The 111,131-nt window shown below is 44.7% G+C and overlaps 3 protein-coding genes and 2 long non-coding RNA genes across 6 annotated transcripts; 2 read left to right on the top strand and 3 right to left on the bottom strand.

Moving 5' to 3' along the window:
- Positions 1-6,722: 6,722 nt before the first annotated feature.
- LOC146030237 (uncharacterized) lies at positions 6,723-8,997 on the bottom strand. Its single transcript, XM_083158399.1, has 2 exons — positions 8,477-8,997; positions 6,723-7,624 (listed from the first exon to the last, which is right to left on the bottom strand). The coding sequence occupies exons 1-2, from the start codon at positions 8,891-8,893 to the stop codon at positions 7,052-7,054; spliced, it is 990 nt and encodes a 329-aa protein (XP_083014525.1). The 5' UTR covers positions 8,894-8,997; the 3' UTR covers positions 6,723-7,051.
- A 20,654-nt stretch (positions 8,998-29,651) lies between these two features.
- CABP1 (calcium binding protein 1) lies at positions 29,652-58,262 on the bottom strand. Of its 2 annotated transcripts, XM_083147477.1 has the most exons (7): positions 38,706-40,504; positions 37,695-37,856; positions 35,566-35,596; positions 33,574-33,717; positions 33,062-33,171; positions 32,496-32,643; positions 29,652-31,652 (listed from the first exon to the last, which is right to left on the bottom strand). In XM_083147477.1, exons 1-7 carry the CDS (start codon positions 38,817-38,819, stop codon positions 31,627-31,629), a joined length of 735 nt encoding a protein of 244 aa, XP_083003603.1. In that variant the 5' UTR covers positions 38,820-40,504; the 3' UTR covers positions 29,652-31,626. The 2 variants fall into 2 exon arrangements, with proteins under 2 accessions (XP_083003603.1, XP_083003594.1); XM_083147468.1 differs by lacking the exons at positions 37,695-37,856; positions 38,706-40,504 and adding an exon at positions 57,297-58,262.
- LOC146030226 (uncharacterized) lies at positions 50,512-51,775 on the top strand. Its single transcript, XR_014455732.1, has 3 exons — positions 50,512-51,023; positions 51,162-51,236; positions 51,343-51,775. It is a non-coding gene; the product is annotated as an uncharacterized LOC146030226 (long non-coding RNA).
- A 4,123-nt stretch (positions 58,263-62,385) lies between the features above and the next one.
- On the bottom strand, positions 62,386-83,586 carry LOC146008297 (uncharacterized). The gene is made up of 4 exons (XR_014444493.1): positions 78,660-83,586; positions 78,110-78,315; positions 69,025-69,127; positions 62,386-62,992 (listed from the first exon to the last, which is right to left on the bottom strand). It is a non-coding gene; the product is annotated as an uncharacterized LOC146008297 (long non-coding RNA).
- Positions 83,587-97,240: 13,654 nt separating this feature from the next.
- On the top strand, positions 97,241-106,601 carry POP5 (POP5 ribonuclease P/MRP subunit). The gene is made up of 5 exons (XM_083147447.1): positions 97,241-97,382; positions 97,467-97,609; positions 99,894-100,043; positions 106,160-106,243; positions 106,319-106,601. Exons 1-5 carry the CDS (start codon positions 97,366-97,368, stop codon positions 106,414-106,416), a joined length of 492 nt encoding a protein of 163 aa, XP_083003573.1. The 5' UTR covers positions 97,241-97,365; the 3' UTR covers positions 106,417-106,601.
- Positions 106,602-111,131: the final 4,530 nt, after the last annotated feature.

The raw sequence follows: 111,131 nt of genomic DNA, 5'->3' as shown, positions 1-111,131 counted from the left end.
AGGTACACTTGGGTAATCAACTGCACTTGTAATAACCTACTCTATATTTTTATGACTTGTCTTACAATTTCTTATTTTGCTAAACCGTGTATGGTTGTAGCTGCAGATGTGCGAGCTTTGCCTGGCTTTGTGGGTGGCACCATCACTGGCCTCCCAGAGCATCCTTCGTATGTTCCACACAGGCACTCTGGAGGCAGTAAGCCAAATGGAATGTCCTCAGGATGTTTGGGTCAATGTTGCACTTACCAGTTCTGGCAGTTATGCCAGTTGAGGCCTGTTCTGAGGTTGCATGTGGTATGTCGGCCTAGTGTATGGGGCCTTTACACCTGTCCTCTTTACATGTCTTGAAGCATCTGTATCTGCTTATCTGTCTGCAAATGTAATCAAACCAGGTTTTAAGGCGGCTTGGAGGTACTGTAACTCCCGTATCTCCCCTATACTGATGCCAGCATCACTGGGGAAACATGCTCTTTCATAGTAGGTTCCCACATCCTACCAATGGGGAATAACTCTGATTGCTGGTTTAAGCCTTTGGTGGATCTGTTTGGACCAATTAATCAACATGTCATGTTCCATAAACGCTGGTATTTTGCATTAGATGAACTTCATTTACATATTCTGATTACTAATCCCCAGTAATCTAGCACACTTCAAAAGGCTTTAGATCAACATTTATTGTCTGGCCTCATTCCAGTGACAGAGAATGCTGGGAGAGAAAGATGAAAAAAAGACTGGGAGAAATGAGGTATAAATAGAGTAAAGATTAGCAACGTGCTGTTCTCTATGACTATTATATAATGAACACATTTCCACAGTTGACTACACGGTTCATCCAAATTTATGATTTATGGAACTCGTGACATGAAAGCTTTAATGATTTTACAGCTGAAATGCTTTGTTTTCCTAATTCAAAGGGACCTTAATCAGTAAGCAGAGATCATCAGTGTACAGCGATGTCATGGCTTGCTAATTTGGGTATGAAACAGTAAAACCACATTTCTGTTAAAAGGGGATTAATCACTCATATTGTCCGTTCCCCCAACCACTGTAACAAGTAGATGACCATATTATATCAGTCCTCCCCTCCCCCATTTCATGGCGCTGGGAGCAGATTTGTGCTGGGAGCTCACAGTGGTGGAAGAATACATTCTGTCCTCTTCAGTGTCACTGTACATACCCGTTCTGGTCAGCGTTATTGGAGAGGACTTGGCAGGATTCAGTCTTCCAAAGCTGTGAGCTGACAGAACAAATCTGCCCCCTTTGCCTTCAAGAAAAAGGCTGGGAATTACTGTATTTACTATATGCTACTTAGGGAACAAGACACATTTACCATATGTTTATTATTTTGTATTAACAGTAATTTATACAGTGCTAATGTATGGAGACCTTTCACTATTCAGTAAGTTTCTAGGTTCAGTGAAAGGCAATCTTAATGCTACAGCTTGGAGTGACATTGTAAAGAATTGTATACATCTAACTTAGCGGCTACAGTTTGGCTAATGACCTTTCCGATTTCAGCATGACCATGTCCTGAGTACAAAATGATGTCTGTCAAAAATAGTTTTTGAAGTTTTGGGTTAAATAACTTCACTATACTACACAGAGTTTTCACATGTATCCTGGCTGGAAAGCATCTTTGAGATTATTTTGGAAAGCAGACTGATCCCTTTTTATCACCACACAACATCGGTAGAAAACCTCACTAATGTTCTTGCTGATGAATGGATGTGAATCTCAAAGCCCTGGTCCAAAATCAAGTGGAAAGTCTTTCCAGGAAGCTGCATAAGCAGTTTGGAATGATGTTAAACAAGTGCATAATGTATGAGTGTTATGCCCAAGTTTACACATACTTTTGGCATTATTGTGTATTAGGATTCTAGATAAATGTGTTGTACCATAAGTCATAGCAACCAATAAACAATTAGCTTTCATCTGTGTAGTGCAATATAGACAAATACATATGATGCCCAAATGGTTGTTATGTTTTTAGTGCATTGTACCACATTGTTTTGAAATTCAAGTGTAGGATCAGGACTGGTGACTGAAGTTGGGACATCCAGTTGCTCATCCTATGGAAGGCTGAGCTATACCAATAGCCACTACTAACACATACCTCCCAACTGTCACGATTACAGCGGGACAGTCCCGATTTTCGGGTCCTGTCCCGCTGTCCCACCCGCGGCAAGCATTGTCCCGCTGTGGGGGGTGGCAGTTGGGAGACCCCCCAATCTAATAGAATAGACGCATGCGCACAGCGTCTATTCTCGTATGAAAATGAGGTCTCGGCTATTAGAATAAGCCACGCCCTCATTTGCATACGCCTGCCCCCTTTTCGGGCACTCGCGCGGCCCTATTTCCTCAACACAGAAGTTGGGAGGTATGCTAACATGGAGCCAATATACAGAATGTATATGTTCTGTATAATATTATTTCAGGACCCTGTGCTCTCTTGCCTACACCTGGCTATATGTGAGCAGAGGCATATTCTTCCTTTGCATCACTTTTGTGAATATATGAAGGGTTTATCCACTGTCACAACCAAGGGCGTAACTACCATAGGTGCAGGGGGTGCAGCTGCTATGGGGCCCAAAGCTGAGAGGGGCCCACTTTGCCTGTGAAAGTATCATGTGCTGTATACATTTTTCAGCATTTGGTGATAAACAGGGGCCCTTACAAACTTTTGCTATGGGGCCCACATGGATCTAGTTACGCCACGACAACGTGGCCTAGTTACCTTCAATGTCACTTTGGGCCTTATTCAGATTTGAGCTCAGTACAAATTTGTTGGGAAAATGGGCAAAACCATGTGCACTGCAGGTGGGGCAGATGTAACATGTATAGAGAGAGTGTAAAATAATGCAGCCAGTATTTACCCTGCACAGAAACAAAATAACTCACACAAATCGAACTCTCTCTATACATGTTACATCTGCCCCACCTGCAGTGCACATGGTTTTGCCCATTTTCCAAACAAATTTGTACTGAGCTCAGATCTAAATAAGGCCCTGTGTGATGTGCATTCTCTTTGTTACATCATTGCTACAATTTTCAGATGCTCCTATTCAACACCTCACTGTGGTCCCTCACTCCTTATAGGTGCAAAAATATTTCCTGTGAGTCTTCTACACCACTGTTCTCACTGATACTTTGGATTGGAAACACCATCCTGTTCAAATGTAGGGGCATATTTAAGAAGGATTGCATATACATATATATAATCTAGCATTTACACATGTGTTTCATGTCATTTTAATGAGGATGAAAAGGCCAATATAAGCATTGATTTAATACACATAATAATCCATGTGTATCCATGTGCATAGCTTAACTGTTCTTTCATAATTCACCAATTTGCTGGGTTGCATAATTCTGCAGTCCCAACATGGCCCTATCTCCAGCCAGATGTGCTTCTTAGCAGCTGTCCGTGCAGTCAGAGGGAAATTAGAGAGAGCATATTAATATTCCATTAATTATCTTGAAAATTTGCTTGTGCCAGCTTTCTCATCAAGCTCATGTTGATAGAGGTTTTCGGCTTCCGGTAATCTCTGAAAGCTTTCAGAGCGTCTGTTAGTGCTTGATAGGCAGACTCTGTATATAGTGCGCATGATATTAATATAAATTGTTCCGTGTCAAATACAGCGAATCATGGTAGACTGACAGCGTGGCCTAGTTACCTTCAATAAACAGTGTATAGCTTTTTTTTTCGTTACCAACTAAAATCAGTAGTGAATCAGCAATATCATTAATATCCATATGCATTATTTATGTGATTTATCTCTTACCAAGCAATGATGCATAAGCCCAATGGACCCGCTGTAACTGTATGAGTAGCCTGCACGATCTGCTCTACATGTAATTGCAGTTCATCCATTGTAATGGAGTGGTAAAGAGGAAATTCATCCTAGGGGATGTGGTAACTCTGCACTGTTCATATTGCACCAATTCTAAGACCTCTCTCTGTGCACCAAGCAATCAGAGATGTGTTTTGAGGCTGCACTACTGCAAGTCAGAACCTAATGTTGTTCTTAACATAGTTGTCCTTAAACTCCAGTCCTTAATTCCCTACAAAACCGTAAAAAGACACAATTTGGTCGATCCACGCTCCTTTTTATTGTCTCATTGAGATAAGTTTATCCATAAGTGTACACCTTCAGGAATATGATTGGTTACACACTCAAGTATTAAACGCAAGATCACTGACTAAAATGAAGAATGTTGAAATGCTTTAAACTACTGCACCCTCCAAATGCAGACACCTATGTTTAGTAGGTAAACATCAAGACATGAAACTTACATTGAATAAGATCCTGACCCAATACCTGTCATGTTTAGTTTTTCACACATCTCGTACAGTAGTTGATTGATTTATTTATTATTAACAGGTTCTTATATAGCGCAGCAGATTCAGTTGCACTTTACAATTGTAAACAGAGATAAAATAAACTGGGTAACAACAGACAGACTTGGAGGTAAGAGGGCCCTGCTGCAAGCTTACACTATAGGGATAGCTTACAACTTGATGCTCTTTTATTCTATGATGACATTCTAAGTTTACATTAATTCCTATTTTTGGCATATAACATTCTATACTACCAGTAACAAGTTTTAGAACACTTGCATTTTACAGTTAATATTGAAATGTTGAAATTTTATTGTCTCTACATACTTCATCCCAAACCAGCTCAATAGGGTTTGAGTCTCATGACTTGAAGCATGTTTTGGGTCATTATCTTGATGTAAGATGAGCCCTTGACCAATTAGGCACAGACTAATGTGGGGTACACACCAGGACGACCACCGTCGTTCACGACCGATAGACGACCATGGAACGATTTCCCTTGGACTTCCCGGGAGCTCCCAGGCAGTCCCCAGCAAACGATTAGCAAAAATTGTGTTTTTTTGCGGAACGATCTAGATCCGATCCCGATGCGCCCGCGATGGTCGTTAAGACGGTCGGATCGCTGGTTTTTGTTTTTTTTGCAAGAACACATGCGACCGTCGTCAGATGGGCCTTTGAAATTTGAATGAAGGGGCTGGACTAGCAGAGGGGGAGGACTAGCAGAGGGGGATAGGAATAGCAGCAGCCATTTTAAACCAGTGTATTTCTGCTTTGTTACTAGTGAGGCTTGGTTTATACCTGCTGAACGCTGGACATAGCTATTTACACATTACTTTGTTTTGCCTGCCATTACAAAGTGTCTTTTAACCCTGCACTATGGAGAATGCAGTGATGGGTAGTCACCAGCAACAGTACCTGCTCTATTATGCAGTTTTGAAGCTCAGGCGTCAGAGAGCCCAGCGCAGGAGAGAAAGATCATGCTGGACAAAGCAGTGGCTACTTCAGCGTCAGACTCGTTCGCACATGCCACTGCTCAGGGACATCAGGGAGAATAACCCAGACGATTTCCGTAACTTCTTGAGGATGGATGATGCCACATTCCAGGAATTGCTGCGTCTGGTGACTCCCCACATCGAGAAGCAGGATACCAAGTATCGCATGGCTATCCCTGCTGAGGAACGGCTGGTGGTCACCCTGAGGTTTCTGGCGACAGGACGGTCTCTTGCTGACCTAAAGTTTGGATCCCTCATCTCCCCGCAAGCTTTGGGCCTCATCATCCCGGAGACCTGCAAAGCCATTGTGAAGGTGCTGCAGTACCAGTATTGCAAGGTAAGGATGAAATATACACTGTACACTTTATTGTGCAAACAAAATATTTTTATTTATAATTTAGGCCTAGGACAGAAACAGGTTTTTTAGGCCTTTCATGGTTAAAACATGTAAAATAGTAAATAGATTGTGTCAACAAAAATATATTATAATACCATATATAAAAGATATTGTACAAAAACACACACTATATATAAAGATTTAAGTATGTATGACCCAGTTTAAACTTTCCCAATAAGTACGGGCTACTGTGTGGCAGAGGATGTCTGCTGCAGATATGTAAAGGCTGCGGCCCACATGGCGCATGGCGCAGATGCAATGGTCCCGGCCCCATTGATGTGCGCAATACGCCATGTGAGCAGTGGCCATCACATACCTGCAGCTGAGACCATGTCTGCCGCACAGTACCCCATACTATTGGTAAAGACAAAAGGGCAATAAATGGAGTTTGCTATCCAGATTGAGGAGAATCCTGTTCTCCCTCTGGTAATGCAGGTACAGGTAGCAGCATATAAAAAAACAAAAAACACACTCTGGTAACTTCTGGAACAGGCACTTACAACAGTAGGGATAAGGTACTGTGTGGCAGAGGATGTCTGCTGCAGATATGTAAAGGCTGCGGCCCACATGGCGCATGGCGCAGATGCAATGGCCCCCGCCCCATTGATGTGCGCCATACACCATGTGAGCAGTGGCCATCACATACCTGCAGCTGAGACCATGTCTTCGGCACAGTACCCCATACTATTGGCAAAGAAAAAAGGGCAATAAATGGAGTTTGCTATCCAGATTGAGGAGAATCCTGTTCTCCCTCTGGTAATGCAGGTACAGGTAGCAGCATATATGTAGAAAACCAAGACAAAAGACACTCTGGTAACTTCTGGAACATGCCCTTACAACAGTAGGGATAAGGTACTGTGCGGCAGAGGATGTCTGCTGCAGATATGTAAAGGCTGCGGCCCACATGGCGCATGGCGCAGATGCAATGGCCCCGGCCCCATTGATGTGCGCCATACGCCATGTGAGCAGTGGCCATCACATACCTGCAGCCGAGACCATGTCTGCCGCACAGTACCCCATACTATTGGCAAAGAAAAAAGGGCAATAAATGGAGTTTGCTATCCAGATTGAGGAGAATCCTGTTCTCCCTCTGGTAATGCAGGTACAGGTAGCAGCATATAAATAAACAAAAATACACACTGTGGCCCTTGTGTGGCAGAGGATGTCTGCTGCAGATATGTAAAGGCTGCGGCCCACATGGCGCATGGCGCAGATGCAATGGTCCCGGCCCCATTGATGTGCGCCATACGCCATGTGAGCAGTGGCCATCACATACCTGCAGCTGAGACCATGTCGATGGTAAATGATAAAGTAGCCTATTTTTTAAGACAGATCCTCAAAAACAGGACACTCTGGATCTTCTATCAGTAAAGAACTGTAGAATTGACGGTACTTGGGGGGTTGAGAAGGCTGTGTAGGTGTTGACTGGGTATGTGTTGGAATTGTGCTCGACTGGCCTGCTACGGTGGCAGGCGGAGTAGGCACTGGTGATTCTAATGACAGTGGTGTGTCTGGTGCACTACCAATGCCAACTATTTTAGTGCCACTGTTGAGATACCCTAAACTGCCATTATACACCAACTCCATGCATAACTTTTCAAAAGTAAGTTGCTGGTCAGGAGCCATGTTGCGAACACACTCTGCCACATAAGTGAAGTAGTTGTCATGTTTGTCCGGGTTTCTTTGCAGGACTTGATGTGCCCGCATCATAAATTCTTCATGTGCCGCTGCTTCTCCTTTTTTTCCTTTGCCACGCATTTTTTTGGCACGGGGGAGTGGTGGAGTGGGTTCCAGGGTGGGTGGCGGAGTGCGTGCCGGAGTAGGAACTTCGTTAGATGTGCATGCATTCTCAGATAGGACAGATAGGTCTGGGGTTGCAGGTGGGTAGTCACCAAGCTGTAAAAAAATTGAACATGTTTACTAATCAATTCTATTTACTTCTAATTTCAGTTCCCTACCAGCGTGAATGAATGGAAAGTCATCGCAGAGGAGTTTGAACAGCGATGGAACTTCCCAAATTGCGGTGGAGCCATTGATGGCAAACATGTCCGCATAGCCCAGCCTATCAATAGTGGTTCCTACTATTTTAATTACAAGGGCTATTTTAGCATTGTACTAATGGCTGTGGTGAATGCCAACTATGAGTTTATCTTCCTGGATGTAGGAAGGAATGGCCGTGCATCGGATGGTGGCACTTTCAAGGACACAAAGTTCTACGAAAGGCTCATAGCGAACACCCTTCACTTGCCGTCTGTCCAGGAAACTAAACAGGGGCTTAACTTTGTTTTTGTGGCTGACGAGGCTTTTGGCCTGCACGAGCATGTCATGAAGCCATATGCGCAAAGGGGCCTGAACCATGACAAAAGGATCTTTAACTACAGGCTATCCAGGGCACGGCGTGTTGTGGAAAATGCTTTTGGCATCCTGGCAAGCCGGTTTCGCATTTTTCACACTGCCATTAACCTGAGGGTGGACAAAATTGACTGGGTTGTCACGGCGTGCTGTGTCCTGCACAATTTGCTCCGCAGAAAAGCCACACAGCAAAGGGCTACAGGCACAGCACTCCAAGAAGACCAAGAACTGCCAGAGGAGGTAGTGCAGATATCCTCCTTGCAAACCCCAACACAACGCTACACAGGGAGTGCACGAGCCAAACAGGTGAGGGAAGAGTACATGGCCTACTTTAATGGGGAGGGCGCTGTGGATTGGCAGGAGGAATCAATTAGATAGCCAAAAAAATAGACTCACCGATGCAGACTGCGAATTCTCCTCCTCCTCCTGCGCCGCGACTTCTTGGTTTTCATGTTCGACCATAAGGACTACTCCTGTCCTCATCGACTCCTGGCTGAGGGTGAATGTCAACCGGTCATAGTACCAGAGCGATGTTTGATACATCTCGTCGACTCCAGCACCAGACTTCTTTGCAGCCTCCATCTTCTTGTGTTCCTTTAAGAACACCGTGCGCATATTCTGGATGCGTTTCCTCACCCATTCAACATTGGCCTCTGGATGAAATGGAAGACTGTAGCGTGCCAACTCCTCCAAGGCTTGGTTTCTTTTCATTTTGTTTGAATACTCCTTGGATTTTGTTCGCCACAGGCATTCGTGTGTACGATATTTTTCAATAAACCCTTCCAAAAACTCTTGTTCCTTTGCGTTGGACATTGGGACTGTAAAAAGATAAAACCATTTTAGTTGTTATAGTTATACCCATGTTTTGTTTCATATTTAAATTTTTATAGTTATAGTTACCAGTTTACCTAGTTCTTATGTTTTAAGTATTTAAAATGTTAATAAACTTTTATGAAAACCACTATACATTTTATTGTGCAGATTGCTATTCACACACACAGGTGAATGGGGCCTAGCAGAGAGGAGTGCATGGAATACTGCAATGGTGGACAATGGTTTATGTATATATATCTATATATACACAAACACACACACACACAGGTGAATGGGGCCTAGCAGAGAGGAGTGCTTGGAATACTGCAATGGTGGACAATGGTTTATGTATATATATCTATATATACACAAACACACACACACAGGTGAATGGGGCCTAGCAGAGAGGAGTGCTTGGAATACTGCAATGGTGGACAATGGTTTATGTATATATATCTATATATACACAAACACACACACACAGGTGAATGGGGCCTAGCAGAGAGGAGTGCTTGGAATACTGCAATGGTGGACAATGGTTTATGTATATATATCTATATATACACAAACACACACACACAGGTGAATGGGGCCTAGCAGAGAGGAGTGCTTGGAATACTGCAATGGTGGACAATGGTTTATGTATATATATCTATATATACACAAACACACACACACAGGTGAATGGGGCCTAGCAGAGAGGAGTGCTTGGAATACTGCAATGGTGGACAATGGTTTATGTATATATATCTATATATACACAAACACACACACACAGGTGAATGGGGCCTAGCAGAGAGGAGTGCTTGGAATACTGCAATGGTGGACATTGGTTATATGTATACACACAGACATGGGGCCCACCCAAAAAAAACAGTGACATGGTCGGGTGCACGGTTGCCAAACCAGTGCTTTATACACACTATATACATTGGTGGCAACAGTGGGCATGCATAGAAGAGCATTGGGAGTGCAAACATACCAGGTTGTTGTTCTGGGAGATGAGACAAGAAGGAGAGTCCAACTGCTGCGCCAGCGCTGTTTGCTATGTGGAAAAACATGGCGCCGGGGGAGTGTTTAGGAAATGCCACTCAAATAGGCTGGATCAAACGACGGACGCACCGACGGACGGACGACGGAGGCGGCAAAAAACACTCACGATCTGCATACGATTGACGGTCGGTCGGCCTGGGATTGACGGATCCTACCTGCAGCACGTAGGACCAAAGATGCGACCAAACGAGCGGCGTGAACGCGCATTTGATCGGAATCGGATCAAATAAATGTCAAAAACACACGATAGTACATACAATCTGCATACAACCGGTCGGAATTGGATCTAAATTGACAGAATCGTGCCCTAGTCGTCCTGGTGTGTACCCAGCATAAAGGGTACTCTGCAAAATGTTGTGGCAGCCATTTTGGTTGAGGACATCAGTCACTGTGTGAAGCTGGCCATACATCTACAGATTTACTGTCAGATCTGGCTGGTTGGGACAAAAACCTGGTAATATCTGAATGACAGTTTGGCAGTTTTCCAGCATTTCAAAACAAATGGTCAACTGTCATCTGCTGTCATCCATTACCAGGATTTTGTTCCAACCAGCCAGATCTGATAATAAATCTGTACATGTATGGCCACCTTAAGTTTGTGACCCAGAATCCAGCAAAAGAGCACCAGGCTATCCAATTTTCTCCTCCATGTGTGACAGTTGGTGTAACACTCTAAGAAACTATCATTTCCCCTACTTAGTGCAGGGTTGCCGACCCTCCCGGAATTCTCGGGAGTCTCCCGAAAATCGGGTCCCCCTCCCGGCCCCCGGAAGGGTGGGCAACCCTCCCGGAATCTGGGGGACCCCCCTGAGCCCCCCGAATCGCGGCATGTAGATGCCGCAATCCACGGGTCTCAGAGGAGGGGGCGGAGCTAAAATGGCACAATCGTGTCACAGTCAAGCCCCGCCCCCCGATCGGGTAAGGAAAGTCTCCTCTGCGGGCTTCTCCCGGAGAGGAGCATTTAAAAGTCGGCAACCCTGACTTAGTGTACAAAAACTCTGCTTATTTAAAATGTAAACCCTTCTTCCAGTCTTCAGTAGTCCTATGTTGAAGTGATTCGGAGCAGTATCCGGTACATGGCAGCTAAATCTGTAGCTCTAACTATCCCTAGATCTGCCTACATGTTCCTTTTGGCCGACAATGTTTCCTTCTTCCTTTTGGAAGTATAGCTTTGTCTGGCTGAGGCGCCTTGTGATGACGTTCCTCCCAGTGCACTTTGTTTTAGAATCTCTTCCATTATACTGTCCAATGTGTTTCATGCACTTTATCCAGGATGGTGAATGTATCTATGTAGTGAGTTTATATACTAAAAAACAGAAATGGTCATCCAGAAATGGTTAATAAAGGTGCGTACACACGGGGCAATATGATCGCTGGCAATATATTGCTCAGCAGTCATATTGCCCCGTGTCCCGTTTTCATCTGCGACCAGAGATGGTCGCAGATGAAAATTTAAACACTGCTGGGTGAAGAGGCAGGGGATGTCGCTGGTCGGAGGAGCATGCTCCTCCGGCCAGCGACCATTCAGGGGCTGAAAACGTTGTTAATTCATGACTGTTCAAGTCGTAAATTTATCTAATGAACTTTATCTTTTTGTGAATTTGTTTCTTGTGTTGCATGTTTATATATAAAAATATCTGATATTAAGAGGTAAGTTTACTATCCAGCATACTGGATAAAATTAGTTAATTGCCGAGCAGGGCCGGTGTTCTCACTGGAGAACACTGGCCCTGACAGATCGTTCAGCACGTAGCGCTGACACATTGTTGTGTGCTGAGCAATCTTGCTGAGCGTTTTGGGTGATCTAGCATCACTCACAGCATCTCCCTGTGTGTAGGCCCCATAAGTTGTAAAGTGTTGTAAATGTTAAGTTAATGTTAATGTTAGAAGTGTGGGTGTGGAGACCCAGTTGCGGATGCCCAGCAGTCCTTTCTGTCTCCTGCAAACCAAGGCTTCACCTAAAACAGCCACATTTGTGAGGGCAAATTAGGTCCACCCTCACTCTGGGGCCGCCAGGTCTTAATGAGGGACAAGGCTGCTGCAGGAGGCGTGGCACCACAAACAGAGGGTCTCGGAAGACTGACCAGACACAACTCGCTATACGTGGGAAGTTTGGACCAACAGGTGCAACAATGCACAAGGTCTTACCTAGGATACACAAGTCCCCTACTAATACAGGAGGTGCAACAAAGCACAAGCTCTTAACTGGAATACACAAAATCCCCTTTAAAATGGTAATGCAGCAGTGCAGAGGATAAATACCAACTTTACTAAACCCCCAATGCAGGGAATTCATTACATGAAGAGAAATATAAGCAGACAATGTAGGAGATACAGACTTATCTGATGCAGGTGGAATGAGCAGATACAGCCAGGGAATCTCCAGAGCAGGCAGGGAACATGCTGACATGCTGTAGCAGAACAGGCAAACATGGCTCTATAACTGGCACCACAGAAAGAGATGAGCTGGGTTTTATAAAAAAAAAAACCCTGCCCTCATCTGACGTGGAATGCATTCTCTGATGCCTCCATCTGCGTCCCTGCTGCTGTTCAGAACCCGGAAGCTTCCTCGCAACGTCCCCGATGCTTTTACCCTATTTCCCGACAGACGCCGGAAGAATATGGCCGCTAAAGACCCCGTCACCGGAGCTCCTGCGCGGCCACTCGCCCCAGGACGCTGGGAACAGACCCGTGCTCGGGAACGGCCCAGCTGCCCCCTAACAGTTAAATGAATATGTTTTAAAGTATTTAGTTAGAAATGTAATAAATGCAGTAAAAAAAAAGGCATGTAATTATAAAACTTATTAAATAAAAAATTATATCTGGACTACACATACCTTTTTTACTAACATATTTATATTTTGTATTGACAAAGCTAAATATATCGGTACTCTTTACCTAGAAGGGCGCCCATCGAATGCACTAAAAATCGGGTGCGACGCGATGCCCGCGATGGCCGCGATTTCCCATAGGGACCAATGTTAAAAATCAGATTGGACCCGATTTTAGTGTTCAATGCCTCAATGCCCGCGATTTTTACATAGGAAACAATGTTAAATGGGCCACAGAGCCCTAATAGTCACCGTGAACTCTGAAATGCCCCCCACAATTGTTAACGCCACCCCACAATCAACGTGAACCCGAAGCGTGGCGAGCGCAGCGAGCCCGCGAGGGGCGGCGGTACGCGTCCTCCGACCTTTTCATGCCCTACTATCCACGTCGGCGTGGAGTTGAGAATAGAATAGTGTGGCGAGCGCAGCGAGCCACCGAGCCCGAAGCGTGGCGAGGGGACGCGGATACCTTCACAGTTATACGCGTCCCCTCGCAGGCTTCACAGGTGTCCGTGGCGAAAAGCGGACACCTGTGAAGCCCGCGAGGGGACGCGTTTACCTGTGAAGGTATCCGCGTCCCCTCGCGGGGCTCGCTGCGCTCGCCACGCTTCGGGCTCGGTGGCTCGCTGCGCTCGCCACACTATTCTATTCTCAACTCCACGCCGACGTGGATAGTAGGGCATGAAAAGGTCGGAGGACGCGTACCGCCGCCCCTCGCGGGCTCGCTGCGCTCGCCACGCTTCGGGTTCACGTTGATCGTGGGGTGGCGTTAACAATTGTGGGGGCCATTTCAGAGTTCACGGTGACTATTAGGGCTCTGTGGCCCATTTAACATTGATTCCTATGGCCAAATCGCGGGCATTGAGGCATTTAACATTAAAATCGTGGTCAATCACCGTTTTTAACATTGATCCCTATGGGAAAATCGCGGTCATCGCGGGCACCCGATTTTAATGTACCCGCGATTTACCCGCGATTTTTTACCCCCGACGCCCGCGATTCCAATCGCGGGCGCCCTTCTAGGTAAAGAGTACCAATATATCTTATCAAACATCATCACTTATATATCCCTGTGTGATATTCACCAGTAATTTATTTATTGATTTACAGTATCTTATATAGCGCAGCATATTCCATTGCGCTTTACAATTGGAAACCGTGATAAAACAAATATAATCTCTGCAGTCACATTTTGCTATTGAAGGTAACAGAACACGTCTGAGCTCAATTTACACCTTTTCCCCAGTCACTGCTAACAGCAGGAAACAAACGGATATATCACAAATCTCTTGAGACTACAATGAATTGAGAAAACAAAATAACAGCAGGCAACTGAAATTGTAATGGAATATGTTGGTGTTCCATATGTCTGTATATGAAGGTGACTAACCATGTGCCTAAATAAAATACCCTAATCTTCTAGTGAGTTTTGTGTCTCAGGCCAGTATATAATGTAAGGGATATCACAGGCCAGTATATAATATAAGGGATGTCACGTGGCATTATATAACTTAATGGATGTCTCATGTCAGTATATCATATAAGGGATGTCACATGGCAGTATATCATATGTTCATAGTTACCTATCCTCTTGCATTATGCAGGAGACTCCCTGAAATAACAGCAATCTCCCTCCTTTTACCTAGCCCACATTATGTAGCTGTTACATTTTTGCGGAAAGAAGGAATGAGGTGGATGCATTTACAGATAGAGCCACCATCAGGGGGGCTGGCGGATGGGGACACGACAGAGCCGGCCCTAGCCAATTTGATGCCCTAGGCAAAATTTTGGCTGGTGCCCCCTAGCACTGCTTCTAGATCCACCTCTGATGCAACACCCTTCTCCCAGCAAAGGCAGGGTTAGGCAGGGTTGAGCACTTAAAGGGGGGGTTAGGATTAGGCTGTGGGGTGGGAGCAGTGCCATATTAAAGGGGAGCCTGGAGGGTAAGTACCCTAGGGCCCAACTCTTCAAGGAAGTCTACCAGCAAGAGCTGCTGCATAGGAATGACGTATTTAGTCTCCACCAACAGCGGGGCTTAAAGTGGTTATGGAAAGGTGGTGGAAATCACTTTCCCTGCCAGCGATCCCCCCCAAGGGCCTGGTGCTAGTGTGTTTGGTGCCCCCTACAGGTTATAAATTGTGCCCTACTGCCAAAATGTTATAAAGGAATAGTGCACGCTGAAGGTGCATGCCGAATAAAGAGGGTGGAGTATCACAAGAAATTAGCGTCGTTACACAGTAGTACCCCCAGTTCAAATTATTATGCTAGATAGAAGAATCCTATTTGCATTACGCAAGTAGTGACCCATACTTACATTACACAGCAAATAGTGACCCATATTCAAATTACACAGCACGTAGTTGTCACGTTTCGTGAAGCACCAGCTGGAGTGTAACGGAGGCTGGGTGCTTTAATGTAGGGCTGTTGCATGAATGACAGATTGGAGTGAAGCAATTGGATACAATTAAACACTTTTTAATAAAGATACTGCGGTACAAGATATGAATGATGGCATAAAGAATAACTGTAGATATTGATAAACTGAAAGAAGGCAATAATAAACAGTACTTATTGGAGAGCTTGAAGATGATTGGGAAGTTGGATGATTGCAGGATTGGATGATTGGATGATTTAAGAAAGATTGGATGATTGGATGAAGAATTGGATGGTTGAATGATTGGATGAAGGATTGGATGATTGGATGAAGGATTGGATGAAAGAGAAGAAGATGAAGTCCAGTTGAACCTGTGCTGAGTGAGATCGTAGCTGCAGGACCAGGGATGCGACAACGGATAATAACCATCAGGAATGAAGGAAGAAGATGACACCCTTTGGGGGGTTAACCTTGTCCTATCTTAATAGGCGGCAGAGGGTTCCGTGATGATATGGTGGAACAGTGGACGATCAGCAGGGAGATCAGCGAAGACTTTCACCAGGATGCGTAGGAGAGCTGTAGTGGATACTACAGGGATAGCCAGGAGTGACCAATTATGTTAGCAGGTAGACATCATTGTACTGACTGCCGTTCTGACCCGGCTAGTCAGACTTTAAGGGTAGAGCTGAGCTGTGATTGGCTGCGCGTGTGACCTCACACTTTGGAGCCGCGTAGCATAGGCTGTAGCAACCAAGAAGATGGCCGCCGCCAGATGCAGCGTCAGAAACCCGCCAGCGGAGAATATAAGCGGAGGCGCTGCAGCCGGTGCTTCCCAGCCAGAGGCCTAACATGACACGGACACCATCATGGCAGCTCATACCCCACGCCACTCAGAGCCCGCACAGCAGGAGACTGCACACCACAGCTATCACCCCATGGTGACAGAGTGTCGGAACGCAGACAGCCAGCATGGGCATCAGCAGCGGAGATGAGTACCAAGACAGAGGGTAGCATATCAGAGGTCTGTAGGACTGGGACAGCACAAGGAGTCAGGGTAGCTGAGATGGTGGTCGTGACAGTAGTGACCCATAATAACATTACACAGCATGTAGTAGTGTTGCCATAAGGTGTATTTTGCAGGGCGCCGCTCCCTGCCCATATTTTACTTATTACCATGCCCTGCCCCTTTTAGAAGTAGTACTATGTGCCCTCCACAGTGCTGGTCATCAGAGGAGGGCAGCGCTGAGCAGCCTGTCAGCACGGTGGAGGATGGCTGGATGAGCTCACATGCTGCTAAATTCAGGAGCAGTGTGTAAGCTCTTCCAGCCACATCCCGCCCCTCGCTGCGCTGACAGGCGCAGGTGAGTTTTCAGGAAACGCAGCTGGGGGAGCCCTGCATTCTATGTCTCCAGCAGTGTACTGCCAGCCGGACTCTGAGGCTGATCGACTCCCTCTATCACCTTCACTCACTGTCCGTCCATCTGTGTCCAGGTCCTGCGTTGATTCAGCTTTCTAATACATTCAGAACGTGCGTCGGTACGACTGGGGGATGACAGGGACACGGAAAACACTATAGAGAATGAAGAGCCGGAGCTTCCAGAAGTGACATCATCCGGATAACACTGACAGCATGGTGTGCTGTCCCTCCCAGCACGCGCAACGGTGGCTGGCGGAGGTGGGAGAGACAGTGTGTCAGTAGTAGCACTGAGATACCTGGCCGCGTCACGTAGGGGTTCGCAGCGGCTGGCCGGGCGGAAGTACAGTACAGTAGCTGCGCCTGTGGCTGCAGTGCCAGGGCAGCACGCTGAGTAAAGTATGTATATGTCTTTAGAACGCCGTTGCCCAGCAAAGATGCTGCCCCTAGGCATAGGCTGCCGCCCTAGGCAATTGCCTAGCATGCCTATGCCTAGGGCCGGCCCTGGGACACGAAACGGCTCACTCGGTCACACGTCCCCGTCAGCAAGGCAGCGGGGACAGGGGCGTAACTAACTATTTAGTGCCCCCCCCCCCGCCGCACGTTTATTCTGCCCCCCCCCCCCAAACACACCTAACCTGCCCCCCCCCTTCTTACCCGCGGTCTGCGTCTCGCCCGGCTCTCTGTCAGGACCTTCCTGACGTCACGGTCCCGGCCGGCTCCTGCTGCTACAATGAAAACGGACTCTTAGAAAATGGCTGCCCCTATGCTGCAGACAGAAAACTGTCTGCAGTATGGGGGCAGCCATTTTCTAATTGTCAGTTTTCATTGCAGCAGGAGCCGGCCGGAACCATGACGGTCAGGCAGGTCCCGGCAGATAGCCGGGCGAGACGCAGACCGCGGGTAACTATAGCCCCGCAGTCCCCCCGGCGGCGCCCCCAATTTCTCTGCGCCCCCCCCCGCCACCGCGGGGGCTGCGGAGCTATAGTTACGACACTGAGCGGGGAGATGCGCAGAGGGCCGCAGGGCTTCCAGGAGAATGGGGTGCACAAGCCCCATTATGTCAGACTCTGTTGCCCAGCGGGGGACAGCGAATGGCGATAGAATCACCAGGAGCCGCTGTAATGAGACACATTAAAACATCAGCACCATTTCCCATCATTGTTAATAAAAAACAATGATCCCTATGGCTACATGTATGTCTTGTGGCCATTTATATGGAACCACTTGTAAAACACAATAGAAGAACAATCCCTGACACGTATCAGTGACTTTTCTTTAGCAAGTATAGTAGCTCTTACTAACTGTTTCGGGCTCATCTACAGATGTAGCAGTACACACCCACACTTCTAGGAGCCATGTTCACAAGCTCTTTTCACAATCTCTCCATATATGGAACTAGACACGCCCTTTGGGTGGAGCATGACATGTCCCCACAATGGGGCACTGTGCAATATTCTACTACCATCTATAATCTCCCTGAAACTAGTTTTCAAAATGTTACAGGGCAGTATATAATACAAAATATGCCAGAGGGGCAGACAGTATATAATATAATGGATGTCTCATGTCAGTATATCATATAAGGGATGTCTCATGTCAGTAGATCATATAAGGGATGTCACATGGCAGTATATCATATAAGGGATGTCTCATGGCAGTATATCATATAAGGGATGTCACATGGCAGTATATCATATAAGGGATGTCACATGGCAGTATATCATATAAGGGATGTCTCATGGCAGTATATCATATAAGGGATGTCACATGGCAATATATCATATAAGGGATGTCACATGGCAGTATATCATATAAGGGATGTCACATGGCAGTATATCATATAAGGGATGTCTCATGGCAGTATATCATATAAGGGATGTCACATGGCAATATATCATATAAGGGATGTCACATGGCAATATATCATATAAGGGATGTCACATGGCAGTATATAATACAAATGATGTCACAAGGCATTATGGGCCTGATTCATGTTTGGAAGGAATTGCACAACTGCAGCTTAGACTACAGCATGAGGCTCACCTCTTGTCACCATTGACCTGCCCATGTCACCATAGCGCTCCCCCCAAGATGACATTTCCTGATGCTGTGTCAACCAAGTAAGTTGGTGTATATGCCCTTACATGCCTCTGTTTTGAAAAAAATGGTTCTAGGTGCTGTCCTGCACCACAAACACTGCAGCTGCAATATCACAATACCCGTACTGTACACCCGCAGAATGGGTCATGCATCTGTGGAGACCCCCAGACATCATACTCTCCATCAAATTGTGGTTCACATTTGAATTAGGCCTTGTATACTATGAGGAATGTCAAATGGTAAAATATAATATAAAGGATGTCCCAGGGCAGTAATTAATATAAAGGATATAACAGGGCACAAGGGATTTACACAAAGTTTTTCATGTCCCAGGAGAAAACTGTCAGGTAGTGGCACAGATATGTATTACATCACATAGCAAGGAATTAGAGATAAAATGGACAGCAATAAACAGGGTATGGTGTCAGTATCAGTTATTAAGTTGCATCAGGTATGAGGCAGAAGCTACAAAACCTAGAAATTAGGGACCATTGCCAGTAATACACACTTGGTTTACAAAAGATAAGATTGCTATTTATGATATTCATGCATATACAGGGCTTTTCACATGGTCAGAGGCGTAACTATAGCACCGCAGCAGCCGCGGGGGGGCGCTGTGCATGTGTGGGCGCCGGGGGGCTGTGGTGCTATAGTTAGCCCCCTCCCGTCCGCCCATCTGCCGCCCGCCAATCCGCCGTCCGCACTGGTCCCGTCCCGGCTCCCTTGCTGGCTTCATTCTTCTGCTAGTGAGACGGACCACAATAAAATGTCCGCCACATATAGCAGACAGTTCTCTGAAACTGTCTGCTGTATGGGGGCGGACATTTTGTGTTGGTCCGTCTCACTAGCAGAAGAATGAAGCCAGCAAGGGAGCCGGGACGGGACCAGCAAGACAGGTTAGGCTGCGGGCGGGGGGTGCGGCGGGGGGCGCCCCCCATTAACGGGGGGGGCGCCCAATTCATAGTTACGCCACTGCACATGGTCTAACTGTCCCATCTTCCCCAGCCCGTACCAACTAATTCCTCACACTCTGGCTCTTATTCAGATCTGATTGCTGTACAAATTTGTTCTCAAAATGGGCAAAACCATGTGCACTGCAGGTGGGGCAGATGTAACATGTATAGAGAGCGTTAGATTTGGGGAATTATTTTATTTCTGTGCAGGGTAAATACTGGCTGCATTATTTTTACACTGCAATTCAGATTTCATTTTCAACACACCCCACCCAAATTTAACTCTCTCTGCACATGTTACATCTGCCCCACCTGCAGTGCACATGGTTTTGCCTATTTTGAGAACAAATTTGTCCTGCAATCAGATCTGAATAAGGGCCTCTGTCCACTGCTCTGCATAGATTTGTTTAGTTTAGGAGAATGAATTCTAGAGGTCAGGAAAATTCTGTATGAAATAGCATTGGAGATGAAACTTTACAGAGGGCAATATTCTGCTGTACTGGAAGATTAAGAAAATGAGAAAATCTTGGTAGACTGGGGTTTATAATCCAAGTTTATCTCCCTCCCAGAAGGCGGCAGTTTGATTAGTATTTTATAATCTGTGTACTGTTCATACTGTGCTCCAGCTGACATGAAGATATATTTATGACATGCACAGTCTCAAAAAATCTTGTCTGATGCAATACTCTAGATTTTTCTAAAACTGTTAAATACTTGTAAATATTGAACTAAAATAACCTTCAGATAATCACCTACTAAATAAAATATCTGTTCCTGTATCAAATATAAGAAGGTGCCAATTTAATTAGCTGAAATGTACTTATGGCTATGAGTGTGGCTACATGCATTACTTACTGTACACTGCATCTAAACTTGTCCCCTTTGCATCTAGCTGAATCAACCACCAAAACTTGTCCCCTTTGCATCTAGCTGAATCAACCACCAAAACTTGTCTCCTTTGCATCTAGCTGAATCAACCACCAAAACTTGTCTCCTTTGCATCTAGCTGAATCAACCACCAAAACTTGTCCCCTTTGCATCTAGCTGAATCAACCACCAAAACTTGTCCCCTTTGCATCTAGCTGAATCAACCACCAAGGTCTTAGGCCCTTATTCTAGTTGTATCGGACGGATGCGTATTTCGGACAGGAACAGAGTGTTCTTAGCCCAGCCTACCGTACAGATTGCTCACACCGTCCAAATGCGGTAAAACACTGACCGAACGGACCGCGAGTGAATGTTTCATGAGAATACCTCCTCCATCTGTGGGAATATTCCCCATCCTCCGATGGTCGCCGACCATCGAATAATGGACCGAGTGGTCAGACAGCACCAAGTGCTCCAGACCACACTGACATCTTTCTGTATGAAAGCAGGGATATGGGCGGGCAGCAGACATCCGGCTATGTCAGCTGTCCACCCCCCACACGTGTGTCACGGCCGCATTATCATACGTACGCTCAGCGTTTTCATGGGAACGCCCATGAAACGCCGGGCTTACGCATATGGTAATGAACCCAAACAGCCCTTCACGCCCCTCTCCACTCCCTGCTCGGATGGTTCTGTACGATCGATTTCTGCACGGACCTCACGCCGTGTTCGTAGGTGTGAGGCGTTCGCACATGCGAAGATACGCCTCTGCACATGCGCAAACACCAACCATCGGCCAGCAGTCCGCACTCGGAGCCATCCGACTCAATCAGAATAAGGGCCTTTATTTAGATCTGATTGCAGTACAAATTTGTTTGGAAAATTGGCAAAACCATGTGCACTGCAGTTGGGACAGTTGTAACATGTGCAGAGAGATTGCTTTCAAATTGCCTAAATGTTTGAGACCCGGTTTTTTTAAACGGTATTTAAAACGGTATATTACCTTTTTAAACCCCTTTCACACTGCACATAAATACCGGGTCTCAAGCAGGTTTGCAGTGTGAAAGCAGGACAGACAGTAGCTATAAGACATCGTAGTGCATATTTAATGAGCCGCTCATTATATATGCATATATGCGCGTTTGTAATGAGCGGCTCATTACATATGCACTGCGCTGTCATAGCTACTGTCTGAGTCCTATATACTGGTTCCGAGCCGTAAAACACTGCATAAAAACAGCTCTGAACCACGTAGGCTTTTTACCTGTTTGCAAATACCGGTTATTTGTAACCGGTAAATGCAGACTGGTGCTTTCACACTGAAGCTCTAACCATTTAAAAAGGCTAAAAAATCTGCAATATACCGGTTAGGAGCTGCAGTGTGGAAGAAGTATTAGAATTTCTTCTTTAGTGAATCCTGCCACAGCATAGTTGCCTACCCTCCTGCATTCTGCAGGAGACTCCCTGAAATAACAGCAATCTCCCTCTCTCCCTCATTAGTCTAGCAATCTCCCTCATGTCACCTAGCCCACATTACACTGTTACATTTTTGGGAAAAAAACCAATGAGAGACAGATACATTTACATTGAATCATAAACCCCATTTCCCAGCACTTTACCAAGTATAGTATCTCTTACTAACTGCTGTGAGGCTCATCTACATTTGGATCTAAGTAATATCAAAAGATCCCTTCCAGATGTAGCAGTACACACCCACGGTTCTAGATGCCACGTTCACGATCTCTTTTTCTCAATCTCTCCATATATGGATCTAGAAACGCCCTTTGGGTGGAGCATAACACGCCCCCTCAATGGGGCGCTGTGCAAAATTCTGCTACCAACTCTAATCTCCCTGAAACTAGTTTTCAAAAGTAGGCAAGTATGTGCCATAGGTGTTTTTTTTTTTTTTTTCTCATTTAACCCCCATATCAGGTAGGCTCAAGTGAGTGCTGTTTGTGAACAGTTATTGATAATGTGGAGATATTGGAAGCTCTTTGACCCTGGTCAGTGATAGTGCAAAAGAAAGAAACAAGACAAAACAATATTAAGGTGCAATTAGACAAAAATTAAAAATAGGGATATTTCCATCAATAAAACTTTCCGACCTAAACGTGATATTGTTTTTGGTGTCATGAATTAAAAACATAAACATATATTTTGAAATTATTTTGTTTTTACTTTGAAGAACTTTAAGGGACAAATGTAATAGGGTGTGAGAATGATAAAGTTAATGACATTTTGGGAGAGTTTTTCCATTTTTTTAAAGCGGCAATCATTTACATGCACAAAAAAAAAAAAACAGGTTGATTTTGTAAATTGCCGCTTTAATAAAAATGGGAAAACTCTCCCAAAATCTCTCACTTTCTAATTCTCACACCATATTGCATTTGACCCTATATACTTATGTAACCATAGATGGAATGTGTAATAAGCTATAACACTATTGCTGTCTTCCACGTAGCTGAATCAGTGCCATAATGAGAGATTTAATTCATCAATCCAAGCACAAATATAATGCGTGAATACAATTTATAAATAGGTGTATTCATTCCAGAGAGATCTTTATGTGTATGACCTTGGAATAACCTTTCTGCGATGATCATAATAAAACAGAGAAACAGGTCTGAGTGAGCAGTGCGGATGGGAGGGCGGAGAGGTGGTGGGGGGAGTTACTGCTGCTCATGTTGTCTGTGTTGTTAGACTGTGTAATCCCAGCCAGTATGGCTCCTTTCCTAGAGCGGCTCAGATAAACACATTGAGATTAGCAGACCAATTGGATAATGATGTCAAAGGGAAATGTCGACCTTCTGTACACAAAGAAGGTGGACACACTACAGTTATCATGCCAATACGTATTTACAGGAATCACATGCTACATCTATACATTTTTATCTATCTGTATGTATGAGTCCTTTACAAAGCAATGGGCATCAAATGGTTATTAGAATTAACCAAAAAAAAAATAGAATAAACACAGCAGTGAGCCCTGTGATAACATTATAGCTTAATCACAGGGATCACTGCAATATCCCTGCTCTCCCAGTTTTCTCTGCTCACTGGCAAATAAAGCTGTGCAGGGACCTTGCCAGTGTGATCAGCTATGTGTGTCCAATCGACACACAAGCCTATGACTGTGGGGGGGAAACATAGAAAAAATAAATATATCATACACCCAGTGATCAGTGCAACCAGGGACCAGTTTTGACCAGTAATCAGTGCACCCAGGGACCAGTGCTCTGGCCAGTGATCAGTGCACCCAGGGACCAGTGATCAGTGCACCCAGGGACCAGTGAACAGTGCACCCAGGGACCAGTGGCATTTTTTGATGATTCCGGCAGTGCTGCTGCCTTCATGGCAGGACTCCGTAAGTATTACAAAATTTGGTGCAGTGTGTGTGGTGTGGACCCCCTGGGACTCAGGGGACTGAGTGCACCACAGAGATTGCACCCATTATAAATACGCCACTGCCCTCACCCGGGATGCGGTCATTCGTCAGACTGCATTTAGGTCTACAGTCATTAGGTCGACCCCACTAGGTCGACTGGCAGGAAGGTCGACCTGACTTAAGGTCGACATGGGCCAAGGTCGACATGACTTAAGGTCGAATTTGCATAAAGGTCGACATGAGGAAGGTCGACTGGTCATAAGGTCGACATGGGTTTTTCACTGTTTTTTGAGCCGACATGTGCCGACAGGCGGTATTTCATGCCCTACCATCCACTAGGGCGTGGTGGGAGAATAAAATAGTGTGCCGAGCGCAGCGAGGCACCGTGCCCGAAGCATTGCGAGCGAAGCGAGCGATGCGAGGGTCCGATTCTCATTGCCAACTGTGTCCATGTCGACTGTGTCGACATTCGGATAAAAAAACAGTGAAAAACCCATGTCGACCTTATGACCAGTCGACCCTCCTCATGTCGACCTTTATGCAAATTCGACCTTAAGTCATGTCGACCTTGGCCCATGTCGACCTTAAGTCAGGTCGACCTTCCTGCCAGTCGACCTAGTGGGGTCGACCTAATGACTGTAGACCTAAATGCAGTCTGACGAATGACCCCATTCCCCTCACCCCTGATCCAACTTACAAGACACGAGAAAACAGCTGATTTCCCCATTATGCATTGCTCTCCCAGCATGGTGTTGCCCTTTCTTACCCTAATATGTCTCCCCATTTTATGCTATTATCCCATCTATTTCTCTGCCCTAAGATTGTTTTCAGATGTCTCCCCCAACAGTCAATAGTCTGTCAGTTTTGCTAACTTTATCAGCATCTGCCTCATAAATATGTTCTTGATCTCAACTTACCATAAATTCTCCATGTATTGCATTGTTGCCTACCCTCCTGCATCCTGCAGGAGACTCCCTGAAATAACAGCAATCTCCCTGTCTCCCTCATTAGTCTAGCAATCTCCCTCATTTCATCTAGCCTACATTACACTGTTACATTTGGGGGGGAAAAGAAATGAGAGACAGATACATTTACATTGAATCATCAGCACCATTTCCCAGCACATTAGCGGTAAACTGCTTTGGGACTCATCTACATTTGGATATAAGTCATTTTAAAAGATTTGTCTCAGATGTAGCAGTACACACCCACGCTTCTAGGTGCCACGTTCACAATCTCTTTTCACAATCTCTCCATATATGGAACTAGACACGCTCTTTAGGTGGAGCATGACACGCCCCCTCAATGGGGCGATGTTCAAAATTCTATTACCAACTATAATCTCCCTGAAACTAGTTTTCAAAAGTAAGCAAGTATGATGAATTGCCTTATACATTAGCAGAGCAGCACTGAATAGATGCTATATGCATGCGCGCAGTGTCTATTACCGGGAGACAAAGGTGCTGGCAGCATTGCCAGTGGCTCACAGGCATGCCCTCACAATGATGAAAACAAGATGTGTGGCTTGCGCTTGTGGTATGTCCATGAAGCCACTCCCAAATTGCTGAGGCCGTGCTCCTTTTTGGGCTCTTGACACATGCTTGATTTCCAACTTTACCCTGCAGAAGTTGGGAGGTATTCACACCCCAACAACACTAGCCATACTCCTCACAACTGTCAGATCCGCACAGCTCACACCCCCTGTGGCATCCCATAATACTCCCGTCAAAAATGTCAGTTACAGGCCTATGTGGCACTGCCGCTACTGGTCATCAGCTTTATCCAATGCATTTACCCCTTGAGTGGTGGGTGTTCCTGGGGCAGAACAAACCTACCAGGGTAGGTTTGCTCTGCCCCAGAAATACTACCCAGTGAAGGGGCTGCTGCTGACGATCGATCCCAGTCACCAATCGTAAAAAGTTCAAGGCCTCTTGGGAAATGATGCCTGTTGCATTGTGCAAGTGAGTGCAACTCTGCCCCTTCTACAACTCTGCGACAGAAACAAGCTGATCGAAGCCAGAGCTTACATCCCAGACCCTTCCTTTTAATGTATGGGTATAAACCCATACATTAAAAGGAAGGGTCTGGGATGTAAGCTCTGGCTTCGATCAGCTTGTTTCTGTCGCAGAGTTGTAGAAGGGGCAGAGTTGCACTAACTTGCACAAACTGGAAGAACTGCGGGTGGGGGGGGGGGGGGGGGCATTGCAATGCCTGCAATGCCTAATAGAAGCAATGCCTAATAGAAGCCTATGGGCTTCTACCGCAACCCTAGAGTTCTGATATCTACTATTTATACTTTTATACCCGAGATCCTCATGAGCTGGAATAGAAGTTGGACCTAGGACACCCTATGGATACCGAGGATTGGGAGGAAACTATACGTAGAGAGAAACCGGTTTATTTGGATGGTGCATGGATGTCTCAAAGTAAATGGAGTACTATTAATAGACAGTTATATGTTTAAAGTGATATTTAAATGAAGTATTCCAGTGACATCACACAAATACGGTGTAGTAATAAGTTACTGGGAGTTATAGAAACAGTGAACAGCAGTTTGGGGAGAAACAGACATCTCTTTTTAAAACTTAACTTTTGAAGAAAAGTGCTTAATTATACAGCATAAGATATGTATATTTTATCGTAATAGATTATTGTTTAAGACCTTCAACTAAAGCCCCATACACACTGGGTGAAAAAAGGAGGGATATCGCTCATTTTACCTCTTATGAGCGATATTGCTCAGTATGTCACCCAGTGTGTATGCACCCACCAAAGGCTGATGTGCGCGGCCGTGGGTCTATTCATGGGTGACAGGGGGACTCCCATCTGCACCCCCCCCCCCCAACATCCCAAAAAAACAAGATGTTCCTGAAAAAATCAGGACAGTTGGGAGGTATGTATACCTATTATCAGTGGCGGAACTACCGTGGGTGCAGGGGATGCAGCTGCTATGGGGCCCGGCGGCTGGGGGGGCCCGATAGACAGCAAGCACTCCCCTGCCCCGTGCTTGGGTTTTGTATTTTTTGGGGGGAACCGCGGCCACCTGTATTAGGTGAAGCTGCTCGCCGGAGGGGAGAGAGGAGAGCAGCGAGCACAGTAAGGAGCTGGGCGGGGGGATGGGCGGGGGCGCTAGTCCGGAAGAGAGACTGCGAGGAGGGACTGTCTGCCTAGCGCAGCGCCGCAGGCACGGCAGCGCAGTGGTACGGACGTTGATGTGATGTGCGGTGGTGGCTGTGGCTGTGTCTACAGAGAGGCACGGCCGCCACCTCCTGCTCCCCGCCGGCTGCCGCCGATACCCTCCCCGCCGCCTACAATCCCCACTTCCCTCCAGGCTCCTAGTGCTTCAGTACAGTCCCCACTAGGAAGCCATGGTAGCAGATACAAAGCTCCTGAGCTTTAGGAGACTGCTGCTACTTTAGCCCGTAGTACTGGCTGTCTCTGCTCTGACAAGCAGATCGGGGACTGAGTCTGACAGCCAAACTTCTGGAGACAGCGCAGGGGCATTTTGACTTTGCTGCTGTCAGTGAGTGCTCACAGATAGGCAGTCATCCTGATTGGCTGCCTGTACGTGAGCTGTGATTTACTTCAAGAGAGCGGCACATTCAAAATGCTGCTGCGCTGTCTCTACAAGTTTGGCTGCCAGCCAGACTCAGTCAGTCCCCAATCTGCTTGAGTCAGAGCAGAGACAGACAGTCCTAGGGAAGTAACACTGGTCTCCTGAAGCTCAGGAGCTTTGTATCTGGCTCCACAATCTCCTTCTATGCCGCCCGGGGGTCTTTGGGCCTGAGACACCAGTCCCATTTTCCATCTCCTGATGGTGGCCCTGCAGCAGCACGCACACCTGCCCCCCACTCCTGCTACTGTTGCATTATTAAATGGCCTCTCATACTCCCACATGCTTGTGTGCACTGCCTCTCATACTCCTACACCTGTGAAGCAGAGAGGAGCCGCGCTGCCTGAAGAGCATCTTGGGACAGAAAAAGAATTAACGCGGTAAGTTTGTAATTGTTGCCTAATGTGTAACAGACTTTGAGGTGTGTCACTTAATGTGTAACGGCTTTGAGGTGTGTCGCTTAATGTGTAACGGGCTTTGCGGTGTGTCACTTAATGTGTAATGGACTTTGCGGTGAGTCACATAATGTGTAATGGGCTTTGCGGTGCATCTCATAATGTGTAATGGGCATTGCGGTGTGTCACATAATGTGTAATGGCCATTGCGGTGTGTCACTTAATGTGTAATGGACTTTGCGGTGTGTCACATAATGTGTAATGGGCTTTGCGGTGTGTCCCATAATGTGTGAGGGGCATTGCGGTGTGTCCCATAATGTGTAATGGGCATTACGGTGTGTCACATAATGTGTAATGGGCTTTGCTGTGTGTCACATTATGTGTAATGGACTTTGCGGTGTATCTCATAATGTGTAATGGACTTTGCGGTGTATCTCATAATGTGTAATGGACTTTGCGGTGTGTCACATAATGTGTAATGGACTTTGCGGTGTGTCACATAATGTGCAATGGGCTTTGCGGTGTATCTCATAATGTGTAATGGACTTTGCGGTGTGTCACATAATGTGTAATGGACTTTGCGGTGTGTCACATAATGTGCAATGGGCTTTGCGGTGTGTCGCATAATTTGTGAGGGGCATTACCCTTTGCAGCGAGGCCACACACTTTTTTATAGAATGTGTCCATTCTTTATTTTAGAAAATATCTATTGGAGGGGCACATTTTTACTGTTCACACTAATGGTGGCCACACACCGCGGGATGCGCACTGGTAGAGACCTGAGTTAGGGGGGGCCCCATTATAAATTTTGCTATGGGGCCCACAAAGTTCTAGTTACGCCTCTGCCTATTATTCATTTTGGGACAAGTTCATGACCTGCCAATTATACAGAAGTATCCGCTCCTTGCAATGGTTCATTAAGGTGTTTTTTTTTATTTCCTGCACTCAAGCTTATGCTGGATACACACTATAAGATTATGGGCCAGATTTCCAGTTTTAAAAAGTGATCATTTGGAGAGTAATAAACAACAGCTAATCATCCCCTAACTGTTATTTTTCAACCCCGAACTGTAACATGGTAGCTAGGAGCTGATTGGCTGGTTGTTTATCAGTCTCCACTTTATCACTCGGCCTTATGGGTTAGATGTATGAAGCATTGATAAGGGAGGAGAATTTATAAATTGTCTGTTACTTTATCACCGGCCAATCAGCTCCTAACTGTTAAGTTACAGGCTGGGTTTAAAAGGAACAGTTAGGAGCTGATAGGCCAATGATAAAGTACCAGGCACTTTATCCCTTTTCCTCCCTTATCACTGCTTCATACATCTACCCCTATATGTCCAATCAGGTTGAAGTGAAAATCTGGTAAAGTATGAGAGCAAATCAACCATTTGCTCCCAAAAATGGTCATTCAGAAAATTTGGTTAATTCAAATGGATATAATCCATTATTTTCGTTCCAACCAGAAAGATTTGCAGCATGGAAATGAGGCAGAGATGTGTGAAGCAGTGGTATGAGTAGAGAAGTTTGCCAGCTTTGAGGTAACATTTATCAAGTGCATTCTATAAAATTATATGAAGCAGCTTATTGGTTGCCAAGGGCAACGTCTCGGCTTCGACATGTCTACACTGTTTCCACTCCTCCATACATGTCCCTTCTACAATTACCACCTCTTGGGCTAATTTCAATCATCGTGATCACAAAATGAAATCTCATCTTTGCTCTGTAACAACTACTATGTATCTATACATTAGAAGAAACGTCAAATGTTTATATAACAATTTATTTTTGTTTTAATGCATTGTATTAACAGCAACATGTCAACTATTTCAATAAAGGATTTTAAAGGACATTTCAGCAAGAAAATGTTTTTTTGTTAAAAAAAAAAAATCTTTGTGATGGCTGGTGAGATATACAGAGACACAATTCCATGGACTGTAACGAAATCTAATATGTATTTCAACTAATCACTTGGGAAAATAACTTGTGCTATACAACTTGATGTGTTTGCGTCAGTGCAGTTACAGCTGTAAAGCCTTAATGTGAATGGAGTACAAGGTAAAATATTCATGCACATACAATACACAGATATGATAACGTTGGAACATTAATGATGATGCAGTTGGCACTATTGGTTTCTCTTAAAACCAGACAATTAAATCCATTAAATCAAGTAGAATACTGGATGGGTAAATGAACAAGTTCATCATAAGACATAAAACACATAAGTACATACAGATAGTATTCAAAGTACAAGTATAATATAAAGGTACTGTAAATAGTGCAGGAGTAGGTATAACGGAACGACTAGGAGAACAAAACCCGGAAGTCATGTACAATATGTAACATGCATTTCCTTCTGTTATATAAGGGTCGGTAAGTATAATAGTGGTGACCATTTACAGGTTTTCCTTGTTTCTCGTGTACTAAAACACACACTACCCTGAGAACTGTGGTGGATGTCTTGGTAATGTAAAGGCCTGTTTAAAGCTGCCTCAATTCATGAGGCAGGGTGCTCTTATGCTCTCAAAAACCATTGAAATAAATGATATTGACTTGTTTGTCAGGAGAAAGTTTGCTGAATGATATTTAAATATTTCCAATGCTGGTTGTGAAAAAAAGAATTCAGATGTCTTGGTTTGGTTTACTCAGTTACAGAAACACCTTAGCTTTAGGGGGGTATTCAATCCTGGGTCAAGACAGCCATGCGTTTTGCTCGCCTGTATTTCGGCAGGTGGGATTCAATGTCCCACCTGCCAATCATGTGAAAAGGGGGCGTGCCCATGTAAATGGCCATGGATTGTCAAGATACGGCTGTGATTGGACAATCCATGCCTATTCTCGGCAAAAGGGGCCCGACAGTCGGGCCCTTTCGGGATTTGCCTCTTCAATGTTGTTGGGAAAGACAGCATTGAATAGGCGCCTGCTGCTATTTCCCCCGTCGGAAATAGCAGTGGGGATTGAATACCTCCCTTAGTCCCCTGTGATCAAAGCTATTTATGCATTGTGTCATACCAAGCACATTCACCTGTGGTAAAACCATGTTGTGCCTTGTCGCCTCACCCTTAAAATGTGTTCTGCCCTTTGCATTATTATTCATGACGCTATGAAATACCCGTCAACTGCTCAATTGCTTATTTTTCTTCGAACATCAGATAGACAACATTTATTGTATCAGATGATGCTAATGTGACTATTTGGTTAGATGTGTGTAGATAAACCCAGTGTATCTATATCTCTGCTCATAGCTGTATTCTACACATCACATTTTTTTTTTGCTGTTAGTCCACGAGATTATTATTGACTATTAAACGTCTTGAAAATTCCGGGAAGAAACTTCTATTCTATTATTGCACAAATCCTCTAAGAGATAAGTCACATGAAGGGTGCCAGTTCATGCACACTCAGGTTTGTCTTTTACATCAGTCTGTAGGCTCCTTCTTATGACCCAACAGTCAGAAAGAAGCCTGATAGGGTTGTCCCATGCAGGGTATCACATTTATAGGTGTGGGATGGCACATTATGAGTCAGAGCAGCAGGAGTAACAGGAAGAACGGCCTGTGCTTTATCCCATAATAAAAATACTGAGAAGCGGCATGGGCACTGCACCTTCTGGGCAGGGACAATATGGCTGATGTGAACACTGCCCTTCCAAGTCCATGACCTTACTGGGTGGATTAAGTCAAGTCTTCCCCAAAACGGTGCAGTCAGATGGGTGACCTGGATGCTACTTCCCCAGAGGTCAGCGAGACATCATACGGACAAACTCTAGGAAAAAGAAAAAGAAGAAAAAAAGTTGAAACAAAAAGTACAATCCTCAGTATAAAAAACAACCATCATAAAAGACAGAACATCTATCTATCTATCTATCTATCTATCTATCTATCTATCTATCTATCTACAGATGGAGCTGCTCTCGTTAGAGTGACTCCTGGCACGATGATCGCCAGCTGCCAGCCCCCACCAGCCTGCGTCCACCAGAATGGGGCGAACGGGAGCCACATTCTCGGCAATGGGATGCGCGAGAGCGTGAGATGCTCATGCGACCCCGTCCACCGGCCCTGCCCCCCGTGAGAGCGGTTCCACCTGTATCTACCTATCTATTCTTTATAAATGTCTAGTCCAGTGGTTCCCAAACTGTGTGCTTAGGCACCCTGGGGTGCCTCGGGATGTTTGCAAGGGTGCCTCAGATTGGGGGTCCATGACCAAAACAAATTATTTATGCTAAAATTGATAGGCAAAACCAGTCATGGTGGCTGATAATCATAAAAGGTATGGACAATTAGAACCATTCCCCATATGTTCCCCACCACATAACTGAACCTGAGGGTGACAGTTGAGCACAATTTACTTTATTTTTTTTATGTATCTGTAAGAAACTTTATGACTAGGGTTGTCTTAAACAAATGCTGATATTCTAAGGCGTCCTGGTCAAGAAAGTTTGGGAATCACTGATCTAGTCAACACATCCAAAATGACGTAAAGTCCACTCTCAAAACTAATGTAGATTATGAAAAAAAAATGATTTTCCTCTGGAAATTTTCCTCTGAGGATATTGCTTACCATTACCGCCTATATCAAGTTATACTACCAGTAAATGGGTATGCTCACCTTCAAAGTCCACTTGTCCATCTCCATTGAGATCAACATCACGTATAATATCCTCAATGTCCCTGTGACCAACCTGTTGACCAAGCAGCTTTTTCATGGCCTCCCGTAATTCGGTTGTGCTGATCTCTCCATCCCCATTGGTGTCAAACTAAAAACACAATTGCAATATACCGAGTTTATTAATGTGAGAAATCTATTCAGTAGTTAAGGTGCATACACATAATGCGGCTTTGACTCTGTACTATTTTGACTATTAACAATTTTGACTATGTACAATTTTAGCAATGTACAATTGTACACCTACTAGTAGAATCGAGTTGCCTACACAGTCTATTTTTTTCTTGTGATATGGACCCTGTGGTGGCCCGCATTGGCACCGCAAGCTGAATATGACCTCATAGTCCATATCAGTAGTTCATATCTCACCTTGACCCATTATTATCCCTAAACAGTTATAAATAAAATAAAAAATAGCCACCATTTCCTAATACATTCCCATTTAGATTTTCATCACAGTTAAAGTAGGCCACGGGAGACAGATTGAGAGTTGTAAAGGATCCTCTCACCTCCTTGAAAGCATCCCGAAGCTCCTTCACGCCAATCATATCAGCTGTTTCTGCAAGAAGCTTGGGACCCATGAGCTCCACAAAGTCATCAAAGTCCACATGTCCTCCAACTTTACATAAGAAAAAAAGTGGTGAATTATTAAATTATTGTCTTTCAAGTATATGAAATACTGGGAATGGCTGGAATGTTGGCATAAGGATGGACATTGGATGCTTTTGCTTAGCAACCATCAATGTTTTTGAAAGTTTTTCCATTTTTGATGACCGATCAATGACTGTAGGTTTTTCAGTTGTGCACACTGAGCTAATATGAGCGTGTGTTTTCTGATATGATAGCAAGTAGCCATTGCTTGATTTTATGACAGAAGTCTAACAAATATTTGATGCCAGGCTTATAATGTCCATCCCTTATGTGTAATAAGTGCATGATTTATGAACCCTGACATATTAAAGATATTATTCCACATCACTGTTAAAGGTTGAGAGGTATGTTATAGTACGACATGACTCACGGTTCATATTGATTTGTTGAGACAGTTCTATTAACTCCATCTCCGTTGGCATGTATCCCATGGTCCTCATACAATCGCCTAGGTCCTTGCAGCTAATGTATCCATCTTTGTCTTTGTCAAACTCTTTAAAGGCTTCCCTTAGTTCTGTAGAAAACAACTTAATTAATACAATATCTTTGAACAGACTGAAACTTAACAATTGTTAATATCATCAACTTTTCACATTGACCAATTTGAGCTGTGGCTACAAATGTTACAGTATAGGCAATTTCTCAGTTGCTAGCAGGGTGACAACAATGTGTCCTTAAGTCTTAAAAGGCATTTTATTTAAAGGCAAAAACCAGGTTAGAAATAATTGTTGCCTTAAATCTTGCCACTGCCAGCATCTCGCAGACCGTTACATTTAGGCTGTAGTCTCTAAATGAATGTTATGCCCAACCAAAAAATGATCAGTTCTGAGGAGACAAGGACATCTGCTGGGTCGGTAATTATATCAACATTGTGTCATCGGACCACTAGAGTCCTTTCTACAATCTGGCTATACTGAAATTGTAATTGTCCAGTATGTGCACTAAGCAGCCATTGTTCCTCACTGATTGACCCAAATTGCCAGTTCAAACAATTGGCCAGATGCACTAAGTTTCAAAGGTGATAAAATGGAGAATGATAAACAACCAACCAATCAGCTCCTGCCTGACCTTTTCAAACACATGTGTTATGGCAGGTAGGAGCTGATTGGCTGGCTGTTTATGACTCCCCATTTTATCACTTTTTGAAGCTTAGTACATCTGGCCCAATGTGTGAGTAGAAAAATGTGCAACCACCTATTGTGATTACGTTCTATTTTATAGACATTTTATTTAATGACATCAGGACATAAGGATTATGTTTCCAATATTTTTAGAATTGTCAGTATCTCCAAACTTAGGCTAAGTACACTCTATATGATACATTGTGCAGCCTTGGTACTTGCAACCAACCTGCATGACCATCGTATAGTGTGTACACCCATAGGTGCCGATTCTGTGGGTATTAATTTACTAATTAGCGGCTGCAGCACCTGCATTGCCGGACCCGCCACCTGGGAAACAGTATGCTGGGAAGAGTGTAATCTGTCTGCGGAGTACTGCACTGTGGGGGCATATATGTATGTGGAACTTTGTTGCCGTAATTTAATTTTTGGAGGCAACTGTGCGCCGTAATATAAATTGGTATTATTTTGTGGCCACACCCCTTCCCCATGAAGCCACTCCTCTATATTTTTGGCTTGAGCACCCACCAGCAAAAACATAAATCGGCACCTATGTGTACACCCAACCTATCGTTTGCACACGTTGTTTGTTGCATTGTTCCATATGATGCACAGCATGTCAGATGGAGTGATTCCAGAAACGCATGTAACAATATATCACATTGATGGCTCATGTAGTGTGTATGGCAAAGCGATGTATCGCTGTGTCAGGTTCTACCGACACCCAACACCCTTTACAGCCAACATTATATTATTCTTTATCAACTACATGCATTGTACAGAAGTGAAACAAATAAACGTAGCAGAACAGAGCAGACGTGTTACACATTTCTACTAATCCTTACTGAGTAATTACTTTATGACATACTTTATGACTGAATCTAGCATTCTTATCCAGCAGTCAGTAAATTCACCATTCATCATTTCCTTCATCCAGATTCTATCATGCCTCTATTGCATCCTAGCCAATGATAGACAGAATTTCATTGGTTGCTATGGTACATTTACCCCGCACACTGATACCACACTCTTCTGCATGATCAGTCACCCTCCGTCACATCAACTTGAGCTAAAGCCATAATGCTTAGAATTTAACTTGACCCAGCCAAATCTCTGTCGCCCATTGTATCAGTCTCTCATTTACTCCTAAAGCACAAGATACTCCCCTGCATCTTCTCACCCACTCCTACAGCATTAATAGCCCTCCAGAAAGTCTTGCTTTTTTATAAAACTATATTTACCTTCAATCTCTTCTGGACGTAGCTCTCTGTCCTAAAAGAGAACATATTGAAACAAAGATTAGAGCATAAAAGGAGGGAGCATTAAAGTCAGTGAATGAAAAGGATTAAATGGTTGAACTACAATAATCTGTATAATATTCATGCACAAACGTCTGTGGCTAGAAGGGGAATGTCTATTGTCAGCAGTGTATGTGTGTCCGTGTGCCCGGTGTTCATGTGTGTATTGTATTGTATTGTCAGTCCACTTCCTTTGGCACATATTAATAATATTATGTTTGAGACTGCAGCAATCATCCATAGCATTCTAATCATATAGGTATATTAACACTGTCATATTCAACTGATTCCGTATTCAGCTTCTTCTGCTGCCTTATTTTGTGTGCACAAACATTCATTAGCAAAGTTGCTAAATAAGATAATAATACTGGACATTTTTGTATAAACCAATCACATCTTATAACAATCACACATGGATAGTGTGAAATTCTGATGGAGACAAAACTGCACTTTGGCGCAGATGTATTAAGCCCAGTGAAGTGATAAAGTAGTGATAAAGTGGAAGGTGAGAACGCACCAGCCAATCAGCTCCTGTTATTTTTTTTCAAACACAGCTGATTGACTGATGCATTATCACCTTCCACTTTATCACTACTTTATCAATTCACCAGACTTAATACATCTGCCCCATTGTTTCTGCCACAAAGTCCATTAGCCCCATGCAGAGCCGAATTGAGGAAGGGTCCCTGTGTTCCCGGCTCCCCTCTGCACTGATGGAGAGTTTAGCCGCAGAACAGGGCAACAGTATGTAAATCAGCAGCCTGCCGCTCAGTCAATGGCTGGGTGCACAGGCTGCATGGAAAGAATAGGTGGCACTCTGGCGGCGTGGAGAAAGAGGAGGTTGACTGCTCGTGGCAAGACTGTATGTATAAGGGAAGGGGGCTTTGCCAGCAATTTTACTTGTAAAGGCTTTGATCCAGCCCTGCCACCATGCACTACTGACTAGGGGATGTAAAGTACAATGGGTGCTGGTTGACCTGCCGACAGTTGGGATGACGTCGGACTCCCGACTGTTTAACTGCCTGACAGTCGGTATCTTGACTTACAGGGGCTATTCTCCCTCTTGGGGGTCCATGGCGAGCGCAGCGTGCCCGCAAGGGGCTACTTTCCACTCATCCCCCTGTCGGGAAAACAGCAGTCGGGATTCCAATGTCGGGATACTAAGCGTCGGAATCCCCACTGTCCGGCAGTTATACTACACCCAGTACAATGATGAAGCTACAATGTTTAAGCTTAGTTACAAGTGCACTACTTGGCTGAAGTCTGTATTGTGTATATGGCACATTAAATGCATTGTTCAAATATATATATGAAAAGAATCTTCTTTTGGAATTTTTAAAATACACAGATAAAAACAGTCATCTTTTCAGCGTTGGACCAGGACTGGGATAGAATCATAGCCAGTAATACAATGCTTTAAATATACTTGGTGTCTGCATGATATGATGCAGAATAATTAATGCATGAATCATCCCTCACATAATGGAAGTCAATCTGCATTTGCTCTGATATATTCAGTGACTGGAAGCAGTGCTGCATTAATAACCATATTTATAACTATCTATCATACACGGAGAACTCGTTGCAGGTTTGTAAAAGGAAACGTGAACATCTTGTTTCCAGGACCTATTTTCTAAGTAAGCTAAATCTTTGTCAAACTTTTTAAAATGCTTATTTCCAACGTAACCCATATTCAGCTATCTACAATCCTCATTTCTTCAGCCAGACATCCCTGTGTCCTAGAACAGAGTAGACAGAGCATTTGTTCTGGGGAAAGGCAATGCTATCCAGAAATGAGGTAACAACACAGTGGAGTGACCTGCGAGGATGACCCGGTTATACGTAGTTTCTCTTCTGCATAGAGTGCAAGCTCTTGGACAGAAATAATTAGCTGCTCCCAGATTCCTGAAGGATGAATTCTATCAGAAGCAAATAACCATTTTCCCACAATTCTTTGTCAGGAATTTCATGCTACCTGAGTTTAGAGTCATGAGATTTATAATAACATTTAAAGGTAGAAGCTGGCATCTGGTCACACAATAATGAAGGCAAAGGGCACAGAACTCACGTACAGGCTGCCGATTCTCAGCGAATCCTTTTCGGAGAAAAATACAGGCTGGGCCCAGCAGGTTGTGCATCACTGCGCAGTTCTGTGCCAACACCATGAGAGGCCCCTGAGCACCCTCTTCCCCTGTCTGCGCCGGTCTGAGACTGTTTCGCTCCTCCTGGTGTATCTTACAACATACAGAGTGTTACTAGCACACTAAGGGATCAATACTGAATAAAATGATTCTATGTCTTGTTGCTTATGTATATCTGACCTATGATCTCTTTTGTGTTCTAACAAAGGCCTGTGTCCATCCTGGTGACTTCTAGCTTCACACTCAACTACAAAATTCTCCCAGCATACCCCCTGCCATCATGTTATGTTCCTGAACACTTTTATACCCCCTCATTCTAGCTTTCCCTATCCCAGCTCTCCCTTTCATTCTTTTCTCTGCCTATAGTTTGGGGAAGAAACATTTCCAAGCCTCGCTGTTCCATGCCGTTTCTTTGCCCTCCCTCCACTATATCTCTTCTCTAAATAAGGAACTGTTTTATCATTCTAGTCCCATCGTAGCCTTCATTCCCACGCATTTATAAATCATAGTTTCCAGTGTTTCTCTGGGCCCTTAGGGATTATACAATGAGCTTTGAAGGCCGTATTACAAATTATGGATTTCATCCCAACTTTAAAAATAGAACTGATCTAAAAGAAAGCTGTGTATGCGGACAATACGAATATAATGGACAGATAGGAGATAGTAAGGGATCTGGTAGTTACACTATGTCTATGCTAAGAGACAGAGAGACATTGAAAGGGTCTTGGGTGAAGCATAGGCATCCAATGGACCAATCACCTCTTTTTGCTCTCCTTTGGTAACTGGGAGCTATTGGAATTAGATTTAAACTAAAGGGCTTTAAAAACATCCATTATTAATGAGCCTACTATACATCCTTTCCCTTACATTTACCTCCCCTTGGTGTTTCTGTTGAACCCTGTGCTATCTGTTCCTGTAGGGTTGCTCTATCGGGAGACATACCTTGTGTGAGAGGTTTCGAAGAGGAGACTTCACACAATTCCCCATAACACACAGTACAGAGGACGAGTCTTTCCAAGGGGAGAGAGATGGAGAGGGAAGCAGCCAGCGAGGCATCCCGCACAGTGTGCGCCTCAGAGCCTTGGGGGCAGTCAGCAGCGTCCCACAGATTAGACCCTCTGAGCCGCAGATTGTTTCTCTGATAGAGCCTCTGATTACAGCAGATAAACTGCAGCAGAAACTATTCCCTGATGAGCTCAGAGAATCCGGCTAATTTGGAGCTGGTCCCCCTTCCCCCATGAGCCTTTACAGCTTTTCAATGACATGATGTGGGACAGATCAGCTGGAGGCGGACACAGGATTCATGACACTGACGTTGGCTCAGAACAGCACCAGGAACCTTCTGATTTGGGGATTTGGCTGCAAACCTTGTGCTTTTGTTGTGTTAGCTATATTGCTGTCAAAGGAGCAACAGTAGTCTTCTATCCCATGAAAGAGTTAAGTCCTCTGATTTGTTATGTTTCCTGTGGTTGCCTGTTAAGGGATGTATGCTCACCAACAGGCACGATGTAGAGCGACAGGAGAAAGGACAAGTGACGCTGACTGAACATGTCCCACTAATGACTACGCTAATACTACATATATGCATGTAGGAAATATATTGGGAGACACTGACTCATCCACGATTCCGAACCCACTGAAAGCTACGATTCTATATAAGACTGGCTGCTGGATTAGTTGCATACAAAAAAAGGCAATTCCAGGTCTGTATGTGCTGCAGAGCGGAGAAAAGGACAACAACCGTTGTGATCAAATAAACACAACCTCAACACAGAGGTGAATGCACAGCACTGCAATCATGGGCAATGTATGCAATATACGGTATATATAACAAGGTAATCAAGGAACCGAAGCAGAGCCGTTAGTCGTGGATTATTATACAACAGGTGAATTCATTTCATTTGCTAACCCAACACAGCAGATAACCCAGAGAATGTGAAATGAACATATGTCACACAGATGTGACCAATGTGTTACAGCAACATGAATGTGGTGTGCTATCAGAGAATTCACGTTGCACAATATTGCAGAATGCATAATTCTGTATTTGACCCCAGTCAATGTCAGACACACCCTTTGGGGTTATGATACTGCTGCAGAAAGTCCCAATTAAAAAGGGTCTGTGTTGGCTGTTATTATTTAGGTCATGCACACCAAATGCAATCATACTGTAGGCCAAAATGAGTTGGGGCTGCGCACAGAAAGTAATGACGCATCCTGCCGTGTTTATTTCAGGAGGTAGCAAACCTTGTTTCTATTTTAAGATGATGTAACAAGCTATATTTATATTTGTATAATAAGTACATTTGTATTTCAGCACTGCGATTATCTACCTCTTCTCAACTCAGCTGAAACACAATTTAGAAAACAACAGGCACTAGATCAGAATTCTGAACCTGTGGTTTAATAAGCTTCCACAGCGATACCAGTAACCTCCAAAAGGTTATATCATACATCCCCACTTATAAATAGATTTATCTGAAAGATCCATATGGAGAAGTGGATGCATGAAGTTCAGACATCTTGGTGCATCGCATCCCATCATCACATCCAAGCCACCCGTTGTGGAATGACGCAGCATCGGGCAGGGCAATGACGACATTATTCACTAAAGACCCTGGAACATCTACTTCACTGCTTCATATTAAAATGCTATGAAATGTAATTTCTAATAGTGTGTACACATGGAAAGATTTGGCTTCCGATGTTCCCGATAGGCAGCCAGATAGAGGGCAGGCAACACTATATAGTGCAGATCTGCACTATATGGTGTAAATTGTGCCCCTCTAGCATGCCGTGAGATGCGAGTCCCGATGCGATCTGATCGCATATCCTGCCGTGTGTACAGATATTAATTATATATTAACACTTCTGAATACAACTAGCTAAAGCATTCTATCGAAAGTGGGATGTTGCTATGGACATACCTCCCAACTGTCCCACATCTTTTTGGGGCAGTCTCGTGCCGGGGGGAGGGGCAGTTGGGAGTCCACCCTGTCACCCATGAATGTGCACATGTACACAATGTCTATTCTGCTGCACCCGGGGGGGGCAGGGGACATAGCCAGCAGCTCAAAGAGCCACTAGCCATGCCCCCACAGAGAGAGCCACTAGCCATGCCCCCACAGCGAGAGCCACTAGCCATGCCCCCACAGCAAGAGCCCCTAGCCATGCCCCCACAGTGAGAGTCACTAGCCATGCCCCCACATCGAGAGCCACTAGCCATGCCCCCACAGCAAGAGCCACTAGCCATGCCCCCTCAGTGAGAGTCACTAGCCATGCCCCCACAGCGAGAGCCACTAGCCATGCCCCCACAGCGAAAGTCACTAGCCATGCCCCAACAGCAAGAGCCACTAGCCATGCCCCCACAGCGAGAGCCACTAGCCATGCCCCCACAGCGAGAGCCACTAGCCATGCCCCCACAGCGAGAGCCACTAGCCATGCCCCCACAATGATGAAAAATGGTGCTTGGCCTCAGAATAGACTTATTTATTAAGCACCTTGTAGAAGATAATAGACAGAATCTCACTGGTTGCCATGCATTTAGTTAGCATCCTGCTGCTTAAAATGCTTCTTGTTCAGGTACAGCACACATGATGCACATATATGTAATGAGATACCATGCATTCATCTCTAAAGCCCCGTACACACGGGGGGAGATATATTGCTTAGCAATATATTGCTAGCAATACATTGCTGAGCAATATATTGCCCAGTGTCTCCTTTTCAACAGCGACCAGAGACGGTCGCTGATGAAAGGGAACCTCTGCTGGCGGTGCCGCAGAGGTAATCAGCTGGTCGCAGGAGCAAGCTCCTGTCACCAGCGATTAGAAAGGGGCTGAAAACGGGAGCGCGCACCCGGCGATTTATCGCCGGGGCACACTCCCAATCACTGGCAATATGGTCGCCTGCGACCATATCTCCAGCGATTTCAGCCCCTATCGCCCCCGTGTGTACACAGCTTAAAGGAGAAATGTATCAAGCCTTTGGAGCCTATCCATTATGTTAATTACCAGGTATGGCATATCTACATTAACATTAAGCTGTCCCCAAAATTTCGTTCACCACTACTTTAGCAGAGGTGACAGTTATGCTGTGTACACACGGGGGAGATAGGGGCTGTAATCGCTGGGAATATGGTCGCAGGCGACCATATTGCCAGTGATTGGGAGTGTGCACCGGCGATAAATCGCCGGGTGCGCGCTCCCGTTTTCTGCCCCATTGTAATCGCTGGTCGCAGGAGCTTGCTCCTGTGACCAGATAATTACCTCTGCGGCTCCCCCGGCAGAGGTTCCTTTTCATCAGCGACCATCTCTGGTCGCAGATGAAAAGGAGACACTGGGCAATATATTGCTCAGCAATATATTGCAAGCAATATATTGCTAGCAATATATCTCCCCCGTGTGTATGGGGCTTTAGCACTGCACTTATCTCGGCAGTGCTACTGCACATGCATGAACTTAGGTTCACACATGCATGACTTCTGGCCGAAGGAGCTGATCCCTGTTTGCAATCAGAAGGAGCTGCTCTCTCTCTCTTTACAACCAGGAGGACACCTTACCATAAGGAAGGAGTATGGTGCAAGAATAACTGCCATCTGAAGAAGGTGAAGGTTCCCGCAATCAAGTTTAAATATTTAGGTTCCCCATCTGTCATATCTAACATAGTGTATGAGGTTGAATAAAAGCTGCAAGTCCATCGAGTTCAACCTATATTTGAAATTGTATCATAACTGTCTCATAGCTAAAACCCTCCTATATACCCATGACAATATTTGGTCAGAATCCCTGTGCACAACAGTTGGTAATTGCCTCCTGGGTTACCTTTAAATCTAATAGCCCTCACACCTTATTTAAACAAAAGTATGTGAACATACACATTTTTATCTGTTTTTGTATAAATAAGGAGGGCATCCAATTAGCCCTTATGCTTTTTTGGACAATCAAATTTGCCTGTGCGATTAATGACCGATGGTCATTATCGTGGTATCCAGATAGAGGCCGTTTTAATCAGCTGAAAATGGACCCGTCATCACGCAAGCACACAAGGGGTCAGGGTTATCCCACGTGTTGTCACAGCTCTGGGGGCTGCTTATTTGGGATTATTGGGCACACAAAGCATAAAACCCAATAAGTGCGGGTATCACAGGAAAAGGACGCCGGCATGGGGACTATTAGTATAGCCTCCGGTAAACCACCTATTAGCAGCAGTAAAGTACCACTGCTAATAGAAAACACTCCCTAAGTGAGGATGAAGATATCCCTTTGGGAGAGATAAAGTGGAGTTGTTCAAAGAAACCAATCAGCTTCTGTCATTTCAAAGACTGTGCTAGATCATGACAGTTAGGGGGAGTTAGCGTGGCTAATTGATCCCTGGGGGCTTATTCAATTAGCTCTGATTGCTGGCAGTATCAGGGTTTTTTTCACCTGCTCAGGCAACGCAAAATCACATGGATCTGTGGATAACACCAGCAGGCATTAAATTGCAGAAAGTCACATTTTTGAAGCGTATAAGCTGGTTACTTTGGTCAGCTATTCCACTTTATCTTACTCCAAGGCTTGATTAAACTTCCCCCATGGGCCAAATGTAATAGGGTTTGATAATCAGAAAGTGAGAGATTTTGGGAGAGTTTTTCCATTTTTTTTAAAAGCAGCAATCATTTACATGGCAAAATCCAAATGGTTATTCACTGTACATGATTGCCGCTTTAAAAAATTGGGAAAACTCTCTAAAAAATCTCTCACTTTCTGATTCTCACCCCCTATTACATTTGGCCCTATGTGTTTATCTAATGTGCATAGAAATGCAATGTGGTTTGTACATGCTCTAAAAAGGTTAATGTGAAATGCACACACACAGAAGTGGCTCAAAGCTACAACTAAGGATAAATAGAGATTAATTCCCAAAACACTTAGCCTCCTGTGTTTATGCATGTGTGAGATAGAGATGTAGTTTCACTCTCTGCCACCAGACGGCAGTGTTTCGGAGACTCATGGATGCTAGACGTATATATACATGATATATATGCTATTACATATTTTACACTTCACCATCACAAAGGAAGAAAACTGCCGCATATAGATAGCACAGGTAAAGATGTGTGCAGTTTGCTTTTAGCACAGCAGAGGGCACATCTGTAATATGGCACAGACGTCAGGCTTGTCTAAAGGTGACACTACAAAGCTCCACTGAGCTGATGGATAAAATGTGCAGAGACTGTCTGTATGCTAAAAAAATGAGGACACTTGGGCTCTCTCTGGAGAGGATACATCAAAGTACATTTCATATATCGCTTAGACATAGCTAGATATCGTCTACAGACTCTGCTGCAGTTACCTTTAATCTCTGTGCAGGGCGCAGAATGAATTAATGCATGTATTGACAAGATGAGAAACTCTGCTCTAAAATGACTGAGAATAAGGGGTATAAGCATTCAGGAGCTCAGAAACATAACCTCCAAGAGGTTCCGAATCCATTAGTGCAGTCGCATCTACTCCACCTTATAACAATTCTAAACAGTTTTGCACGTATTTTAAGTTCTGTGTTAGTTAGCATGTGGGCATTAATACTCTGGCACTATACAAAGCTCCGCAATCCCAGAATACATGCCTGTTTTGTACCTGCATACAAAATGCTACCAGAGTTTATACCGTACAGTCTTAAATGTTTTAATTGTCATTATTATCGAATTTTGCCCAATCTACAAATAATAAAATGAAATATTATGCTAAACGTGTATAGTATATAAATATGTCCCAAAACATACACAGTCATTTTACTGTAAAGGTCAAAATTTACATTTTGAAATAGCTGAAGGTCACATAAATTGTTCAGTGCTGGCCTGATACTCAACACCAGCTTTCTCTATTGCTATGTCCTAACAGAATCTGACTGGGCCCTCTCTGTTGGATGGCTGGGAGGGATGTTATAGGGCCGCTAGCTGTTTATGGAATATTCACGCATTTTAAAATACAGCGTCCCATTTGCATTTACTTAGAACTGGCCATAAACAACTTCTACTGCTTACATTGCTTTTGAGAAAGTAAATGTAAAGAAAATGTAAAGTAAATGTAAAGAATGGTGTGTGGGGAAGGTGTGATGTAATAGATCTATAGGTTCTAGAAGGACAATCAATAGGATGACAACGTAAAGTTAGCAAACAAAAGGCCTACAGGTACAAAAGGTCGACTGGGTCAAAAAACACACAAAAAAGTTGACACAATTTTTTTATTTTATATGTATCATCTGTGACCACAATAAGGCCCTGATTCTGGTTGGCTCGCAAAGCAGCCTTAATTTGCTGCTTTGCGAGCCATGAAACGCTGCCCGTGCGAACGCCACCCCTGCTACTCAGTTTTTGCATAAACATCCATTCGCAGGCTTGCGTGCGGGCCCGCAATCATTCAATGGTGACTCTATGAACAGTACGGTGGATACAGGGAGGATACGGCGCCTACGATTATCCAGTTTTTTCAACTCTATGAACAGGGCGGGCTGCTGACATCCAGTAACGTCAGCTGCCTGCAGGTGGCCGCCCCATTTTGCATGGGGACGCATAGTCGTTTTCATGACACACCCAGCATTTTCACATGCGAATGCCCACTGCCCGCCTCCTGCACCCCCCCCACCCCCCTCTGTAAGCGTCTCAGAGACTATTCAAGACTCCAAGGGCACCCGCAGTGAAGACCTGCACAAGCGATTATGCGCATGCGCAGGCCATCAACATCGGTCCCCGTTGCAAGTTCGCAACGGGCTGACCAGACCAGAATGACCCCCTAAGTGTGAATGTGTACATTGTGTAAATGGCAAACATCACATAAGGTGCCTTTTCCCATTCATAGCCAATTTGGATGGTAAATCAAGCAAATGTTGAAAAATAAAAATAAACTTCCCAGCAGCGTATAGACATGATGTGATATACTGCAACTCTGCCAGTCAGTGCCCTTTGATCACATCAGAGCCCAGAAGCCAGCCTGTGATAACCTGCATTTAAAACATCAGCTGCAGCTTCTTGTACTTTAACTTGGTCTGTATAGCAGTTTGGCTTGGTGATAGTAAACACCAGAGTCCTGTAATCAGTCGAGACTAAGCTGTGCTCACACCTAAAGATTTATCTGTCCAATCTGTCTGACAATAGTCATTTAACCAAATTGGTTAAATCAGTTTGCTTTAAGAAATGTATCCGAAAAATCTTTTTTGGGTACTTCCTCATCTTTGCAGCCACCGCTTACATCAGTTATGTTAGCCGCTACGTGAATTGTGATTGTCCCCTCGCGGGCTTGCCATGCATTGGGCTCGGTGGTTTGCTTTGCTCGCCAAAACTTTACTAAAGGTAATAGATGGTGTCGTGGACACAGGAGGGTGGCGTGGACCCCGAAAATAACCCTCGTGGCTCGTTGTAAATTCCATAGTGTAAGCGGTGGCCGCAAAGATGAGGAAGTACCATTTTTTGTTTGTTTTCTAACATTTGGGAGCAAATTGTTGGCTGTCACTTGTTCCGATACATTACCAGATTTTTGATCCCACCAGACAGTTTGGACAGATACATTTGTACGTATGTATCCAGCTTAAACTGCACTTTCAGATACTGTATACCAGAGGCTAATCTAAGATTTTCAGAGGAGCCCAAAAGCTAAACTGAGACTAAACTGAACTGCATACATCAGTGTTTTTCGACCACTGGGGTGGATGTATTATGTCTGGTGAAGAGATAAACTGGATGTAAAGTAGAGATAAAGTGGAAGGAGATAACGCACTAGCCAATCAGATGTGGGGCAGATGATTTATAGCAGCGCATAGCGAGCCGCTTTAATACTTCCTGCTTTGCCTCATTAATGAGGCAAAGCAGGAAGGGACATCAACAAGATGTTTTAACATCTTGTCTGCTGAAGCGTGGGAGAGCAAACTCCCCCCTCCGGCGATGTCCCCCTCCTGGAGACAACGCATCAGTTTACATAGGACGTGCTGTCTCCTTCCCCCTGGCCGACTGGACTGGGCATGCGTGGGATCTCGCTACTCATGCGAGATCTCCAGCGCAGCCCAGAGCTAGCAGCAGGGACAGCGCTGTCCCTGCTGTTGAGTTAGGGCTTTGCCACCCTACTGCTAGCGAAGCAGATAGCAGCACCGTACGTACATTCGTCCTGCATATCGGCCTGCTATTGGCCTGCATATCTGCCTGCTATCATTTAGCACATCACCCCTGTCATCTAGCGCTCACCGGCTCCTTCATACATGGGGGAGAATCAGTATCAGCGTACATAACGTGTGCTGATAACCCTTCCCCCCCATAACGCACCTTCATATATCTGCCCCACAGTGCAGCAGCATCTTCTCCCGGGACTCGGAGCACTCACTGCACAGTGCAGCCTGCAGAGCGCCGAGCCCCTCTGTATCCTAGGCTCGACGCTCTGCAGGCTGCACTGTGTATTGTGCGAGCCTGGCCACACGGGGGGGGGGGGGTGTTGCCGTGCCACTGTGGGCAGCTGCCCGGGCCCCTCCAGAGGCTGGGGGCCCGGGACATTTGTACCCCTGGCACCCCACTGTCGGCAGCACTGGTTCACACCAGTTTACAGCCACCACCAGTTTAACTGTTATTCACTGTTCTCTTTCTGCTCCAGTCCTGTCTCTATATTCTGAGCATAATGGACCGCCCCTTTCTGATGAAAGCGAGTCAGGATCTGGCTGCTTGCTCCACCTTCTCTTGTCATCTGTTTATCATTGTTTGGCAGTTCCTGTTGTTGCTCCCATTCTCACATCAATGGTGTCATTCCTGGTGTCCCGGTTCAAGGGCTAGTTGCTTAAGAAGCTGCCCATAGATTACATAGGACATGAATTAGATTTATAGAAGACAAGTTACACTGAGGTAGGTGAGGAGCTGCTCGGGTGTCCTGCTGTTATATTGTTCCCTAGGACAACATTATGTCAGCTAGGCAGTGACTCATATGGCGGTCACATAAGGGCATTTTTTGCACTACCCCCTTCCTACTGATAACAATGGGCATTGGCATAAAGTCTCTTCTGTGTTCTGTAAGCAGATGAGCCTGGCACAAACTGTACTTGTTCACCTGGGGATTAATGTGTTTTATTTTTGTGTTCCATATGGGGGACAATGTGATTGATTATATTTTTTATGTGGGGACCAGTGTGAATGTTGTTTTTTTTTTTTTTATATGGGGGCCAATGTGTTTTTCCCTGTAGGAGTCCAAAGTTGTGCCTTGGTAATTAGAAAAATCTTGTTTGGTGTGCTGCAAATTGATTGATAGATTGAAAATCACTGCCATACACAGCAGTACAGCTGGATAGCAGCTCATTCACCAAAGGCCAATATCCGATTGACATTAAACACTATTCACATTAAATTACCATCACACCCATGGAGCAGTAGCTATAACAATTTGGATTGTATAAGCAATATTGATTGAAGTAAATCACTCTGTTTGTATAATCACTGTTGAGCACTGGTAGCTACTGAGCTCTTATATATTTAGCCAGATCTGCCACTCAAAAGCAGTGTAGCTAATGGTGGGCGGAGTTACCCCCCGCCCAACACGTAGCTAAATATATAAGAAGTGTGTGTATGTGTATAACGCGTTATACACATAACGCCTCCTCCAGGCAGGTCCACACCCCTAACCGCCGGTCACCATCCCCACACAAAGCCGCCCGCCTCGCCGCCGTCTCCCGCCGCCGTTAAACTGCTCACCCCAGCGGCTTTGCCGCAGAGCAAGTCCCCGCCGGCTGATCCTGCACTGGGGGATACGATAAACACATCGGCGGTGGACGTGGCCTCACTACCCGGGCCGTGCTACAGCCTGGTAACGATGTGTGTGTGGGGAGGGGGTGTTCATATACAGTATATATGTGTGTGTGTGTGTTTGTGTGTGTGTGTAGTGGGGTTCATATTTAGTCTGTGTGTGTATGTGGGTTCATATACAGTATGTGTGTGTGTTTGGGGGTGTTCATATACACTATGGGCCTTATTCTGCTCGGTACGGTGGGACCGTAAACAGGCGGATTGTTTTTTTTTTCATCTGCGCATGCGTAGCTTTCGCAATGCGCAGGTTCGGCGACCTCACACAGCTCACGGATGGGTCTCTCCTTGCAAAAAACCTGTCCACAAGAGTACGGTCATTGTGGGCGGCATGGGGGCGTATTTAGGGTAACGGCCGGAATAATGACGGAAACTGGGTGTAAACATGGGCGTACACGGGGGTGTGCACCAAAAATGTACGGTGCTACAACTGCTCGATCGGCGAATGCACCGTGCATTTTGGGCCAAAAACAGGCGGACGCCAAAGATACCTCCAGACCACCCCTACAGATACCGTAAAAGAAAGACACATACACCTGAATGTAATAAGCAATACTGCAGCCTATTAAGTGAAAACCATTATTTCACTACCTTCAAGCCACACACAGCCCTCAAACACTTTGGAAGCATATCTTTCTACACTTCTCTACATGTAAAGGTTGGTTTAATTTTAGGTAAGACACATAAACCACATCTAAGAGCAACAAGGATGTTTTTGGACTCAATTTCTACTTGCACTGTGGCGTACGCTCAGATATACGCAAGATGTCATTGGGAAAACGGACGATACCCGTCCGTATACGGTGGCGTGCGCTCTGTTGTACGCCAGTTATCAGTGGCTAAGAGGAGATCCGTCTGTATACGGTGGCGTTAGCTCAAGTGTACGCCACTCCCCTTTGTCGGTGTTTGTGACCGTCCGTGTGCGATATTTTGTGGGCAGACTTATGCTCACCGTCCGCGTAGGGAAATCTACGGTGAAACGGACCGTACATACGTTGCACCGACCTAACCAGAATAAGGCCCTATATGTGCGTGTGTGGGAGGGGATCACAGCACCCACCGCACCCCCCCCCCCCAGGCAGCTGGTGTTCCCACACCCCCCCCCCCTCCCTGGCAGCGGGTCTGCCTGCACCCCCCCCCCCACCCCCGGCAGCGGATGTTCCCCCGCACCCCCCCTTCCTGGGCAGTGGGTGTTTGTGCACTCCCCCCCCAAGGCCCGCAACCCCCAAGGCGGGTGTTCCCACAACCCCCCCGCACTGGGTGTGCCCACACCCCCCCCCCCCACGAAGCAACTGGTCATCGCCCCTCATCACTGGGGCACTCAGCAGCACAGAATCCATGGCCGCACCCCACCCCAACCCCCCCCCCCCGCGATTGGCGGCAGCATCTCCCCCACCACCAGGAGTACCTGGCAGCGTGGCAAGTGAGCAGCGGGTCTGCCCCTCCCCACCCTGGAGCAGCGGCTGTTCACACACCCCCACCCACCCTCGGGGCAGCAGGTCTGCCCTCACCCAAACACCCCCCCCCCCCTCTCTCAACAGCATCTCGGCCTGCACAACCCCCCCCATCTCCCTTCAGCATCTCCCCCCACATCATGACCCCCCCCCCCACGTGCGTATCCATGTCCGCACCCCTTTAATCTTATGCCAGCATCCACCCCAACCCATCCCCAGTACAATTAAAATTACCACCACCGCCCCCCCTGGCAGCATCTCCACCAGCACCGCCCCCCCCCAAACCCATCTTCCCGCAGCATCTCTGCCCCCACCCCCTCCAACCAGCATCTCCGGCCGTACTCCCCCCACCCACCCTCCCGCCATCATCTCCCCCTGCACCCCCACCCCCAAGCGCCTACTCACCCCCTCCATTGCACCCTACCCTCCCCCTACGTTCACAGGTTAAGGGGGCGCAGCCCCTTATGCCGGTGTGAAGAGCACCCGTAGGGCGCGATGAATCACCTAGTAGTTTCATATACTGATAAATTTTAACCACTGCTATGAGGTTGTTGAAGCAACTATACTTTTACATTGATGTGTAAAAACATGTTTTTGCTCCTCAGACACATCCTTCTGGTAACCAGTGCCATAACTCACAGAGGCAATGGAACCCCGAGCAGCAATCCCTGTAGGGGCACCTGCATGTTCAGCAACACCTGTGTGGCTCACAGTAGGGTCCAAGTGTGATGGAGGCTCTTCCAATGGATATCTGCAATGAACCCTCTGCCTCTGTTAATTGGCTCAGGAACCCTGCATACACTTTCAATAGGGGAAAGGACAACTTCCACCTGGTAAAACTTAGCCTGACCTGCAGCAAGCCCTGGTATACCTGCCGCTGCTGCTGGACTGTGAGATGGGACCTGCTGGTGAACACTGATTCCATCACATTGCAAATGGCTGAATCTCATGAGTCTGACCCACCGGCTGTTGTCACACAGTGGAGCTGGAGCCATGGTAATTCACAGCGGGCTCCGGTCCCTGTAGATCGGCTGAGAATGCTATTTATGTATCTCTAAGTAATTTTTGTTTTTATATGTTATATATATATAGCAGCATGTACAACTTGTTCTTCCCTTTTTTTTGTTCTTTAAGGGGGGTACAGCAAACTCCAACTTGCCTCTGGGTGACTGGGATGAACTTACACCTCTGCTGGTAACGCCTCTGCTGGTACTGCCTCTACTCTTTTACATTGTGACTGATTACTTTATGTATCTTGCAATTAGCTTCAATTACAGCAATACATTGTTCAACCTATTCTCACTTTTTATCTTAGATATTCATTGCAAACGCTCATTTCTGAACCTATACAACATGGCCAGGGAGAGGCAAGTGATTGTTTTTATTTACAATATTTGGATAATTCCTCATTGATTTTTCATGTATAACCAAATATCTCCTTCAATACACATTGGGCGGTATTCAATGCCACTGGCGAGGGGGTGTCTGCCCATCAAAGGGTGGCAAGGATTTCCTGAACAGCGGGGTTCTCGGCCAATGCATCGAGCCTGCTGCATTTAGCCATAAGCATCGCCGGTTTGACAGCCACACTCGCTGCTTCCACTTTGCTGGAAACGTCAGGTGCAAGGGGGTTAGTTAAATACTGACCGGCTAGCTGTGACGGCGAGCTATCTGCACCGCTCACCGTCACAGCTTGCCAAAGAGCATTGAATACCGCCAAATATCTTTGAACATTAGCACCTTGGATCTTGTCCCTATTCTATATATATATATATATGGTACTTCTGTACTTTCACGGCGCCACTAGAAATCGCGGGCATCGCGGCCATTGAATGCACTAAAAATCGGGTGCGACGCGATGCCCACGATGCCCAGCGATTTCCCATAGGGACCAATGTTAAATTTCTCAATTGACCCGATTTTACTGTTCAATGCCTCAATTGACACGATTTTTCCATAGGAAACAATGTTAAATGGCCCACAGAGGCCAAATAGCCACCCTGAAGTGTGAAATGGCCCCCACAATTGTTAACGCCACCCCACGATCAACGTGAACCGCCGCTCCTCGCGGGCTCGCTGCGCTCGCCACACTTCGGGTTCACGTTGATCGTGGGGTGGCGTTAACAATTGTGGGGGCCATTTCACACTTCAGGGTGTCTATTTGGCCTCTGTGGGCCATTTAACATTGATTCCTATGGAAAAATCGTGTCAATTGAGGCATTGAACAGAAAAATCGTGTCAATTGAGAAATTTAACATTGGTCCCTATGGGAAATCGCGGGCATCGCGGGCATCGCGTCGCACCCGATTTTTTAGTGCATTCAATGCCCGCGATGACTGCGATATCCTATCTTTCCTAATCTAGTGGCGCCGTGAAAGTAAAGAAGTACCATATATATATATATACTATATATATATATATTAGCATCTGCCCAAATTAACGGATTGTAATTAAAATGTGGTAATGTATGTCCCTGCCTGACCATCTGGCATCCTGCTTCTATCCGTCTCCCAGCTGCTCTCGGACACTGTCCACCTACTAGCCACTCACCGGATGCTGCACGCCTTTCCAGCCACTTACCGGACGCTGTATGCCTCCCAGTCATTTGTGTATTCACCAACCTGCCACAGTCACCATTAGCGTATTATCATACTCTGGATTCCGTTTCCTACTGGGAGTCACCTGCAAATCTGCACCAGCCACTATCAGTGTATCATCTGCCATTCAGTTACAATCGCCACTCAGTTGCCATCTGGACTCGGTCATTCATACTCAGTGCCATTTAGTCTCCAACGCCTACTGCTACCTTCCTGTCACAGTGTGCCTGTTATTTAAGTACCCTGCCAAGTTGGCAGTTATTACATTTGTTTTGTCACCTTGTGTTTACTGCCAAGTTGGCTATATCCTGAGTTCATTAAAGTAATTTTTGTTATACTCGGATTCTGTACCTTAGTTATTATTTCTTTCAGTTATACTCTGGCATCCCTGGATACTGCCATATTGTTACGTCCGCTATCAGCATATCTCTACAGGACCACTCACTATTCTCCACTGCTCACCATGGTCATAACTGGGTCCGCAAAACCCACCGGCATGATATCTTCAAGTTCTAGCAATTTAATTTATCCCACTTAATTAGCAAGTAACAAAACTCACTACTTCCATATGCTAAGTACATTATAGAAATTATTTTTATATAGATTTTGATACCCACCAAGATATGGGGCAGCCCCTTAGAGGGGAGTGGTTAGTCATTAGCAGAAAATGGCTTAAAACCCTTTTATACATAGATATGTAAATCTGAGGCCTTTATCATGGGAATAAATAACAGAAAACTCCATTCATGATATGCTTTCCACACAGGTGTCGGTGATGACTTCCGGATTTCGTGTTAGGGGGATAGAGCGTGCTCCATATGTGTGGTGCGCACTCATCACACCCGGAATCCAGAAAGGAAGTCAAGTATGCATTCCATCTGTATGGAGCACAAACATCATACTAAAAATAGGTGTGGAACTCAAATTAGGAACAAATAGTCTGATAGTGTATACACACGGTGCGATATGGATTCCGATGTTGCCGATATAGTGAACATCGGAAGCCATATCGCATGCTGATTGTGTGTGTTTTTAGGGCTTGCGAGCCCGATGTGCGCTCCCGTGTGAGCGCAAATCGGCAGTGAAATAGAGAGGGCAGGCAAGACTATATAGTGCAGATCTGCATTATATAGTCCAAATTGTCCCACTCCATGCATGCCGTGCGAAGCGAGTCCCGATGCAATCTGATCGTATCAGGACTCGCATAGAAAGGCATATCTGCCGTGTGTACACACCATTAGCCTCACCCATATAAAGTATATAATAAATGGTCAATTATACCCATGGCTAAAATCCTTTAAACCGGAATACAGAAGCCCTGAAAAAGAAATACCTAAAAACAGGAATAGTATTGATCCAATAAAAACTTTATAAAACAGTAGATATATCTGATCAAACATCATATGTATATAATAACAAACATCATAAAAACATATATAAAGTGCATAAAAAGGACAAAAGAAACCTCTTAATCTCAAAATCCAGATTTAATCCTTCTGGGTTTAAGGTATCAAATAAAAAATTGTACGCATTTCAGTTTGTGCTAGTAGTTCCTCTGTAATATTTTTTCTCCATGTACCTTTAACCATTTGGAGTCCGCCAAACAATGTTAGATGCTTCGGATCCCAATGACTTTCCTTAAAATGTGCTGATATGGGGTTTTTCACTATTTTTTTCACTGGAATGTCGACACAGTCCACATGGACACAGTTTTAAATGCACATGTCCCCTAGCATGGCTCGTTAGGCTCGGCACACTATTTTATTCTCCCACCATGCCCTAGTGGATGGTAGGTCATGAAATACCGCCTGTCGGCACATGGCTCAAAAAACAGTTAAAAACCCCATGTCAACCTTTTTACTATCGACCTAGACCATGTCGACCTAATGCTTGTGTCGACCTAATGACCTGTTGACCTTGTGCCAGGTCGACCTAGACCCCTGTTGACCTTGCAGTCAACCTAGTGGTGTCGACCTTACGACTGTTGACCATCCTTAGGTCGACCAACCGACCGTATCCCGTATACAGAGCTCCATTAACTACGGAATCTTTTTGGAATATTGTTCAAAATAATATTACTCTGCCGTAAATATATTCATGTGAAATATTGTACTGACTTGCTCTATAAAAGGATGTCCCATCCCCAACACATTTATTTAAGCTTCAGGAAATGGGATGGAAAGTTAATTACAGTTGTTGATTCAAAAATTGAACATGCAGTCAATAAAAACCTTATTTGATATTGTAAAACACAAAAAAGTGTGTTAGTATTTTAACCTTACAACTAGATACATTAACTGGGAGAAGGAGCGGTTGTATGCAGTTATCTTTGTGTGTGTGGAAAGACAAACAGAAAGGGGTCATGAAGAGCAATATATATGGGGAAATGTAATAGGGCGAGAGATTCAGAAAGTGATAGATATTTTTTTTTAAATAAACCACTAACCAACCAACTTCTTACGCTGGGTACATACTGAAGTGATTCCCGCGGCCGCCCATATAGTTCGATGGTGCCATGGATGGGAGAACGATATATAGTGCATACACACTGACTGACTGTGTTCATCATGTCAATCGGTGACGTCACCCGCTCCAAACATGCAGATGAAATTGTAATTTTGAGCTGCATGTACAGATGAGAAGGGCGGGGTATCCTAATGACCTGCAACCATGGGCATCATTAACGATAATGACAATACACACTGGACAATATGCAAGCCATATCATTAATGATATTGACCATATCGTTAACGATATATCGCCCAGTGCGTACCCAGCTTTATTCTGGCTTTGCATGCTGTGATTGAACAATGAGCTAATTGGTTAGTTGCTGTTTTTCTCTCCCTTTCTTTTTATCTCTCTTTAGACCAGATGTATCAAGCTTCAAAAATTGATAGAGTGGAGAGCGATAAACAGCCAGCCAATCAGCTCCAGTATGTAACATGGCAGTTAGGAGCTGATTGGCTGGCTGTTTATATGCTCAATTGTATCACATTTTGAAGCTTGATACATCTGGCCCTTAGTGGTTTGATAAATACTTACTTAATCTAATAAACTATTGTAGTGACCAACCCTAGCTCATTTGACAGTATTTACTAGATGCAATGCATATACAAATGTATCCTACATTTACATTTATTTAATCTTTTTATTTTTAATTTTATATCTATTTCCAACTTTTCTTGCAGACAGTTATCTCAATGACGTATTACATCATGGCACAACTCGTTGACACCTTTATACATATCTCTCCAATACAGAAATACAGGAACAGGGACAGAATCAGCTCTCACCACTGCATTCAGTAGCAGGAAGATAAAACTGCCACATGTTTAGGGAGTCAATATAACATGAAGTTTTTCACAATCACAGTCGTGTCATTTTGTTAGCAAGGTTTGTATTAATGCACCACAAAAAGCATTTAATGAACTACAAGAAATGACACCAGAAACCTTCCTAGTATCTGAGCATCAGCAGTAAGTGATGCAGTCACTGGCAACCATTGGCCGATGGTCAAAATACCGACAAGGTCAAATTCCTGGCGGGCTCAAAATGTTGACGTTTAAAATGCAGACGGGTCAATAATTCGACATGACATGATTTTTGCTTTGAAACCGACTTGTTCATACTTTACCATCCAAGTGGGCATAAAGGGTGTGTGACCGAAGCATGGCAAGCGCAGTGAGCAATGCGAGGGGATGTGGTACCCTTATACGATGTCCATGTCAACCTATGTCGACATAGACACTCAAAAAAAGAAAAACAACAATGTCTACTTTTTGACCTACTGACATTTTAAACGTTGCCATTTTGACTGTGATTTCAACTCTGTTTGGACTTTGACCTTGTCGGTATTTTGACCATCGGGCAATGGTTGTTAGGATTTCGACCTTCGTGATTTTGACTGTCGGGAAATCATACTGAAACCTACAGTAATGCCTACATGTGTGTCATATGCATAGAACCACAGTCCTGTCATATATTTGTTGCATAGGACCACAGTGGGTGCGGTTGATAGATCTACAGTGTCTAGATAGTCAATAGGTGGACGTCAAAATGTCAACATGGTAAAAAAGTTGACATGTACAAGAGGTCGTAATGCAATAGGTCGACTTGTTTTAAAGGTCGACATGGTCAAAAGGTTGACATGAAAAAGAATACATGAAAAGTTCGACATGAGTTTTTTTCCGATTTTTTTTCTTCTTTTTTTGGACTTTTCATACTTTACCATCCACATGGACTAGAATTGGGAACGTAACGTGTGCCGAGCGAATTGAGGCACCAGACCCGAAGGATGGTCAGTGAAGGGGGGTCCAGGGTATGTTAATTGGGGGTGCGTGTGGACAGATGTCGACATTGTCACAAAAATAGGAAAACCGTATGTTGACCTTGTTGACTTTTTTGAACATGTCAACCTTTTGGAGCCAACCTATTGGCTGTCTATTCAATAATCACAGCCCTGTCATGATGGGAAACCAGATTATTCTGAGGCAGGTTAGGGACTATGAGACAGGGAACATGCCAGGAAGAGTGGATGAAAACGTTACAGAGGTCTAAGGTATGCCACAGCAAGGATGTCACACAGCAGAGGAGATAGCACAGGAGACAGACATTACAATTGGGTCATGTTGAGGCGAGATGAACAATTAACGAGTGGATGGAAGACACTCACCTGCCCAAACACAGAGCTGAGGATGGGGTGCAGCTCCACAAACAGGGGCTCAGAGTCCGGCTCAGGGTCACTGTCGCTGCTTTTGGTCGGGGGAAGGTCTTTGGCTGCAGGCTGCTGGGTGGAGGCAGCTTCTGGACTCTTCCCATGCTCCTTCCTCCTCGCCCTCTGCTCGTGGCTGCTCTCTGGCTGCTGCCTGTGACTGGGAGAGGGCACCTGTTTGGGGCTGGGTGTGTGCTCCCTGGGGCTAGCTGGGTAGTCCCTGTGATTGGGCTGCTGTTGCCTGGGGCTGTGAGCGTGGTGTCTCGGGCTCGGGGATTGCTGCTTAGGGCTGGGAGACTGCCTGTGGCTGGGTAGCACCACGTGCCCGTGGGTATGGGTGTTTTGAGAATGGCCATGGTGAGGGTGGTGATTGGGGGTGTGATGCTGCTGCTGCTGGTGGTGACTTTGGTGATTGGGGTGATGCTGAATGCGACTGTGGTGATCCAAAGGGGGGCTGCTGGACTGGTAGTTGCTGGAAGGATACTGGGAGTAAATGGAAGGGTGCCGGTGGTGACTATCGGAGTACTGGTGATAATGTAGGTTACTGGGGTGCCTGGTTCTCCTGCCTCCCTCCTGCTCTGGGAGTCTTCTCATTATTGGGGGGCTCTCGGTGGCCTTTGGGGACTGGCGTCTCCTTCCCCCGGCCAGAGCCAGTCCACTATCCCGGGGGTGACAAAGAGGCCTCCTGAAGCTTGGATCAGCCTCATGGGGCAGCTGGTATCTATGGTGAGGTCTCCGGGTCTCCCCCGCACTGAGCAGGGAGCTGCTGGGCTCGCTCATGTCTGTGCACCGAGCTCGCGTCCTGCCATAGACTGCAGTGGGCACGGAGGGAGCTGCTGATGTTACACCGAGCCCGGCTGCTCAGCACCACAGTGCCGGGGACAGCTCCAGCACACAGCGTGAATGGGAGGAGGCGGTGGCTGTACTGAGGAGGGAGGGGCGGGCCGGAGGAGGGGGAAAGGTGGTGGTGGGAAGCACGCTAGCACAGTGGAGAGAACTAGATGGAGACAACGCTATCAATAAGGAGAGAAGCGTCACACGCAACTATATCTATAAATAAGAGCTAAGCCCTCATATTACATGAATGATCATTATTCTTGTCAAAGTGTTACCTGAACAGATCTGTTATCATGGTTACAGCACAATTGTTATGTCCATCTCAATTATTCCTATGCAATCATCATTTGACCTCTATAGAATTCTGTTAAAGTCACACGTATAACTAGAACATTTGTATCCCATAACAAAAGGCATACTTGCCAATTCTCTCTGAACATCAGGGAGATCCCCAAAGAGTCTAGCAATCACCCAATTACACCTTACTTCCATTATGTAGCTGTTATATACTTGAATAAAAAAAAAAAGAAACCAGAGATATACACATTTACTTAAGGTGCACACACACGGTGCGTTTTGGCCTTGCGAAGTGATGCCCGCTCCTGTGCACATCACATCGCAAAAAAGTGTGCAGCTCCTACTTGTGAACTAGATTGCATCGCATTCGCATCTAGTTCAAAATGCACGCTGTTGTAGCATTTTGCATGTATTTTGAACTAGATGCTATGTGATCTAGTTCCAAACGCACAGAGCACATCGCACAGTGTGTGGGCACCTTTAGGATCAGCAGTGCAATTTCCTTGTTTTTGTTTTAAGGCACAGTGAGGCAGATGTATTAAGCCTTAACAAGAGATGAATGATATACGGCCTACACACATGCCGATATTAAGGCATTTTCTAAGCGATTTTGCTTAGTTTGGCAAAGTCGCTTAGCAAATGCCCTCGGTGTATGTGTGGGGGCTATATCGGCAGCAGTGCGCGTCCCCGCACGTCTTTATCGCTGGCCGAGATTGATGGACAGTGCCCATCAATCTCGGCATCGGCAGGGTTCTCCCACCGGAGAACACTGGCGCTGTCTGCTCGCTTAGCACACAGAGCTGACAACTCGCTCTGTGTGTGGGCTGTCAGCTCTGTGTGCTATGCGATAGCGGCGCAGCACAGCCCGACCTAGCATAGCTAGGTCGCCCTACACACATCGCTATGTGTGTAGGGCCCAATAGGGTGATAAAGACAGATAAACCTTGAATTTATCTCTTTTTAAAGAGCCCGAAGTGTGGCGAGCTCCGCGAGGGTACGCAGAGTACATGTAAAGTAATCCGCGTACCCTCGCGGGGCTCACTGCACTCGCCATACTTCGCCACTTTATAAAATGAACTCCACACCGACGTGGATAGTGGGGATATGAAAAGGTCGGGAGGACGGGTTCCGGGTCTCCTCGGCATACTTCGGGGTGACATGGATAGTGGGGATGTGCTAAATCACATTGCATCACATCGACGTGGATAGTGGGGGTGTGGTGAATCACATCGCATGCGATTTGTGTGCGATGCGATCCGCGGCCAGGGTTGCAGTGAAAATTAACTAGTACCAATATTGCATGCGATGTGATTTCACTACACAGAATAGGGCACTAAGCTATTTGCTTAGTGGGTGCCCTGCTAATACACAAGTACCAAGGTTTCTTGTGGACGCTTATAGAAACGTAGAAGTTGGCTATCTAGTCTGCCCTAATCACATGTATGCACACATTCTCCGGAGTACACAGAGAAAATCCATGCAAGCACATGGAGAATAGGCACACTGCACACAGTTAGGGCCATGATGGGAATTGAACCAGACCCATGACCTAAGGACTGTGAGACAGTCATGCTAACCATTACACCAGTGGCGTAGCTACGTTTTGGGCACCCCCCCCGCCGTTAGGGGGGGGGCGCCCCCTCCCCCCGCTGCCGCCCCGCCAAGCACCCCTACCCCCCTGCCCTGCCGCCCATGCAAACCCCCCCCCCCTCCCCAATCCCCCACAGCCTTACCTATAGCGCTGGTCCCGGCGGCTCCGTTCTTCTGCTGAGGACCACCCCACAAAATGGCCACCCACATACAGCAGACAGTTTCAGAGAACTGTGTGCTATATGGGGGTGGCTATTTTGTGGTGGTCCTCATCAGAAGAACGGAGCCGCCGGGACCAGCGAGATAGGTAAGTCTGCGGGGGATTGGGGGGGTTTAACTATAGCACCACAGCCCCCGGCGCCCCAACATGCACAGCGCCCCCCGCGGTGGCGGGGGCTGCAGTGCTATAGTTACGCCGCTGCATTACACCTTCCATATTGTCCATATGAAAGTCAACTAGATCTTACTGAGAAAAACTGCAGTAAATGCAAAATACTGTAATGTATAAATGCTTTGGGACTTGTGTATGTTTGGGTGTGGGTCACATTAAGGACACATCTTTCAAGTAGAACAGTACACGTCGATTTCAGGTAGAGCAGTACACGTCGATTTCAGGTAGAGCAGTACACGTCGACTTTACTGACATGCTCATAGGTATTGCTTTCACAAGCTCCCTGAAATGCTTTTTCAAAAGTAGTCAAAACATGACTAAAGGACTTCCCTAATGATTTCAGGGATTTTTCATTTAATAATGCAGCTGGCAATTGATGTACTCTTCCTCAACCAATGACCACTGTGCACGTCACTTCAGGCAGAAAAGCCTGTGAAAGGCGATTCAAATACAACATGCTTACTCTCCTGGATCTGTTGGTAGGCTCCCGGAAATCATGTGCAGCTCCCAGGGCCCCCTGAAACTATAGGAAAGGTGTGCTTCACCAGCAGTCTCTCCCTTGAATTTTAATTTCAATATATCCAACTGGACCCCCAACAAGAACTTTGCAACCCAATTTCTTCTGGACCTTTTGCCTTTGCTATTTACCAGGTGACCACTGTCTCCACTCCAATGACTCCCATTGCTCCAAAGTGAGCCCTCACACAAGTGAGAACCTATTTCTAGAGAGTGTTGAGACGTATATCTGGAGGTCTTTGATCATTAGAGGTCAACCATAGAAACAGGACTTATTGTTGCATGATCATTATTGTGAGAGACTGCAAATTGCCATTGTTACTTGGTTTTATTTACTATTTTTAACTATTTATTTCTATTTACAATGTTTTTAATAAATTGGTTTATTTTAACTATCCCATGGTATGTATTTAATTCCTTCTCTTGATCCTTTGTCTTCTTTTTTGTATCTTGTCTGTGGGACTGACTCCCCCACAATATCACAGCAGCTTGGAACGTAGACCCATTCCAACATCTGAAAACCCCTAGGGGAACTTTGTATCTTTCAAGTCTCCCAGAGCTGGCTACAGCCCCGTGCACCTGCCTTGCAGCCGCCCATAAAACTGAATGGTAGAGGGAGGTCGATGAAGCGGTTTACATCATCATCCCTGTTTTACAATGCCAATAATTTGGCATTGAATACCAGGGTGCAGGACTATGATACCACATTCACACTTCCACCATCCACATGGCAGACCTGTTGTAAGCCATGCCTCCTGTTTCACCTCCCACATGGGGGAGCCAGAAAGTCTGTACGTATGCAATACATATAAGGACTGATAACTATGTGGTATCTGAGTACAGTTGGCCACAAGCTAACTTATTTTATTTATTTATTATTTATTTATTAACAGTCTCTTATATAGCGCATACATTATGCAGCGCTTCACAGAGTATAGTTGAACACTCACATCTGTCTCTGCCCCAGTGGAGCTTACAATCTATATTCCCTACCACATGTACATGCGCACACAGACATTCTAGGGTTAATTTTGTTGGAAGCCAATTGACCTACCAGTATATTTTTGGATTGTGGGAGGAAACCGTAGTACCTGGAGTAAACCCACTCAAACACGGGGAGAATATACAAACTCTGCACAGTTAGGGCCATGGTGGGTATTGAACCCATGACCTCAACGCTGTGAGGCAGTAATGCTAACCATTACACCATCCGTGATGCCCAACTTGTTGGTAGTAACCTATAAAAACGAGTGTACAAGACCGCACTGTATACTTTAACAATACTAGATGAGGCTCCAGAGATGGGACTGTAGCACAGTTCAAGATTCAAAAAGGAGAGGCACAGTAACTGCCACCAACTGCCGTTCCAATTTGACTCACTGTCAGTTGCTGTGGCTCCCCTATTTGAATTTTGGACTGTTCTGCAGCCCCACCTCTGGAGCCACCACTGGATTAGACCAAATTATGTCATTTATATTTTTTAATATTCATATTGCTGAAAAGTTGGATTGTAATTAGGGCACAAAGGACCAGATGTATCAAGATGATGTATTTCATTACTATTCCAGGTTGAATCATAGTTGCATAGGCTGACTCCCAGACTTAATACATGTCCCAGGCTGCAAAAGGTTAGGAAGCCCTAGATGAGAGAGAAGACACAAGCATAGGGTATAGTTATGTGATTTGTGTGAGTGTAATCACTGCTTCCTTAGTGTGTTATTATCTGTATAAAGGCACAGACAGCCTGGCAACCCGCCAGTTCCATTTGCCAGAGAAAAAGACCAGGGTGCATCAGTGGGAACAAGTGCATGCGTGTCATCAATCAAGCACATGTGAACATGAATTCAGGTGTGTGGAAGTATGTGCCTACTGTGTAGACAGTAAATGAGCACACGAACACTGGTGTCTCCAACCTGTGCTCAGCTATCTATAAATAGCAGCCTGCAGATTCTCCACCCCCTAACGAAAGCTCAGGAATTGTCACTGTAGGGCCTTGGGGAATGAAGTGAGTTTAACATATTCAGACCTGTAGAGAAAGAGAAGAGGTAGACAAGAGAAGAGATAGAAAAAAGATAGTCACAGATCTGTAAGAAAATGTATATTAAGAGAAGAATGCAGAAGACAACACGTCTCATTATGCTGACACATTTAGCTTTTTAGGTCTTTTCTTATTCTTCCCATTGCAGTGAAAGTATAGGAGGGGGTTGATATTCTTCACCAGCACTATATGTAGCCACACATCTTCAAAAATGTCCGAAAGGTAATAAAATATCACTGGGACCTCAAATTATCAGCAGCGATCTATCTGTGGTCCCTGTTGAGGGTTACAGTTTAATTTTGGACACAGAAAATATTTCTGAATCAGATGTGGCTGCATTGTCTGCCAGGACTAAGTAAAAGACCCCGGAATGCCGAACTGGACATCAAACTCTGTGATAGCTTTTACCCGGGACATGGGAAGATTACAGCCTCCCCGTGTGGTCCGGACTGTTCCAGTTTTTGCTACATGCCCAGACCATACAGGGAGGCTTTATTCTATCCCTACTCCTCATCCCGGTGACAGATGTCACTGGTAGCCTGCCCCGGACAGGCACCCCCTGGACCGGACACTACAAGCTCCGGAATGACAGAAATCGATGAATGGAGCCAGTCCAGAGATTCCGAGGTCCTGTCCGGTTCTGGTTTTACCCATACTCTTGTCTGCCACAGTTGCTTTTTTATGCTGATGCTGCTACAAAGTCTTTCCCTAGTGTATTGTGTGGCTGAATGTACATGGACTTTCCACTGAGCATCCAAAGAAGCACCAAACGTTATTCTAAGCATCTCAGTCCTTGCACACACTTTTTTAACGGAAATGCTAATACTAGCTGCGGCAGATGCGACTACAACAAAAGACTCTTACCCCAGATACCACAGTCACACACACAACACGTGAGCTATTTCTGAGCTTCTGTGTGCCAATCAGCGTGAGTTGTCCGAGAAGTCCGCCTGGATGAGCAATTAATCAATCAAGCCACTGTCCTTAGGCTTTTCCCTATATGCCTAAGCATTTGCTTATTTACCATTGGCCATTGCTTGGATCAGCTCTGTAACTAAGAATGAGAATGAGCCCATCAGAGAAGACATATAGTGGAGGTACACTCAGAAGCTCCCCCACCCTCTCTGGAACCATTACCTAGATGGCGCTTTTTCTTCAAAGAAGAAGGGTCAGGCTGGGGGAAATACACTGAATGGGGGCAGAGTGGGGGACATGCAGGGAATGGGGAGCAGGTTGGGGGAAATAGATTGAATGGGGGCAGAGTGGAGGGCATGCAGGCTGGGGGAAATAGATTGAATGTGGGCAAAGTGGGGGACATACAGTGAATGGGGGCAGAGTGGGGGACACACAGTCAAGGAGGGTCAGGCTGGGGGAAATACACTGAAGGGGGGCAGGCTGAAATAGATTGTATGGGGGCAGAGTGAGGGATGTGATTCATGGTCGGCCCCCACACATCTTCACCTCACCAAATCGTCCCTCTTTGCAAAAAGTTTGGACACCCCTGCTCTAGAGTGTAAACTTTCTACACTCCGCAAATTCTTTAGCATTGTATAAGCTTGTTCTACTTTTATGTATTTCGTTATACCAGGTATACAGAACTGCTGCATTTAATGCTCAACACAAATAAAGGTACTTATGTATTATCTGGGCTCCCATGTTAAATGCACCCCATTTTTTCATACCCCTACTATCCAACTACGCATGGAGTTGATTTTATATAGTGTGGCGAGCGGACGCGGTCTCATAAGAAAAACGGGAGCCCAGATAATACATAAGTACCCAAATAAATTACAATTTATTATGATTTACTAAATTTGTATTTAAAAATATGCCCATAAACACCTCAAATAAATAGATCTGGCTTGCTCTTTCTATTGCACCCAGAACATTCCTTGCCGACAGCCATGAAAATTATAAAACAGGTTGGTTGCTTTTCGGGGTACAAGATTAATGTAACAAAATCTAAGCTACTATTACTCAAGGGACAAAAACCCACCTTTGCCTCAGACCCAGACTTAAACACCATCACATTTTAACAGTCACATATCAAATATCTGGGCATTCAAATTCCCCATACACCAAACGCACTGAACAAACTCAACATCACCCCAAACATTTTAAAAGCAAAACAATCTGTGGAAGTGTGGCATGATCTACCTTTGTCCCTACTAGGCAGAATAGAGGTTGTTAAAACTATTATCCTACCAAGGCTACACTACATGTTACAACTATTACCCCTAAACTTACTACCCAAGATACCCAACAATTCATGCAGTCATGCACTAAGTTTATTTGGAAATCTGGAAAGCCAAGAATATCTATGTCAAAACTACAATTGCCTAAGCCAATGGGAGGATTGGGTCTCCCCAAACTACCACAATACTCTAGGGCATTACACTCCAGATATGCTATGGACTGGCTTCTAGAATCCACTAGATTTATTTTATACAAATTAGAATGCGCACTATTTCACCCTTTCTCCCCAGGGGCTCTTCTCCATACCCCACCATCCAATGTCCCGAAACATATTGCCCAGCATCTCCTCTTTAAGGATACCTTCACGGCATGGAACGCTATTTGTAAATCTCTAAGAACACCCTCACACACATCCAAATGGTTACCTATTTGGGGAAACCCCATGTTTACCCCAGAAATGGATAACCCGGTTTTTAGACACATCTTTAACAAAGACCTGAAATTGGTGTCTCAGGTGTTTGACCCTGGAGGAGAGCAACTTACTTACATGGGTGGTAGGGGGTGTAACAGGAGGGGGGACCCCCAAAGGTAGTGCACTAATACACTAAGTACATTCCCCCTTATCCAACTATCGCACTATGCAACGTCTCTCCCAGATAGATCTCTAAAAACCTCGCAAACAAACACCTTACATAAGCCTGTAGTTAGATTTGAAAAACCAGGATATAAAATCAAAACCCTGTATAATGAACTCATTGCTTTATCTGCCCCCAGTGGTGCAAGTAGGAAAAAGGTCTTAGTGGTACTGTGCCGCGAAAAATGGGCGTGGTCAGGGGGTGTGACCAGGGGCGTGGTCATATGACACTAGGGGGAGTGGCTGGAATATTGCACGCCAAAGGCACACGGCCAAAGTTTACACAGTAATGCCTGTTACGCGTCACACACCCAATACATATGGCCCATACCATAATGCCCGTTACACATTATTCCCCACACCATAATGCTCATTACACCGCACAACTGATGCCCATTACTAATAGGCCCACACAGTGCCAGATATGCCCCCACAGTGCCCCAGTGCCAGATATATGCCCCCACAATGCCACACATATGCCCCCAGTGCCAGATATGCCCCCACAGTGCTACACATATGCCCCCAGTGCCAGATATTCCCCCACAGTGCCACCCATATGCCTCCAGTGCCAGATATGCCCCCACAGTGCCACACATATGCCCCCAGTGCCACACATATGCCCCCAGTGCCACATATGCCCCCAAAGTGCCACACATATGCCCCCAGTGCCACATATGCCCCCACTGTGCCACACATATGCCTCCAGTGCCACATATGCCCCCACAGTGCCACACATATGCCCCCAGTGCCACATATGCCCCCACAGTGCCACACATATGCCTCCAGTGCCACACATATGCCCCCACAGTGCCACACATATGCCCCCAGTGCCAGATATATGCCCCCACAGTGCCACACATATGCCCCCAGTGCCAGATATGCCCCCAGTGCCAGATATAATATGCCCCCACAGTGCCACACATAAATGCCCCCACAGCTGCACAACTCACCAGTGCTGGCTGTGTCCGGGGCAGTCAGGTCCTCTCCCCCCTATAGTCCCCCGCTGTTCTGCTTCCCTGGGGAGGGGAGGGGGAGGGAGCGCATCTCCCGTTTCTTCTGCCTGGCTCTGTCTATCTCGCGGGCTGGCTCCTGATTGGCTGCCAGCCCGCGAGCGCTGATTGGCTGTCGCCTGACAGCCTAGTCTGAGTGACACAGGGAGGGGAGGGAGAGAAGCGCAATGCGCTCCCCTCCCCTCCGCTCCGATCAGCTGTGGCGGGGCGGCGAAAACCACGCCCCCCGCCACTTACATATGCGCGCATGCGCATTACACACTTTGGGGCAGATTTGTTATGGCGGTACGGGGTACCGGCAGTATTTCTTTTAATGGTACGCCGTACCACCCCGTACCGCCATACTTGCAGCGCTGTCTGCCCCTAAGATAACAGAACGGACAAGGAAACAATGGCTTGGAGATATACTTTATTGATCTCATGCGACACAATTTTCAAAGATTATGACTCCACATTACGTATCCTAAAATCCTCCCTGTTACAGGAAACACATATAAAGATACTACAAAGAGCATATATACCCCCTGCCCAAAGGAAACACTTTGTTCCTGAAGAATCGGGGTCTTGTATGAAGTGTGGGTTGTCTCCGGCCACCTTCTTCCACAATGTCTGGTCCTGTGGAAAAATAAAAAAGTTCTGGCATAAAGTGATTAACTATGTTTCCACTATACTAGGTACAAGAATACTCATACACCCTTTTCCTATCCTTTTTGCCAACTTTGATGTGTGGGAGTTACAACAGCAAAACGATAAGCATATTCCTTTCTTGACGATGGTAGTTTCAGCGGCGAAAAAGCTCATAATGAAAAACTGGTTAAGTAAATCGGTTCCCTCTCTAGACTCGCTTATTTAGTTCCTGACCCGCACAATGACCTACCAAATGTATGATGTTCAATTACAGTCAACTTTAAGGTCCACAATAGGTGAGCGATGGGGACCACTACAGACGGAATGACCACTGCGATTGGGCTGATACCACAAAGTTGAAGTGGCCATCTGAATTTGTTTGATTGGATGTACACCTCTGTGTCGGTTATAGATTCAGGTTTCAGCATTACTTTTAAAAACTGCTAATGTGACCATATCTAATATGTCTATTGCACACTTTTACATACCCATATCCGATGCAAACCAATTACCAAATACCCCCCCCCCCCTTTTCCTTCTACCCCTTGACCCCCCCTCCCAACCTTTCTTCCTATGTTATATAAGTATGCAAGTGTCGATTTATACGGTATGTAGTGCGTAGGCATGGCAGGGTTGAATTTGTTAACACCCATTGACAGTTCTTACTAAGATTCATGAACTATGATCAGGACAAACTCTCTCTTGACAACGTCACACTAACCATTTATCTCCGTGATTATTGGACATTCATAAGAGATTTGTCTCTAATGTTCGACCCAGCATTGTCATTGCCATCTACACCAGTTGAATTTTTTATATGCATCATTTGTAATACTTGAAAAAACCCAATAAATATATTTAAAAAGAAAATAGATCTGGCTTAGTTAGGTAATGGGCACTAGCTCTAATTATACTCAAATGTGTCATTTTTTTTACATATAGAAGTCTAATTTTTTGTATTTAACTTTCTGTGATATAAATGGCATATGCAACTGTATTACATCTATCTATCCACACGCAGACATGCACATTGCACATAAATGTTAAGTGCAATATGCATAAGATACACGTATAAACATTTTGTAATATACATACACATGCATACACATTTATAATATATATACATTTTATATATACATTTATCCTGGCTACTTGCTTAGATGGTGCAATCCCTTCTGCTTTGCAGAACTAGCTGTGTGGCTGGTGATGGCAGATATCCATCAGGATATCTTAGTTTGCTGAGGAGAAGCCTCAAGGGGATGAATTGACTTACGTTGCCCCCTTGTCTGGTTTAGTTCTGGCACAGAAACCGGTGTCCTCAGGGAGCTTAGATAAAAACATAGAGTCTGCTTAACTGCAGGCTGCTTAGTCTCGAATCTGCCATTTATTTTTCAGGTGGGAAGAACTGGCAGGAGTACAAGTATTATGCTCCTCCAGGGTATCGGCAATGTAGGCCTCGGTGTGTAGATGAGCGTTTGTACATTGTGAACTTTATTATCTACCCACCCCAAGAACAGATGTAAGCGCGTCATCTCAAATGGCGTCATACTCACAGGTTCTGTGTCCTCAGTGTCTGGCTGCTGTTGCTGATCCTGCGCTTCCTGCTGCTTCTGCTCAGCGACCCTGCAGCCTGTTACTGACAAAGGCTTCACTGACCTTCAAAACAAGTAACATCATTTTAACACATGATTTCTACTTAAAACAATGATATGCTTCTAATAGGTAAACATTAAATGGATGATGATTTGTAAAATCATATTTATTCTATATATGTATTGTAAATGTAATCAAGTATACAATACTTAACACGAAATCCTCAACTTACATTAGATTTTTAATAAATAGGCACAACTATGACAAATAGCAGTAACAGCCATAACAAATGTCTGATAATTAACCCCTTGGGTGGTATGGCTGGAAATTTAGGCTGTCAACGGAAAATTTCCGGGCATACCACTTTGCATTAGGTGTGCGCAAGTGGTGCCTCCAGTGGAGCACCACTGGTGCACCACCTTTGGGGGTCCCCCCTCCTGTTATACCCCCTACCACCCACACACTCACTCCCTCCGCTCCGGCGATCGTACGTATCCATTTGCATAAGTGACTTAGGCGGCAGGCTCGGGGATGGTCAGTACGGCTTGAGGGGGCTCGGGAGAGTTTAGGCGCCCGTGTGAACACTTCAGATATTCCATCTGTGTGGAGGGATGCTATACCCCCCACCCCGATTGGAGGAAGTACTTTGAAGCGATGCCATTCAATATTTGCCTAAACAGGACGAATTGCACTCTTTTTGAGCCCAAAAAGGAAGGGACAAACAAGGAGACGAGGTGACTGAAATAACCCAGTATAAATGCGTACCACTCATTGCAGCCATTCCATAATTTCCTTGTTTGCACACCTGATTTATTGTATAGTGCAACTACCATTTTTTTTTTGTTTGTTCACTTATAAGGGCGTGACACCCCTTCTTTTGCTGCTTCTTGGCAAAACCGCTTTATACAGGCACCCTATCCAGATACTAAAGTATCTGCTGTCCATATTAAATCTCCCCATGTGTAGGCCCCTTTAGTCTATTTTATGATAAAGATTGTAAATAAAGAATCAGATTGAATTAACTGTGAGCTTTTACTGGAGCTTGAGCGATTGCACATACCTCGGTATATTACAGCATTAGACACTGCTCTTCACATCAGATCATATAAAGAAGACTTTATATGCTTTAGCTGCTACTTGCTAATTAGAGGCCCAATGGAAACAGCAAAATGCAAAAAAAAAACAACATGGAAATCTTTGGTTGTTCGTTATAATTTAATACTTCCTTTTATTGAAGGGCATAGTAAAAGTCATGGCATACTACAAACAGAAATAACAAGAAAAACATGGTAAACGTTGCATTGTACTATACAGTTACAACCGAAAATATGGACTTCTAGGGATTAGAGTAAAGACGGCACAGGAACAATCATGAAGACTGTCCTGTTCCTCCTCCTGTGGGCCGCAGTGTCTGCATGGGGGGAAAGTTGGCGTTGAAGCTCAGTTACCCAGCATAGCCGAGCAGTAAATGAATAGGCACAGAACATATGTGCACCACATCTATTCACGGTGCAGGGAGCCCACAAGGTCCTGAATCTGCAAAGAATAATATTTGCTCCTGTTTTCTGATTCTCTGATACCAGGTCAGGAAATCGAGTCTATTCATCATAAGGGAAATCGCGAAATTTGCCAGGATCAGTTAATTGGGGATTTTTAACATGAAGAATTTCCCTGATTACTTGTCAAACAAGCCATCATCGATGCCCACGCTGCTTCTGATCAGTGGACTGTGGTTCCAGGCACATTATGGAATCGGAGAAACGGACATCTATTTCTCATACATTTAATAACTGCGGGATTTCACTTAATCCCTCTGGTTGCAGCTAAAAAAAAAACAAAAAAACACAATTCTCACCTTTGTGCTACACAGCTGGCTATTCAATATTTTCCAAAATGGAAGTCCATGTGTTTATCTTCTCGTACAGTTCAGGATAATACAATTTTGACCAATGAAAAGGCTGCTTCTACAGTTCAGTACATTTTATTTAAATCGTGGTTCATTGAACTGTAAATAATAGTTACAAAGGGGAACATAAAAAAGATTTCAAGGAAATACCAGACCTCACAACAGTTTCCCATGGTTGGTTTATAAGAAGTCAGAGTATTACAAATCTTTGCATTAGCAGGTATCATGCATTTTAGGAAGATATCTTTCTGGACTACTGCTCTGATAACTCTATGTTAGATCTGTTCTGTTTTTTTATTTGTTCTTCTTGTTTCTATATCTCTTTTTCTTTCTCCTTTTTTTCTTTGTTTTACTTAGTTTTCAATACATAATTTGGTTGCTACATGTTTTGGGTGGGATGTTCTAACATCCGCCGCCCTACGTCGCACCCCTCTGCCAGGTACCGCATTCTCACTAATTGCATATGCACTAATGGCACTGGGCTTCCAGGTCTGAGAACCAGGAGTCCCTCTGTGCATGCGCAGAGTGACGGCCCGGCAGTGGACCATGCTGGGAGGGATCCTTCATGGATCCCTCAATCAGAGACAGGGGTGTTTGTCACTCGTACAGGACTTTCCTCTCATAAGAGGGACAGATCGGACCTCCCAGAGGTGACCAAGTTTGATATCTATTTATTTCAAAAATAGGGGAGGTGTGCTACCACTAGACAACAAAATAGATATGACTAATAATCCAAGAGGAAAAGGAGAAAGGGGTTGTCACTGGTGTGGTGCGCCTTAAAGGATCTCTCACATTAAAATATAACCTTTATTAGTTAGTTTAAAACTTGCGAAATATAAAACAATCCATCAATCAGCCCTGTGGAGAGAAGCCTATAGGCTTCTATAGGGTATCACCTGCAAAAGCTGATTATACTCTCCACAGCGCTGCCCCGACAGAGGGGCATAACATAGAAAACTGTGGTTAAAAACCCTGATAACAGGGTTTTTACAGCATTTTCATGTTAGAGCATTCTGCCCTTTGTATAAGTGAAATTTAATATTTTGTAGGGGGGGGGGGGGGGTAACAGGAGAGACTCTCAGATAGAGCAGGCTGGGGCGGTGAGTGAGAGAAAGAGAGTATTCTAAAGAGAATCTCCGATGAGAAGCACAGATGGTTTTAGCTAGAGAAATTCCAATGAGTCCAGAGAGGGAGGAAGAGTAGGATATGTAAAGAGAAAGGAGGATAGAAAATGACTGGGGTATCAAGGTGGCGGAGAAAGCAGAGTAAAGAATAAAAGACAGGTGGAGGAGAATGAGACAGAAGTGAAAAAAGAAGAAATATACTAAAATTAAGAAACAAAAGGGGGAGGGAGGGAAAGACAAAAGTCAGCGAGGATGGTATAGAACGTGGGAGATGTTAAACAATAATTAGCTAGAGCAGGTAGGGTTACATTGTGGAACATTACACAGAGTGAAGCACTAAGGTTCTGTTGTGATTGGGTCACATGGTAACATAAATATGGTGGGAAAAAGATGGGGATTCCTGGGTGTTGACTGGGAAATAACCAGTAGTGCACACAAATTGTAGGCATGTCGCAGACATATTATTATTATAATAATTTTATTTATAAGGCGCCACAAGAGTTTCGCTGCGCCGTACAAAGGAACAAAACAGGGAGACAAAACTTGTCATAACATTGAATAAATAACAAAAATAGAGTACAAATAAAAAGCGCCACAGTTCAATACACATTACAGCTTAAATAGAGTAGTGGGGACTAAATCAACATACTATGAGAGGCTTGAGGCCAATGATGGAGATGAGTATGTGGACGAAGATGTTTGACATATCAATGCAAGTGTCTGCATTCACAACCACATGATTAGGAGGCCATGGTCCAACATAGAAAATGTACCTGCCATAGGGCTAGTGGAAGTTTTCATGGGGCAAAAGATGGCAAAAGATGGTGGCGTATGAGGATGCAGCAATTGGTATTACAGCATGCAGGAACGCCAACAGTGTGAGTCTCAGTTCTTGTACATTAGGCAGCGGCTGTGCATGGGGGAAGGAGTTTGTAGCGCCATTTCCAGAAACATGCAGACGGGTGCATTTCCATGCCACTCAGAATCAGGTCCTATATCCCATTATATTATTGTAAGAGTGTTTATATTATAATTGCCTGCACTATAAGACAGTCGCAATATATGTATTTAAATAACTATATATATATATATATATATATATATATATATATATACATATATATATATATGTGTGTGTATGTGTGTTTGTGTGTGTGTGTATGTGTGTGTGTGTGTGTGTGTGTGGGGGGGTGTGTATGTGTGTCATTTGTGTGTATAACCAAACATAAGGTTGTGGATCTAATGTTGACTGCTTAATAACGTGATTGTGTTGAGATCTTTAAAATGTCTCTATAGCTCCCATATCTATGAGTGAATAATCACTCTAGCTAGAAACACCTAGGTAGCTATACAGTAGCATATCTGTAATGGGTGCAGTGTGTATGGTGCACACCTCTCTCCGTAGTTCTAGAAGAAGTAGCTTCCCCCTTGTACACTGAATCTATGACTTTGAGGTCAAGAGTAAGGACAAAAGACAAGCTTAGAGAAACGGGAGCTGAAGGAAACCTGAGTACAGGAAAATCATGGAGATTTGAAGGCAGTCTTGGGGTTACAGCTCCCGCTCAAATGCGAAGGATTGCACAATCTATAGAAGGACTGTGAGTGTCTGCCAAAATCTAGGGGACACTTGAGCGGAGCCACTGCCTTGACATCATAAAAAGCAGTCTTGTTCCATAGGAGCATAACCAAGTGGAGAGAGATAATCTACCAACCAATCTGCTATTGTCATTATTCAAAAAATGGTAACATTGCAAGAGTTGATTGGCTAGTACTATTTATCTCTCTAAAGCTTAGTACATTGCCTCCCCCCTGTATGGGGGCTTGCCATCCTCTGGTGTTAACACAGAGGGGAGACCCAATATAGCACAAGTACGGGGTAAGCACTCCAAAAATTTGGTACACTTAGCATAGGAACCCATTAATGATGCTAGTTTTTATTTACAAAAGATGAACATTGTAGATGAACTTATCCTTCCTAGGTGCACATCCACATCTCAGATTTTGGCACACTGTTTTATCAGCTCATACCAGCTTCTGCACGATTAAAGGTCCAGCTGGAATTTTACCTGGTAGAACAGTAAAACCATCATTAAAGGTACTGACTGCTAGTACACAGGATTACCCCCTTTTTATCTGCTTTATATTGTCCCCCAAACCTGATTTATATTTGAAATCAATTATTAGCATATGGTGACATAAGGATGGTGACTATTTTACACCTATCTGCAGGGCTGCCAAGACACTTGGCAGACCCAGGTGCCAAGAGAGCAGGACAGCAGAGTGGGGTTGGAAAGGAGGCATAGTTGTGTCTACCTTGCACTACTGGGCCTTTACAAAGACCTGGCCCAGTTAATATATAACCCCCCCCCCCCCCATCACCCCCACAGAGCCCTTGTGCATATACCCACATCTAGGTGGGTGAAGAGTGAGACAGTTAAAATCTGGGGTGTATAAAGTTTGAAATTATATTGGGTAATTTATCATTCTTGAACTAGGGCAGTGGTTCCCAAACTGTGTGCCCGTGGCACCCTGGTGTGCCGTAATACACTTGCTGAGGTGCCTCGGGTTGATGGTCCAGACTCAAAATAAATTATTTATGTTCAAAATGACAGGCAAAACCAGTGCTATTGGATGCCAATCATAAAATATTAACTTTGCAATTTTTTAAATGTATCAATAAGAAACTTTTGGACTTGGGGTGCCTTAAAAAAATGCTGATACTCTAAGGCAGGGGTCTTCAACCCATGGCCCGCGGGCCACAAGTGGCCCGCTGAGTTGTTTTGAGTGGCCCGCCACCTGTCATTGCCATGTAAAAAAAACCCTTCCGCGCTAGTCCCCTTTGCACGTGGGACACGCCAGAGGTGAATCATGGTGTGTGGCATAATGTGTAATGGGCATCATGGTGTGTGGCATAATGTGTAATGGGCATTACGGATATACAGTGTATATTGATTTAAGTAGCCTGTCATTGTTTGGGCTTGATTTGTGAGGCGTACTAGGTCACTGTGTGGGCCTTCATGTTTATATGTCACTGTGCGGCCTTTAGCCATCCAACTTAAGCGAGGAAAGACAACAACCATTCCTGCTGTAACCAATGTCTGGTCATGCAGGTTGCAAAAGTGAGATGTCAGGTAATGGTTTTCCTGCTAGTTCACACGCTTATAATTAGACAATGTCCCTTAGAATTAGGACACACCTTTTTGGGGCGCGCAATTTCTTCAATATATTATGTATGGGGGAGCTGCATTTTTTTTCTGTTCGCACTGGGACCCTAATTGTCTAGAAATAGCCCTGGTGCTGACTATATTTTGGAGGTGGGGTTTATGTGTATGGGCAGATGTGCCAACTATGTATGCGGGGGCTGTGCTGTCTATCTATAAAGGGCTGTGCTTTATGGGGACTGTGATGTCTGTCTAGGAAGAGCTGTGCTAAATACCACAGTAGAGATTAGTGGCCCTCGGGCTTCGTTGAATTTTTTAATGTGGCCCACACTGTCGTAAAGGTTGAAGACCCCTGCTCTAAGGCACCATGACTCAAGAAAGTTTGGTAACCACTGAACTAGGGCATTCTCTGGAACCTAGGTCTGTCTCTGGAATGAAGAGAAAGATAGCAACAAGGGCAGCTGAGAGGTATGCCGGGCTCCTATTAAATTTTGGGGGCGTGGCCTAATCACGGAAGGCTTGGCCACCCCGTTTAAAATTGAGGGGGGAGTGTTATTGTGCCCCCCCTCGGCAGCAGCAGCACACACCTACAGCACGTGTCAGTGAGATGCTCATGCTGAGCCTGCTGTCAGCACAGCACATGCTGTAGGTGTGTGCTGCCCGGGAGGGACGGAGAGGGAAGGGGGGGGGTCGGACTAGGGCCCCCACCAGGCAGCCCGGGCCCGGGTAATTAGTACACTCTCTCCCCTCTATCGGCAGCCCTGATAGTAACTATGCTACTGTATCTTTAAGTGGTTGCAGTTACAATCTACAAAATAACTTTAATACAACTTCCTTCAACTGATCAACATTGTTACACTGTATCTGCAATGTACGATATCTCTGGGATGTCACACTCGCTATTAGGCAATGTATGGGTGTAATTCCATTATTCCTTAATAGTTACACTTAAATCCAAATACAATGGTGTGGACAGGTGGGACACAGAGCATACAGGGAGTCATATGTCCTAAACAATGGTGTCAGTGAAGTCTCATCACCGTACTTTAGATTTTTGCTATAGATTGGTTTTCAGTCATAGGAAACTGATCTTGCCCAGTAATAGGTTACTAAATACTTTTGAATGTTGTTTTACCTTCTACCTCACCATATAGATGCTCAAGTGGATATAAAATGACCGTTGTGTTGGTGTTTGTATCTATCAAATGCAGTGTGACTGCTAAGTGAACTCTGTGTTGAGTTACTAGTAAGGAGACACAGAAACCAGTAGGATGCACTGGGAAGAGAGCAAATCTGTTACAACAAATTATGTTAGCAAATGTATAACATTTAACAATGAACTTTATCTATTTTTTTGTATAACTAAACTTGTGTGCATAGGGTCCAATGGAGAGCTGAATAAACACCCATTTAAGGTGTGTACACTATGGGAATCCAATATGTGTCTGCTCCGTGGATGACCGGGGGGGGGGGGGGGGGGGTAGCGGGACACCCCCTGGACCAGACACTACAAACTCCGGAATGCAGAATTTGATGTCTGGTCCGGTGTTACAGGATCTTGTCTGGGTCCGGTTTTTATGTAGTCCCATGTTCAAATACATAGGAGGCTGGAGCTGTGCAGAGTTGGTTGTAAGAGAGGGTGCACTGATGATGAGGACTACCAGAAAACGTAGAGGTGAGTAAATTTAGAGGTGAATACTTTCAACCTAGGGCTAATTTAAAAATGCCGAAATAAATTAAATGACACATAAGGCTGTTAATTTGGATGGGACAGCTGCTTCTCTTCCTTGGTGAATTTATCACACCTGCTGTGTGCATCCCGGATCCTTTCCTTCTGTGTATGCGTGGAAGTGGTCATACCAGCTTTTTTTTGGAGACATAAACACTAAATGTATTTCCAAATCTGCATCAGGCCTATGGTGCATTCATGATATCTGTACAAGGTTGTGAATGTGAGGGGTAAGCAAATGGTTCAAAAACTTTCAGATTTCCTGTCCTAGAACAGGCATATTTCATAGCAAACATAATGTTTGTCGGTCTCATAATGTCCCACCTTTCCATTTCTCTGCATGTGTGATATATGTAACAGAAAAAATGTTGCCTATTGCACTACCTGATCGCAGTCCTGAAATTGAAGCGCAGGAGAGGTGGATCCCTCATAGCCAATTCAGCAGTGTCAAGGGCGTAACTACCATAGGTGCAGGGGGTGCAGCTGCTCTGGGGCCCAGAGTTGAGAGGGACCCACTTTGCCTGTCAAAGTATCATGTGCTATATACATTTTTCAGCATTAGGTGATGAATAGGGGCCCTTACAAACTTTTGCTATGGGGCCCACATGTATCTAGTTACTCCACTGAGTAGTGTTCTTGTGGTCCAGAGACTTGCAGCATAGGGGGCATTGCCAGTAGTGCTGAATGGTTTCTGGTAAAAATCTGGAAGGTACATTGCAGGGGGGAGCAAGATTTATAGTTACGCCACTGCTTCTACAACTATGAAAATCAGAATGAAAAGGTCATGGCCTTGGTAAAGGGGGGCATGGCTTCGTAGCAATGATGCAATTATGAGTCATGCCCCCATTTGTTGTCACTGTGGGGGCAGGGCCAGAGCTCTGCGATCTGCTGGCATCCCTGTGTCTCCTGTGAATATTTGCTGTGAGCATGCTTACAGTGTCTATTCAGGGCAGTGAATGACATAGGGTCTCTCCACTGCCCCTCCAACCTGAGACACTGCTGCCAAAAAAATGTCACTGCCCCACGGAAATTGAGAGTCATGCATTCTTGAAATGTACAGTATACATCACTGTCTGCACCTTGTGTCAGCCCACCCTCTGAACCTGTGATGTCATAATGCCATACCTATGGGTCAGGACCACCAACTCTGGGAAGTAAAGCCCTTCCTCCATCCTAAGAATGTCCATCCTTTGAACGCTCTAGGTGGCTCTTTAGTCTCACTACAGGCTGCAGGGTACTCCCGGCACCACTTTGCAAGCCTCCAGCATGTGCCGTCAGACAGCATCGGTGCCTTCCCAAGGGCCATCACTCCAACATCCATAGTCACAAACCTATAATAACAAGTCAAAACAACATATACATTGGATAGAAGAATACATTGCAACAGGCAAATGTTATCTCTGTGAATTCATAATATAATAACAAACAAGAAAGGTATTTTTGTATTTAATACATAAACGTCAAAATAGAGGTGGTCCGTCTGCTCCATAATAGTCTAGTTATAAAATATAGAGGTGGTGAACAAATCAAAAACTAAAAGATGCAAATTAGTCAGGAGTATAAAATCGGCAGAAATAGAAGGTCTGCCACATAGATCTTGAGGATTATTTGGATGTGAATGTCTGTGTGCCCCCAAGGCTACAATTAGGCAGTCATCTGATACAGAATTGCTTACCTCTTTCATGCATTTGTTCAAATTCAACAGCAAATGTGTCAAACCCGGGCCACTGTTGCCCTTTGCGGATGAGGTCATTGCTCTTCAGCCAACAATGCAGCAAATAGGTCTTTAGGCTTTCATATCTTCTGCATGAGCTCAAATATGCGGAAGATATAATAAGACAGATACATTGGTAATCATACAGTGCAGCTTTATATTTGTGAAAAGCATCGTGCTGCTAGATCTCTATAGGGAAACAACACATACATATACGGCAATTGAAAAAAAACATAGAAATAAAGAACCCTAGCTGGAAAAAAAGGTTTTCTTTCAGCTATGTTATTCCAAGAGTACAAAAAGCATAGATATTAGATAAGATCCCAACTATTACTCAGCCTGTAGTACACATGTCCTAGTGCAGTGGTTCCCAACCATGGTCCTCAAGTACCCCCAACAGTGCATGTTTTGCAGGTCTCCACACAGAATCACAAGTGCTATAATTAGCTCCACCTGTGGATCTTTTCAAATGTGCCTGAATAATGAGTGCACCTGCCGGGTGACCTGGAAAACGTGCACTGTTGGGGGTAGTTGAGGACCAGGGTTGGGAACCACTGACCTAGTGCAATACCTGCCTACTTGTACATGCTCTGCCTCAAGAATGAAGGCATATTGTATCATCTAATTATTGCATGTGGGTTCAAGTGAAGGTGCATTTATGACCCCAGCTCACATTTAACCACGGAACACCCATCTGATTATGCAAAATGTTGTAAAAATGTATTGCAATAACATAATAGCAGTTTGGAAGTTAGGAGGCAAATCTGGTTAGTTGTCTAGTTGCCGTCACATGTATTTTTCACATGTGATAAAATGCATGCAATTTATCGCATGTAAAAGGACTCCCGGCAGGCTGCCGGGGTAGTTCAAGGGCAATGGGATGCAATACAAAGCTAAAAAGCAACTGTGATGTGCACCAGGTGGCTGCACATACGAGTATTCGTATGTGCAGTACGTCCGACCCGATGCGCACGGGACCATGCATCAGGTAGATTCGGATGTCAAACACATGCGATTTGTCCCAATTTTACATAATTTTTCGTCTCAATCCCTCGGAATCGAGTGAAAGCAGGCCAAATCGCACCAGTGTATGGGGACCTTAAGCCTGGCATCCAATTGACAGCGTTATTCTACCCAGTGGTGTGACAATGGGCTTGCAGACCCGTGCAGCAGCTTGGGAGAGCCAGCGTAGGCGAAGACTGCGGGGAGTGGCTCATCACAGGTAGAGCAGCTCCCCGCAGCTGAGCTTGCAGCTGGAGGGAGCGCCGAAGGTAGAGCGGTTGCATTCCAGAAGTCTCAGAGGTTAGAGGACACGCTGTTGGCCCCTCTCCTCCATCCAATGGTGGGCTGCCTGCGGGTGGGCAGCAGCACATCAGTGCTCTCCGCCTTCCCTCCTCCTGTGGCTGCAATACTGACAAGCTGAATTTCCCAGCTCATTTTCAGCTTATGTAAATACATGTATGTATATATGTATAATACTGTATATATAATTAAATTATTTATATATATATATATATATATATATATTTGGATGGTGGCGGTGGCACACTTGGACTCGGAACAAAAGACAACATAAGGGGCATCCGTTGTCTTTTGTTCCAAGTCCGAGAGTGCCACCGCCACCATCCAATTATACAAGCGCAGCCATAACAGGCTGCACATTTACGGGGAGCACCGGGCAAGTTTTTCCTGCTCAGCATCACGAGTGCCGGTCAGCCACAACAGCTATATATATATAGCGAAGAAACCCCAAACTGCGCTAAACAAATAGTACTAGCAGCATAGTGGAGGACAGGACTCAGAGATAGATATTAGAACAAGTCTCTGAGGGCGCTAATGTCAAATTTATTCAAATTGACAATCAAATAGTATCCATAAATGAATATGTTAATATCAATCATTAAAAAGTATTGTTAAAATTCAATAGCTTCAGTGTCCTTGCATGTAGACAATGGCCCGTCAGAATTTTTATGACTAGACAGCCGTATGTACATCAAAAAGTTAGTGGAACCCAATGCGTTTCGTCAAACATCAGGGGTAATAATACAGACCATTCGATTGATAAACACAACAATTGGTAGTCAGAGGAATATCTCCTCTGTGGAATAGGTCAAACTAGCTGAATCAGGAGTTCTTAATTGTTATGTACATCAGTAGGCAGAAGAATATAGAACAATTTTTTTTTTTATAAAACAAAGGTAGATCAGGAGTACTCTGCTCCATTAGCTTCTACAGAAGCTCGACATACAGAAGTCAATAGTCAGCAGTGCTCACATCAAGGCTCCCAGCACAGTATTTTTAGTCATAGAGGTAGTAAGGCCCTGCTCATAAGCTTACAATCTAAAAGGAAATAAGCACTGATACACAATGACAGGTATTATCTATTACATAATGGTCCTCCAGATTATAAAGGTTCTTTGTGGGCTGTTTGATATGGTCTCACAGCAATGTAAATAATTGAGGATATATTTGGACTGTACAGTGGGGATGTAATTGTATAGGACAGTTCATGAAAGGTATGTGGGTAGTTGATAAGCATGGATGAAGAGGTGAGTTTTCAGTTTTCTTAAAGGCTTGGAGACTAAAAGAGAATCTTATACCCCTTTCAGACTGCCAAATCAAACCTGGATATTGCCATGTTAACCTGGGTTGATTTGCGGTATGAAAGCGCCACAGCCACATTTGCCAGGCCGAGCAACCCAGCATTTCAACCCTGGTCACGACCAAGGGTGCTGACAGGTTGGCTGGGCCCCAGGAAAAAGGAGGGGGCGTGGCATTATGGAGGGGCGTGGTCCCACCCCGTGAAGAACATAAATTAGAGGGAGAAAGAGGATAGGCTGCCGCTACAACTGTCTCTCTCCGCAGCTCATCACACGGCACTGGGCAGCAGCCGCAGGCTGTCATCTTTCTCCCCACTCCCCGGATGCTTGCAATGGGGGAGCAAGACAGGAGCCTATTCAGCAGACCCAGATCCGGGTAAAAAGTACCCACCCCCACCATCTCGACACCACTGATCACGAACAGGGTTGTGATCACGAACTGTGACACAGGTTGCTGTGCAGTGTGAACGGGTAAGCCCGGTTGAGCTGCCTGAATCTTGTTCACACTATGGAGGAAGCAGTGCTTGAAGACATCATCAGCTGCCTCCTCCCTCACCCCCAGATGACGCGCTGCCGCTCCTCCCCGACCCCGTGGGATGTCAGTGACCCGGCAATAAGTCAGGCCGCTGAGGGATCTTCCAGACTGCAAATGCCATGTCCTGATCCTGTGTGCTACCCGGCATTTGCGGTCTTATTGTGCATGGGAGCACATCTCACAGAATGGGTTCACGAGGTGAGTAAAGAATGCAGATGATGAAGACGAAGATCTTGTGAAGAGCAAAGAGGTCGGGAGATATTTTGAGACAAGTGAGATGTACATTGGTGTAGTTTAGTTAATGGTCCTGTGTGAATAAATATATTTTTATATTGAATATGCTAATGAGCCCCACAGAGGACATAGGGGGTGGTGGGGTCTGGTCTCTTTCCTGGCAAGTCCATGTGAATTTGGGCTTGTAACCTTGGGCTGAACAAAACACTAGTAAGAAAACAATTATATGCTTAAAGCTTAAAGACAATAATGTATATTAATATGTTGGGATTCTCTGAAAGCTAATAAGCAAGATTTTGTATATTTGATACAAAATACAAAATCCCTTAATTGCAGCTTTGGAGACTGTATTTTATTTAGTTTGTGCTTTTTGATGTTATACAATTTACACTGGACTGGACTGCATGGCCTACCGGTAAGATATGGAAACGTCCCGGTGTAACATGAGGAATGCCCTGGAATAGGATTCCTCGAGTACTGACTATATTGGTAACTTTCTCAGCACCTTGGTTTATTGCTTTTAACGCCAGCGAAAGCTTCTTCTGTTCTCATTAAAAATAGAAGTGGAAATAGAGGACCGTATCTTGGGCGGTGCAGAGAGCTGGCAGGAAAACCACATAGCTCTGCAAGGTGATCTCACTCATAAATGTTTAATATAACTGTAATGAGAGGACACAGTGGGGTCAGAAAACTAAGGACAGAATCTACAGACTCAGGATTTATTAAAACAGAACTAGCTTGCACTCAATGCAACTGGTATGTAGGAATTTTCTCACTAAGGTCATAAACATGGTAAAAAAAAAATACATATTAACATATTAATTTAGAGAACTAAAATGACGACTGAGCCAAGAATTAGATCTGCCTGCCTTTATATCTAGGCCAACCAGTGTGATGGAGCATGCACATTAAGGGCATATTTAAATAAAAACTTCAGTGGACCATTTTATCAATGCTAGGGGGTAATTCAGACCTGATCGCATTGCTGTGAATGTCCCCCCCCACACACACACACTTGAGTGAAATCTCACCTTGTGAATGAATGTATTTGCTGTGTGAACAGATGTGTATAGCTAAAAAACAGAGGCGTTACTCTGGGAGGCGTAACTCTGGCGGGATCTGCCACCAGGCTCCTGGTCCAAGGGGGGCATCTCTCCACCCCTGCAAGTTTAAATCAGTTAATTGAAAGCCATTAATATCACTTCTGTGACTCCTCACCTCCTAGCAGGACTATAGATGTCATACTCTCTTTGGAGCTGATGTATGAAAGGTCTATATGGGGGAGTGGGGTATCAGCGCACATGATGTGCATTGATACCACTTCTCCCCCATGTATGAATGAGCTGGTGTGCGGTAAATGACAGGGGCGCCCCTGTCCATATACATTTGCCCCGATATGCAGGGCAAATGTATGAACAGTCAGCAGCGCCAGTGGCGTAACTACTGTAAGGCAGCCCCAGCAGCCACTTGGGGCAGCAAGCAGCGGGGTCGGTGTGGGCTCCGGCACCCGCTCGACGCACTGACATGCTGCTGCCCATTGACTGAGCACTGGAGGCGAGTCAGCCGCAGCGCGGGTGCAGCCATGGCAGAGATGACAAATCCCTCCACTGATTCAATTGACTGTACAAAGAGCCAGCTATTGGCTACTGTGTACAGGATGGGCGTGCTAGGCTGGCCTGGGATGCGTCGGAGCCAAGGAAAGCAGCAGTGTTGCTGGTCTCTCTTCCTCTCTCCTGCTTCAGCTTCTCCGTTATGCGTGTGACGTCATCACACGCTGGAGAGGAGCCTGGGGGAGGAGCACCACAAACTTTTTGGCAGGGGGGGGGAGAAACATTTATAGTTACGCCACTGAGCAGCGCTGATTGCTCCGCCCACTGCTGCTATCGCATGAGAAATGAGAAAACTATATATCGATGAGAAAACTATATATCGATAGATGGGATATTGTCAGGATGTTGTCGTTCAGTATACCGAGACCGGCATCACAACTGCTGTCACAACCCTGGTGCTTTAACTTTAAATGGATGCCAACATCCAAAACGTATGTTTTAGCATCACCCAGGGTCGGGGGGTGGGTGGGTAGATTTAGGCACTAGTGGGGGTTAAGCTTTGTGTCACGGTCTGAGGATCGGATGAACTCGTGTGACTATCAGGAACAACTGCTGAACCAGAGGGGGCAGGTTGAAAACGTGCGGGTTTAATAAGAGACCTCTGCATTTACAAAGAGAATAAGCTTGTCCCAAATAATGTCTTTGAGAGTCAGTACGGGAATTTGGCTATCACAATACTTCTTATGAAAGTCTTTAGCAGGGGACTGCAAAATAATGGAATAAATTAAGAACTGAAGAATAAAGCCACAGGAAGGATGCAGAAGGAAGAGGGCCACTGATCACGGGCCACTGGTTGGCGATGGTATGGCAGATGTGGGAGACTAGGGCAGTAGACCAAACAGGAACCTTCCGGCTGGAATTTAGCAGTAGGCAGACCACAGCACTACAGGAGCAGGATAGCTGGAACTGAAGAGCAGGATCAAATGGTAACAGAAATAGAGCCAGGATGTGCACAGCTTAACTGACACTTTGCACTGACTCAGAGCTGCCTTGACAGATCCCTCTTATGAGGAGAGGACGGCTGCCATTGCAGAGAGTCAGGGGAAGGAAATGGGTGTTGCAGGCAAGTTTGGGCAATGGTGGCGCCGGCCTCCCGGCGCTGTCTAGCACAAACCAGCTCACTGCTCCCGCCGGCCGCCTCTCACTGCGCCGGGACCTGATTGCCGCCTCCAGCCTCCTGACCGCCGCACCAGCCCCACGGAGAGCCGCCCCCAGGCACGGACAGGTGAGTAGCGGCCCTGCCGTGACCCCCGGCGGGCTGCCGTGACAGTACCCCTCCCTTTTTGGACACCCTCCGAGCTTCCTGGTCTCTTGTCGGGATTCCGATGGAAGAACTGTCGCACCAGTTTGGGAGCATGCAAATCAGATGCCTCGACCCACGAATTCTCTTCTGGGCCGTAGCCTGTCCATTCCACCAAGAATTGCACGAGGGAATTTCGTTGGCGACAATTTAGAATCCGTTTGACCTCAAATTCGGCTTGTCTTTCGGTTTGGATAGCGGGAACTCTTGGAGGCGTAGGCTGGAAGGGACTACATTTTAAATTTTCATGGAAGCAGGAAGTTTCAATCTGTAGGCGGCAGGATTAATGACCTGAATAATGGGGAATGGTCCGATGTAGCGAGGAGCAAACTTCATGGAAGGCAAACGGAGCCGGATATTTCGAGTGGACAACAAGACCCGATCCCCAATCTTCATTGGTGGAACCGCTCTCCTTCTCTTATCTGCTGCCTTTTTATAGCGAATTTAAGCTTTTTGGAGTGCGGAGTGAACATTTGACCAGATCTTAGAAAATCCGCGTAATGAGGAATCCACTGCTGGTAACTCGAAAACTGGTAGACTGGAGAATTCTGGTGCACGAGGATGTTGACCGTACACAGTGAAGAATGGGGTCGTACCGGAGGAAGAATGGTAGGAGTTGTTGTGGGCGAATTCTGCCCAGGGCAGTAGATCCACCCAATCATCTTGGGAGGAAGACAAATACAGGCGGAGGAAACTCTCAAGGTCTTGATTCACTTGTTCTGATTGGCACGAGGCACTGTCCAACATTAAGTGCAGTTACCCGCGTCCGGGTTTTTTTATATATAGTGCTAGAGCTTTTGGGCAGGTATAATTCCAACTGCCAGTATTTATTGTTGTTATACTTGAACAAGTCAGTGCTTATAACACAAGCGCATCCAGCGCTGAGGTACAGTCAATGTATCCAGACAATTTATAATGGCAAGTATAAGGTATATTACCCATCCCAGATGTGCGGCTATTCAGCCACGACTCTGGAATTGAGAAAGCCGCCCTGTGAGCGGAGAAACGCGTTTTCCCCAGAAGTCTATCCCAGAAGCTGGCCGCCCGGCACCTCCACATTCAGCCTGATTGGTGCCGCTACGGGGAAGCTGGAGATGCACGGTGCTTCTTTGGAGGGCTGCGCCGCTCGGGGCTGTTGTTGCGGCTTCAGTGAATACCGCACTTGGCGTGGGTGCCTCTCTCCAGCCTTAGCATGTGGAATACTGGCCTCAGACTCTCCCGATGGCGGTGTGCCGTTACTCGCTGGACTCACGTGGAGCAGCTACACCTGGGAACTCTGCCACAGTTCCAAATGTGCTGCCGAATAGCAAACCCACGGGTCAGATGGTGATGTGGAGGTGCCGGGCGGCCAGCTTCTGGGATAGACTATTGGGGAAAACGCGTTTCTCCGCTCACAGGGCGGCTTTCTCAATTCCAGAGTTGTGGCTGAATATAATATACCTTATACTTGCCATTATAAATTGTCTGGATACATTGACTGTACCTCAGCGCTGGATGCGCTTGTGTTATAAGCACTGACTTGTTCAAGTATAACAACATAAATACTGGCAGTTGGAATTATACCTGCCCAAAAGCTCTAGCACTATATATAAAAAAAAAGGACGCGGGTAACTGCAGTTAATGTTGGACAGTGCCTTGTGCCTCATTCAAGGCAGACCCCTCAATCAGATCAAATATGTGTTTAGCTTATACTCAACCAGCTAAATATTCCCCACCCATTTTATTTTATCTTTATTTTATTTTTTATTTTTATGTACTGTTTATTTTATTTATTTATTTAATTTTCTTGGTTTTTATTGTGTGTATTTTTATTGTGAATACTGTCGTGCAAATTGCACAGTAGCCATTATGATATGTGTACCCAATAAATTTTATTGAATTTAACTGTCTAGTGTGTCACTTCAGCGCCCCGTGCTATCTTGGTTTATTTGTGGTATTTGGGGAGGTTGGCATTCCTCCAGCACGGTGGCTGCAGAAGGTACACTGCCCAGTACACACTACGCTAGCCCCGAGCGCCGTAGACATTTGTTGTTCAACCAAATATATGTCTCTGCACATGTTGCATCTGCCCCACTTGCAGTGCAACATGGTTTTGTCCATTAAAGAAGGAGTTTGCTTATGTAAACCAACCAGAATCACCCCATGTATTTCTTGCTGGACATCGCTCCCTACTCATTTACAGATACACTCCTGCATTTTATCTCCGAGCTGTGGACATTTGCACTCACAAATGTGTGATTGAACCTCTACAGAGAAAGTAACAAATTTTAACATTGGGAATCCCTTAATCGTGCGAGAACGATACATGCACATAAAAGTGACCTGAGAGATCTTGGCGACCATCGAAAGATGTGGGTGGTTCCCACTGGCATGCGAATGGATATATATGTAAAACATCCATTCACATGCTGTGCAAACGTACGCACTGTGCGAGTGGTGGGCTGGCGTACCACCATTCACAGGGCGGGTTCTGGTTGACAAGGATGTGAATTCGCATCCAAACAAATCAACCAGAATAACCCTCTACTGTATGTATAGAACTTACATACTCTATAGTGCCACCTAGTGGCTTGTAATTATATTTACCGGGTGAAAGCTTCCAAGTGGAACACAAATTCCTGTGGAGCAATTCCAGCTGCCTTTCTGCTTGAAAGCAATATGAATCCAGCTTAGATACTGTGAGAATAGGATAAGAGGCATCACAGATTCCAAGTTCTATAAGCACTGACCTATATTTAGCCGTTGCGTAATTAATGCATTTCATCTTTGCTCTGATTAGGAATCATATATCTTTTTGCATTTCACCAGATTTATTCCTTGCATGCCCCTTAATAAATGTAGCCCTAAGACTTAAATTTTCTCCAGGATTTCATTCTGCTTTAACTTGAAGTAATTAGATATCCCAATCATATGAGAATAACTACTGACAGTATTTACAGCATTTATTTGAGAATATTGTAGATGAGACCATTTCTAATCTCTGGCAGCAGTACATGCAGCTATGGGCAATACAGTCCTAAAGAGATGACGGGAGCTCTGGCGCGCAGTGCTCCATGTAACCCCCGGGCAATGAGCATGTTAACACCCCTGGGCAATCAGCACGTCAACTCCCCTAGCAAAGAGAATGTAAACCCCTGGGCAACAAGCATGTAATCCCCCCTGGGGGCAATGAGCATGTAACCTCCCAGAAATGAGCATGTAACCCCCGATTTTAAGAAGAATAAAACCTCTGGCAAGGAGCATGTATCTCCCTGGCAATGAGTATGTAACCCCTGGCAAGGAACATGTAACCCCCTGGCATTGAGCAAGAAACAGATGGCAACAAACATGTGACAACGGTCAACGAGCATGCACTTTACAATTGGAAACAACAGTAATTAAACAAATTGGGTAGAAACAAACCATCATAGAGGTAGGAGGGCCCTGCTCGCAAGCTTACAATCTATAGGGATAATAGGAGGGATACATAAGGATATAATTCCATAGCATGGCAGTCCCACCAGATTACAAGACAGTCCTGATGGGATGCAATTAGATATAAATGCTACTGGAGGTTGTGTGGGGGTCCTGAATATGATAAGGTTGCCTGAAGAGTTGAGTTTTCAGGGAACGCTTGAAAGTTTGGAGGCTAGAGGAGAGTCTTAATGTGCGTGGAAGGGCATTCCATAAGGTGGGTGCTGCTTGACAAAAATCCTGCAAGTGTAAGTGGGAGCAAGTAATGAGTCTGAGATGAGCTGGCCCTTTTGAAATGCATTACTGGTCTGGAGTAACAGAGTATGACAGTCTGGTATTTTCAGGGGTGCAAGAAGGTGCAAAGGGGCTCAATGCCTTTCAACGTGTTCACATGGCTTCATCAGGAGCTGGAATGAAAGGTCTATGCAGGGTAGCTCTTAATATACCCTGGTTTGATTATGGAATTAATCCCAGATGTGGTTAGAGAGTATAATTTATTTTAATTTGCAATATAATGAATAAACATCACAGTTAAAAAAATCTTATAAAAAATGCATGCACAGGGGAAAGAAGACATATGTACATTGTATTGTTCTTATAAAGAAAGACTAAGTATCGATTATTTTTGTCACATGACCAGGACTGTTCATGTAACCTGAAAATCAGCCTGAAATGAAATAAAAATATAGAAATAAAAACACATAAATGACAATCATCAAGTTTATGGGAATGTTGAGCCTTAAAACACTATAACACACAGAAGAAATATGGATCAGATAGAATAGGTTTTGCCAAGACACAGTAGCGGGTCCCAATCCGTCTACCGTGGTTGGCGGAAGTGTCAATCTGGAGTTCATCTGGTTGGCGGAATCGGTCATATTACCACTTCCGACGAGCAGATGATAGAGCTAAGTGTCCTGGAGGCAGAGTATAATTGAGCGCTAGTATAGACAGATGGGTGCAATCCAGGCGGAGTGTGTCTAATGGGCTCTACCTGGTGCAGTGTGCCTAAGGAGATCTAGCTGGCACAATATGTATATGTGGCACTACTGTGTGGTGTAATGTGAATTGGCACTATTATGTACCCTTCCCTACGGAGCCACACCTATTGTGCACCCTGTTCCTATTTTTAGTGTGTGTGTGGGGAGGGGGTGGGGCACCAATTCCTTTTCTGGCAAAAGGCACCAAAATATCTAGTTACAGCACTGCTGCTACTGTGCACATTCGGGGTGATTCTGGTTTGTTTGCAAAAGCAAACTCCTTCTTTAATGGACAAAACCATGTGCACAGCAGGTGGGGCAGATGTAACATGCATGTGCAGAGAGAGTTACATTTGGGTGGGGTGTGTTCACACTGAAATCTAAATTGCAGTATAAAAATAATGCAGCCAGTATTTACCCTTAAATTACACCATTTGTTCCAGCGTGCACCTTCTGCACGCATTGTCTCTGTGTAAAGTATGGTAAAGCACAAAATGATAGTTTGCAGGGGGGCACCAAACACCGTAGCCAGGGCCACTGGAGGGCGGCATGAAGTGAGATCATCCTTACACCAGCACGCCCTGACTCACCAACACTGCCGCATTACCCCATCCCAGTGGAGCTGGTGCAGGTGAGCGGTGGGTCTGCCGAACCCCCCACCCCCCGTGGAGCAGATGAACCCAGTGCACGGCGGGTCTGCTGCACCCCCACACTCCACGTGGAGCAATTGAGCGGCTGGGTGGCTGCCCCCCCCCCTTAGCTGGAGCAGGTTAGTGGTGGGTCTGCCGCACCCCCACCCCCTGTGGAGCAGATGAACCTAGCGCACGGCACGTCTGCCGCACCCTGTAAATAGGGACACTGCTGTGTAAAGTAATGGGAATAGGGTGCAGGTACTGTGTGCTATAAGGTCATCATCTGCACTATATGCGGTGTAACATGAATAAGATTGCACTGTGTAGCATACTTTAAATTGCTACACAGTGCAATTGACTTTTGTGTGGCCACGCAATTGACTTTTGTGTGGCCACGCCCCTACCTTTTGAGACCACAGCTTTTTATTTCAGTGCATGTCGAAGGTGCACAATATACCTTTATTAAATATGGGAGGGCTTACAATGGGGGTTATTCAGAACTGATCACGGCTCTGCTAAATTGAAGAGCCCTGCGATTAGGTATACGTCGCCAAGCCAGAGTGAAATCCCATCCCATGCAATCCTGTGAATTGCTTAGCACGGCTTGTGAAAATTAGATGGATCAGCGAATAGCTGGAAATCCATTTGCAAGCCGTTCAACATTGAATGATTCTCCCAGTGTGTGCATAGCCTAGGACTTATGCAATGGCTGCCATAGAAGCAGTTAGATTGGGGCCGCAGCTGACTTCACAAAGATTCCCTTCAAATGCCTAGGCATGTCGGCTTTAATAAACAGCCAACGATAAAAAGAAAGTAGCCGAATGTTTTCGCAGGACGCCCTCGCACATGCGTACTACCGCCGTACACATGCGATACTCGCCCGGCCTGCGAACTAACAATCAGGGCTAAATAACCCCCAATGTCCTCATTTAAATTGTAATAAAGCACCCTGCACAGGTATAGTTTAACACATTCGTTGTTAGCATAGTAGTGGAAGTAAATACTGCAAGAAGTGATAGAAACTATGTCATTTTTGCTAAACACATCAGAAAACAAATTTCCATGTTATAATAACCCTTTTCTTCTAGTTTCTGGGTTATCAGATCCTTTTTCTGCTGACTTTCAGATTTTAGAAGTAAAGACATTTATAATTGTCTTTCCAGAAGTAAACAAGAGGCTAACAATATATATGATGGCATGAGTATGGGCTTTACTGGTAGATCAGTCATTAATTCCTTGGAACAAATAGCCTTGCAAGTCATAGCTTCTTGCAAACCTGTATTTTTATTCTTTGTGAAGGTTTGCCGTCTACCATCAGCTGATGTGTAGAATAATCCACACTTGGTGGTTGCTCCAAGGGTTTGTATTCTTTGTAGCACTGTTGATCTCCAGCAGTGATGTACAAAGGTATGTGTAGAAGACCATCAAATGGCTCTTAAATTGTAGTTGAAGGAAACCAATTTAGCAATTGCTGCTCTGACTTAAATTAAGTGTCTATAGCAGCATGTTTCATTGCTATTAGAATCCAGTTTCTGATTGTATTAATCTTTGCTACTTTATAGTTTTCTTATTGCATTGATTTAAATACTCCAATCTAAATAATTTATGCTGATACAATGCATAGAAACATAATCAGTTGAGAGCAATTTTTTTTTTTAAATCTTGCACTGGAGGATTTTTCGCATTTCCCAGACTTTTTGTACAAAATTGGGTGGAAGTTTATTTTTTATTTTTATTCAGTGCTCAATTTAGTTTTTTATCACCTCCAGAGCAACTCCAATATTTTTTCTTCATATTTTAAGAACAAAATATCGGGACTTGCTATAGAAGCCTTTGGATGCCCCCCCCCCCCCCCCCCTATATTCTAATTAAGCAATTCACATTAAGTTTCACACTACTATTTGTGCCTGATGCTTTTTGTACTAGATCGCACCTAGTTGAAATTGCATGCGTTTTAGTATTAGATGCGATCAAGTACAAAAAGTACTTCCTGCCCATACTTTTTTGGCTTGTGATGTGAACTACGCTAGAGCTCGGCGGCATACTTGCCTATCCAAAAATTATGTGGTGCTTCCGGCCCCCTGTATAGGCGTGACTTTCTCCCATGTCCCCCTCCGCACTCCCCCTTGGCCTTTTACAATAAAGCACAAGTGGGTGAGCCGAGGTTACCCGATGACATGATTAGTGCTGAATCGCATCGTTGTAGCCCGTTGTATACAGTATTTTTCCGCACTGCAGTGGCTGAGCCATGATGATGCAATCATGTCAACACACCCCCAATAAACCTGAAGTGTGGTCAGCAAAGAAAGCTGGTGAGTGTAAATTTGGGCTCCCATATTTGCATACCCTCCAAAATCTGAAGGGCAGAAATTGGTACAAAATCGGAAAGGGACGTGGCCACACCCTCTTTCCTATACTTTCAATGGAGAGTTAAGGCCCATACACACTAGAAGATATTGACAACAATATCATTCAGAAAGGGGCTTCTGAGTAATATTAATGCCAATGTATTCTGTGTGTATCGTTAACGATCATCGGTATCTTCTGGACATTCAGCTCAATCTCGCTCAAATCATTTGGCCACATTATTCAGTGTGTGTGTGTGTGTGTGTGTGTGTGACACAAGCAACATGAGCATTATTCACCTGAAGCTGCTACCTGGACCCACCCCTCTCTCTGCTCCAGTCTGTACCTCTAGCCACTGGCTACCGCTGCTCATGTGTCCCGGACTCCTGGCATGTCAGGCAGCGGACCTGGGGGAATGAAAATCACCTCCGGCTGTCTCTGAACAAATCAGCAGGGGAGGGGGAGGTGGGGCTACACAGGTGAGAGGGGGTGGGGCTACATGGACTGCAGGAGGTGGGGCTATACAGGCCTGAGTTGCATGAATAAACATCTGTGCGAGGCTAAATGCACATGAGATCGGGGCTAAATGGGACAAGGGGTGGAGCTACACAGGACTGATGTAAGGAAGGGAAGAATAAAATACTGTCGGCAACTGGTAACTGGCATGGGTGTTATGTGTAGGCAGCACAACTACTGTAAGCAACTGGCGTGGGAGTTATGTGTAATTAGCGCTACTGCTGTCGCCTACTGGCATGGGTGTTACGTGTACACAGCGCGACTACTATCATCAACTACTGTGGGCGTTAATTGTAATTAGCGTTACTACTATCAGCAGCTGGCGTGGGCATTATGTGTACACAGTGCTACTACTGTTGGCAACTGGCGTGGGCTTTACGTGTAAGCAAGAAAAAGTGGAAACTTCAAACAATGAGGCGCAGAGTATACTTATATATGTTTTTAGGTTGTAGTCCTCTTTTCTGACACAGTCTATTTAGTGATGTTGGGGTCCAGTTCAAATGATTAGTTTCAAATGGAGATAAATGTCCGTGATCAAATGAAAAACAAATAAAAAACTTTTTTAGAATATGTGTGATTATTTTTATTTTATCCGTTTTTACAACATTACATGTGCTCCTCAATAAATTTAAGTGAAACAAATTGTGCGTACCAAACTGACGTTTAGGTAAGTTGATACGAAAGTCATAAAGTTATCTTTAGTGATATTCTGAGGTATCCTTTTCTTAAATATAACCGTGCAACCGTGTCTTCTTTAGTTCACTTTATTGAGGAGCACATGTAATGCTTCTTGGATGAAGCTCAGGCCCTTCCTCCTCCATACCCTGCCTTCAGGCTCCAGTTTGAATTTAAAAAGCCTTGAGGATTACAGGAAGTGAAGGGAAAAGAAAGGAAAAATACCAAACCATACTATACTATCAACATACACTGAACAGTGGTGAAAACACCCTTCAGCCAGTCAGGGGCATTAGGGCGGATGCCCAGTGTCCAAGAATTCTGAAATAAGGATTTTCCAGGTAAGAACTAAAATTCTGTTATTTCTTTCATGCCATGGAGGACACTGGGACAGTGGGACATACTAAAGCTGTCCCTTCACAGGAGGGAAGGCTCCTAAACTGTAGAGATGACACCTTGTCCAATGGCATAATCCGTCTTGGTGAAAATGTCAAAACGATAAAAACGAATGTACGGATGTAAAGAGGACCATGTGGCCGCTCAGCACAGTTGAGATCCCCGAGCACTCTGCCCAGGAAGAACCCACAGAACGTGTGGTCCGCTCTGACCGTGATCACAGAAGGCACCAGCCTTTGCGCCAACACATAAGTCTGGCGAATCTTCAGTCGCAACCAGTGGGCCAATGACTACTTAGAAGCAGGCCAACCTTGTTTGTTTGCATCGTAGAGGATAAATAAGGAATCAGTCCAACGATGCTCCTTTATCCTTGATACGTAAATCCTGAGGGCCCTGACAACATCCAGGGTAGTCAGGTCTGGAGAATCAGCCGCTGGAGGGAAAGACGGCACTACTATTTCCTGATTCAAATTAAAATGGGAAAATACCTTCGGCAAGTAGGAAAGGCGAGTTCGAAGGGCCGCCCTATCTGGATGAAAAATAAGGAAGGGTGGAGCTTGTGAGAGAGCCGACAGAACAGAAACTCGGCGTGCCGAGGCAATAGCCAACAAGAAAACAGTCTTCCAGGAAAGCCACTGTAGCTCTACTGAGTCAAGAGGCTCAAAGGTTTTTTTAAGTGCTTGCAGCACCAAGGGAAGATCCCATGGGTGTACTGGCGGACACACTGCTGGTTGTAAAAGGAGAACTCCCTGAAGAAAAGTGCGAATTGCAGATCGTGTGGCCAAATGTCTTTAGAACAAAATAGAAAGAGACTATACCTGGACCTTAGGGGTCGCTCTGCAAAGGCCTAAATCCAGTCCGGATTGTAAGAAGGATAGTATCTCGAGTTTTTGCCATGGATCCTGCACCAATGAAAAAAGAACACCAGACACTATAATAAATATGGGTCGAAGAGGGTTTACGGCCAAAATCTGTACAACCGCGTCTGAGAAACCCCTCCCTCTCAGGATCTCCCTTTCAAAAGCGAGCCTGTTAAATTCAGGCGAGCTAGATCTGGATCGAGGCCTTGTGACAGAAGATCCGGACGCTTTGGAGAGGCCACCTCATGGCTGTCGCAAGGTTCAGAAGGTCCGTGAATAGGGCATGATGCGGCCAATTGGGCGCTATAATTGCCCTCACTGATTCCTGCTTGAGGCAGCGCAGGAAATGTGTTAGCAAGGCTACTGGGGGAAAGACGTAGACCAGATCGAAGGGCCAAGGAGCCATCAGGGCAATGAGTAGGAAAGCCCCTGGATCTGTAACATGAAATCTTGTGGTTCCAGTGTGAGGCCATTAGGTCTATCTGGGGCATGCCCCAACGTCTCACCAGGGCCTTGAACACTGCAGGGTGAAACCTAAGGGAGGCCTGACCCCTGGTTTTTCCTTGTGGATGAAAAGGAATGTTGCTTAGGTTCGGCTGTCACTGAGGATGCAGAGAACTTGGATGAAAAGAACACTGGATCTAGGGCTGCATCACCCAAATATATGGAGGCTTCTCTAATAAGGTCTACAAATGATAGTAACTCTGATCTACGTGTACCTGCATTGATCTGCTCTGTTAAAGTATCAGCCCAGCTGCCAATAGCTTTCGCTACCCAAGCTGAAGCAAAGGCAGGCCATGCCGCTATGCCTGCGTTAACAAACATGGATTTCAATAGATGGTCCAGTTTTCTGTGATCTGTGGGATCCTTAAGGGTTGCCACAGTCGGAATTGGTAAGGTAGTAGACCGAACTAGGCGGGCCAAGTATACATTGACCTGTAGAGGAGACTGCCAGTTCTTCTGCCCTTCTGTGGAAAAGGGTAGAAGGAGAAAATACGCTTAGAAACCGTGAACCTCGACAAACTGTGTAGAAGAAGGGAACACCGCCGTGTACTTCTTCTTTTGCTTGAACAAAGGGGCCTTAGCCATGGATGTCTGCTCCAGTTCCTTAATATTAAGAGTGGAACGCACCGATTTACTCAAGGAATCCACTCTAGATTGTGTCATGCATTCGTCATTCTGAGAGTATTCTTCTTGGATCGTCAAACTTTTCCTCCCCCTAGCAACACAGCCGGAGGTCCCTCCGGTGGCAGGGGGAGGAGGAGGCGCCAGGGTTATCTGCTAAGGCCCAAGGATGTGACGGAGACCCCCGCACACCACATCAAGGTATCGTGAGGGGCCTCCATCACTTCATTGCGATGCTAGTCCATACCTCCAACAGAATCAGTATGAAATCCCAGCGGTCGGAATCCCGACGGTCGAAATACCTACAAGGGGGGCCGTGGATCGCCACCCCTTGTGGGCCCGTTGCCTCGCTATGCTCGGCACACTATTTTATTCTCCCTCTATGGGTGTTGTGGACACCCATAGAGGGAGAAAGTGCCGGCATTGCAGCGGTCGGCATTCCGACCGCATCCCCTCCCAACATTACCCTCTTGAGGAGTTACACTTTGCTCTGCTTCTGCACTTCTCTCTTAATGTATGATTGCCATCACCTGTGTTGAAGCACCTTTCTTATTAATTAACCTGTTCAACACAGATGGAGGTAATCATGCATTAAGAAGAAAGTCGAGGAGCAGAGCATTTTGTCCCTCCTCGAAAGGGTCATGTTGGGAGGTATGCTAGTCACATGATAGTTAGAGATGGCCATCGTTGCCTTTGCCATCGATGGCAAAGGTGCAACTGACCATCGATGGTGTATAAGAATGCAATGGTTGACCATCGATGTTTTACATATCGATAGTCATCCATTTGATTTGAAAAATTGGCATCTGGGTCAATCCAATTACGGGGGCAGGGCTTCAAGGGTGTCAGGGGCGGAGCTATGCTGTGTCCCGGGACCCTAGATGAAAAAAGAAAAACAAAACTATTCAGTTAAAACTATTCGACATTGGCCATAAACCATCAATGTTTTCTAATCATCGATGGTCATCCCTGATGTTAGTACATATGCGATAGCATCGTGGCCATGGGTGCAGATGTCTTTTAATACATCCCACCCGTTGGTAGGTATGGTTCTGTAATCATGCACATCCATGTGGTCATCTTTTACTAAGGTCAACACTTATCCCACCTGTGCCCACTGCCCACAGACAGAAACTCTGAAAATAAGACGAGTTGGTGGTAGCTGTGGACAGAATCAGAGAACTACTAATAAATACCTCCCAACATGACCCTCTCATTACACTGACACTCACACAGATCACCCCACTACACGGCAGGCGGCAGAGTTTAGCAGGGTTGGTTGGACAACCCAGTTACATGTGCCACACACAATATGGACGCCGTAGCTCGCTGAATGTGCCGGACATGACGCATTAGATTACACGCGTCGCTAGTAGCTACACGAGTGTACTACTTGCACGTCAACATGCGGTTCAAAAATCGGTATGTACCTTGTGTTTTATGTAACCACCGCGCTGTGTCATCCATAGCCTGTGACGGCCATTAGTGTATATCTCTTCCCTGAAGGTATTTCTTATGTGAGCTGGTCCTGGAGGATCCTCGGTGGCGGCAGAACGTCACGCATAGAACGGTACTGCACAACGTGAGAATCGCGGTGTCCAAGCTACACGGGGACTTCGGCGCTGCAGCCTGCTCCATCTCCCTGTCAGGTCTGCACCTCCCAAATACATCCATGTGAGCCTGTCCTGCTCACACTGCACTTTCCCATGTGTGATCTCCATTACATTCTACTAATGTATTCTTTCTGTTCTTCTTAGTGATTTCACTATCAGTGAGGTGTCTCCTGTACTCTGTATAGGCACACTCACACCTCTTTGATATATTTTTTTATTCTCTTGCATACATCTGTCTTTTCACAGTACCTGTCTTGCTTCTGCTGTCAGCCAGCTAAAATGTTTGTGTGTGTAAGACAGAACATTGTAACTACATAGCAATCACAATACAAGGAGCGTGGCACTCGTGGAACCTTCATGGAAGACTCAGGGACCAAATTCCTTTTTAATGTTTCCACCTTTTATCAACATTTTATACACACCACTTTTTGTTTTGGGCTTTTCCCTGACCGTCTTATGCCCTTCTGCTTCTTATTCCTCCTTTTTCTATCTTTTTTTTTTTTTTTTCAATGCCATTGTCATAAGTGGCCCTTCCTTTCTTTGAAAGCTACTTCTCTCTTTGGGGTAGATTATCACTTCACCAAGCTTAATAAAAGTGTCTGGTCTTTACCACCGGCCAGCCAGCTTCTACCTGTCATTTTTCAAACCAAGCCTGTAACTTCACAGTTAGGAGCTGATTTGCTGGTGATAAAGTACCAGCCACATTATCACTTCACCAAGCTTAATAAATCTGCCCCTCCGTGTGGAAGGTCCCACTGTGCTAGCCTCTGCTCATTGAGCTGTGCATGCCACTAAATTTAATGAAGACACGTTTCCTCATTTCTAGGAGAGTCCGATCATCCATTGCCCAATTAATCCCATTATTTGTATGTTTAACTCACAAACATGAAGGTGCTACGGGGTACCCAAATCTGTTTTGCTTTGGCCTACATGGAGTTCTTCATCAAGCCCAGATTCTTGTTAAGCCGTTTATTTGCTCCCAAGTGACTGCTTTACTAATTCACTACATAGATACATTTACTGTATACTTGTAGTTCCCATGATGTCTGTTATGCTGTGTACACACGGGGGCGATAGGGGCTGAATTCGCTGGGAATATGGTCGCTGAGCGACCATATTGCCAGTGATTGGAGTGTGCACCAGCAATAAATTGCCGGGTGCGCGCTCCCGTTTTCAGCCCCTGAATGGTCGCTGGTCGGAGAAGCATGCTCCTCTGACCAGCGACATCCCCTGCCTCTTCACCCAGCAGTGTTTAAATTTTCAGCTGCCACCATCTCTGGTCGCAGATGAAAACGGGACACGGGGCAATATGATTGCTGAGCAATATATTGCCAGCGATCATATTGCCCCATGTGTACGCACCTTAACAGGGGTTCCTCACACTGAGATTCAGTTGGGCATTCATTTAGTAGAGCAGTGGTTCCCAACCCTGGTCCTCAAGTACCCCCAACAGTGCATGTTTTGCAGGTCTCCACACAGAATCACAAGTGCTGTAATTAGCTCTACCTGTGGATCTTTTCAAATGTGCCTGAATGAGTGCACCTGCCGGGTGACCTGGAAAACATGCACTGTTGGGGGTACTTGAGGACCAGGGTTGGGAACCACTGTAGTAGAGCATTGCATATAATTAAGATTGATGTTACTGTGGTATAATATTGTTCATTCTAACACCTTTCAAACCCTGTGATGTTGCTCTCTGCTTGATTCTCTCAGTCTGGTATGCATCTCCATACCGATATACAGACCAGACTGTGCTAGAAGCACCAAAGCAAAGAGCGACACCCCAGGCAGGAAAGAGGAACTGCACAGGGTTTGAAAGGTATAAGGCTGGGGTAGCCAACTCCAGTCCTCGAGAGCTACCAACAGTTAACGTTCTCCAGGTCTCCTCACAGAATCACAAATTAAGTAATTAGCTCCACCTGTGGATCTTTTAAAATGTGTTAGTGAGTAATGAGTGCACCTATGCAGTAGCTAGGTTGTCTAGAAAATGTGAACTGTTGGTAGCTCTTGAGGACTGAAGTTGGCTACCACTGGTATAAGGTGTTTGATGTTACTGTGGAAGAATATTGTTCATTTAACACCATATACCTTTCAAACCCTGTGCAGTTCCTATTTCCTTCCTGGGTGTTACACTCTGCTGTAGTGCTTCTAGCACAGTCTGGTCTGTATATCAGTACTGAAACGCATACCACACTCTGCGAGAATCAATTAGAGAGCGACACTCCAGCCAGGGAAGAGGAACTGGTTCTGAACGGAACAGGCTGCTAGAATGGACACTAGTATTACATGCTTTGTAAGGGTTGTCTGTTTTCTGCTGCAGTGAAATATCTTAATGCATATACTGGCGTAATACTGCTACGATGCCGGAAAGACTTTCATCAGATTCTATGGTCCTCCCTTCCTTTTATCACCAGTCTAGAGAACAGAGGTCAGCGATATCCGTGTTTCATCAACACGTTACATATTGGAGGTAAGAAATATGCATGTGGCCTAATAATGAGATTAGTAATGTATTCTTTTTTTAGTAGGGTGGTAAATCTGTGTTTTTTTAGAGTTTATTTAACCCCTTCCCGCCGCAGCCTGTTTTTGCCTTCCTGACAGAGCCCTTTTTTTCAAATCTGACATGTATCACTTAAGTGGGGATAACTTTTTTTTGCTTTTACTTATCCCAGTGTTTTTGAGATTGTTTTCTCGTGACACATTGTACTTCAAGTTAGTGGTAAATTTTCGTCGATACAGTCTGTGTTTTTTTGTGAAAAATACCAAAATGTCGTAAAAAAAATGGAAAATTTTGCAATTTTCAAAATGTTACATTTTCTGCTTGTGAGACAAATAATCATACCACTCAAAATAGTTAATAACTAACATAGACCATATGTCTACTTTATGTTGCCATCATTATTTCAACCTCCTTTTAATTTTTTTGGACACTAGGAGGCTTAAAATATGAATAGCAAATTCTCAAATTTTCAAGAAAATTTCAAACACTGATTTTTTTAGGGACCAGTTCAGTTCTGATGTGACTTTGAGGGCCTTGTATGTGAGACACCCCCATAAATGATGCCATTTCAAAAACTGCACCCCTCATAGTATTCAAAACAGCATTTTGGAAGTGTGTTAACCCTTTAGGTGTTTCACAGGAATTAAAACAAAGTGTAGGTGAAATTTCAAATGTTCATTTTTTTGCAGATTTTCAATTTTAATACATTTTTCTAAGGAACACAGTACATTTTACTAGAGAAATGTGACTAAAAATTGATTCCCCCAATTCATTTGTTTTCATAAATATCCTATATGTGGCCCTAGTGTGCACGTTGACCAAACCACAGGCTTCATAATAGAAGGAGCACCTACTTGATTTTGGAGCCTCCTTTTTATGAGATTATTTTTTAGGCACCATGTAGGTTTCTAGGCACCATAAGATGCTAAAAGTTAGGAACCCCCCCACAAGTGACCCCATTTTGCAAACTACACCCCTCAGGGAATTCATCTAGGGGTATAATGTACATTTCAAACCCCCAGGGGTTTCACCAATTGTGGTACAACTGGGCAGTGAAAATGAAAAATTAAATTTGTTACACAAAAATGCAGTTCTGGCTCAAAATTTTTCATTTTCACAAGGAATGAAGGAGACAAAGCACCCCAAAATCTGTGCCCCAATTTCTCCCGAGTACGGCAATGCCTCACATGTGACCAAAAAATACCATTTGGGTGCATGGCAGGACTCAGAAGGGAAGGAGTGATTTTTGTATTTTGCAGCTCAGATTCTGGTGGAATTTTGGTGGGTGCTATGTCGCATTAGCAAGACCCCCAAAGCACCAATACAGTGGAAGCCCCCCACAAGCGACCCCATTTTGCAAACTACACCCCTCAGGGAATTCATCTAGGGGTATAATGTACATTTCAAACCCCCAGGGGTTTCACCAATTGTGGTACAACTGGGCAGTGAAAATGAAAAATTAAATTTTTTACACAAAAATGCAGTTCTGGCTCAAAATTTTTCATTTTCACAAGGAATGAAGGAGACAAAGCACCCCAAAATCTGTGCCCCATTTTCTCTCGAGTACGGCAATGCTTCATGTGTGACCAAAAAATGGCAGGACTCAGAAGGGAAGGAGTGATATTTGGATTTTGCAGCACAGATTCTGGTGGAATGTTGGTGGGTGCTATGTCGCATTAGCAAGACCCCCAAAGCACCAATACAGTGGAACCCCCCCACAAGTGACCCCATTTTGCAAACTACACCCCTCAGGGACTTCATCTAGGGGTATCGTGTACATTTCAAACCCCCAGGGGTTTCACCAATTTTGATACAACTGGGCTGTGCAAATGAAAAATTACATTTTTTTTTACACAAAAATGCAGTTCTGGCTCAATTTTTCATTTTCATAAGGTATGAAGGAGAAAAAGCACCCCAAAATCTGTGCCCCAATTTCTCCCGAGTACGGCAATGCCTCACATGTGACCAAAAAATACCAGTTGGGTGCATGGCAGGACTCAGAAGGGAAGGAGTGATTTTTGGATTTTGCGGCTCAGATTCTGGTGGAATGAATGGTGGGTGCTATGTGGCATTAGCAAGACCCCCGAAGCACGGTGAAATGATGAACCTAATAATCCATAGATGTGTGGTATATTTTAAAACACTCCTTTATACATAGGCCGGGTTTGTCGGGGCAAGTGTCACACTGGAAAATAGTTTGCTTTCTTATTCCCTTTTTATAGCAAACTTTGCACCTTTTTTGTGTCCTGCCCTTTTTTCCAGTGGAGGGGATTTCATCAGGAAAATGCTGCCCTGGTACAATACGGGGGCCAGTACTAGAAGTACTGGGGCCCTCTGCCTGCTGGTTCCCAAATATTAGGCCCTTTATGACTTCCTCTTGAAAGTGCATAAATGTCCCCCTCTGGCTGGTAGAACGGAATAGCACGTAAGCGTTATACAGTGCCATCTGGATGATATACACGGCCAGCTTCTTGTACCAGATTTTTGTTTTCCGCAGGGCACTGTACGGCTTCAGTACCTGATCTGAAAGATCCACTCCGCCCATGTACTTATTGTAATCCAGGATACAATTAGGTTTTGAGGTGTGGGTACTGGTACCTCGTACAGGGACGGAGGTGGTACTGTCTCCGTGAATTGTTGTCAGTATAAGGACATCCCTCTTGTCCTTATATTTGACCAACAACATATTTTCGGTGGATTGTGCCCTGCTTTCACCCCTTCTCATTACTTGGGCAATGTGCGTTTTTGGGAGGCCTCTTTGGTTCTTGCGCACAGTACCGCAAGCTGCTGTACCTCTTGAACCAAGGGCCTTAAACAGGGGGATGCTAGTGTAAAAGTTATCCACATAGAGGTGATAACCTTTATCCAGGAAGGGGTGCACTAAATCCCAGACAATTTTCCCACTAACACCTACGAGGGAGGGGGGGCATTCTGGCGGTTCAATTCTTGAATCCTTCCCTTCATATACCCTAAACCTGTGAGTGTACCCTGAGGTGCTTTCACACAGCTTATACATTTTTATGCCATACCTTGCCCTCTTATTGGGAAGGTACTGGCGGAATTTAACCCTTCCTTTAAAATGTATAAGGGACTCGTCTATGCAAATGAATTTATCTGGGATGTACATCTCTGCAAATTTGGCACTGAAATGATCAATGACCGGCCTGACTTTGAATAGCCGGTCAAAGGTGGGATCATCTCTGGGTGGGCACTGTGCATTATCGTTGTAATGCAAAAATTTAAGGATTAACTCAAAACGAGTCCGGGTCATGGCCATATGGTAAAGTGGGGTGCTGTACAGAACATCTGTACTCCAATATTGCCTAATTTCTGGCTTTTTTACTATGCCCATATGAAACACCAGACCCCAAAATGTCATCATCTCTACTGCATCTACAGGGGTCCACCTAGCAAATGATGACGTGGGGTTTTGAGCAATAAACTGCTGGGCATATAAATTAGTTTGGTCCACCATTAAATTTATAAAATCATCAGAGAAAAATAATTTGAAAAAGTCAATTTCTCTGAGACCTGTGGAATCAAATTGGATTCCTGGGATGGCCAAAAACTCAGGAACCTGGGGCTCAAAATTGTCTGGTGGTGGGGTCCATACGAGATCAATTATTGGGGGGGGGGGGGTCTCAGCTGCTCTACGGGGGCGTCTTTGAGGGGGTCCCTCATCACTAGAGGAGGAAGAGGAGCTTAAGATGAATCCTTCAAATTCCCCGCTTGCATCACTGGCTGTGTCAGAGTCAGAGGCAAGCATGGCATATGCCTCCTCCGCTGAATACATTCTTCTGGATGACTGGGATGACATTTGGGATGCCATTTTTATTTTTGTGTTTCTGGTAGTGAAATGTTTCAACACGTGTATAGTGTAGGGGGGGTACAAACTTTATTTCAACCCGGGGGGATATGTAGTGTGTAGTGTGTATGTTGTGCAGAAAAAGAAAAAAAAAGGTCCTGCGCCAAAAATTGAGCACAGATGTTGGTCAGTAACGTCCGTCACTGAACAGCGCTCAAAGGCAACAGGAATTTGATAAAAAAAAAAAAATAGATCAACCCTGTGCCGAAAAAGCTGATCAGTAATGTACGTCACTGATCAGCGCACAGTGGCCACAGGACACCCACAAAATCACAGTGTGTGTAAAAAAAAAAAATTAAAAAAAGACCCCACAGCACCCTAAAAAAAAAAAAAGGTGATCACTGATGCGACACTGATTACCAGTGAGGGGCAGCAGGTGCACAACCTTTGGTGCAACTGGCAGCAACTGACAGGTATATATATAAAAAAAAAAACCCTGCACCCCCAAAAAGTTGCTGATCAGCACAGATATACTGATCAGCACAAAAGGGGGGGCAGCAGACACAAAAATATAGCACTCTCTATCACTCTCTGTCACTATCTCTCTCTATCTCTCACTATCTATCACTCTATGACACTGCAGCAGCAGCACTGACAGTTATATATATAAAAAAAAAACTGCACCCCAAAAAAGTTGCTGATCAGCACAGATATACTGATCAGCACAAAAGGGGGGGGGCAGCAGACACAAAAATATAGCACTCTCTATCACTCTCTGTCACTATCTCTCTCTATCTCTCACTATCTATCACTCTATGACACTGCAGCAGCAGCACTGACAGTTATATATATAAAAAAAAACCTGCACCCCAAAAAAGTTGCTGATCAGCACAGATATACTGATCAGCACAAAAGGGGGGGCAGCAGACACAAAATATAGCACTCTCTATCACTCTCTGACAGGTATATATATATATATATAAAAAAAAAACCTGCACCCCCAAAAAGTTGCTGATCAGTTAATTTATACTGATCAGCACAAAAGGGGGGGCAGCAGTCAGTTGCACACGCAGCACAGCTGTATATATATATATAAAAAAAAAACCAGCACCCCCAAAAAGTTGCTGATCAGCACAACAGGGGGGGGGGGGGGGGGCAGCAGACACAAAATATAGCACTCTCTGTCACTATCTCTCTCTATCTCTCTCTATCTCTAACTCTATCACACTGCAGCAGCACAACACAGGAAGTCACAAGAAGTCACAAGATCCAGGAAGCATCCAGCACGCTACAAGCAGTGATCAGGTAAGTATTTGCAAGGATCAGGTCAGTATATCACGGCAGATAGGCACGGTGACCGCACTGCACGCAATTCCAGACCGGAATGGCGTCTGCAGTGCAGTCACCGTTAGTTTAAATCACCCTCCATGGCTGTGATTGGTCCGACGGACCAATCACGGCCTTTGGGGGCGGGTGGGGTGACACCAGTGTCACCCTTACACCCCGTGGGGATTGGTGCTGTACTTTACAGCACCAATCACCACCGATCCCTGTGTCACCGGCGAACGTTATTCGCCGGTACACAGAAAACGCTGTAATTGGCTGTTCACATTTGAACAGCCAATCACAGCGATCGCCGAATGGGGGGGGGGCATCGCTGCCCCCCCTGGGCGGCGAGGGGGGATGTCTGCTGTCAGGGACAGCAGACATCTCCAAACTGTCACCGCGTCTATAGACGCGGTGACAGTTTAAAGCCATGACGTACATTTATGCCATGCGTCGGGAAGTACATCCCGGCCATGACGTAAATGTACGTCAAATGTCAGGAAGGGGTTAAATAAAACAATAACTTCATATTGCATGGGGGAGCCCTTCACTCTTATCAGTCGTCCTGCCACAACCAAGTCACCTCTATGTAGCTTTTTTTTTTATTATATATTGCCTCATTTCTGGTGTAATTCAGTTTATTAAATAATTCCCCCTATCTGCATTAAGTGTGTACAATATAAGTCTATGATTATGCCCTCATATACTACCATATACCAAATGAAAGGAGACATCTGTCCTGCTACATGTAATGATATGCCAGCAACTTATCTTGGCAGCCAGCAACCCAACACATTATGTACCGACATAACACAAGAGCTGTGCATGTGTCTCCAGCCACTGGGGGATAATACGCTTGTTGCAGATCACACCAACATAGGGGTGAAGGGTTCACTTCTCATTATCTAGGATGCGTAATATATGAATATGGCTAACCTATTGTAACCTGTTATAGGCACTATACGTACATGCCAAAAGAGGCTCATCGCGTACAACAGAAAACAGTTGGTGCGGTTATTGAAAAACTGTACAAATCCAGGTAAGTAGTTTTGTCTTTTACACAACCAGCGTGTGTGACCATTTATACCACTAATACTATGTGCTTCTGTTACAGAGGAGAAAGCTGCTATACGGCAGTCTATAACCAGCTGTTCCTTGCACAATATTGACGAACCAGAATATATGACTGTGATGGAAGAGGAGATGGAGTAACTGTCTTGATAAGTTTTTTGTTATTATTTATTTCAAAATGTTTGGTTATTAGGCAAATTGATTTTTTTTTTTATTCAGATCTCATGAGGATTGTGCGCCTTATCAGTTTTCTATTAGACGCCTAGTATCCAAAATAAAATGTGTACCCTCTGAAAGGTGTAATTACATTTTCTTAGAAACTCCAACCTCCCTATTTTGTGATTATTACTTGTACATACTACATGTAGCACATTTAACTGTATTAGGAATATACAGTTGTATGCAAAAAGTATAGAACTAGTTTATGTGATTCCACTGTGTAGGTGAATATAGTCATGACCACCTCCTATATTTTACATCGGCAACACGTGTTGTAGGCCAGGCTGTCTGCACACATGGCAAGAGTTACAAAAAGGGATGGTTATGTGCTTTTGGCCTGAGGGAGTCTGTTTCTGAACAGTGCAGTTTGTACACTATTCTTGTGCTGCTGTGGTGTAGAAGATGCAGAACACTACGTGTCATTGATTGGTGATTATCACCATCTGCTCTGAAAATGTGTGAGGGCTGACTGACACACTAGTGGCAGCTCACTGGCAAATAGAATCTGGGGGTTACCAGATGTGTCTTTTAAAAAGACAGTTCAGTGAACCCTTCAGCGTATATGGGGCTCTGAAACAAATGAATAGTTACTGCACCTATGTTAATGGAGGTGCAGCAGCAGAGAAGGCCTTACTTTGTATGGCAATATTGGAATTAGACCTCTGCTGATGAGTTACATTTTTGGCTTTTTTGACTGGCTGGATGTTTGTGTGGCAAGAAACATCAGTGAACAAATACCCTGCAACCATTGCTGGGAGAACACAAGCTGGTGGAGGCAGCACTTTGATCTGGGCCCACTCATCCCTGTGCAAGGTACTCTTAACCAATTTGGTTATCAAGCCATCCTCGCAGATCACATATAGCCATAAATGCGGATTGTATTCTCTGGGGTGGATGATCTCTTCCTCAAGACAATGTGAAGGATCACATAGCTAGAAAAGTCCAGCAGTGGTCCACCAGCACCAAGACTTCCAAATATGTGTCCTAATTTTCCAGACTTGAACCTACAGTGGGGAGCGAAAGTTTGGGCACCCCAGGCAAAAATATATTTTAATGTGCAAAAAGAAGCCAAGGAAAGATGGAAAAATCTCAAAGACATCAAATTACAGATTGGACATTCATATAACATGTAAAAAAAAGTTTGATTTTATTTCCATCATTTACACTTTCAAAATAACAGAAAGCAAAAAATGGTGTCTGTAAAAGTTTGGGCACCCTGCATCTTTCCTTGGCTTCTTTTTGCACATTAAAATGAATTTTTGCCTGGGATGTCCAAACTTTCGATCTCCACTGTAATTGAGTTTCTGTGGGACTACCTCAACCTTCATGTTTGCTTTATAAATTTTCTGCCACGCAACCTCCATTAGCTGCAGGATATACTGCTGTCGGAATGTCTCTAGATACCTGTGCCAACATCCCTGCACCTTATTAACCCACTGCCAGCCCATTTAGCTGTTGTCAATGTTGCACAAGATGGTTACTCTGGCTCTTTGGTCATTATAATGTGACTTGACTATGTATATACTATGGGGCCCATACAATGGTCTTTAGGACCTGTTCTGTGTCATTTTTCAGTCAGAGATACTCGAACAGCATCTTATACAGATGACATAATTCTACTGTAGGTGCACTTAAACATACAATAGTTTATCGCTCTGTCCCTATAAATTAAGCTGGTTTGTGGCATTTTTATGGACGGTGATTATTTTAGTATCTTCATCCTCTAACTTGGCATCTCAATGCAGTAGGAGTTAGTGTCCATTGCATTGCTGTGAACACGTTTGTAGATAGGTGTACATACCCAAATTATATTTTATGGTCTGTTAAAAATGTGAATCAGATAAGTATTGCAAAATTAAATAATTTCATTTCATGAATGTTCTGAGCTTACATTTAACTCAAATATAAATATATATATATTTTTTGAAATAGTACATAATATCCAAGGGGGATAGACTTTTATATTGGATACCATCAGGTTTTTTAACAAACATTTTAAACTTTCATGTATCTGGTGGACACAGCAATCTGGTAATATGTCAATCTACCATTTGTTTCCAAATGCTGCAAAAAAGATATATATACACGATTATTCAGATTTGTTTGTTAATCAAATGGCTTTAACCAATTTGTCAAAAAGGACTTGTCTATCTTCCAGCATTTGTGGGCAAATAGTCGATTGTCATATGCTCCTATACTGTAGCTTACAAATCAGGAGCACTTTTCCGCCTGGGAGTTTAGAGCTTCAATTTTTCCTTTGGTTATCATTCACTACCGTAACCTTTTCTTGAGCGCTGCCCAGTGTTCAGACATATTTGCTAATCTCATGAGTGAAATAAGATGAAAAATTCACAGCCTGCAAGTAGTATTCCTTTTCAACCCTAAGGCAGCACTGACAGTGTAATGGTTAGCATGGTTTTGATTCCCACCTTTGACATATAAATTGTACTGTGTTTGTATATTCCCCGCGCTTGCGTGAGTTTACTCTAGGTTCCTCCCACAATCCCAAAAAATACTTACAGGTTAATTGGCTCCCAACAAAATTAACCTAAGAATTAACATTTGTGCATGTACATGTGGTAGGGAATATAGAGTGTAAGCACCACTGGGGCAGGGATGGATGTTAATATTCTCTGTAAAGTGCTGCAGAAGGTGTTCACTATATAAATAACATTAGCAATTACAGCGCCTCCTACTCTGTCAGAAAAGAGGTCCTCAATCATTCATTCTGCATTAGAACACTGGGGGAAATATTGCAAAGTCTCCTTTGGAAAAAATGAAAGCGTTATGCACATTGGAATGATCCCTCAATTCTGTGATTGGCCATAACAGTATATCAATATATTCTCTGCACACAAACCCTGCAATACACCGACATTGTATACTTACACTGGATAACACATGAAACCATTTGACAATATGAAACATTTTTTGAGGAATTGTATTATATAGTATTGTGATAATTGTATATAGTCACAATATTAAATTATTTAGATATATACATTAAGACTAGTAAGCCCACTTGAGGCAAATGCTTCGAAAGCTAGCTAATGTGAGAGATTTAATTCCATTTGCTGCCAACAGATGGCAGTGTTTTGATGACACTAAACATATCAATATATTCACTGATCAAGTAAATTGGTGTGGATTATTAGACAGTAAATAGGTTAGAAGGTAAAAATACTTTCAAAAAATGTCTATTTTGTACTTTTTTATATTTACTATCTGAGGACCACAATTGAGAACAGTAAAGTATGAAAGTCCATAGATTAAAATAAATTGACACTTAAAAGGTTGACATGACTTTCTCAATCTAATAATCCACACCTGCTTACTTGACATCAGTGAACTCTTATGATTTATAGCTATATAATATTCATTGTGAATATTTCCTTATAATCCATCAAAATATCCATCTACACACTGTAGATCTATCAACTGGAACCACAAGTAAGCAGTTGGTGACTGAAGCTACATTGCTGGCTTCAATGACTGAAGTATATTGTGGACTATAGGGTAGTATTGTCACGAGGCAAAGGGTCTTGATAAAGCTGCCCTGGGGTACATAGTTTCTGGATAAAAGCTATTTTCTACATGTGGATTTACCTCATACTGGTTAGCAGCCTCATTATCATTTTCCTACATTAGATCCAGCTTTAAAATCTGTTCCTGCATTCAGCTGTTTATGTCCACTCAGCGGACTTGATGTTGAATGTACTGCAGGTCACTGGATGATAAACACTTTGAGCTACAAAAGCAGGGATGGTGACAACTGCAGTTTAGCTGGCTCCGCCTTCAGAGCGCTGTGAAATTGACTGTTCTAAACTCAGAACTTCCACAGCTTGACAGCACTTCATAGACCTTAGCCACCTTCACTTTATGCTTCCCACAATGAAGCCAGCAATGTAGCTTCAGTCACCTGCTTACTTGGTAATATCAATGAACTGTCCTATGATTATATATATATATTTTAATATAGTGTCATTATATATAACTTGCAAACTGTGTGACTTCTGGTGCACCAGTCTTCCAACACCAGGGGTGGGCCTTCAGTGTTTCAGTTGGCCAATCTTCATAGCATGCCTCCGTATATCACAGCATTATCAATAGTTAATGTGGAATAGAAGAAAGGCAATGGGGCACATATAGAGAAGATAAAACGCACCAAAGAGGAAGAAAGGTATAAGCTGTGGACACATGGTGTGTTTTTGACTATATAGAAAGTTATGGTGTGTACACAAGGTGAGATTTGGCATGAGATTTTCTCTATAGTCAAAATTGCATCGGAATCGCACAGGTTTTATAACCTTGCTATCCCGAAACACGCTCCCGCACAGCACAAATCAGAGCCAGATAGACAGGGCTGCATTGACTATATAGTACAGATCTGTGCTATTTAGTCAAATTTGCATGCATGTATCATGGCTTGCCGTTCGATCTGATCGCATCTGGATTAAATAGCATGGCTGTCGACCGTGTGTACACATAAGTCTGAATTGCAGCGTTCAGTCGCATTTTATGCCTATGCGCTCCCCCGTTTGGACAGTATCGAATAGAAAAATAGACCGCAGGCAAGTCTATCTCAAGAATGTATTTGGCCTTGGGCCAAATTGCAAGATAGTCTAAAGAGGCACACA

This window comes from Crinia signifera, chromosome 1 (assembly GCF_055691185.1).
Source record: "Crinia signifera chromosome 1, ASM5569118v1, whole genome shotgun sequence".
Classification (NCBI taxonomy): domain Eukaryota; kingdom Metazoa; phylum Chordata; class Amphibia; order Anura; family Myobatrachidae; genus Crinia; species Crinia signifera.
This window is presented reverse-complemented; position numbering and strand designations above follow the sequence as displayed.

Bases quoted from the DNA above. Each gene is read 5' to 3' on its own strand.
- LOC146030237 (XM_083158399.1), bottom strand. From the start codon at position 8,893: ATGTCCAACGCAAAGGAACAAGAGTTTTTGGAAGGGTTTATTGAAAAA. The intron at 7,625-8,476 runs GTGAGTCTATTT...ATTTTTTTACAG, and splicing joins AGAATTCGCAGTCTGCATCG to CTTGGTGACTACCCACCTGC.
- CABP1 (XM_083147468.1), bottom strand. From the start codon at position 58,115: ATGAGCGAGCCCAGCAGCTCCCTGCTCAGTGCGGGGGAGACCCGGAGA. The intron at 35,597-57,296 runs GTGAGTGTCTTC...GTTCTCTTTTAG, and splicing joins TCAGCTCTGTGTTTGGGCAG to GACAGAGAGCTACGTCCAGA. The intron at 32,644-33,061 runs GTGAGAGGATCC...TTGTGTTTTTAG, and splicing joins TTCGGGATGCTTTCAAGGAG to TTTGACACCAATGGGGATGG.
- POP5 (XM_083147447.1), top strand. The intron at 97,610-99,893 runs GTCTGCACCTCC...TTTCTGCTGCAG, and splicing joins CTGCTCCATCTCCCTGTCAG to TGAAATATCTTAATGCATAT. The intron at 106,244-106,318 runs GTAAGTAGTTTT...CTTCTGTTACAG, and splicing joins GAAAAACTGTACAAATCCAG to AGGAGAAAGCTGCTATACGG.